The 137,392-nt window shown below is 54.1% G+C and overlaps 6 protein-coding genes across 14 annotated transcripts; 1 reads left to right on the top strand and 5 right to left on the bottom strand.

The window, feature by feature from the left end:
* Positions 1–36,262: 36,262 nt before the first annotated feature.
* Positions 36,263–96,488, top strand: SCMH1 (Scm polycomb group protein homolog 1). 7 transcript variants are annotated; one of them, XM_062611378.1, is made up of 16 exons: positions 36,263–36,377; positions 46,365–46,471; positions 49,731–49,815; positions 51,759–51,827; positions 57,242–57,312; positions 57,943–58,177; positions 61,187–61,275; positions 62,214–62,457; positions 77,000–77,232; positions 77,804–77,930; positions 78,917–79,117; positions 79,759–79,944; positions 85,954–86,085; positions 92,494–92,697; positions 93,709–93,851; positions 95,232–96,488. In XM_062611378.1, exons 3-16 carry the CDS (start codon positions 49,791–49,793, stop codon positions 95,355–95,357), a joined length of 2,085 nt encoding a protein of 694 aa, XP_062467362.1. In that variant the 5' UTR covers positions 36,263–36,377; positions 46,365–46,471; positions 49,731–49,790; the 3' UTR covers positions 95,358–96,488. The 7 variants fall into 7 exon arrangements, with proteins under 7 accessions (XP_062467362.1, XP_062467367.1, XP_062467363.1 ...); XM_062611383.1 differs by lacking the exon at positions 77,000–77,232 and having other exon boundaries at positions 62,214–62,315; XM_062611379.1 differs by lacking the exon at positions 85,954–86,085.
* A 2,022-nt stretch (positions 96,489–98,510) lies between these two features.
* On the bottom strand, positions 98,511–114,818 carry CTPS1 (CTP synthase 1). Of its 2 annotated transcripts, XM_062611388.1 has the most exons (18): positions 114,610–114,818; positions 114,198–114,368; positions 113,408–113,508; positions 111,858–111,974; positions 110,647–110,730; positions 110,345–110,425; positions 108,540–108,691; positions 107,667–107,799; positions 106,536–106,624; positions 105,198–105,292; positions 104,649–104,711; positions 104,090–104,133; positions 103,094–103,190; positions 102,791–102,846; positions 102,610–102,706; positions 102,384–102,528; positions 100,914–101,003; positions 98,511–99,087 (listed from the first exon to the last, which is right to left on the bottom strand). In XM_062611388.1, coding segments are annotated over exons 1-18 (1,782 nt in total). In that variant the 5' UTR covers positions 114,776–114,818; the 3' UTR covers positions 98,511–99,086. The 2 variants fall into 2 exon arrangements, with proteins under 2 accessions (XP_062467372.1, XP_062467371.1); XM_062611387.1 differs by lacking the exon at positions 98,511–99,087 and having other exon boundaries at positions 100,684–101,003.
* A 2,205-nt stretch (positions 114,819–117,023) lies between these two features.
* DCDC2B (doublecortin domain containing 2B) lies at positions 117,024–122,141 on the bottom strand. 2 transcript variants are annotated; one of them, XM_062611374.1, is made up of 7 exons: positions 121,459–122,135; positions 120,433–120,490; positions 119,986–120,050; positions 119,631–119,762; positions 118,448–118,594; positions 118,181–118,220; positions 117,024–117,606 (listed from the first exon to the last, which is right to left on the bottom strand). In XM_062611374.1, exons 1-7 carry the CDS (start codon positions 121,734–121,736, stop codon positions 117,466–117,468), a joined length of 861 nt encoding a protein of 286 aa, XP_062467358.1. In that variant the 5' UTR covers positions 121,737–122,135; the 3' UTR covers positions 117,024–117,465. The 2 variants fall into 2 exon arrangements, with proteins under 2 accessions (XP_062467358.1, XP_062467359.1); XM_062611375.1 differs by lacking the exon at positions 119,631–119,762 and having other exon boundaries at positions 121,459–122,141.
* Positions 122,142–122,503: 362 nt separating this feature from the next.
* On the bottom strand, positions 122,504–125,719 carry IQCC (IQ motif containing C). The gene is made up of 5 exons (XM_062611376.1): positions 125,514–125,719; positions 124,830–124,973; positions 124,058–124,382; positions 123,758–123,876; positions 122,504–123,368 (listed from the first exon to the last, which is right to left on the bottom strand). Exons 1-5 carry the CDS (start codon positions 125,589–125,591, stop codon positions 123,318–123,320), a joined length of 717 nt encoding a protein of 238 aa, XP_062467360.1. The 5' UTR covers positions 125,592–125,719; the 3' UTR covers positions 122,504–123,317.
* Positions 125,720–125,726: 7 nt separating this feature from the next.
* On the bottom strand, positions 125,727–128,952 carry CCDC28B (coiled-coil domain containing 28B). Its single transcript, XM_062611377.1, has 6 exons — positions 128,830–128,952; positions 128,295–128,460; positions 127,109–127,260; positions 126,874–127,028; positions 126,750–126,772; positions 125,727–125,818 (listed from the first exon to the last, which is right to left on the bottom strand). The coding sequence occupies exons 2-6, from the start codon at positions 128,423–128,425 to the stop codon at positions 125,767–125,769; spliced, it is 513 nt and encodes a 170-aa protein (XP_062467361.1). The 5' UTR covers positions 128,426–128,460; positions 128,830–128,952; the 3' UTR covers positions 125,727–125,766.
* Positions 128,953–130,246: 1,294 nt separating this feature from the next.
* Positions 130,247–137,293, bottom strand: TXLNA (taxilin alpha). Its single transcript, XM_062611373.1, has 11 exons — positions 137,178–137,293; positions 136,235–136,385; positions 134,932–135,270; positions 134,246–134,337; positions 133,719–133,889; positions 133,251–133,445; positions 132,991–133,110; positions 132,655–132,729; positions 132,084–132,176; positions 131,663–131,758; positions 130,247–131,303 (listed from the first exon to the last, which is right to left on the bottom strand). The coding sequence occupies exons 2-11, from the start codon at positions 136,350–136,352 to the stop codon at positions 130,974–130,976; spliced, it is 1,629 nt and encodes a 542-aa protein (XP_062467357.1). The 5' UTR covers positions 136,353–136,385; positions 137,178–137,293; the 3' UTR covers positions 130,247–130,973.
* Positions 137,294–137,392: the final 99 nt, after the last annotated feature.

Here is a 137,392-nt window from a genome sequence, read left to right as displayed (position 1 = left end):
CCCTCCTTCACTGCCTGCATCCCTCCTGCACTGCCTGCATCCCACCTTCACTGCCTGCATCCCTCCTGCACTGCCTGCATCCCTCCTGCACTGCCTGCATCCCCCTTCACTGCCTGCATCCCACCTTCACTGCCTGCATCCCTCCTGCACTGCCTGCATCCCACCTGCACTGCCTGCATCCCTCCTTCACTGCCTGCATCCCTCCTGCACTGCCTGCATCCCTTCTTCACTCCGTCCATCCCTCCTTCACTGTCTGCATCCCTCCTGCACTGCCCCAAGGAGGGCTGTTGCACTGATGCGTGCTTGGTGACGTGGAGTGATGACCATGTAGAACCACAGAATCAACCAGACTGGAAAAGATCTTTAAGCCCATCCAGTCCAACCATTCCCCAGCACTGCCAAGGCCACCACTAACCCATGGCACTGAGGGCCTCATCTACACAGGTTTGGAGCACTAGAGCGTACTTGGTTGTGCTGCAAGAGCACCACCTGTGATCTCTCCATAACCCCTGCCATTTCCCTCTGCAGAAAGCCAGGAATACACGGAATATCCAGCTGGATTTTGTCCAGCAGAGGAAAAGGGGGGTAATGGAGGTGCCTTCACATTGCTCCACTTTAAACACGCCAACGAAACAAATGAACATCCCCAAAACAATCTTTGAGCACCCCGTTCCCAGTGAAATCCTCACACTGAGACCTGTGGGAGCTGGCTCAGGCCTTTGCTGTGAAGTGAATCACAGAAAGCAGGACTCTTGCGGCACTGAGCAGCGACAGATGAAAACAGGGACAGGCACCCTCCCCTGACCATCACTGTCTTTGCTGTCCCCACTGCAACCCGTGGGGCTCATGCTGGGGTGAGGAGAAGAGGCAAGGATCCAAAACCCAGCTCACGTGGATAACACAGACCCTGCCACCGACTCTAGAGCAGAGAAACAGGCACAAGCCCATGTCCTCTCTACCCCAAGCAGGACCTAACCCCAGCACACACACACAGAGCTCACCATGGCTTCGTTACACCTCGATAATTATTTCTTTTCTGTTTTCAGTAGAAATGCCCTGAAATAATCCATTTTTCAGCACTGTGCCTGCTGCTACACAAACGTGACAGGCTTATACTGGGCACCGGAACCCAAGTTAACGTGGAAAAATGAGTTGCTGGGGTTTTGGCAGAGCACTTGGAAAACTGCTGGTGTTGCTCATCCCCAGAGATCCCTGGGGTGGGCATCTCCTCCTGTCCCACTGGGTCTCACAGGGACATCAGGAGCACGGTGCACAGTGCGCATCCCAAGGCCAGCGCTGCTGGGCATGGGCTTATCCTGCGCCCCCATGCCCTGCTCAGCGCTTCCTACACATCCCATCTGGCGCACGGGAGGAGAGTTTAAGGGGTTCAATATTCAGGTTTGGCCACTCCATCCTTTCAAAGCTCCTGGAAGAAAAAGAAGGCAGGAAAATGAGTGAGCCATAAATCAGTCGCTGGCGTAAGGCCTCTTATCTCAGAACGTCTTGCAGTCCGTAATGGCTGATGCATCCATGGACCATCTATCATGCTGCAGGGATCGCTGCACATTCCATGCGCTCTGCTGCGTGCTGACTGTGCTCCTGTTGCTCCCTGGACCCCAAACCCATGGCCATGGCTGGCCCTGGGGGAAGCACTGGGGTCTGGGGATGCTGTGCTTTGGGTTGGGTCTCAGGATGGAGGGTGCTGAGCTGAGCGCTCCTGCCTCCCATGTGTCAGCAGAGGCTCAGTTACTGACTCAGCTGGGGACGCTGAGCTGGGCAATGTGGGTATGGAATAGAATCATGGAATCAACCGGGTTGGAAAAGCCCTTTAAGCTCATCCAGTCCAACCATTCCCAGCACTGCCAAGGCCATCACTGACCCATGGCACTGAGGCCTCGTCTCCACGCTGTGTGAGCACTTGCAGGGACAGTGACTGCAGCCCTGCCCTGGGCAGCCTGTTCCAATGCCTGAGCACCCTCTGGGGCAGGAATTGTTCCTCAGCTCCATCTAAACCTGCCCTGGTGCAGCTTGAGGCCGTTTCCTCTTGTCCCATCCCTTGTTCCTTGGGAGCAGAGCCCAGCCCCTCCTGGCTCCATCCTCCTGTCAGGCACTTGTAGGGAGGCAGCCCCGCATCTACTGGCCAGAGCATCACTTACTTGGCTGCTGCAAAAACCTGTGTGATGAGCAGCAGCCGTGGCGTGCATTCAGTGCCATTTCATAGGTAATGCCTCACTGAATATGATTTATTCACTGAAACTGGGTCTTCTCTGCAAGGAGACTGAGGCTTTGCTGGGTTCCTCGCACCCTGGGCAGTGGGGTGAACTGCAGCACCTTTTGGGCTCCAATAAATACCCCCCAGCAGATGGGGAGCAGGAGATGGGGACCCCCGTGGATACACACAGGGTGGATGTGAGCATCTGAGTTCATCCAGCACTGGTGCAGGCAAGGGGAGAGCTCCAGGGGGTGATGGGGACACATGGGACAGTGCTTGGGGACAACACTCCCGACACCCCAATGTGTGGCCGTGCCTCTGCCCACGGCCTGCGAGGGGCCAGGGGCTCAATCCCCCCACCACCCACCTCCCTGCAAGTGCATGTGTGTAGCAGAGAGCAGAAACGAGACCTGTGTGTTTAAACTGGCAAGTTCTGTGTTTGTCATCGAGCTGCAAAATGATACCCTAACAGATGAGGACAGGAACTTCTTGGAAGGCTCGAGCGCAGACAGCAGGAGTGGGGGAATAGCATTTTGCTTGATTTCCTTACATGCAATCCAAGGCTTTGGGTTTGGGGTGGGTTTTTTTTCTCCCCTTTCTTGCAGTGTTGTGTTTTTCTACCCAAAACTGGGTGTGAGGCTGCAGCTCTCAGGGGCTGGCGTTTCGGGGTCAAGGGCTCTAGTTTTGGTGCACCTAAACACACAGATAACAAGCAGTGGGCTTGAGGGTAATGAAAAAGCAAAGCCTCGACCGGAAGCAGAGTGGATGCGTGTGCAGGGGCATCATCGAAGAGCCTGCATCCGAAATGAACACCGAACACCGGCTATTTCCAGCTGCCTGGCTGCACGGTGATGCAGAAGACATTACAGCCATGCAGCTGACACCGAGCAGCAGGAGCCCTTTGTGCTGCGTTGTAGGAGCTTAAGCTAGCAGCCGGCTCCTGTTTATCACGAGGATATAGTACCTGTTTCAGTGGGTGGATAATTGTAGGTGAATGAGAAAACGCTGCTTTTTCTTTGGGTTAATGCCATGTGTTGGGTGCGATTAAGCTCGCAGCAGGAACTTTTACCAGGTGCTGCGTGGTGGGAAGACAGCAGCTTAACTTGGCGAGCTCTCCCTGGTTTATTTATCACTGCGAGGTGGTGCCTTGTTGGGCTGGATTGGGATCCTGGGCGAGGTTGGGATGCAAGAGGGGCTGTGCATGGCACGAAGTGAATGTCGGCTTTCTCTCTGCGATGCTGTGACTGTCAGGAGACAGAGATGCGTTTGAGGTACTGCTGATATTAAGGATGCTCTTTTTTAGCTTAAATTAGAAGGAAAATACTTAACAAGATCCTTAATGAAACCAGAAATATTTATTCCCCAGCCAGCACCTAACTGCATCTCAGCTCTCCATTTATCCTGAGGCATCGCAAACGGCTGGATGACTAGGGTGTCCCCAGAGGGGTGATGAGGAGAGATGGGCTCTGGGGACCAACCCAGCATCATCTCTGCTGCAACGCAGACTCTGCTTCATCCCCCAGCATCACCTTGGGGCAGCCCTGAGAAGAGAGTGACTGAGAAGAGAAGGTGAGAAAGGAAGGACCACATTCATGGCTCAGGGCATTAGCAAGGAGCTGCCCTGCTGTGGGGTCTGGCCTGGGGATGACCACCAGCACCCACTGCTCTGCGCAGGGTGTGCTGCAGCCCTGTATGCCCTTGGCAGAGCACTGTGGCCAGCTGAGCCCTTACCCGCTGTCTGACTCTGTCCTTGCAGTGATTTATCACAAAGTCATCAAATCCCAGCCTGGTTTGGGTTTGAAGGGACCTTAAAGCTCCTCCAGTTCCAACCCCTGCCACAGGCAGGGACCCCTTCCACTGGAGCAGCTTGCTCCAAGCCCCTGTGTCCAACCTGGCCTTGAACACTGCCAGGGATGGGGCAGCCACAGCTTCTCTGGGCACCCTGTGCCAGCGCCTCAGCACCCTCACAGGGAAGAGCTTCTGCCTAAGAGCTCATCTCAGTCTCCCCTCGGGCAGGTTAAAGCCATTCCCCTTGGCCTGTCCCTACATCCCTTGTCCCAAGCCCCTCTCCAGGTTTCCTGCAGCCCCTTCAGGCACTGGAGCTGCTCTCAGGTCTCCCCTTCAGGAGCCTTCTCTTCTCCAGGCTGCCCCAGCCCAGCTCTCTCAGCCTGGCTCCAGAGCAGAGCTGCTCCAGCCCTCGCAGCATCCCCCTGTCCATGGCAGGGGTTGGAGCTGGATGAGCTCTGAGCTCCCTTCATCCCAACCCAGGCTGGGACTCGATGATTCTATGACTCCATCCTGTGACACGGTCCCAGTGCCCTGGTCCAGCACTCACAGACTCTCCAGGCACTGATGCAGCATTTCCAACCCCAGGGTTTAAAACCCCTCCGGGCAACCAAAGAGGCACAATTGAAAACGTGTCACTGGGAGCAGCAGCACAGCTCAAACCAGCCACAGGACAAGGCCACAGAGACCCAGTTCCAGCGACCCCATTGCCTGTGGCACTGCATCCCCCTGCCAAGTGCATGCAGGAGGGTTGTCCCCCCATACACACGTGTGTGTGTGCACACGTATGTGCAAGAGAACACGCGTGGAGGGGTCTGCACCTCTCCCACGCCGAGGTGAGGGACATGTGAGGATATTGCTGTACTTGAGCACGGGTTGCTGTGGGCTAACTGAAAACAGATGTATAAAAATAAACAGAAATACTAGAGATGTGATTACCAAGGAAACGCATTTACATAGAGGAAAACGTCCAAAATGACTGTCATTTACTTCCTTTATTTATTCACATTTATAGAAATGCTCCCACCCTGGGATCTGGGCTCGGTCATGCTCAAATCACAAGGAACGGAGCCCGCTGGACCCCAGCCCCACCACCAGCTTCCTGCTCCCATAAGCTAAAGCCACCCCTTTCCAAAGAGGCTCAGGCCATGCAATGATGGAAACCTCTTTCTTGGGCACAAAGATTCCCCATCAGCTTTCCTGGCACCCACACCCCCCCCCGCCCCAAGGATGGGTTTTCTGTGCTCACAGTGGGGCAGCCCCACATGGACCCAGCTCGGGGCAGCCACAGGAGGAATCAGGCACGGAGCGCTGTCGGTGCAGCAACAGGGATGCAATTGGGGCAGGGGTACAGGGGAATTTCTCAGTCCAGTTGCCAACCAAGAACCTGCAGGGGGTTGGTACAGGCTGAGGCAGATCAGAAGAGGAGTGTTTTAACTTGCAAGGAATGGAAATCAGAAGAGCAAATTTGGGTCACGCCAAAGCGTTCGCTCTACAGGAAATGAAATGTTTCACGAGCCTCTCCTTTCCTCCCTTTCTTTTCCCTTTCGTTGCTTCTTTCGGGGGGGTACAGAAAGAAAAGTTTCATTTACGAAGCACACAAAGAACAGGGTTCAGCTGTCTTTGTTTCCTGCCGTTGCACACGGAATGCAGCCCTCACACCCAGCTTCAGGCCGAGCAGAACGGCTTTTGGGGCTCATTCACCAGCCATCAGCAACAAAACCCCTGCGCTGGTTTGGCTGGGATTCCCTCCGCCTAAAACCGTCCCTGATACCCAGGAGAGCCCAGGCACTGAGGAGGAAGACAGGTTGCACTGTGGGGGATAAACCAGCTCCATTCCAGCCCCCAGGAAGCTGATGGAGATGTTGGGGTGCAGCGAGCTGAGCAAACCTAAAGGCTCGTGATGCTCTGCGAATGGCTGCAGAGGAGGGTGCTTTGAGGCCAAGATTTGTGCAGGTTTTTTTTTGGGGGGGGGGGGCATTCATTCCCTGTGAGGGTGCTGAGGCGCTGGCACAGGGTGCCCAGAGAAGCTGTGGCTGCCCCATCCCTGGCAGTGTTCAAGGCCAGGTTGGACACAGGGGCTTGGAGCAAGCTGCTCTAGTGGGAGGGGTCCCTGCCCGTGGCAGGGGTTGGAGCTGGAGGAGCTTTAAGGTCCCTTCCAACCCAAACCAGGCTGGGATTTGATGACTTTGTAATAAATCACTGCAAGGGCAGAGTCAGTCAGCGGGTAAGGGCTCAGCTCTTTAGGAGGTCCCTCCTAAACCAAACCATTCTGTGATTTGCAGTGGAGCCTTGCCCTGAGGCTGCTCTCCTGTCACTAAAGGGAGCACTTGGCTTGTGGATCTTTTGTTACCGATGGTGTTGGGTCCGTCAGCTTTCTCGCTGGCCGTGCAGTGATCCCACAGCACTGAGGGATGGTGCTCTGGTCCCAGCCGGGGGGGGGGGGGTGCTGAGTCAGCACTGCCCACTGCATCACCCACCCCAGGCTCCCTCGGCACAGGGCAGTGGGAAGATGACAGGGTTTGCTGCTCTGTTCTTGCCTCTGTTGGGTAATTAAGGCTGACGGGGTGTGTGCAGAGTTCCTGGGTAATTGCTCACACACCTAAGGTGTGGTGGAAGTCGGGAGGCGAAGCAAAATCTTCCGCCTGACCTAGATGCAGAGGTGCTGCCCAGCAGCGATGGGGTGAGGAGGTGGAAGAGGGGGAAGCAAATGATGAAACCCTTCTGCGGGCCCAGCACGAACCCAGCCTTCCCCCGGGCGCTTGGAGCAGGGACTGAAGTAACCCCAGATCGTGCTGGAAAGGGGAAGGCTCCCGGAGCAAGGCATGGAGCATCTCCGCACAGACGGGGAGCCGGGGGCTGCGCGGTGACGCACTCTGAGTCAGCCCTGCGACGCTGGCACACGGGAGGGCTGTATTAGCAGGAGCCTCACGTGTAGGGCATGGAAGGCAGTGCTCTGCTGGCTGCCCACCTGCGGTGCTGATCAGGTGAACCGGCTCATTTGCCTACAAGGAGGGTGCCAAGCACTAATGGCTTTGGACAAGCAGCCTGCACACTGCTTTGTTCTCCAGCCCTTCTGGGGGCTGCTGCAGGCGCTGCCAAGCTGGCCCGGCTCAGGGCAAGAGCACTGGGGCACTGCACCCAGGAAACGTGCCAGCAAGGGCTTCTGCAGCCATTGACCTGACAGAGCAGCGCAGTCCCCGCGGTGCAGGGGCAATGGCCTTGTTACGCTGCCACTGAGTCTGGTCCACAACCTTGGCAAGGACTGGACAACAGATCAGCACCAGGGTGCTGCTTTTATCCCTTCCTACCTCTTCTAGAGCTCACCTGCGATGCGTACAGAGAGTCTGGAGGCCACAGTGTGCCCCAGAGCAGGGGCACCAGCCAGGTGCTACCAGCATCAAGCAGGCCAGTGGTCACATCCAGCCTTGTCACCCCTGTTATGCATGAGGAGGAGACACTCCTGGTGCCACACAGGCAGCCCCTGCCTGAGTTTCTCCCTTGCCCACAGAAACCATAGATTCCTGCCTCAAGTTCCTTATATTGACCCTTCCTGCTTGTGTCTCACCTTCCCTGGCCTCCCCTCTTGGCTCTGCTGTTCCCTGCCAGCTCTCTGGCTGTGCCAGGCATGGGGCACATCAGTGCTGGGGACCTTCCCTTCCCTCCATCCCTTTGCCCCTGCAGGGATGTAGGCTCCAGGCAGGACTGCCCATTTGTCCGTACTCAGCCTCCAAGCCTCCACCCCAGCCTTTCTAAAGAGCAATCAAACCAAATCCCAGCAGTTCAAACCGAGGTTACTGTCAGGATCAAATCCTCTCCTTTACCTCGCCAGCAAAACACATTCCAAGCTCATCTCCCCTGTTTCTGGCTGGTGGAACAATCTGGCTGCGATCAAGGATATCTGTAGCACTTGTTCTCCCATCTATGCCCTGCAAGATGAGTTCTTGTGTATCCACGGTTCCCAGGATTACTCATTCCTCCTGGATGAGGCCTTCTAATTCTTCCATTTCATTGCTCATGCTCCTGGCATCGGTACAGAAATACTTGAACTGTTTCTGCCTGGTCTTATCTGAGCTCTCAGCCGAGGAGGTGCCGGGGGTTTGCTGGCTGGAGGGCTGCCTGACGTCGGCTCTTGGCAAGGTAAGTGCTCTCCCATTCCTTGCTGCTCTCTGCTCTTCCTTTCTTGGTCGCCCTGCTCCTGCTGACATGGTCATCCTCCGGCTCCATGCGTATTCCAGGCAGGGTGCAACCAAGGCCAGGAAAGGAAGCGCTCACCAAGACCCTTCCACAGGGAACATCGCTCCTTATCGCTCTACCTCCTGATAACCTCCTTTTAATATTATCCGCTGCAGACTCACCCTTCACAAGTTCTTTATCCACTCTAATTCTGCGATCCCATCTCCTCTAGGTTACCCAGTAATTTCCCATGGGTGCTTTATCCGATAGCTGTTTAAATCTAGACAGATGCAGCACAATGCATTGCCTTTGTGCAGAAAAGCTGTGGCTTGCTTAATCTCTGACAAGCTACCTTAGGAGATCCCATGTTGTATCTTATCCCATTCTTCCATACATACATGCTTCGCAGTCTCCAGTACGGAGGCAGTGCCTCGAGCTGAATCCTTGCCACCAGTTCTGCTCTTTCATAAACCAATTCTTCCGGGACTCTGAGGCAGAGCTGAGCTGGTTCCTCACCAGTTCAGTGCATCAAACTGCTGGAGCTTTCTCGGTCACTGCCATTTCCATACCCACGTTCCCCTGCTCAAAAAGAGCATCCTCAGCAGCGCCGGTGCAGGGCGCAGGCGGTGGGAAGGCATGGCAGCATCTTCCCCTCATCCTCCCATACCCATCCCAGATTTCTCATGTCATAAAGCCCACTTATTGGTCATGGCACCTTCACCCCAGGAGAGGAGCTCCCATGGGAAATCCCACATTCAAGGACAGCCCTGTTTCCACTAATGCTTTCCCATGGCCAAGCCTTCTTCACGAACTCAAATCATCTCCTTGCCCTTCTCCACAAGGCAGCTCCTCTGAAGATCACCCAAGTCTTTCCTCTCTTTGCTGACCCTCCCCACCTTGGCCTGGACACCCTTGATGTGTGAAAGCAGAAGCCTGTTCACCACTTGCATCACCTCTTGGCCTGCTCTGTCCTCTCTCAGTTTCTCTGCATGCTCCCTTTCGCATCAGCCTCTACTTCTTGGTTAACTTCACCATCTCCTCCTTCCGGCACTAGCTGCTATTCTCCCTTTCCCAGCTTACTTCTGTTTCTCCTCCCTGAGCTCTGATGCACCAAACCAAGGTCTCAGCTCCGTTTGCTACTGCCTGCCCCCTTCATGGGTTTCTGATGGTGTTTCTGAGGTGTCAGTGCTTGCCCAGGCTGCCCTGCAGATCTCTTCACACAGCAAGTGTCTGCTGATCCTTTTATGGTTCCTCCTTTCTCCTTTCCTTCATTGTTTTAAATTCCCCATGTCACTCCACCACAGCATCCAGCTCTTTCTATACTTGTGGATCTTTCTTCCACGATGCCCTCTAGATAAAACCCATTCACTTGCAGGCACCAGGAGGAGGAGGTTGTGGCAAGCTCTGGCATCAGAACAAGAGTATTCTTTCCTAGCTTATCAGCTTTATCCTATATATATATCCCTTCTGTTCTTCCTTTCCTGTGTGGCTGCAAGTGAGAGGGGAATCGGGCCATGGAACACACACAGCTAAGGAGATTCCACCCTGACCCTTCACCACAAGCAGCCCACTTAGTGAAGAAAGCAACTGCAGGACACATTCAGCCACACAACAGCCGAGGAACTGAAGTATAAGACATCCACCCCGTTAAAAAGCTCAAAGATGAAAATCCTCTTGTGGCATTGTTGTTTTCACTTTAAAGGTGCTTTGATTTTTCATTTCTTCTGTCCTTGTTCTACAAAAGCAGCAGAACAGCTCTCCACACAAGCACCATTAGCTACTTAACACATCAGGGTCGGAAGGAATCAAACCTGGGTTTGTGGCTGTTCTTTGAGCCCAGCTCATCCAGCTATGCAGAGATGCACCAAAATCCAAGTGATTCACCACCCCTGCAACCCTTTCCCTAGGAGGAGCCGTTGTGAGATGATTTTATCAGCCAAGACCATCACAATCACTCGTGGGTTTCATCTGATTTCATTCTCCTCTTGAGCAAAGCAGAACACATGAAGTGCAGGCTCCAAGCTCATTATAGACAGCAGCAGAGCTGCCCTCCTGGGCCACCCAGACGCGCACACAGTGCGATTTGATTCGCAAGCCAAATGCCATCGCAGGAAGGATTCGTTCACCTCCACACAAGTCCATCGAGCCCGACCCAGCCATCAGACCCCAAAACACAGCACAAACCCCTCCGCGCTCCCATCAACCACTCCCATCGCCATTACCCTGCTCGTTGCCTCCTGGCCCCTGGGCTGCTCGGTGCCAAAAGAAGCCCCACGGTGAAAGCAGCCAACGTCGAGACTTTCCAAGAGACATGAAAATAGGAGAATGCAAATGTTGTGGAGGCTTGAAATTTCGAGTGATTTACCGGTGTCAAACCCGTAAAATCAATTTGGCAGGTGCTCGCTGGCTAAAATTAGCTTTAACTGAAAGCTGGAGGCATTCTTGTGGGTGTCTTTGAGCATTGTTTTGGATGCGCAAGGCGTAAGCATGACTGTGTGCGCGCGGCGCGCGTATGCGGGGTGTGAAGCGTAATCCTGCTTGTGTGCCTTGTAATGCTTTCTGTGCGTGCTCGGAGCCGAAGCCGTGTGGCTGATGACTGTGAAACAGGATCTGCAGAGGTTCCCTGGGGTTTCAAAGCCCTGCTTCGCTGTGGGCCTGGGGTGCAGGCAGAAGGGTGATGGAGAGAGGGCCCTGCCGTGGTGCAGCCTCAGTGCCTGCAGGTTTGGAACCAAAGAAGGCTGGGTTTGAAGGGCAGCAAGCAAGGACCCTGTCCTTGCAGTGATTTATCACAAAGTCATCAATCCCAGCCTGGTTTGGGTTGAAGGGACCTTAAAGCTCCTCCAGCTCCAGCCCCTGCCATGGGCAGGGACACCTCCCACTAGAGCAGCTTGCTCCAAGCCCCTGTGTCCAACCTGGCCTTGAACACTGCCAGGGATGGGGCAGCCACAGCTTCTCTGGGCACCCTGTGCCAGCGCCTCAGCACCCTCACAGGGAAGAGCTTCTGCCTAAGAGCTCATCTCCATCTCCCCTCTGTCAGGTTAAAGCCATTCCCCTTGTTCCAGTTTAAAGCCATTCCTTCCTGCCATCATGTACCAGCCCTCAGAGGCAGCAATGCGCACCTCAGCTCCAGCAGCAATGGGAGCAGAGCTCATCCTGACTGGCCCCTCGAGCTTTTTCTCCCCTACCCACACGTCTTCTCCTGACTCCTTACCCTTTATCCTAAGGAGCCCAAGAGACGCAGGAGATCGGGAGCGGCTGCAGGGGGAAGGTGGGCTGTGTTTGGCAGGGGTAGGAGGCTGCACAGAGAAGGGGGTCCTGAGTGGAGATGAGTGCAGACATGGAGTGCACATCCCAGAGCCCTGAGCAACTCACACTCTCCTTTGCTCCACACTTCCAGCACGGACATCCCATCTCCATCCACTCTTCTTCAAACACAGCATCTCTACCCCAGCTGGGGCTCCTCTCCTCCTGGGCACATCCAGACAGGATCCATTCCCAAATGCTTCCCATGCATCAGAACCCGCTCCAGGACCTGTGGGAGAGGGATTAGCAGAGCAAGACCAGGTCCAGGGTCTCTGTGCTGGCTCTTTGACAAGCAGCAGCGGGGCTGGCCCAGCATCGCTCCCGTCCTCGGTGCAGGGTCAGCAGCGAGCGCGGAGGGCAGGGAGCCCTTTACCTCCCCTTCGGAACTTGAAAAGCAGCAGCAAAGGGTTTGGTTTGCATTAATATTTTTCTTCAAAAGTTCTCTGGCTCCTTCCCTTCCCCAGCTCCTGCCAATATCCCTGGGAGGGGGCGGGCGAGCGGGGAGCAGGGAACGTCTGGCAGCTTTGTGTTTTCAATTCGCACAAGCTGGTTTGTGTGCGCTGTGTTGTTTCTCTCCCTGGAAGCCCGCTGCAGACAGGCACTTCCTGCAGAAAGCGGCGCTTGAAGGGGGGGAAAAAGCCTCTCGCAAACACCTCTCGTCCCTTCTGCCCTGCAAAACCTGGGCTCTCTGTGTGCTCCCTGCTGTGCATCAGCCACCAGGAACAACCAGCATCGCGATCCCAGTGCAGCTCTGCCTGTACCGGCCCTGCCTGCATCACCCCTGTCCCCTTTGGTATCCAGCACATCCCCTCCCCACACTGCCCCATCGCTCCCGCGGGGCTCAGGCTGGGTTTGTCTGGCTCCCATGGAGGGAAGCTCCAAGCCTGGGTGATGGATATGGCTGTGGGGGTTAGCCAAGAGAGGAGTCACACTGACAGAGCTCTGCCACGGCATCCTGTCCTGGTGGGCCAGAGATGCCCCGCTCTGGCAGAAGGCCGCTCCAGATGTTTTTCCAGCTGTTCCCCTCTGGTTTCCTCCCTGCTCTCAGTGCCACTGCCTGCCTCCACAGTGCTTTTGAGGATGGGCACGAAGGGATGGCAGCAGATGGGATGCAGGAGCATCTTCAGCTCACAGACACAGCGCAAGCTTTGGCTTCTCTCACCCTGGGGCCCCGCACCACGCGCCAGGCACCATCATTGTCCCATCCAGACCTGGGCTTCCATAGAGGAGGTTCTCTGGTTCCGGAGCCTGTGCTGGTGGGCAGGCGCAGTGGTAGCCAGGAGTGTGAGGTTAAATAATTCATTCCTCATAAATCCTTCCTAGAAACAATCTTTTCCTTCCCAGGGAGACACATTACCACCTTGCACACACAGACCTGACCAGGAATTAGAAGAGCGAGTTTCTCCAGCAGCAAACGGGGCAGGGAGAAAGGAGAAAAAGGAAGGAATAAAATATAGATTCTTGAACTCAGACCTGGGAAGCAGCAAAGCATCAATCTTGTTAAAGAACTCGTGTGGACTCTCCAGCCAGCCCACTTCATCCTGACTCCTGACAGGCCCCCATGATTTGTGCCTGCTCAGCAGAGGAGAAGTCCCATAACTCACCCGCCGAGACGGCGTGGGATGGAAGCCGGGAATGACTCACGGCACACCGCATCCTGCCGCTGCACCGGGGCTCCCCATGGGCTCCGGGACGGGATGGGGTCTGTCCCCATCCCACACCTCCAGGGAGGCACGGAGCCCACGGGATTTGCTCACGGATCTATGGGGCTCACTGTGTTTTCAGCCATCGCAAGGTCCGGGTTATAAAGAGAGGTGAAATTCGTGGGTTGTCCCCATTTAGTTTGCTGCTTGCCCTGAACACAGGCAGAGTGGCTGCCCCCATCGTGCAAGCTGGAAGGATTTGTTCTTTACACCCAGCCCTCTTTAAACAGGAGGACTCCTGCCACTGCCACTCATGGTGGAGGGTCGAGCCCGCAGGGCTCCGTGGAGATGTGCTGAGCATGGTTATCACCTCCGAGAAGGACGGTACCTCTGCTCTGAGCCCTGCCCGCAGGCACCGGAATGGAATCGGTGATGAGCGCAGAACCCGGAGCAAGGAGAGGAAATTCTCCCTGGAGCCCTGCCAGGCCAAGCCCGCTTCCAAAAATACATCCATCCGTCCTGCTCGGAGCCCAGAGGTTTTTGGGGAGGAGGCTGCTGCTGCTGCTGCTGCTTTGCATGCACAAAATCATAGCAGCCCTGAGCTCCCCGCATCGTGGCGAAGAGCGCTGGGGTCCCTTTCAAATCACAGCGTTCACTCCAAAAGAGAGATGGGGAGAAGGGAACGAAAAAGACACACACGCACACCACACAGCTCTGGCAGGCAAACACAGCTCCAGGGCTCCTGTTTGCCCATCACAGGAAGATTTACTAGGGGAAAAATATAGGCTGATTAATTATGCAGCCGGTTTGGTCCATTATATCATAAAACCCAGCTGTGTAGGACAACCTTGGAGATGCTACCTCTCCAGCATTATCTCAGCCCGGAACCAGGCGCCTGGAGCCAGGAGAAGCCGTCTCGGCACTGAGCGCTCGCCGCCGCGCGGAGCGATAGCATCTTCCCAAAGCCACCTTTTCCATTGGAGATTAGGAGAGCAGTGAACTTTGATATGGTACCACCGCTAATTTCAATCGCGGGCCCCTCGCTGGTGTCACCGGAGGCCTCGGGTTCATTCAGAGAGCTGCGGCGGCTCGGAGGGGAGGAGGGAAACCAGCCAAAGACTCCCCTTGAATATTAATGAAGCATCAAAGCTTTTAGCTGCATGGCCGTGCCTGAGCACGGCTGCTCTCCAGGGCTCTGCTATGTTTGGCACAATAAAGCCTTGGTAATTATTTCCAATAACTAATTTAGATTATCATTAGCCCCACATTGGAGGCACAGAGAACGCTGCCCTTTCAAACACTTGAACCGCTGAGCCTCAAAAATAAAACGCTCGCTCTCTGCAAAGAGATCTTTGCCAGCTCTAATAAATTAGAATATATTTGTGTGCGTTAGTGCCTGTGGTGGCTCAGGATAATGAGAGCAGGTTGTGTCTGGGAACGGAGGGGAAGGCGGCACCTCCCCTGCTCCGCACATTCCTTCGGGCCCCAATTTGCCCCCGTTACCCTCCCGCACTCCCCAAGCCCGCATAGTCGGAGCCTGGCGGCTGACCCTGTCACAGCCAGTAATAACCCATAAATCATTCCCTGCCTTACAGGACATGTCTGTGTGGTGTTAGAGCCTCCTGTGCCCTCGCTGCCAGCCCCGCGCTGAGCTGGGCTCTGCACTCCACTGGGGATGCTCTGCCCCGACCCTGCTGCCTTCTGCAGCCGGGGGTCAGCAGCTCTGCTCACAGCACCCTTAGGGACATGGGTTAGGGGTGGCCTTGGCAGTGCTGGGGTAAAGGTTGGACTTGATGGTGTTCAAGGTCTTTTCCAACCTGGTTGATTCTAGGATTCCTAGGTTGAGTCTAGTTTCCCAACCTGGCTGATTCCAGAATTCCCTCGGATTCTAGGCAAAGCTCCCTGTGCTGCCCTCGCTCCAGCCCTAGGGGATCCAGCCCTGTGGTCCCTAACACAATGGGGCTCCTCCAGGCACTGTGAGGCTCATGGAGCAGCCCTCACTGCCACTCCACCTCCATGGAGCAATCGCAGGGATGTCCCAGGGAGGAGGTGGGAATGCGGCACATCCCCTCCCTGCAGCCAGCCAGGTAACCTCCATCCGGAGCAGACAACATCCAACTTCTCCAGGATGAAGCTCCTGGTTCCCTCCTGAGCCCAGAGCCTGCCCCTGCACCAAGCCTGTAACTCCTGCCTCTGCCACTGCAAGAGCCTTGGGACCTTGGGTGAATCACTCCCACTTTCACAGCCTCCGTTTCATCAACCGTGTCATTAGGCTAATGATAATTAATGCCTGCAAAGGGCTTTATGCTCTTCAGCTGGAAGGTGATAGTGAAGGGTAAATTATTGTTATTACCATAAACACAGGGTACCTACCACTTACCATGGGTGGGACCTGCTTTTTGACTTGCTTCAGCTCTTCTTGGATTAGGACCAGGGTCAGGTGTGAGCTTCACCTCCTCCATCGCCTCCAAGTGAACCTGGTTTGAGCCCATGGCTGGGCTCTGGTCCTTTTTCATGCAAACACTCAAAAATGAGGGGTGAGCTCATTCCGTAGAATCACAGAACGGTTTGGGTTGGAAGGGACCTTGAAGATCAATCAATGGAAGTGCTGCAGCACTGCTGGGGTAGGAAGCAAGAGTTTCCTCTACTGTCTCCATGCCCATTCTCCAAGGGGATAACCACCTTCCTCTCACTGGTTTTGACGTCTACACCTTTAGTGGTGAAACCAACTGGGCTGCATCCCATCATTAGTACACAAACACGTGTGTCCATGGATGTGTGTGCCCGGAGAACACGCGTGTGCTAGGAACTGCTGTGTGTGTTTCCAGCAGGGATGCAGAGGGCAGCCCACACCACGCGTGACCCAGCACAGCCTGGTCCTGTGGCCATCCGGTGTCCCCATGGGCCTCTCACAGGCAGACGGGACAGCAGCTAGTGATAGGATGTGAGCAAACCCTTCAGCCCCAGGCAGCATCCCACATCACACAGTGCAATTCCCCATGTCCCAGATCTTCCTGACCCCTTTCCCCATCGTGGCCACGCATCCCTACGCCCTTCCCATCGCTGTCACACTTCTTCCTACTTTCTTTTTCTACTTGTGGCTTAAATTTGGTTGGCCACTTGATTGACTTCATGATTGACTTCTTTTCAAGCTTTTATTCCCTATGGACAGCCTCAGTTTTCATTAAAAATCTTTCATCAGAATGAGCCAAAATTGGCAAAGTCTGTTTCTGGGTTGTTTTTTTTTTGATTAAAAGCTGAAATCTGCAGTGGGGAAACAAAACAATGAAAATAAAATGAGATGTTTCCCTCCATCCCTTCCAACCCTTTCCTCCCTTTTTGTGTCGACATCCCTTTTACTGTTGCTGATCTATGGGACCGCCTGCTGCTAGCAATGGGACAGGCAGAGAGGCACTGGGTGAGCGCAGCCACGGCTTTGCCCAGCCAAGTCTCACCAAGGATGGAGATGCCTGTGTCAATGTGAGCCCTCTCAGAGCTGCACCAGCCCTTCCCTTGTACCCAGCCTGAACCCTCAAGGGTGCCCAGAGAAGCTGTGGCTGCCCCATCCCTGGCAGTGTCCAAGGCCAGGTTGGACACCGGGGCTCGGAGGGATGCGCTGCAGCACGGCCACTGTCCTTGCACCCCTCCTGCCTCTTGACCGGGGCTCCTGCTCTTGGTTCATGCCATCTAAATCGTTACTATGAAATGTAATGATGTCTCCTCCTTCCCCCCCTCGTCCCAGTTCCTCTCTCTCAATCCCTAAGTGATTTCTTCCAGCCCATGTAAATGTTTTTGGAGGAAATGGGTTATCTTCCCTATCTTTCCATATGTGCAAAATCGCAGCTCCTACCCCCCTGCCTCAGCGCTGCATACTAATAGGGAGGAGGCTGAGACTGAAACGTATCAAAATGCAAGAACTCAGCTTTGCTTTTGCATCCTCAAAAGCCTTATTTTGCTGTTTGGGCCAAACATATTGTGCATTTTCTGTAACAATGAACTTATCACACTTCTGATGATAAACTGCGAAGGCACTTTCCACAGCAGGCTGACATCCTGCAGATTGACTTCAGCTCGCAAATACTTTTGGATACACGTATTTTGTTCCATGGCTTTTCTGACCAGGGGAGTATCCCGCCTGCAGCCTGGCTCTGTGTGAGCACAGCAGCTGAGCCCCAGGCCACGGCACCTCTCGCTGCTCCTCTGTGCTCCCTGGGCAGGGCCAGGGCATGCGTTACCCTGCATAGGACCCATGGAGAAGCACTGGAAAATGGTTATTGAGCGACCCTAAGGTAAGTCCAGTCCCCAGCCCAAGGCACAAGGGCTTTTCAGCCCAGGACATCCCATCCAGCCTGTGCAGCATCCACTGAAGTGCACTGCAGGAGTCATCCCCGTGTTGAGCACTGTTCCTCAGGTTCAAATCAGCAGGAGGCACGAGAGAGCCTCTGGAAAGCTGAGCCAGGCAGATAGGATCATAGAGTGGGTTGGAAGGGACCTTAAAGCTCCAACCCCTGCCACGGGCAGGGACCCCTTCCACTAGAGCAGCTTGCTCCAAGCCCCTGTGTCCAACCTGGCCTTGAACACTGCCAGGGATGGGGCAGCCACAGCTTCTCTGGGCACCCTGTGCCAGCGCCTCAGCACCCTCACAGGGAAGAGCTTCTGCCTAAGAGCTCATCTCAGTCTCCCCTCGGGCAGGTTAAAGCCATTCCCCTTGGCCTGTCCCTCTCCAGGTTTTTGTAGGCAAAGATAACCCTGTAGCTTTGCTTTCTTGCTAAGCAACATGAGACAAGAAGTCTCCTCCAACTAATGTCCCACCACAGTTAAGCCACCACTGCACAGTCCCAAGCTAACAAAACATCTGGCGATTACATCTACAGCATTTCTCTGTGTTACAATCAACGAGGGCAGCAAACACATCCCCTTTTATCCCATGCTGGCCAGATACGTCCCAAAGCCTCTGCATCTCCCTGACTGAACTTCAACCTCCCCGGTCACCTTTTGCATCCCCTTGGTTGCACATTTGCCCTGACACCAGGGATCCTGCATCCCCTGCATCCATCACATCCCCACCAGGCAGGCAACAATCACCAGTCTCCAAGGACCACGAGCAGAAATATGCTTAAAAACACACCAGATTGATTAAAAACCTATTTTCCTTCTTCCCACATCCTGGCCAAAGCTGCGCGGGGATAAATCCTCAGGATGCAGCAAGCCCCAAGCCAGCTTGCCAGCCCGTCCCTTTAGGCACATTTGGTGGCATGAGGAAACAAGCAGCATATAAAGCTCTCTGGAGTTAATTCCTGGGAAACGCGAGTGCCACGCCGTGGTGAGCATCCGGCAAGCCAAGGGCTCACCCCATGGACCGCCTGCAGCCACCCCAGCCCGCAGGGCAAGAGCAGGGGCCGCTGGAAGCTGTGCTGTGCACATCACCTCCATCCTTCACCTTCAGAAGTGAAACGTGCAGAAAATGAGAGCAGAAATGCCTCCGCTGACAGGTCTGAATGAAGAGATTCCAGCTTTTTATAAACAGCCTTTGGATTTTGTGAAAGTTACAGTGCCGGGCATCATTTGTATGCAGGATGTATTCTAGCTCAAAGGTACCAGAACTAATGCTGTCCTGTTAATGAACTGAGTGAGTAATAGCCATGGGTATAGAAAGCTTATGTCTGAAACTAATCCTAGTTAATGAATCTATTGTTACAGGTATTAAATGGTGACAGGGGGTTTCATCCATCAGCCCTCCATTAATCACAGCGTCCCCGCCTATGCTTATTATTTAGAAGCCAGCAAAGGGATCTTAATGATATTAGTAATAGAGCGGTTGCGGTACGTGACCTAGGACGAGCTGGGGATTTAAGGTGATAAGTGTCTGATCACATAAGGCGTTTTAGAGGTGATCCGAGCGGCTCTGCTCCCCATGGCACGTTATCTGGTCTCCGCCAGCTTGCTCTGCTCAGCCAGCGCGCGGCTCTCCGAGCATCATGGAGCCACGGTGGCCGTGCTGGGAGCCTCACCTCATCTGCTGCGGTCTGTGAGGAAGCCCAGTGCCTGCACAGGGTGTCTGCTAAGACAAGCACCAGGAGCCCAAGAAGGCAGCGTAGGGCCCGAGCATGCCCATAGGGCGCAGGCACGGGTAGGGGATGAACGTGCCTGCACAAGTAACCAGGTGCGAGCCCACGTGCACGAGCACAAATACCCACACACCCACACAGCCTTGGAGCAAATGACTCAAAGGTTTCTCTGGAAAGACGTGAGGAGCATCTGATGCTCTGCGCTGATTCTCCATCTGGACGTGCTCGGCGCGTGCGTTGGGACGGGATCCATCGCATCGTGGTCTCCTCAAGGCAGGGATACTGCAGTCCAGAAAAGGGACACCATCACCTCCAGGTAAAGCAGGCTCTGAGAGGCCAGGAGGGTGTCTAAGATAAAGCAAAGCACCACCATCAGGGATGGTCCTTGGCTGTGTGGTTGGCTCTGATTCTGCTCTAGGTTGCTGATGGTGGCAATGAGTCCTGGCTCTGCTCGCCTTGGCTCCAAGCGGGTGAGGCTGCATTTCATGAAGGCTCTCAATGGCTGGGTAAGGTTGGGAGCAGGTCTTGCTCTGGTGGGTTAAATAGTTCCTGTCCATTCATCTCCTTAAGATTACTGTGCCCTGAAGATGACTTCACCTGAAGGTTACCGCAGTGGCCTGGTTAGGGACGTGCCCAGAGCTGCTGCAACAAGGCTCACTGGCCACCACGGCAGCAGCAGGGCCATCAAGTCACCCATGGGCTGGGGGTGAACCCATTCCTCACTCGCATCAGATCAAACAGCAGAGGGGAACACTCACCATATGCCACCATGAGGAGCCCTGGTGGAGCTGGGCTGTCAGGACATCTTGGGAGCACTCAGGTGATGGGAGGTCAAACTATGTGGTCCAGGAGCCCTGGACATGTGGAAATCAGCGACCTTCCCCTCCTCTATGGAAGCCAGGAGCTGAGATGGACACTGAGATCCTTTGCAAAAGAGAGGTGCTGAGGACCGGCAGCTGCTGTGGGAGACCTGTGTGGTACCCAGAGCTGAGCTGTGATAAACGCTGCATGTTCAACCAGAACTGGGCGTCCTCAGGGTTTCCTTCCACCGTGCCCATTTCGCAGGGTCATCCTGCGGTTCCTTGGCACCAACATGCTGGGCATGGACCAGTTCCAGAGACCAGCAGGGTTCACCAGCTCTTTTCTATTCTATTTAGAACCCAGAGCCCTAAATTTCCAAGAGAAACCAAGACAGATGATCTGCCTCTTGGTTGTATTTTTAGGTTAATAACAGATGTGTAAATACATACATCTCATCTTCACAGGTATTCAGAGCCAGGAGCTCACCAGTGTTTAAACAAGCCCAGCCCTAACCCAATGAGCTGAGTGTAAACCCAGCTCTAACCTCACACCCTGCCTTGCCAGCTACACAAAACCCACCCCATTGCTCTGCCGGTCACACAGCGCAGCCCCACGGGGCTGGAACCCATCCGCCAGGCTTTGGAGCCCACTGCTCCTCCATCAGCTCCCTGCATCCTGCTCTTGCTCTGCTGACCGGGTGGAGGTTGCAGAGCTTCCCAGAAGCAGGGGCTGAGCTCTCACCCCAAACCCTGCTGCCAGCAGAACCACATTCTGGGGACTGTGCTTTCTTGCAGTGTTAAGAATCCATCCTCAGTTTCCAGCCTGCTGCAGAGGGAGAAGATGAATGATGGCTCCAAGGGACGTACTGCCACGGTCAGGCCTCCAAAACACAGGAGGCTGCCTAGAAATCTCTTTGTAAAAGGGCAAGAAACGTGGTGTTTCTTTTGTGTGTGCTCAGTTTTCTTCCCCATCAAAGAAGATGGAAACTGCCTTTATCCAGCAAGGAGAGCTGAGATCTTCCCATCACCTGCTTCCGAGAGCTGGGGCTTCCAACAGAGTCCTCAGGGCTGCAGGGCCTGGCAAGCAAAGCTGAGCCCTGGCCAAGCCTGGCCAGCGAAGAGGAGCAGGGCTCAGGCTCCCCGTGCTGGGCAGCCCTGGCACAGAGCAGGTTGGTACCTGGTCTCCGGGAGCGGCACCGCATCAGGCCGGCAGCCAGCAGAGGAGGGAAAAGGAAGGGGAGAGATAATTATTAGTGATTGAAACCGATTGCATGAGAGAAGGACAGATGTTTCTTCTTGTGCTTGCGTGCCTGAGGCTACGGAGCCGTGCAAGGGACCGGGGAAAACTCCTCCTCAGCCTGGGAATGCTGTGGCACTGAGCTGCATCCAAACGAGGACTGAAATCCGCACACACTTTCCCTTTGACTCTTGCCCTGGTTAGAATGCCTGTCTCCTCCTTTCCCCCATGCAGGTAGGGGATGTCCGTGTAGGCACCCTCTGCCATGGGCCATAAGGTGCTGCACAGATCCCTCAGCTTCACTCTATACCCCCAGACATGCAGGCATCCCAGTGAGGCACTGGGAGATGATGGGACTGGAAGCAGCCAGGGTTGGCAAAGCGGGGGGGCAGGAATTTTGGGCACAGCATCATATAAAGGCACAGGGAAAGCTCCTGGCCATCCTAAAGCAAACAGGGCTTTCTATGGGAGCAGGAGCATTTACCAGTCATCATTGTACCACTCAGCATGGGGGATCTGCTGGTGTTTTCCTTCACCCAGGGGCAGAGCCAGTTGGGGTCCCTAACAAGCAAAGTGGCTGTGGAGGGGGGCACAGAGCCCCTGTGGTGTGGGCTGCAGTGCATGTTTAATGCTATAAGATATGCAAATAGAGGCTTGTCTTAGCGATGTTACCAATGGTGGTGATGCGCTTTTGGCACCAGCTCAAACAGCTTCAGTGCCAAGGCAGGATGGAGCTGGAGATGCATTAAGGGAGATGAGAAGGGGTCTTGCCCCACCATGAGAAGGATCACCCCCTCCAGTGTCCCTTGGAATGAGCTGAGCTCCTCCCGTGGGAGCCAACAGAGGGACCATCCAGACTCAGATCTGCATCAGTTTCACTTGAAGCAACTGTTGGAGCGTCTTAAAGGGAGGTTTTGGGGAAGGTCCATGGGATGCAGTGGGGCTCGGAGGGGTGCGAGGATTAAAAGGGAGATTAAATGAGCAAAGGGTGCAGTGGACGGGAGAGGAGGCTCAGCCCTGGAGGTGCCAAGCAGGGGATCCTGAGGTGACACCCCCCCCCCCCCAGAATCACAGCACGGTGGCCCCGGGGCGCGCACCCATCCCCCTGGGGTGCCGCATCCATCCCTGGAGCTCCTTCCCCATGGCGGGCTGCGGGCTGGAGCCCACCGCATCCACGATCGCCCACCGCCCTCTGGTGGGAACGGGACGCTCCCGCTGCCGGGAGACACCCGGTTGCCACGGAAACGGGATGTTCCGCTCCTCGGCGCCGATCCGGGGATGCCTCCGGCTGCCCGAGCTGCGGGAGGGGGCAGAGGGATTGCGCGGGGTGGGGGGGGAGCTCCCACCGGGTCCCCATGTCCTGAACACCCCGGCTGGTGTTGGATGTGTGAGGAGGGCGCACTGAGGGGGGGCGAGGGCAGGGGTGCCCATCACCCACCCCACCGTGACCCCCATCTCAACACCACCAACAGTGCAGTGCGGGCCGTTTTCCACACAATCGCTCTGGGGCACAACCCCCAGTCCCCTGCCCCACGCTGCATAGGGGGAGGTCAAAGGCTCACTTCTTCATCTGGGGAAAAGCCCCGACCTTCGGGACTCCTCCTCCTCACTCTGCACTGGAGCACGGGCAGGACAACCCAGTGCAGATGCCCCACACACCAGGCAGGAAGGTGAAGCACTGCTGTCCACCTCCTTCCCATCTCACCCCCCAGCTCATAGCCCTGCTCCACACAACTAGTGGGATGCCTGGCCTGGTCCTGCCTTCCAGCTCCACTCCAGGTCCTGCTACAGGGACACAACCGGTGCAGGGGTTCACCTCACCCCACTCCATCTCCCTGCAGTGACACTGCGAGGAGAGCTGCGTGTGCCATCCCCATGCATTTCCTGGGTAAAGCCATTCACGGCTGGAAGGAGCCTCTGGAGATGCTCTGCCCCAAGCCCTGCTCAGAGCATCCCTATGTGTGTGTGTGACCAAGTGCACGCCTGGGCCATGCTGTGCGTTCCTGTGCGCGTCTCTCCCCCTGCAGCTCCCTGCCGGGGATTACAGCTCTCAGCACAGCGCAGGCGGGCAGAGATGCCCTGTAAAGAGCTGCTCCTCCAGCCGTCAGCGCTGCCTCTCGCAGCGCATGAAAGGCAGCGGCTCACCAGCAACCAAAGCCCAGCTCAGGAAGACCAATGTCGTTCTATGCCCCCCGGTGTGATGTCCCCAGCTCTCCTGGGCGCTGGGGCTTGAAGGCTGCTGCTGGGGGCTGTGAGCGTCTGAGAGCATCAGTGAGCCTGGAAGGGCTGGATTGGGTCCGGGAGTGCTGCAGACCCTGCACTGTGAGGAGAGCAGCACCACGCGAGCACTCACCCGAGGGGTTCATGTGGGAAGGAAGAGCAGGAGGGGCTCGGCCCCAGCACTGCCCTGACACCCCCTTCCCCTGCCCTGGCCTTCTGCAGGGACCAGCAGCAGCAGCTCCTGCTCCCACTGCGAGGCTAGGGCTGGGCTGTGCACCCTGCCTGGGGCAGGATGGATTCCCACATCCCTGCACCAGGGGATACTGGTCACACTGCACCATCACACTGGCACAGAAGAGGACACGGGTCACTCTCGGAGGACAGCTGAGCCCTGAGACGTGGGGGGGGAGCTGTGCCAAGTCTGATCCCGGAGGGTCTGGTGCCCTCGCTAGACCCTACGTGTCCCCTTTGCAAAGCTGCTTTGACTGCTCTCACCGTACACCAGGAGACCTGTGGCGTGGTGCAGCCTTCTCCTGCTCCGCAGCACAGTGCCTGAGCACAGTTCTTCCTGATCCTACAGCAGGCAAGGCCGTACTCACAGCGACTGCACAAGACCATGCCCAGCCCCAGCATCTCCCACCCATGGCATCCCCCAGCCCCAGTAAACTCCCAACCATCACCAGCTCCTGCTCCAACCTCATCCAACCTCCTCCCAAGCCCAGAACTCCCACCACAAAGCAGAGGGAAGCTGCTGACAGTGGTTTAAGCACAACCAAAAGCTTTCTTCAGGATGTTTGGGGTTTGGGAAATCACTGCTCAGCTTTTGTCCTGCTGTAACTCGGTGTTCCTGACTCCTCTCAAAAAGCCTCTTGTTCTTTCATCACTTCTGCCCTCACACTGGAGAATAATATTTCCACTCTCACACTGAAATGAGATCCTGGTGTTTCTGCCAGCAAGGCTTTTCAATAACTTGCTTATGTTCCTGGATGGAATTGCCTGGCAGACTTACAGCCCCTGAGCATTCGGGGGCGAGGGGGTGCGGGAAGAGACCCATTAATCGCCTGCAGCAGACCCAAGGTTCTTTCGGCTGCACGGTGGGAGCCTGGACTAACGAAGGGCAGAGGAGATCAGAGGGTGAGCACGGAGATGGAACAGCCTCAGTCCGGCAGCACAGGGATGAAGGAGCTCTGGAGGAGGCAGCAGGAACCCCAGGCCCAGCGGCATGCAGCTCCCATCAGCACATCAGAGCAGAGCCCAGACCCTTCCCCAGCAGCTCACGACGGGGACCTGAGCCGTGTCCCAGACTCAGGGCTCTGGCAGGGGACCAGGGGCACCAGCGAGTGGGGACAGCAGCATCCCTGCCTCAGTGGTCCCCTGCAGCAGAGGAAGCCCTCCTAAGCGCTGAAGTGCCAGAGATGGGGTTTAGTTTCTGGGCTCCCTGAGCTCAGTTTTCCCACTCCGTGGCACTGGCCAGGAAGGCACCTGGAAGTCCTGATGGTCCCAGCTGCTGAGCACCCTCCCAGGATGCCAAGGCGCCCCGGGGAGCGGGCCAGCCCAAGGATGCTGATGGCTCGCCAAGTGGGCAGCAAGGAGCCGGCCATCCCTGCCAGCCTGGTGGTCCATCTGGCAAGCTGTGGAACACGTTGGCAACCCCCTTCTCTGCAGCAAACTGCGCGGCAAGCTGCTGAGGGCGCAGCGAGCCTGGAAGCCACCAGTGCCCATCTGCCAGCCTGGCAAGCGCTGGGCACCAGAGGAGCCCCAGCTCCCAGTGCCAGTGGGGTGGGAGGCAGGGAGAGCATCCCACAGGTCACTGCCAGGAGCCTCAGCAAGTTTGGCAGGGGCTGGAGAGCCCCAGATGCTGCCTCCTTTGCCCATCAGGAAATCACAGCTCTCCAAGCTGCAATTGTGAAGTTATCCTTGAACCACATCTCCAGCCGGGCTCTTCCAGCTCTGTACCAAACGGCTGGTGCCATCTTGTGGGATCATGGCCATACACCATCTCCTGAGGCTCTGGAGAGCTGCTGCATCAGTGGCCCTGCCTGCACCTTCCTGCATCCTCCCTGGGCCCAGGTCACCAATGCCACCTGCCCATCTGGGTGCTTAATGCCACAACTCCCTTGATTTCCCATCTCAAAGCTTGGTGACCCATCCAAATCACAAGCTGAAGTATCAGGGCTTGGTGCTGGAACTGCTGGGTCCATCAAGCCCCCATCAGCACAGCCTCCCTGAGGGCCACATTGGGACTGAACTCCAGCATCTTCCCATGGACTCTTCCAGCTGCAGGGCTGAACATTTCTGAGGGCACAAGAAGTTGCTTATAAACAATGGGGAAATCATCCCCATCTCCTCACATCCTCCAAAGCATCGTGGTGATTTTCCTTTGGTTTTTCCAAGACAGCTCATCCTCTGGCGCAGGCAGCACGTGGGAATCTCAGCTGGATGCTGCAGACAATTACGAGCATCTTAACTGGCTCTAAGGGGGCCCTGGCGTTGGCTGCAGCAGTTGCTGAAACTCCTGAAGGCTTTCTAATAAGCATCAGGATGGTAACAGCTCTAGCCTGCAAGCTTCCCACGTCTGATTAACCTGGAATAGGAATGTGCTCCTCTGGGAGCGGAGGTGCTGGTTGGCTCAGTGCAGTGCTGCCCCTGAGCAATCCCTGGGGATGGAGATGGGGCTTGGACCAGTGTGTCCGATGCTGACAGCATCATCGCTGACCTCCTCCCAGCACATCACCTCCTAACCCAGGCCCAAACCAGCCCCAGTTCTGCTGCTCCTGTTCAAGGGAGGCTTTCAGTGACCTCAAAGGAGGTTGCAGGGCTGGGGCTCGTTACTTCTGGCTCCAGCTACCGCACAACCCAGCTGCCCCATCCCCAGTTTAGTCAGGAATCCACCATCCAGGGAACAGAGCATCCCAGGGATCAGCATCCCAGGGCATCAGGCAGGAGACCTGGGAGCACTGCGGAGCGCTGGGCCCCATTCATCTCCATTCCCTGCAGTGTCTGTTTTCCAGCCCCGTCCCCTCTGCTTGAGGGACGATGCTGCTCAGCCTGGGCACTGCAGCGGGACTGGGAGGCAAAGCCTCCTCACACCTTAGGCCCAGACAAGCAGATGATGGAATCACGCAATGGTTTGGGCTGGAAGGGAACTCAAAGCTCATCCAGCTCCAACCCCTGCCACGGGCAGGGACCCCTTCCACTAGAGCAGCTTGCTCCAAGCCCCTGTGTCCAACCTGGCCTTGAGCACTGCCAGGGATGGGGCAGCCACAGCTTCTCTGGGCACCCTGTGCCAGCGCCTCAGCACCCTCACAGGGAAGAGCTTCTGCCTAAGAGCTCATCTCAGTCTCCCCTCTGGCAGGTTAAAGCCATTCCCCTTGGCCTGTCCCTACATCCCTTGTCCCAAGCCCCTCTCCAGCTTTCCTGCAGCCCCTTCAGGCACTGGAGCTGCTCTCAGGTCTCCCCTTCAGGAGCCTTCTCTTCTCCAGGCTGACCCAGCCCAGCTCTCTCAGCCTGGCTCCTCAATGTGCCACAGAAGCATGGAAAGAGGCAGTGCTGCGCAGTAAGGACAAAGCTGGCTCGGTGGCGAATCCTTCCCCTGCCTGGTTTCGAAAGAGCACACACTGCAAGCTATTTATGTTTCTGATCAGCTCTTGGAAGCTGCGTCCCTTTCTACCTCCAAGAGCCTGAATCCCTGCCCGTGCTTCTTGTGCTTTCAGCTGCCTGTAAAGATGCCTGTGCTGGGGGGAAGGCAGAGCATTCCCTCCGCTCGCAGGAACCACATCGTCCAGCAGTCGCTGCTAATTCATGCCATGACCAGTGTGTGTCGTTTGGAGATGTTTCACCTTGGGAGTGCAGGAGCTCACCTCTCCCTTACTCCATGCAGGAGCCTCCTGGCAAAGGTCTGGCAGGACTTACTGCCTCCTACAAAGGGGCAGGAGGTGGATGTTTGCTGTTATTAGGGGCTGCGTTTCTCTTCTGCAGCAACCTGCAGCTTTTAGCCCTACAGCAGGTTGCTGCTGCCATCCTGTGCTAAGGCCTAACAGGGCAGGAAGAGCTCAGCTTGGGCTCACACAGCTCCAGCCTCACCCCTTCCGTTCGGGGATGGATGCCCTTGGAGGGCAGAAGCACAGCAGAGAGGATCACACCGGTCCAGGTACTCAGACATGGGCAGCCTCTTCCAATGCCTGAGCACCCTCTGGGGCAGGAATTGTTCCTCAGCTCCATCTAAACCTGCCCTGGGGCAGCTTGAGGCCGTTCCCTCTTGTCCCATCCCTTGTTCCTTGGGAGCAGAGCCCAGCCCCTCCTGGCTCCATCCTCCTCTCAGGCAGTTGTAGGGAGCCATCAGGTGCCCCCTGAGCCTTCTCTTCTCCAGAGTGAACCCCCCGGTCCCTGAGCCGTTCCCCACCAGCCATGTCCATGGCTCTGCTCAGTCACACGCGGTGCAGAAGCAGCTCCAGGTTCCAGAGGGACTCAAGGAATCTGCTCCCGACGTCAGGAGTGTCCTGAGCATTCCATAAACCCGCCCAGCTCTGGTTAACATCAGGGAGCCGGAGCCTCGCACTGACGTGCTCCAGCAGTGACTCAGAGCCGCGAGGGAGCCTTTCCATTACCTAACAGATGTGCCTGGCCCCGAAAGCAAAGGAACAGCCCAAACCCAGGCGAGGTACCAGGAAGCTCAGCATTGGTTTCCCTGTAGCATCCTGCACAGCGCCATCCTGCTCCTTCCTTGTGCCTCTGCCTCCAGCTCTGCAGCACAGCAGGAACAGGCAGTGGAGCTTTAAGAGGCAGGAAAGGAATCAACCTGCTGTGGTTAAGTTTGAAATCCGGCTGTGCTGAGTCAGTGTTGGAGCGGGGTTTAGCACAGAGTCCCAGCTGGGTGTGTTAGAGCATCCTCTCGGATGGGGGATACAGATGGGGATGCGGTGATGGTCACAAGAGACCTGCTGCTTTTACCAGGGCTTCAAAATCATCTTTATCTCTGTTTGGGTTAAAAAATGCCCCCAGCTTCAGCAGTGACGCATCTCCAGCCAGCTCTAAGGAGCAAAGACCTCTCTGGCCTTGCAGAAGGCTCCTCTCTCTGCTGCCCTGGTTACCCCAAGGGAGGTTCATGGACTGCAGTGCTTTGCCTCAAGCCCCCTGTGTTGACCCCAGAGATGCTCAAGCTGAGGACAAGCACAAGGGGACCGAAAACCTGAAGCTGGAGTGGAAGTGATAGGAAAAACCAGGCATTCAGCACCCAGGCACAGCACAGCCCTGGCTGGGCAGGCTGGGATCCACTGATGCAAACCTGCACAAGCCCTGGAAGATGAGGAAATGTCTCCTGCAAGTCTCCTAAGCAAGCTGGCAGGGCTTGAAAGCAACGTCCGGAGGAGAGCTAAGACATTACGTAGGAAAAGTACTTCTGCAAGCAAATACAGCCCCATTTCCATAGTGAACAGCCTGGTTTCCAAGTTCATGTCCTGAAATAGCCCTGTAAGCCATTTACCAGCAGGACTGCAGAGGAACACCCCCCTCTTTCTTTAATGCAATCTCTGTGTATGTGGAGATGGGCAGTAAATAGGCAAGTGATACGTGTGCAGGGAAACAAAGTGGTGCCCTGGGAAACGCTCTTACAAGTCCGACCCCAGGAGCTCCCCATAGCCTGCAGCGTCCCCGCAGCGCCCAGCAGAGCATCAGTAATGGGAATGAGCAGCTCCCACCAATTAATGCACCAAAATGGATTTTCCACCTGGCTTGAGGCGAGCATGCAGCCAAGGGGTGACGAGAAAAGGGAAGGCAGTGATAGGGATAGGGAATGGCTTTAACCTGCCAGAGGGGAGACTGAGATGAGCTCTTAGGCAGAAGCTCTTCCCTGTGAGGGTGCTGAGGCGCTGGCACAGGGTGCCCAGAGAAGCTGTGGCTGCCCCATCCCTGGCAGTGTTCAAGGCCAGGTTGGACACAGGGGCTTGGAGCAAGCTGCTCTAGTGGAAGGGGTCCCTGCCTGTGGCAGGGGATGGAGCTGGAGGAGCTTTAAGGTCCCTTCCAACACAAACCAGGCTGGGATTCAATAAAAAAGGCAAATGCAGGCTAGGGCTGGTTGTCAGCTCTTGATGCGATGAGCTCGGTGGGACATGGACCGTGGCAGCACCACGACTGATGCAGAGCACTGCCAGCCCCATGGGAAGGACCAAGGGCTGGCCCTGCTTCCCCACCATCACCAGGGGCAGGATGCTCCCCCCAGGCCATCCGGGCAGCTGGGCACAGGGCGAGCAGAAGCAGCTGAGATCTGCGGACCCCGGAGAGGCTCTTCAGATGCAAACAGCAAATAATTACAGTTAATTTGGAAGAGATGAATGGGCTGAGCAGCAGTTGCTACCCACAGAGGGGCTGCAGAAATGAGAGCCAAAAGTAACCATTAGAGACCACTTATTGCAGCTTTTATCTGTCAGGGGTCACAGCTTTGCCCAAATACTCTCTACTGAGCCCAAAGACTGCAGCGAGGCTTAGATATTTCACTCCTCGAAGACCCAGCTGCCAGCAGGAAGGGAGCAGCAGGGCCACTGGATCTGCTGGGATCCCCCATGATCCCCCCCAGGTGAATGTGGTGAACCACACACTTCGAGTGAGATGGAACCCCCTCAGGTCACTGCGAGCCTGAGGAGCAGATCCCTCCTGGGCTCTGTAGACACTCTCCATCACAGAAGGAAGCAGGGCCCATCGTGCTCCGTCTCCAGGTGGGAAGAGCCTGCAGTAATTTGGAGGGAGGCACAGCAAGGCTTTCTGCAGGTAAAACCAGCTGCTCAGTGTGGGATGTTTAAACACAACCACTGCTTCAGTGCAGGAATTCCCTTGTTCCAGCACCAAGCGGTAGAGCCCAAAGACGTGTCCCAGAGCACTGCCCATGGGAAATGCTAAATGTCCCACCCCAGGCCACCCCAGGTACCACCCTCCATCACCCCATTTCCATCCCCAGCCCCTCCAGCTCATTGCCCACAGTTGGAACATGCATTGGTGAGGATCTTTCAGCTTTCTGTGGCGAGCATGAAGAGCTCCTTGACCTTGAGTCAAGGGTGTTTTCCTGCACCCAAAAGAGCTTTGCATCTTTCCTTCCATCCCTCTTTTGTGCTCCTGCAGGCCTCGTCGGAGGCTGACAGCAGCGCTGCCGCAGTGCTCCTGTAATAGCTTTCCCAATGCCGTGTGAAGGATCTAAGTCATTCCTGACTTCTTGCTATTCCCCTTTTATAAACCCGATGTCAGGCGGATGCACTGAAGCCGCCCTGAATGATGCTTTGTAAGACAGTCTCTCATCCTGGGAAATGTGTTTTCCTGGCTCTTAGATGCACTTTTGTGGATGCCTTTTCAAACATAGTGGCTGGATTGAGCCTATTTAATGATCCTGATTGTTTTGCAGCCCTAACCTGTCCTGCTCAGTCCTTCTGTCACCTGCAAACGTTGCTGCAGATGCTATGATTATCACAGATTCAGAGAATCACAGAATCAGCTGGGTTGGAAATGACCTTCAAGATCATCCAGTCCAACCCTTACCCCAGCACTGCCAAGGCCACCACTAACCCATGGCACTGAGAGCCTCGTCTATGCTGTGTGTGAACACTTCCAGGGACAGTGATTCCATCATCTACATCTTTAATAAGCTCCACAGCTTATTATAGCCTATAGCTTAATAAAGCTATAGGCTATAATATAAATATAGCTACTCCATAGCTCTTATTTCTAGTCCTAGTAGGAAAAGCATCTCTCCTTCATCTCAAGGTGCTGGCAGGGAGCTCTGTCATGAAGCCAGAGATAGATAACATTCAACATTCCCAGTTTAAAGTACTTAATGATTTCCTTGCTGGTACCATTTCCAGTCTGGCTTGTATCCAGTCTGCCAAGGTGCCTGCTTAAAACTGCTCAGACATGGTGTGGACCAGCGTGGATGCTTTCAGCAGCACCAATCTCCCATAGCAAAAACCATGAGTTTGTCCAGCAAGGCCTATTTCCATGCCAAAAGTCTGGAATTCTGTTGCTCAGCCAACACTTACCTGTAGAAACTCAAATATCCTTCCCACCATTTGATTTGTGGCTTCCTCTCTCAAAGCATCAGACAACGGTGTAATGCCCCAATCCCTTGGGATTTTCCAAGCTTTCAAGGCTTGCTAAATCTCACCATTCACAACTCAGGCAGCTCCTGAGTCCCAGGTTTAGGCTTTCCAGAGTGTCCACATCAGAATAGTCAGTGGCATTGAGCTTGCACCTTCATCCCTGATGGATTTCCCAGGGATAACCAGCCGAGCTGTGGCAATACTTAGGTGGACTCCTACCAGGTTCACAAAGAAAAGCTTCCCAAAATCATACATCCCTCATCCACTCATGGACTCTATGTTCCGGTTTCTTGATTCTGTGGGCTTTAAATTAGCATCAAATTCCTCTGTTCTGTATTCCCAAGGGATATTCTCTTCTGAAGGGACCAAAAGGTGCTGTGCTCAGTGGGAGGGTGACCCCAGCAGCAGTCTGTGAGTTTCTTGCTTTGAAGGAGCTGCAAACTATTGGCAGTTTGGGAAGAGGAAAAACTTGGTCACAAAAATCAAGCAGGGACAGATGAATCAAATTAAGCTGAAAAGGGGTAGATTTATATTAGATATAAGGCAGAAGCCTTCCCTGTGAGGGTGCTGAGGCGCTGGCACAGGGTGCCCAGAGAAGCTGTGGCTGCCCCATCCCTGGCAGTGTTCAAGGCCAGGTTGGACACAGGGGCTTGGAGCAAGCTGCTCTAGTGGAAGGTGTCCCTGCCCGTGGCAGGGGTTGGAGCTGGAGGAGCTTTAAGGTCCTTTCCAACTCAAAGCATCCCATGATTCTATAAGTTGAACCCACAACATGAGCTGTTTCCTCATTCCAAGAATGTATTATTATTACCTTATTATCTGGTGCTGTTGCCCCACAGGGGACACAGGGCTGAAGGGGGGGTTCCCCCCCCCAAGCAGAGGAGAGCAGGACACTCACAGATTTACCTTCTCCCATAGTCAGCTGCATTCAGGAGCATCAGGAAGCATCCCTCGGCTCCCTTGGCATGAGTGAGAGCACGGACACAGGCCACTGAGCAGCAAGTGACCGTGCCCTGGCTCTTTTCTGGCCCCACTGCGCCTTCCCTGCAGTCCAGATGATTGACTCTCCCCATGCTGCCCCTCCAGAGCCATTGCAGCAGCTAATGACCCATGGCAGCAGCTCCTTGTGTCCTGGGGACTGGTGTTTCTTTCCAATAGGTGGATCAAAGAGGACTCTTGAGTGGGGAATCCCTACGGGAGGATGAGAGGTCGGTTTGGATGAAGACAAGCAGTAATCTGTGAAGGGGATGAACAGACGAAACAAGCTATTAGGGAAAGTATTCGTGGCTGGTGGGATTAAAGAGCAACAGAAGGAAATGCTTAGAAAGAGGTAGGATCAAAGGAAATTCAAACCTGTGTGGGTCTATTAATAGACATAGGGAATTTATGAACAAATCAGGTGTTTGATAACTTCCTTAGGTCTGCCTCTGCAGAGAAACCACATCATTTTCCTTTCAAGACTGCTGGTAGCCAAGATATTTAAACAGCATAGACTCAAAATGAACTGTATTTGTACACCTCAACCTGGATACCCCAAACAGCAGCATCCTTAAAGAGTCGGTGGAGGTATATAGCAGGCTTTTGAGATAGCAGACAATTGCTGAGACAGGAAGGGTGCTGGCATTGAGCTATGGTGGCAGCCTGAAATCAGATCACGCTGTCCAGTTAGAGATTAGAGTAAGAGGACAAGGATTTATATGTACCCCAGCTTGGTGGGGTGCTAAGCAGCAAAGGCAACCGTGCACAAGAAAGCAGCAGCTCTGGGAAGAAGTTAGGGGGGAGCAAAGCAAACCTGGACTGCAGGAGGGAGCCTTTAACAGATTTTTAGCTTCAATTTGGGCTCTAAATTAGGGGTTTAGGTTAAATTTGGGTACCTCTACCTGACAGCAGTGGGTATGGTGAGCAGGGTGGGTGTGAGCCCTGAACACAGCACGGTGACCCCTCAGTGCTTTGCACCCAGGCGTGGTGCTCACAGTGGATGTGGAAAAGATAGAAACAGTTGAATAAAGCCATCAGAAACAGGAGAAAGAGACGTGTTCTAATGAGGAAATGAGTTCTTTTGCCTCACAAGGACACTGAGAGGGGACAGCGGCTGCAGGGGTTTGCAGGATGCAGCCTTCTTATAGAGACTTGTGTGCTCTGACAGGGGAATGAGCTGCCTGCAGACGTCTGGGACATGAAGCCAGGCAATTTCCCACCACTTTAGTAGCCACACAAAGGTGATTTTCCAGCCCACAAAGTCTTCAGAACATAAGTGAACCCTTTGGGGAAGACCTACCCCAGGTAAATTCAGCAGCTGGCCTCAGCATGTGAATGCTTTGGGAAAGGGAACGTATGGGAGGTCCTGCCAGATGATGTGCTGCTCGTCAGGGCCTTAAACTCTGTCAATAACCTTTCCTCCTTGCCTTCAGTAGACTGGAGGCCATTCATCCATTTCTGTGCCTTGGGAATCCTGCAGCCCTCAGCCCAACGCAGGAGATGGCGTTAACTTCCCCAAGGGAATGGGCTGGGGTGGTTTCAGACCCTGCTCAAAGGCTGGCCCATGGGCAGTGGTGGGAAGGTGCCTCCTCTACCAGAGCCCTCGCTCACATCAACCTCAGCATCAGCAATGGTTCCTAGCCAGGACCAGGAGGTGCCACAGATCTGGCAGAGGAAAGCAAACAGATGAATGATGGCTTCACCTTCCCTCCATCACATGTGACAACATATTTGGCAGAGCTTTCTCAGGCACAACCTTCCCAACCTCAACCGCAGGATGCACCAGGCATGGTCCTGCTGATCTGCTGCTGCAGTTTTGACCAAAACCACACAAGTTTCCATGTAACACACACACACACCCCAAATCATTCAGGGAGAGACTCAGACATTGGCCGTTCACTGCATTCACTTTGGAAAGTGTTCAGGTGCTTTCTCCCTTCAGAAGGCTTGTCACGTATGGCTGGGACTCACTCCAAAGTGATGCCCCCATTGCCCCAGTGAAAGCTTTGGGTCGTGAGGAGTCACTGTTGCCCAACAGGAGTCCTTTATATCCACTGACCACTCACCTGAGCAGCTCAGAAGATAAGAACTGGAGCTCCAGGACCCAATAGTTTTGCCTTTCTTTCTCCAGGCAATCCAGCAAGCAGAGAGAGGACATGATCTCGTGCTCTGTTTCCAGCTGTGCCGTGACCTGGTTGCTATTTAAGATGAATGGCTTTCTTTAGTCATGATAGCTTACAATGGAAGCAGGACCTTCAGCACACCAAACCAGGCAGGCAGAATATATGTGGGGAGCAAATGGGAAATAGCAGCTGGAAACCTGGCTCTGGAAATGCCGGGCCCAGACTGACAAGGATGGGAGGTGGCTACACTGGATGGAGGGAGCAGGGCTTGGGGTGAACAGTGGGCTCTGCTATGGACAGAGCTGGTGCATGGGGCTCAATGGGATATCAGGGGGTCGTGGGGGCAAAGGTGGCCCTTGCTACTGCCACATAGTCATAGAACCAAAGACCCATTTAGGTTGGAAAAGACCTTTAAGACCATCAAGTCCAACCCTTAACCCAGCACTGCCATGGCCACCCCTTAATCACATCCCCAAGTGCCATATCTCCATGTCTTTGAAATCCCTCCAGGGATGGGGACTCACCACAGCCCTGGGCAGCCCATTCCAGTGCTTCACAACCCTTCTGGTGAATAGGGTGCTCCTATTATCCAATCTAAACATCCCCCAGCACAGCTTGAGGCCATTTGCCCAGGTTGGACACAGGGGCTTTGAGCAACCTGCTCTAGTGGAAGGTGTCCCTGCCCATGGTGGGGTGTGGGGGGAATCTGATGAGCATTAAGGTCCCTTCAACCCAAACCAGTCTGGGATGCTGTGATTTCCTCTTATACTATCATTGGTTGCTTGGGAGGTCCCTCACTAAGGGATGCGAGGGGGAGTTTTGGAGTGCCATGTGTAGACTCTGGATGCTCTGCAGGACAGAGGGGTCCATCTCTGGTCAGGAGAGGTCACCAAGGTCCACGGTGACCTGCTCACAGTGCTGGCTTGCACAGGGGTCTCTCCGGATGCTGCCATGAAGGTAGTGAAGTGCAACAGTGGTATGGGGTATCCTTCAGCTGGGCGTCAAAGGGGTCTTACCCAGGGGGATGCTGGGGGCACCGAGGTTCAGCTGTGGCATCTCTAGCTGGAAAGAGGGTATCTGGAGGTTGCCTGTCCCCAGGGCATCTCCAGTGGGGCCCATCCATGCACGGGACTGTCCCCAGTGGGGATCCAGACAGGGGTGGATGTCGCTCTGTGGTACTCAGAGGGTCTCTGGTGGCTGCTGGGGGTCACAGTGGGGGTCTGCCCTGTGCCCAGAAGGTCACAAGTGGGCACTGGGGGATCCATCCTCAGGCTGGGGATCATGGCGGGGGGGGGTGTTGGCGTCTGCCCATACCCAGTGTGTCCCGCGTGGGCACAGGCGGGTCCTCCCCAGCCGTGTGGAACACGGTGAGGGGCTGAGGGGCTGCCCGTGCCCGGAGTGTGGGGCAAGCACCGGGGTCCATCCCTGCGTGAGGACCAGACCCGAATGGCGGGGGGTCGTGAGGACCGAGCCGAGCCGAGCCGGGCAGAGCCGAGCAGAGCCGAGCAGAGCCGGGTAGTACCGAGCACAGCCGAGCCGGCCCGGGCCGAGTAGAGCCGGGTCGAGTAGATCCGAGCCGGGCCGAGTAGATCCGAGCCGAACCGAGCCGAGCCGAGCCGAGCGCAGCCCATCTCGGCTGGCACCCGAGCGAGGCGGCGGGGCCGTCCCGAGCGGCAGGGGGCGGCGCGGTGCCGCTCCCGCCTTCCCTGCGCGTCGGAAACATGGCGGCGGCGAGGGACTGAGCAGCGGCCGCGCAGGTGAGGGGGAGCGGGGGGCGCGGTGCGGCCCGGCCCGGTGAGGCGCTGCCGGAGGCCGGGCGGGGGGGTCGGACGCTCGTGCTCTGCGCTGGTCAGCGCGACAGGCCCCGGCCCGGCATGGATCCCTCCTGTCAGCGCGGCCCGGCCGCCGCCTTACCCGCGGGGCCCGGCTGCGGCCTGTCACCGCCGGCACCTGTTGGTGCCCCTCAGGGACCCCCCTCCGGAGCCTCCCCGGTCTCGCACGGCCGCCCGCGGCCGCCTCTCTCCGGCCGGGCTGTAGCGCCCGGTGAGGCACCTCCGAGGGGCTTTGTTGTTCTTCCAGGTGTCCCCGGGCAGGGCTCTGTCAGCGCGGGGGGGGGGGGGACGCCCGGGGCCGAGCTCCTGTGGCGGCAGCACCGGGCCGCGGTTACCCCGTTCCCCCGAGGGCCTGCGGGTGGTTTGTGCGGAGCGCAGCCTGCCCTGCTCCCCCCTGCGCTGGGCGTTATCTGCCGGACGCTCCTTGCGTGGAAAGGGAAGCGAGACCGAGGTGCTGGAGGATTTCTCGGAGGTGCCCCCTCTCCCCGCCTGCGGGTAGTGCCCGGGGGAGGCTTTTGGCCCTCCAGGACATCAGTGGAAGCCTCCTGTAACCCCGGTGCGCTGGGGAAGTGGGCAGCGATGCTCTGAGCGGGACCCGCCGCGAGGACCCCGACACTGAAAGGCGTCCAGGGTGATCCCAGGGATGGGATGGAGAAATCCCGTAACCACCATCCGCAGGGAACCGTCTGTGCTTCCTTCTCAGCCCCATCGAGTTGAACGCTGGAGATGAGCTGGGAGTAAGACAAGATCTGAGCGTTTTTGCACAGTGAGGTGTTTAAAAACACGGCGTCAGGCTGGCTCCTGCTGCACGTTTGGCTCTTTGAAGCTCCTGTGTGACACCGTGGCACCAGTTTGGAGCCTTGACAATTAGAGAATGAGAACAGGCGGCCTAAGTTTGGGATGCGCCGAGCAGCTTGGCTCTTTTTGGCCTCACATGCTTTCCAAACTCAGAAGCTGGATCCTAACCTAATCGTTTCCATGGGTAAAGGCAGGATGTGGAGACCCAGCTCCGGGGTACCCAGCTTTGATTTTTGGCTCTCTTTCTGTTTACTGTTGTTGTTGATAGCAAGCACTGTGCACTGAGTGGCTGAGAACAGCCATGTGGTAGCTCCTCCTCGGCAGCCAGTAATAGTGGGGAAAACACTCTCCCACCTCTGTTCAATTGCCTGAGCGAGTTGTACAGAGCTGCTGCGGCTGCCTCTCCTCTTCCTCCCCTTCCTTCTCCCCTCTCTCCTCTCTTCCTTCCTCTTTCTCTCAGCCTTCCTCTTCTTTTACCGTCACACTTCAGTTGGCCGGGCTGTGGTGTCCCCATGCACTTGCTGGAAATCTTTGGACTATGGGATGCTGGTTTCATACCTCCCTTGTGCTTCACAGCGAGCTCAGTGCGAAACCTGTTCTCAAGACAAGCTGCTGGGAGGTGCAGGTTGGGGAGTTCAGGACATGCCCAGCAGATGGTATGAAAATGCAGAAATAGGGGAATCCTTTATGATGGTGTGAGGAAATACAGATGTTCCTGTGCTATTTAAAGTATTTGTTGTATGAAAGGTTAAAGTGTGCTTTGAGATACACTGACCCTCATCTTCCTTTTTTGGTGTTTACATCTTAGGAAATGCTAAAGCTGCATCTTTATGGTCTGCTTTTTAGTCCAATAGTTGGTATTAAATCAGGTGGTGAGTTAATGAAAAGAAAGCAAATGTAGGGTTTGGAAAAGGAGCATGAGTGTCATCCCCCTGCACATTATGAGCTGTGCCCCCTGGCTTTCCTGTGTCTCAGATTTTAATGTTTGAGTCACTTCTCTGGAAACTTGGTGACTTTTGCAGCATAGTTTGGTGTCTTTAAATGAAAGATGCTGTTGGGGTATAAAGTGGTGATGTTCTTCATCAAACAGCTGTGTTTCAGACTGGATGTGAGTAGTATGGGGGTTGTGTCCTCGCTGTGTATCTAATTTAAAGGCATCTCTGGCACTTTGTTTCATAGCCTTGGACATTGTCTGGTGAGGAGCCCCAGAGCCAGCCCAGGATAAGGTCAGGTCCACATCTGAACCCTTCCTGAGTAAAGCTGCTTCTTTTAAGGCCCTTCCTGCTGGCAATTTCACATCCTGTATGTGAGGTTGCACACATGATGCGCACTGACACTTGGGCCTCCTTGCCAAGAGAGAGAGTTTATGGGGTTTAATTGAAACCTTTGTCTTGAGCTTCAGGCTTGTTCCTTCCTCTCTGATCTCCAGGGCGCATGGAGGACACTGCTCCTGACATCTCTGTAGTTCATTTGAAGTCTTTTTCTTCCTCTTCCTAAGCAGAACAAGCTCTGTTTCTCTGCTCTTTTCACATGGGTTTGATCTCTGCCCCTCTCTGGGCTCTCCTTAAGGCACTGTGGTCAGGCTGAGCTTGGCAGGACCGTGTTAATGGGGTAATCGTATAAGTGGGCCCAAAGGACCCTGTTTTGGGTACATGTAAGCACTGTTATGTGAAAGAATGATCAGATGTTTGCATGTTAAACTGTGCATTTGTGGCAAAGGACTTGGCGTGCTCAGTGAGCTCCAATGTGTACAACCTGGAGTAGCGTGCTAGCAGCGTGGGCTCAGAGCTGGTGTAAGTTAAAGCTTGGCATGTTTGAGTCTCTTAAAGCCATAATGTTTGTATCTCACCCCCTGCCTTTGTTCCGTTTCTTTTCCTTGGCTGTAACTGAATGCAGTTTGTGATGAGAGAAACAGATCTCTAGTAGCTCCCTCGACCATTTGTGTTTGCAAAGTTTCCTAACAGGGTGGCCCGCAGGAGTAAAGCAAGAGGCACTAAGGGCAGAGTAGCAGCTCTGGCTGCCAGCTGCTCTTGCAGGGTGGTTAATTTCCTGTAATACTACTATTTTGTATAGCTCAGTAACATGCCCAGGTAAAAATCATCCCCACAATTAAACTCTGTGTAACAGAACGGTAACTCTGACCCCCTCTTCCAGCCCAGCATTACACCCTGGTGTAGCATGTGCCCTCCAAGCTGCAGGACATGAGCAACACTGAAGAGAAGCTGCGTGTAGATCTCAGAACGGCTTCCAGCATCTGAAGGGTGCTGAAGAGGAACTCTTCAGCAGGGACTGTAGTGGTAGGAGAAGGGCTGATGGGTTCAAACTGAAACAGGGGAAGTTCAGGTTAGATATAAGGAAGTTCTTCCCTGTGAGGGTGCTGAGGCGCTGGCACAGGGTGCCCAGAGAAGCTGTGGCTGCCCCATCCCTGGCAGTGTTCAAGGCCAGGTTGGACACAGGCGCTTTGGGTGACACGGTCTAGTGTGAGGCATCCCTGCCCATGGCAGCGGGTTGGAACTGGATGAGCTTTCAGGTCCTTTCCAACCCAAACCAGTCTGGGATTCCACGATTTGCAGGATGTCAAGGTCTAGTCATATTTTTAATACATTTGTAAACAACTTTCTTACCAAGCTGAACAGTGGAGACTTACACAAAGCTTGCTCAGTGTTTAAAGTGATAATGAGAGTCTGAAAGGAGTGGGAAGCACATGGGATCTGCTGTGTGTATCACCAGGTCTCACTGGGCTTGGAGCAAACAGGACTTGTCCATAACGGTGTCCAACCAGTATGTGGTGGGGGGCACCTGAGCACTGGGGGTCACCAGCACCTCTTGTTGTGAAGCTTTGCTCCTTGCTGCCTGTCCTGCACAGCCAGCTCTGTTAGCTCAGCTGTGAGCTCTCACCAAGCCGAAGGAGAGGTCAGGACCAGGGACATGGCTGCAGCCTGGCTGGTGCTGGAAGCTTTAATTCCCAGAGATTTCCATCTGCATTAAATGCCCTTTAAACCCCAGAATAATGCTCAGCTCTGCTGCAGAGGTTTCTGACAGCCGTCCCCCCAGCAGATGTGGATGCTGTGATGTACAGTGGTGCAATCAGCAAGGTTTGCTGAGACACCTACCAAACGTTTCTGCTGCTGGAGCAGGGGTTTCAGCAGAGTTGGTGCCTGTGCATGGCCTCGTGGCTTTATGCATACTCATCCTGAGTGAAAATCAAGAATTTGCCTGTGAACTGAAGGAAGAGATTCAGTTTTTTGGCTGCTTCTGCTGTTTGTGTGGCAGCTTGGTCCCACAGGCCAGGTGGATGGGGGGGTGTCATAAGCTGCTGTCTACCAGCACACCTCTTGCTGAGATCTATGTAAGTCCCTCTTGCAGCTCCACTGGTCACTGGAGATAAGGAAATGAGCAGAAATGTTGTTATGGCCATTAACCAGTACGATATAGAAGTGACTTGAGAGTTCAGCGCTGTTTGTTTCCCCCTCTCATCCCTCTCCATTCCTTGCTCACAGGTTTTTTGGTACGTGTTGTAAATCAGATGGTATCAGCAGCTCAGATCCTGCCTCCTTTGGAGGTGCCTCCTCCCAGCTGACATGCTCTGAGTAACTCTTAGGTTTTCCAGGCTGACACAGTGTGAACACGCCAGAAGCCTCCCTGTGGCTCAGGTTTGTTTTTAACAGCGGAAACCGTAGTAGATGCCAGTGGAAATTTGTGAAGTTCCTTCTTTGCCCGTGGAGAAACATGAGATTCCTCCCTCTCCCAGGGAGGAATGTCCAGTGCTGTGCTGGACACTGCTTCAGGTCCCTTCTCCTGGATGTGGTGGGGTGGCAACACATTTGGTTCACAAGCTGCTGGAGCTGCGCCTGCTGGCAGTGTGCTAGGGGTAGGTGCACCCTTCGGAGCTCCTCTGGAGTACTGCTGATGTTTGGCTCCAGGGAAAAGTCCTGCTGGGAAGAGCAGTTGCTTTCCAGCAAGGAATTTGTGTCTGGGATGGGGGAGGAGCTGGAGGAAGCTCGTGCTGTTTGTCTCAGTTCAGCACTGACAGAGCACTGCGCAGAGGGAAAAGCGCAGCCTGAGTGAGCTGCGGCCTCTTTGGATGCCGTTTGCCATCACCCTCCTGCTGCCTGCCTGGAAGAGGCAGCACTGCCAGTGCTCAGAATCGGCTTTTAGCCATCCTGACCTCCCCTTTCTGTGTTGGCTGCACTTTATCCCCTGCTCCTGGGCCTCTCTTTCCCTCCCCTGTTCCTCCCATCACGCTGAGTGTTTGAAGTGGTGGGACATGCTTCCAGCTGTGCCTCCAACGAACGGGGGGGGGGAGTGATTTGTGTTCCCTCCCTGCTCCCTCTGGGAGAGCTTCCTGGGGCTGCCTGCCAGAGGCTGCTGCCCTCCCAGTGTCCCCAGCCGCAGGGAGGCCTTAAGAGCCCAGCCAGGCTGCACACACATTGTGGGGGGACAGGGACGAGCTCCAGGCTTGGCTGTGGCTCCTGGAACACTATCCACACCATGCTGCTTTATGTCCCTGAAACCAGCTGGGCTGCAGAGGTGCCTGTGTTAGGGTGAGGTTGGCTCCCCGGCTTGGGTTGAATGTGCTGTAAGGGCTCTGCAGTGTGTCAGGGCATCATCTGGTGTCCTCTCCGTGCTGCCACTGCAGGAGCACCTCCCCTCCCTGCACCCCTCTGTTGCTGCAGCATGGCCATTCCTGCCCAAGTGGCACATGGAAGGGGGGAGGAATCCCTGCTCTCTGCAGGCAGGGTGTTACTTGAGGCAAAGTAAGCAGGCAGAAGGGCTTGGTGTGGACCAAGGAGGAAGTTGCACCAATTGCACTTGCTAAAAATAAGCTCTCCACACGCTGCCTCTTTGCTCTGGGGCTTTTTTTGGTCTTGTTCCAGCAAATTTAGACAAAAACGCTCCAGCCCATCAAATCCTGCAGTGGTTGTGTGCTGTGTGATCAGGTATGTGCTGATGGAGGAAGTCTTGGTTGTTTCAGTGTCTCTAGAAGTGACCTTGAAGGTTTACCTGCCCGCAGTGTTTCCTAGAGCTTTGCCTAAGCTGTTCTTAAAGATTTCTAATGCTGATGATTCACTTTCCTGAGCAGACTCCTGCAGTGCCTGACTCTTTGGATGATTAAGGAGCTTTGCTTGATTTCAGGCTGGGATTGCTGTACTTTAACCCCATCATTTTGACATTTCACCTTCTCTCTGGCAGGCTACCAAAGAACCAAGCTGTGAATGTAAGAGCAATCATTTGTATAGAGGCTGATCTTCCTTCCCACCTTTCCCTTCTGTGTGCAGTGTCTGCTGGCTCTCCTGTATTTAATAACACATCTGTGGTGGCCAGGAAGCCCATGTCCCAGCTGCTTGGGTTGTACTGGCCATAACTGTCCTTGCTGTGTGCTGATGTCAGGGAGAACGTGGTGCTCGAGGTGAGGTGTGTTTTGTTAACACTGAACATCACAATTCCCCCGTTGTCTCATGTAGCACCTCTCAAATGTCTTGCAGAGGTTTTGCATACTTATACATTTGATCAAATCAACAAGATGACCTAAAAAGTTCCATGACTTCAAAACGTCACCTAGAGCTGCTGCTGCTGACGACGATGCCGAGTAGTGTCACCATGGCTTAGTAGGAAGGAGCAGAATGTTGTTCTTTGTTGGGGTGGGTTTTGTCTCTTTAGCCTGTGATTGAGCATTCTATGAAGTGTGCATCTGCAGCTGATGTCCTGTCCCTCTCCAGGCCACGAGCATTCTCATAATATATTCATGTCAGTCATTGCTGGAATTGTCAGGATGCATTTCAGGGCGAGATCTGCAGTTCTGCTCTATAGGCTGTGATGGTTTTCCTCACAAAGGGTTTAAAAAGGGACAAGGCACTCTCAGGTTTTTCCTGGGATGAGTTACTCGTGGCAGAGCCTGGATTCCTGCCCATAGAGCAGGAATGATACTGCAGCTGTCTGCATTGCGTGAAGAGCTCTGTAACAGTTACCCTGCTTCTTACTGTGTTTTCTAGCTACTAGTATGTTCCAAGTGTTAACTCCAGGGCTCATGTTTCCCTGCTTTGTGGTGTTTTACCAGAAGCGTGTGACTGTTCCTGCAGCCCTTAAAAGAAGGCTCCTTAAGGGGAGACCTCAGAGCAGCTCCAGTGCCTAAAGGGGCTGCAGGAAACCTGGAGAGGGGCTTTGGACAAGGGCCTGTAGGGACAGGCCAAGGAGAATGGCTTTAACCTGTCAGAGGGGAGACCGAGATGAGCTCTTAGGCAGAAGCTCTTCCCTGTGAGGGTGCTGAGGCGCTGGCACAGGGTGCCCAGAGAAGCTGTGGCTGCCCCATCCCTGGCAGTGTTCAAGGCCAGGCTGGACACAGGGGCTTGGAGCAAGCTGCTCTAGTGGGAGGTGTCCCTGCCCATGGCAGGGGTTGGTGCTGGATGAGCTTTGAGGTCCCTTCCAGCACAAACCGCTCTGTGATTCTATAATAAAAGCATGATTTTAGACCAGCAAAAGTTCTGGTGTCTGCAGGCCAGGCAGGAATCTGAGGAGCTAAGACTGGTGTGGAAACCAAAGGAGGCAGAAGTGTTCCAAATTCCGTGCTGACAGCCCTCGTTTCTCAAGTAAGCTGAAAGTGCCCCACCATAGAAATGAAAAATGGCAATAAAGAGCTGTTCAGTGAGCAGGACGAGGTGGTTTCTCTACCTCTGCTCTCATGGCTCTGTGCCTGTTTCCTCATTGGGTCAGGATGTAACTGGCTGCTCTCATGTAACCCAGTGCCCATAAGGGCTTCCAGAATGGAGCTGTCACAGGACCCAGCACAGCCTGAGCCCCATGCTGGGAAGCTGGGATGAGAGTACTGGCATCACCCCTGTTGGGCAGGGACTTAAGAGTGCTGCCCTCCCATTTCCCAAGGGAATTTTATAGGGAAGAACTCTTTATTATTGGAAAAATTGGTAATATTTGATGGGAAGATCCCTGTGAAGGAGAAGTTGAAGCAGAGGTTCTGTGGAAGGGGTTTTAGGAGCTGGACTGCTCATGGTGCTTGAGACCCACGTTCTTGTGGGGAAACAAATCAACGGCCTTTTTTGCATTATGAGAAACCATCAGGATTCTCTTGTTGCTGTCCCATGGGATTCCCAGGCAGCATCATTCTCACAGTCCTCTGGCAATATGCACAGTTTCCTTCTTCTTTTCACCCTCCTAATCTGTGGGGCTTGTATCCAACCCCATAAAACCATTTTCCAGCCTCGCTGTTGGGAGTTTTCTTCCTCTCCTTTCTGAAGACGTCTTGCCTGCTGGCAACTACATTGTCCAGAGAGGTTTGAAGCTTGGCACGCTGTCAACAAAACTTCAGTTGCCCTTTCAGTCAATCACAGTAGTGCTGTGAAGTGCCTTGGCCTCCAGCCCATGGGTCACCAGAAGCTTCCTCATATAATAGGAAGTCCAAACAACCCCAGGAAACCATTCTGATTTGAGTGGGGCCTTTAGTGGAAGAAAGAAGTGCTTAGAAGAGACATTAAGAACCTCAGCTTTAACTCTTTTCATAATTATGCACTCCAGAGGAGCAGAGGCTTTGTGGATAAAGAGATTACATGCGTCTGATGAGGTCTGGGGAGATGTGACAGCAGCTTCTACCCACACTTTCTCCCTCCTTGTTTTACTGCTGCTGCAGTCACAACATTGGCTGGAAGGATATTGCAGAGCAAGGCTGCCTCATAGCTGCGAAGGTCCCTTGCAGCCTGGCACAGGTAAATTGGATCATTCTTCCCTTAGGGCTGATAAGGATGAGCTTTTGGAAGAGCAGTGTGGGGAGAACTTAATTAGATTAAGTTGCATGTCCTGGATGTGTGTGCTGAGGGATGTGGCTGTTGGAGAGACCAGCCATAGGAGGTAGGGACACCCTGGGATGCTCTTCCCATCCCTGCCTGGCTCTGGGCTGCCTTTATCCTTTGAACAAGAAAAAGGAAAATACATCTGAGGTGTAAATCTCAGTGTAAACCAGAGCAGGGGTAACAAAACTGGGTCTCATGCTGGTGTCCTGCCTCTGGCTGTGACCCGATGCTGGCAGCCAGGCAGGAGTGGAGGAGCTCAGCTTTTTCTGGCCGAAGCAGGGCTGGAGAAACCTGGTCTGGTGGAAGGTGTCCCTGCCTATGGCAGGGGGTTGGAACTGGATGATCTTAGGTCCTTTTCAACCCAGATCAGTCTGTGATTTAACCTGCCAGAGAGGAGACCGAGATGAGCTCTTAGGCAGAAGCTCTTCCCTGTGAGGGTGCTGAGGCGCTGGCACAGGGTGCCCAGAGAAGCTGTGGCTGCCCCATCCCTGGCAGTGTTCAAGGCCAGGTTGGACACAGGGGCTTGGAGCAAGCTGCTCTAGTGGGAGGTGTCCCTGCCCGTGGCAGGGGTTGGAGCTGGATGAGTTTTAAGGTCCCTTCCAACCCAAACCAGGCTGGAATTCCCTGAAAATGCAGGAGCTGATGGGGTCTCCCCACTCTCACTCAGCTGTTCCTCGGGCTGGCAGTGCCAGTGGCTCTGTGCTCCGATGCGATTACAAATGCGGGTTTACTTTTGAATGTGTACTTTTTTAGTGTCACTTACTTACTTGTCTTGATAACAGCCTCTATGAGAATGTTATCAACACCATGTTGCATGTCTGTGAGCTTCCCATACACACATTTCCTTCTCCCTGCTATATACTTCCAGTGTTTCAGTGCTACAGTTTGCCCTGCTGCACTGGGGAAGGGGGAATTTGACATCCCCGATTCACTCCCTTCATGCTCTTCATTATTTATATGCGTCTCCTGTGGTCTCTCTTCTTTTTATTCTTAATCAGCTCTAGTCTTTTAAATCCTTCTTTGTGTGATAGTTTCATTCTACAAAGGCTGAACTAGTTTGTAGCAGCTCGGTTGATGTGATCTTGTTCATCTCCAAGGTGTTTAACAGCACCGTGTACCCACCGCAAGCTGCACTTAAATTGTGTCAAGTCCTGCGCTGCTTCGCTATGGGAAGGGGGAATGTTTGTTGCAGCTGCCTTTCAATTTAAATTTGGATGTTTAAAATGAATTAAATATGAACATGAATAATGCAAGCGGTAACCCAGCCTTTCTGCAATGAAATGCAGACTTCTGCATTTTGTCTCTCTGCTTCCAGGTTTTGATATGCCGCAGTGTTTGGACTGACTTTGGTGGCTTGTAGGAGTGATGGGGAACTAGAGCCCATGACAGTTCAGAGGAGCCTCTGGCACTTTTGAGATCTCGGTGAGTGGAAGTTGTTTAAAACTCTGGGAAAGGCACTTTACCTGCTGCGAAAGGCAGCATGTCACTTGGCCTTTATAGATTGGAAGGGATTGAAATCAACTTGCACGTTGAGCTGTTCTTTGAGGGTGTAACCCTGAAATCAACACCACGTAAAACTGTGGTCCGTGCTTCCAGGGTTGTCTTGCTGTCTGTGAGCATGAGAAATACACCGCTGGAAGAAGAGGGGAGTTTTAACTGGGATACACAGCTCTGTACAAGTGTCAGGTTTGGAGGTGGAGTATTGCATGTGCTGGGCTGGGTAAACCTCCAGTGCTTCATTTGATGCAAAAGTGCCTCTGTGTCATTGACCCAGCTGACAGGGTCTCAGCAGGGGTGTGTGTCTGGGGTCACTGTCCATGCAGACAGCTCGCTTTTCCCCCTCAGATACCACACAGTAGCTTCTGCTATTCATGACTCTAAGATCTTTTTCTAGTCTCCAGTCCCTGAGCAGTGCACAGGCCACGTCCATCCATCCTGCAGTGCCTGTTCTGCTGATTGCTTTCATCCCTCTAGACTGAAGTCTTCTTCACTGGGGTGTTGCAGGCTTGCCAAAGCCTACAGGGCAGCTCCACTTGACTTCCAGTCAGGTGTCAGTGAGATGAAATCGTAGGGTATTTTGGGTTGGAAGAAGAATGGCTCTAAGCTGAAAGAGGAGAGATTGAGATGAGCTCTCAGGCACATGTTCTCCCCTGTGAGGGTGCTGAGGCACTGGCATGGGGTGCCCAGAGAAGCTGTGGCTGCCCCATCCCTGACAGTGTTCAAGGCCTGGTTGGACACAGGGGCTTGGAGCAAGCTGCAGTGGAAGGTGTCCCTGCCTGTGGCAGGGGTTGGAGCTGGATGAGTTTTAAGGTCCCTTCCAACCCAAACCAGGCTGGGATTTTATGAATTTCTGGAGTTGTGTGGTCCAGCCCCATGTGCAGAGCTGGGAGGAAGTCAGACCCAGCTTCAATGTTGGACCAGGCTGCTCGGGATGGTCCCCAGGGATACTTGGAGTATATCCAAGGATGCAGATTTTCCAGCTTTGCTGGGCAGCTATTGAATGAAATCACAGCCAGTGGGAATTGCCAAGCCCCGTGTCAGTAAAGCCTAGTTTATACCAGTTGCAGGAGGGCACACAGGCTGTGTCTCTGTGGGTAAAGAGCCTTGTGCAGCAACTGGTCCCTGTCCCTGGGAGGCTGATGGCTCCTGTCTGCAGGGCTAGTGGGACAAAAACACTCAGTGTGGAGTCTGGCTCCAGCTCTTCCCTGGGCATTACATATCCCTGAGGCACAATAATCACTTACCATGGGGTTTTTCATGTTTGAGTCAACGATTTTGCAGGCTAAAACCCTGTGCTGCCATCCTGTGTTGTGAGAACATCTTTGGCAGCTGATGGTGTGCGGTGCTGGAGCACTGCAAAGGGTGGCAGGAGCCAGGCTGGGACCATCTCCTTTGGACGGGTTCTTGGGAGCATATTTTGGAGAGTGCAGTCCCCAGGCTGGCACCCTCCACAGAGCTGGAGTCCCCATGCAGCACAAGTCACCTCCTTTGGGGAAGAGTCACCTTCTGTTGTTGTTTTTTAATAGGAGCACCATCTAAATGTCTCATTCTCCTCCACCGCATGCTGGGAGCCCACTGGCTGAGGGACCAGCACCCATCTGTGCACTTTACACATAGCTGGAGTTACTCCTGTTGCTGTCTGTGTGAGGATAGGGGATGCAGAAGTTTCACCTCCCAAGCCACAGCTTGAGCATCTCACACACGGCCAAACACCTCAGCAGGGAAGGCTGCACATCCCTGCGGCAGGGCTCCGAAGTGCTGAGGCTGAAGGAGCTTTTCAGAAGCATCTGAGTAGCACAGGAACACCCATCCCAGGCCAGACTCATGAGATTTATGATCCGTGTTTAGGTACTTCAGCCAGACTCATGTCTGAGCAGAGCAGAGAGCAGAGGTGAGGAGCCAGAGATGGTGAATGCATGTCTGGTGCCTTTACATAAACCCCTTTCACCCTGGGGGGACTCTCCCTACCATGACTGCTGGCTTTTAATAAAAATGCCTGGAGAAAATGATGAAGAGAAGCATTAAAAGTTGTAAATAAGCTTTCACATGTAGATTACCTTCTGCTACTGAAAGCAAAAGAAACTTAACTCCTTTCACAAGTGTGCACAAACACGCTATTTATGAGAGCAGCAATGAGAGACTCCTGTGTGCCTTTTGATTTGGATTAAAAAACAACTAGGTTGGCTTTTTTTTCCTTTAGCATTTAATATTCTTTTAGTATTTTCCATGTCAGGGTGTTGCTCAATGTTGCAAGCACTGCACTTCAAGGCTGTAGTTTGTAGCTGGGTTTCCAAATCAAAGCCTCTCGCCAAGTTGGATCTGTGAATAACCCTTGAAGCAGAAACTTGTGTCCCCAGCCAGCTTTCTTGCACATCCTGCAGCCTGACTGCCCCACTGTGAGTAACATGGAGTGAGAGTCACACAATTCATCTTTCATTAGTTAAGGCAGTGTCAAACATGCTCTTACCACTTTCCAAAGGGCTTGTTTGTGGCTCAACCATCCGTTTTGGTACCGGGCTTCGTGGATGTGTCCAGCTCTCACCTCCCCACAGCTCTGATTTTCAGTACCATTCTTCTAAGCAGAGGAAGAAAGCAACTGTTCAACTGCCTGTTCTCGCTGGGGACAGTCCAGCCAGTTTTCCTCCAACCAGGAGACGAGGAAATGCAGCACCACTTGGCCACTGATTGCAGTCCTAACAGCAAAAATGTTTCCTGGCTCTTTGTCCAATTTCTCATCCTTATTACCCAGAACTGCTGTGAGCAATTTGAATTGCAAGTGGTGAGCTGGGCTTTGCAGTGCTGCTTTGCCAGAGTTAATGTTGTGTTTCCATGTGGTTTCTTCCATACATTTCAGCTCTGCCTCCCTTTATTAGTGCTGGGGAAGAGCCCCCCTGTGCCACGAACCCACCCGGGACCTGCAGCAGTTAACACAGACACTGGCATGTGCTCCTCTCCCTGGGTTCTGCTGCTTCCACTGCTGTACATTTGAAGTTGTCCACATAATGGAGAAAGACTTGTAGATTGAGGGGGGTTGGAATGAATTGTCTGTGTTCAGTAGGAGATGTTCTGCTCAACCCAGGGTGAAAGAGCATCTATTTTCTCCCCGCTGTGTGATTAATGTTGCACATGACTGTGTGCTCCAGAATGGGGAATGGTCTCATGTGTGTTTCTTTTCTCCTAGACATCTTCAGTTATCCAAAAGGCAGCCAGTCCCAGGGTAAGGACAGCAGCAGGTGATAGAATGCGGAAACCAGGCCCTCAAAAAGGTGAGCACTGATGCTTGGCACAGCCACAAGCCCAGGAGAGAGCTGGTCCTGAGCAAAGGACCCAGCGCAGCATGAGGACAGCAATGGGGTGGGAGCACAGGGGACGTGTGGGCACAAGTTTGAGCCGCTTGTTTCCCCGGCAGTGTGCAGAGAACCCTTCACCCAAGCAGGTGGAGGAGGAGTCCCTTGATGGGTGCACCCCTGCAGTTCATGGGCCACAGTGCTGGGCAGTGAGGGTGTTCTGGGGTATGAGCACACACCACCTGCCTGTGCTCCCAGCGTGAGGCAGACAGCTCCTGTGCTGGCACAAGCCTTCCCCTTCTAATGAGGCGTGAAAGCAAAGCCCAGCCTACCTCGTGGGGATGGCATCTGGTACTTTCCCTCTGGCCACCCGAGTCTCTTCCCTGTTCCACGCAGCAGCAGCCGCACGTGCACTCCCCATGCTCCCCCCAGCTCAAGTGGGAAGCTGTGGGGCTGCTGCAGCTGAGCTCTCGGGCTCCTTGTGCTTAAGAGGGCTATTGATTTCCTTCAGCCTTGTGCCACGCGTGTGCGTTGGACCGGGGTGATCTCATCACATGTGCCTGGGAGGATGGGGGAAGGGAGCAGCTTAGAGGATGGAGCATCCTCCGCAGTGCTTTGTTCACATCTGCTGCACACTCACCAGGTTTATTGCACGAGATTTCTATGCTCCGTTTCTCTCCTCCCTTTCTTGTGTTTTAAACATCTTTGCTTCTCTGGTGGCTCCTCTCACTGCTTGTCCTTTAATGAAGTGCAAATAAATGAAGGCGAGCAGGGGATGGGGGAAGCGTGCTGTGAGGCAGCTGCAGGGCTGGGAATCAAAGAGCCACGTTGATTGTCAGCACTGTGGCCTCGGGCCTGGCTGCACACAGCTTCTTCCCTTCCTCAGGAGCAGGATGCCTCAGCCCAGTGCTGTAGGACCTGTGCTAGGCCATAGGTTACAGCAGCAACACTTGGGTTTGTGTCCTACTTACCTGCTGTTTTAATAATGCATTGAACTTTCGCTTGTTCATTTGCCTGCAGAAATTCTTGCTTCTCTTGCCCTTTCCGCTGCTTTTCCTGCCTGCTTAATGAGGAGTTTTGCATGTTAAAGGTGAAGAATAAAACAGAACTTCTCTAGCAGAGTATGGCAAGAGGTTACTTGGAGTGCACAGATGCTGTTAGAGTTATCCAGCAACACCGGGAGGAGCCTTACCCATCCACGGGGGCTTTTTTGCTTCTGGCTTAAATACTTGTGTCCTTTAGTCTTGCTTTCTTGAGGAGATGGCAGAATACTGTCCCTCAAGGGAATTGTTCTTCCACCCTTTTTATTCATTTCAGGGAATCCCAGACTGGGATTGGGTTGGAAGGGACCCTGAAGCTCATCCAGCTCCACCCCCTGCCACTGGCAGGGACCCCTTCCACTAGAGCAGCTTGCTCCAAGCTCCTGTGTCCAACCTGGCCTTGAACACTGCCAGGGATGGGGCAGCCACAGCTTCTCTGGGCACCCTGTGCCAGCGCCTCAGCACCCTCACAGGGAAGAGCTTCTGCCTAAGATCTAACCCAAACTTCCCATGTCTTGGTGTAGTGAGACCCACATGAGCCAGTTTGGTTTTGAGCTTTGCCACTTCTTCATGTAGTTAAAATAATGGAGCTTCACCTGTTTGCTGTTTCTTAGGTTACTGCTTGCCACTGTGGGAGGACACTGGTTGGTGAGCTCTAGGCAGAGACTAGGATGCAAATGCAGATACCTCAAGTCAGGCTTTCTCCCTGCTTCAAGCACACCCCGTAGGTTTAGACAAACGATCTATGTTTCCTGGCTCATGACAAGGCCAGGGAGGTCAGTCCTCTCCTCTGAAGTGCCTGCAGAGCCCGTGCCGTGGGCAGATAATGTTCAAGAGCATTGGCTGCTTTCACTGACACAAACACTTTGTCTCTTGTCTCAGCCATAGACTGGAAAGATGGTAAAAAGCACAAGTACGGCCGCCCATCAGAGTCCCCCTCCCAGTACCAAGGTAAGAGAGCTCCCTGCTCCCCTCCTCCCCTTTTCCCCTTCTCCTCATCTTCTCTCCTTCTCCCCCCTCCTTCCCCCCTCCTTCTTTTTCTCCCTCTCCCCCTCTCCCATTGTGTTTATTTTCTCCTGAAAGCGTTTTGAGTTGTTGGGACGTGGGAAACTGCAAACGCCGATTTAGATTACAGATAAAAACTGCTTTTGGAGAGCCCTCATGTGAGTCCTCATGTGGTTAATTCTGACCACAATCAGAACTGGCCAAGAAGACACTGGGGTGAGCCCAGAGCTGAGCTAGCTCATTTGAAACCAGCCAGGATCCAGCAGATCTGTTTCTTCCTCAGCTACAAGTGCTGAGGGGTGACTCTGCCCTTGTTTTTCCATGCACTTGGGGCATAAGGAACTTCTGAACTCTGCATACACTCCTCTTCCGTGTTCACAGCAGTGGCTAGCCCAGGCCTCAGTTTTGTAGGAGAGACATGGTATGGCCCATGGAAGGATCCCTGGAGCAGCTGCCAGTGTTGACACGAAAGCTGGAGAGGGGCTTTGGACAAGGGCCTGTAGGGACAGGCCAAGGGCAATGGCTTTAACCTGCCAGAGGGGAGACTGAGATGAGCTCTTAGGCAGAAGCTCTTCCCTGTGAGGGTGCTGAGGTGCTGGCACAGGGTGCCCAGAGAAGCTGTGGCTGCCCCATCCCTGGCAGTGCTCGAGGCCAGGTTGGACATGGGCTTGGAGCAAGCTGCTCTAGTGGGAGGTGTCCCATGTCATTGGAGATGAGGCATCCCCAGCACAGGCAGGGAGGGTTGTGGCCCTGTGCTCAGCTCCTGCCATTCGTCAGGGGGGATGCAGGTGACTTCCCGCTTTAGGAAGTTCACGTAAGGCTTGTGTAATTAATAGTTTTTAGGGCCTGTATTTTACTTACAGAGCATAAGAAGGTGATGTCTTTATGTCCTTACATTCTGCCTGTCTCCTTAAGGGAAGCGATGTCCATACTTCCCACCAAGTAGAGAGCAACAGGAAACTAAACAATTGCCTGAGCTAAGCCATTTTAGCAGGAAATATGTGTTTGCCTTTGGGAATTCTCTTCTGTGTGTCATAGAGCCCTTAGGAGAGCTGCAGTAGCTGCTGTGCTTCGGGGGGTGGCACTCCGGGGTGTGGTTCTCTGGCACATTGTGGGCCACCATCAGCCCTTGCCATTCGCTCTTGGAGCATCTCATCTGTTCTTGTCTGCCCTCAACTTGAAGTTCTGTGGATCACAGTTTGGAATGACCTTCTCCAAGGGCAAGAAGTGTGTTAGAACCTCCAATAAAGTCCTCGCTCCTCTGTCACCGCTTGCTGAGCTCCATATGACATTATGGGCACTGCCACAGCTCCCATGGCCTGTGTACAGTCAGTGTTTGAGGTGTTGGGGCTCTGCTGCTGCTTTCCCTCTGCACTGTGTGTGGGTGGCAGAGACTGGCTGCTGTTCAGGGGCAGCGCTGACCTGAAATGGAGCTTTCTGGGAGCTTCAGCTTCCCCAGCAGCACTCATCCACACCAGCCACCACAGCACGCTGCATCCCAGGGCTCACTGGCCTGGGGAGGAACCTCTGCAGACAGGCTGATGGGCACGTGTCTGCTCAACAAGCACATGTGGAGCAGCGAGAGATCTGCTCCCTGCAAGAAGCTGAGCAGCTCTTCACTGCCCAAGGCTGGGGTAGATGTGAGGGGTGAACCTGCTCCAGCTCTCTGGCACAGAGCACCCTGTGATCCAGGCTGAAAGGATTCCTGCTTAGAGGTAAAGCTGCACTGGGACACCTCTGAGAAGCAGGAAAGCAGACGCTGTCCTGGTGGTTGAAACCTGTTTGGTTTGGCTCACGCATCCTCGCCTTTCTTCTGAGCAAGACAGTGAGTAAGTGGGGTCGTGGTGTTGGTTGTAGCTGTTACGGATGGAGAATGTGCAGCTGGATTGATGGCTGAGCAAATGGAACCATGACAGGCAGGACCTGCAGGAGCTCTGCCGTGGTGCTGGGAGAGCTGATCCCTGGGGAGGCTGTGCCCAGGCATTGGGATCTGCCAGCAGACACCATCCTTTGCTCATTTTCATAGCGAGCTGGCTCAGACTGTGCTGCTTTCATGTGCTGCTTGATGCTCATTAGCAGATACACATATGGGCTGCAGACTTTAATGGGATGCCTTGATCTGGGGAGGGCACGTTCTCCTTCACAGATGTGACCTGCAACGCACATGTATTGTTTCAGTTGGATTGATGACCCCTGGGGAGCTGAAATGCTAATGGGGCCCAAAGCAGGCTTCAGTTAGAGACAAACAGAAACTCTGTCTTCATTTAAATTCTGGGCAAAAGATGAACATAGATTCTCAACACGATGAGAAGCTAAACACAAAGGTGCAGACTTGCAGTTCGCAGCTATGACCCCTCGGATGTGTGAAGTGTTTGGTTTGGAGTATTTTGGAAGGTTAAGCCATCAGAGCCCAGATTTCACATTCTGCCTGCACGTGCTGTCTCCCTTTGACACAAGCGTGTGGTAAGGAGCTTTCCAAATGCAAGCAGGAGTCATGGACCATTGTCCCCAGTAGGCATTTTCACAGCTGAGTTCCAGGAGTCATGCAGCTTTACAGTCCTTGGCCCTTGTTCAGCTCACAGATGCAGTTACAAACCCATGGTGTTTCTCTTTAAGTATCCTCCTCTTGTTTCTTCCTTCAAGCAGGTCTGAGGTGTGGTACAGGGAGGAACTTGGTCCCTTCAGTGGGTGATCCCTCCAGTTTGGGGGAGTACGGTCTGCTCTGCACAGTGGGGAGGAAGTAGGGAAGAGAATCCCAGAATCCCAGTCTGGTTTGTATTGGAAGGGACCTTAAAGCTCACCCAGCTCCAATCCCTGCCACAGGCAGGGACACCTTCCACTAGAGCAGCTTGCTCCAAGCCCCTGTGTCCAACTTGGCCTTGAACACTGCCAGGGATGGGGCAGCCACAGCTTCTCTGGGCACCCTGTGCCAGTGCCTCAGCACCCTCAGAGGGGAGAACTTGTGCCTAAGAGCTCATCTCAATCTTGCCTCTATCAGTTTAAATCCATTAAGAAGTGGCTGGTGGTGAACAGAGAAAGAAAGGCTGAACTGCTGTATTGACTCTGCCTTTTCTCAGTGTTTAGAGAAGTCTTTCTGCTGCCCCTTGCAAAATAAGTCCCCAGAACCAAGATTCGTAAGTACCTGCAGTTCTGGTGGGATGTGTGTGTTTTCATGTGGTACTTGGGTCCCAACGGAATTCATCTCAAATAAGTTCTATGTACAAGCACTATTTTTAGAGGCCAGCAGCTGCCTCAGAGTTTGCTGCTCCTGTTGGGGCTGTGCAGCTCAGTCCCAGCTCAGCACGGTGCTGTGGGGAGCAGAGCAGCATTGTCTGCTGTGGAGCCACTGAGAGGAGGATTAAAACCAGGACCATGTTTAATAGCGAGGATTGAAAGCAGCTGAGCAGGGGGGAGGTTTCCTCTTTAAACTAAAATAGTTGAGTGCAGCTGATCCCTTCCAAAGAGCCCTGCTCAGGCCCTGGGGCAGACACACGGTACTGTCACTACCAGCATTCTCTGTGCTCCACAGACAGGGGCTTCTGAAGAACCCCCCAGTCTGAGATGACCAGGTCAGCAAGTAGAGTTACGAGGAGGGATGCAAGAGGCATTGCCGTGCCTGGGCTTGCTTTGCCTGGTGTTTAGTACACATAATTCATACATTTCATTGATATGACCAAGTGTAAAATCCTTGAACCATGGAATGGTTGGAAAGGACCTTAACACCATCCAGTTCCAACCTTCCACTAGAGCAGCTTGCTCCAAGCCCCTGTGTCCAGCCTGGCCTTGAACACTGCCAGGGATGGGGCAGCCACAGCTTCTCTGGGCACCCTGTGCCAGTGCCTCAGCACCCTCACAGGGAAGAGCTTCTGCCTTTATCTAACCTGAACTTCCCTGTTTCAGTCTGAACCCATCACCCCTTGTGCCATCGCTACAGTCCCTGATGAAGAGTCCCTCTCCAGCACCCTTGTAGCCCCCTTCAGACACTGGAAGCTGCTCTGAGGTCTCCACACAGCTTCTCTCGTCCAGGCTGAACAGCCCCAATGTTCTCAGCCTGGCTCCGTACAGGAGGTGCTCCAGCCCCTGATCATCCTCGTGGCCCCCTCTGGGCTGGCTCCAACAGCTCCACGTCCTTCTTATGTTGAGGACACCACCTTCAGGCAGTGTGGCAATAGAAACTGTGTATTTTCTGTTCATTTCCACTGTATTTAACAGTGTGTGCTCATCATCTGCATGGGAGGAGGCAAGAAAGTAGCATTGCTTTGATGTATTTGGAGCAGGGAGATTATCCAGCCCTGACAGCTTCTCTGTGCACGTGAAGCAGAACTGAAGCAACGTGTGCTGACCTTGATGCCTGAATTCTTAGAGGTGTGGTGTGCACTGCAGTAGCTAAAATGGCTCAATGTAGCTTTTGTTTTGAGAATAGGCTGATTCACAACTTGATGTGAGCAGGGGAAGCAGGAGCTGACTCTTTAATTGTGCTGCCACACATTCAATGCTCTTGAAATGACTTGCAAGCGGCGGTCTCCCGGGAGCTGTTGGGATGAATACCAGCTCGTGTCATGCTGGAAGGAGCCTTTCCCAGCTGCTCAGTTGAAATGGCAAAAGTCACAATTTGCTCAGATCACAGGAGCTTTTAATTCCTCATTTAATCCCAGGTTCCCCTGGATGACATATTGCTTTTACCCTTCCTGCTGTACATGGGAAGGGTGAGGGCAAGGATCAACGCGCTTCCTGCAGCAGCACTCAGTGGAAAGGGCTTTGGTGTTGGGTATGAGCTGCTGTGTTCAGGGAATCCCCATTTGGAGGATCCCTGCTTCCATCCTACCTACAGGCTCCGTGTCTGCCTCAGGAAGTGATTGCTGGGGTCAGGCTGATGCTTCTCTGAGCTGTGGGGCCACGGTGTGTGGCTGGACCAGGGAAACCGCAGCATCAGCATATGCAGTTTCCTATTGACTTGGGCTGCTTTTAGCCCACGGGGACTGTTCTTAATCCCCAGACTGAGCCATCTCTTTAACAAATGACTTCCAAGGGGCAGTTGTCTGGAAGATTCCACAGCTCCCCATCTGTGCTGGGTATTTTATATGAAGTTGTAGGTTGTTACCCTCGCTCTTTGCAGACCCCTCTCAGCAGCATGGAGGCAGTAGGATGCCGCAGGCAGCACGGTGCTTTGTTCTGCCTGTCAGGTGCAGTTGTAAATCCTCTGTGGTCACAAACATCAGAGGATCTTGATGAGAGCATGTTGCCTGTGAGCACCTCCTCTGTGAGAGCTGGAGAACTGCCTGTATCTGGAGTCCAGCCATCTCACTCTGAGGTTTTTGCTTGTCGGTTCCTATTTGAGTCCTTTCATTTTCTCTTCTCAGGTCACTTCACCTGGGAGAAATACCTGAAAGAAACATGTGCCATCCCAGCTCCCGCCCATTGCTTCAAGCAGGTAAGAGGGTGCAAACAAGAAAGGTCAAAGGGGATGGTGCATTAGTGACCCAGGAGTTCCCTGCCTGGGATAGGCCCCTTTTTTGGCAAGGAAGATGCTTAAGGATATCAGAGAACAGGAAACCAAGCGTGCTGAAGCAAAGGTAACAAAGATAGGTTTGGGTGCTGCAAATGGTGGAGTAGCACAGATTTTACTCTGAGATATGCATGGATGGGAACATGAGAAAACTTCTACTCTGCCATAGGCCCTTAGAGAAATGGTTCTGGTGAATGGGTTAGCAGCCCCTGGGCATTGAGCACAGACGTGGGTACAGGGGATGCAGGAGGGAATGGTCACAGCGCATGGTACACCTGGGTCTGGGTGTACCAGGATACTCCTCAGCAGCACAGAGGAGTTGTATCTGTTGGGTTGGCTGGGTGATTCCCCTGAGGGCTGTGAGGAAAGGGTAGGTCTGGTTACAGGTCTGCCAGGGCTCACCAAGCTTTCTTTGCTGCTCTGTGGTGTCTGCTCCCATGCTGTGCTTGGAGGATGCTGTCAGTCTCTGGTAGAACCAGTGTTGGTGCTCTCAGGGTATCAGCCTGAATAGTGGAAATCCTGGCTCTGCGTGAGTCCCTGTTTTTCTCTTTGCAGTCATACACTCCACCTGCAAATGAATTCAAGATCAGTATGAAACTAGAAGCCCAGGACCCCCGGAACACCACGTCCACGTGCATCGCCACAGTGGTGGGTCTGACGGGCGCACGCCTGCGTCTGCGCCTCGATGGCAGTGATAACAAGAATGACTTCTGGAGGCTGGTGGACTCTGCTGAAATCCAGCCCATAGGAAACTGTGAGAAGAATGGAGGGATGCTGCAGCCTCCACTGGGTGAGCTGGAGTTCAGCTGTCCACTAAGCACCCACATGATCTGTGCGGAAAACCTTGGGGGTTTTATATCTCTGTGCCTGGGACAGAGACCCTTGGACTGCCCCTGCCTACCACTGTGATACGGAGCAGCCCTGTTAGTTTGGGCTGTTAAACATGTATCCCACACCAGGTCTGTATTTCCACATGGACTTTGTGGCATGGGTAAGGAGGTGCTTTAGAGTGTAGATGAAAGAGCTCTTTGCACCTAGGTGAACTGCCTGCACTCTTTGCTGCTCAAGCTCAGGATAAGCACATGCTGACTGTGCTCTTATGCATTCTGAAGTTATCCCTGTGTACCCCAAGGAAAAACATTTCCATGCATTTGTGGGAAAGAATGCCAGAGCCACTCTGATTCCTAGGGGACGCACAAGCAATGGAGGGCACCCCAAAGCCCTGGTGACCCAGGGGTGTGGGTGGTAGTGTTGGAAGGCAGAGCAACCATGGTGGCCTGTCCTAGGTAACTGCCTGTATAAGGATGGAATGAATCCAGGTTCTCCTTTCCTGGGAGACCTGCCACAGTCACCCAGGCAGTGCTGGCACATGGCTTGGTCTCTGGTCACTGCCCATTGCTCTGGGCTTCTGATCCTGCTTCCGAGTGCTGTCATTTCCAAGGTGTGCTTGGCATGAGCTGGGTGTCATCCATCCGTGCGTTCCCCTGTGCTCCCCCTGGAGCTGAGCAGGGAGCTGGTGTCTGGTTGGCTTTGCTGGTGATCTGTGAAACTTGAGGTAGAGAATAACCAAGAGAACAGTCAGGGCTGAGGCACTGCTGATCCTGACACTGATTTCAAAAGCATGTCAGTTTTCATTCATGCTGTCTAAGGGTATTTGTGCCCAAGTACCTTTGGATCAATAGGAGTTCAGCTGGGGACCGCGTGATGAGGAAATAGAAGGTCTGACAAGGTTCCCAGTGATTTAAGTCCTGTCTCGTGAAGAGACACTTGTAATATTTCATCTCTTGACTTAGTTTCACTTTGCTGCAGCTTGATCACTAACGTGGACAAACAAATGCTTCTTCCAGCCTGGTCTTTGGGTGAATGCATCTTCTTTTTGACACTGGCCAAATGAGGAGCTCGTTTATTGGTTCTTTCCTGATGAAGCACCAAACTCAACCTGCTTTTGCATTCTGCTGCCCATTATTTGTGAAGCATCTTCGTAAATCTCCCTCAGCACATCCCCAGATAAGATCAAGCCGATCTGTAGTGATGCAGGAAACCTTCAGTGGGACAGCTGGAATGAGTGCTGTTTTTAATCATGTTTTTCCATGGAGCACCATTAGTGAGCGTTGTGGAAGTAGGGCCTGAACTGCAGTGGGACCCTTAGGATTGACCTTTCTGAAGAAGGAAGGAACATAAGCAGATGCATGTTCTGGCACATCCCACCACACGAAGCTGTGTGTAAGCAGGTCTAATGATACCTTTCGCCTTCATATTGGCTACAGGCAAAACCTGCTGCAGCTCAACATTGAAGCTGTCGGTTTTAGAATCAGAATAGTTAGGGTTGGAAAGGACCTTAGGATCATCCAGTTCCAACCCCCCTGCCATGGGCAGGGACACCTCACACTGAGCCATGCCACACACAGCTTCGTCCAACCTGGCCTTGGACACTGCCAGGGATGGAGCATTCACAACCTCCCTGGGCAACCCATTCCAGTGCCTCAGCACCCTTACAGTAAAGAATTTTGATGTTATTTTCATGCATGCTGCTGTGCATTTGCAGACATCTCTTTGAAACCTCGGTCCCAGGGAGCAGCCCATGAGCTGCCCATCTCCTGTGGGTACCGGTCCTGCCTGGCAGCCATGGTTCCTCCTGTGCCTTGCCCGGCTTTTGCCAGCAGGTGGCAATAAGGGTAATGGAGCTGCTGAGCAAAACTCATTTCTGACTGTGCCAGAGGAGAGGGTTCATGCTCTGGAAGAAGTCTTTGTGCCCAGCTGTGACCTGCGTAACCTTGGGCCAGGCTAGAATCACAGAATCCCAGGTTGGGAGGAGCCTCAGGGACCATCTGCTCCAATGTTTATGGGAAAAACATGACGTAGACTAGATGTCCCAGCACCATGTCCAGTCAGGTGTTAACAGTGGCCAATGTTGGGGAATCCATCACTTCCCAGGGGAGGTTATCCAGTGGCTGATTGTTCTTATGGGGAAAAATCTCCCTCTTGTGTCCAGTCAGAATCCCCCCAGGATGTTGTGTTGTGGCATCTCAACCCTGGCAGAGCTTTGCCATGTCAGTCACCATGGGATGCTCTCCCTTTAGGTCCAGGCCCAGGGTTATCTTCAAACTACCACAGATACAGACAGTGCAATGCCCTGTTCAGCTGAGCAGCAGAAATTGCTTCTGCAGGAAGATGCATATTGAGCAAAGGTGTTTTGTGATACCTGGTTGTGCAGTTGCACTCAGGGTCATAGCCCAAAGCATGTGAATTTGCTTTCTTCTTCCCATAAGCCCCTTTCTGCTATTTCTGTACTTTTCTTCATAGACAGCATTGAGCCAAAAGCTGCCATTCTTTCCTGTAATGGTTAAACCTGCTTCCCAGCCACGCCACAGCCTCTTCATTTAGTCAGGTTAGCTTGCCTGCAGCTCACTCTAAAAGGTGCAGGGGACCACCCAGGAGCTGAGATTCCCTATGGAGGAAGAAATTCCATACTCTGAGTGTGCACTTGCTGATTCATGTCTCCCTGTAGCAGGATCATTGAGGCTGCCAGCACTAGTGCTGCGCAAAGCTCTCTGCCTGCATGGGTAATGTGCAGGCTTGTGTTCCCAGCAGAATATTGCAAACAGCCATCCCCAGGGGGTTCTTTTCAACAGCATCATGTTTTGTGTGCAGAGCATCTGGAAAAGGTCACCTCTCACCCTCCAACATGAGGAGGGTGATGCGTGATCACAGCGTGTGCCTGCTGCAGAGGTCCCAGCCCAGCAGGCGTGTGCTGCTGGATCCAGCCTCAAAGTCTCCATCTCTGCTTCCTCCCCTGCAGGCTTTCGGCTGAATGCCTCCTCTTGGCCCATGTTCCTTCTGAAGACTCTGAATGGAGCAGAGATGGCTCCTGTCCGGATTTTCCACAAGGTATTTCACTGTTTGTGAAGACACCCTTTTGGCATGGCCCTTTTACTGCAGAGCACCAAAGTCACAGCTGGTTTCTCACCACAGGAGGTGAACAGTGCCCAGCTTTGCCCTGGTGCTGCTTCTCTAGGGCAGACCTATACCCTCTATGGCTGCATCACAGCAGTGTCAGGATGCAGACAGGGGTCTGCTAAGAAAGCATCTTGGCCTTCAACACTCAGGCTTGAGAGATGGGCTTGTTTTTCACTTGGGCTGCAGGTGCTGTCCAAGTCAGGAATGCAGTATCTGAAAGTCAGCACCTCTCTGAAACCTTTTAATGTACCAGAGCTTGGGAGGTGGGCAAAGACTGCTGTGAGGCCACACTGCAAGTATGGGTCTGTAGTTTGTAATCTCACATCTTTAGTCAGAGAGCTACAGAAGCCTTACTAGAGGCTTGTGCTGTGCTATGGGATGGTTGATGTGGCTTCAGTATGTCTCAGGTGTAAAAGACAAGGAGGAGCAAGCCCCAGATAAGGATGGGTGGCAGATCTCTCACATGTCTAGCAAAGCTGCAGTCTGGGGAAGAATGACAGAGAATGACTCTCATATCTCAGGTTTTCCTGCTCTGAGATAAAAAGGTTAGAGTACCTATAGAGGCTCTTTGGAGTTTATTTCCTGCCTGCACTGCATGGCAGAGGTGTCACAGGCTCCAGTGTTAACATAGCACTGTGTGGGTTTGATCCAGCAGCAGGGTGATGGCAGAGCAGTCAGCAGTGGACTTCATTGCTGCTTGACTTGAAGGGCATGTAGTCATGTAGTTAGGCCAGCACGAGCACACCTAGTTGGGGTTCACGTCCAGCCCGCTAGCTCCCTTCTTGATCTGCTCCTGGAGGGGAGTTTGCTGATGGAGGGGACAGCCCTGGTATATCCTCTTTGAGCACATTTTCGATTTCTCCTTATAGGAACCACCATCTCCATCCCAAAACTTCTTCAAGACAGGTATGAAGCTGGAGGCAGTGGACAGGAAGAACCCTCACTTCATCTGCCCGGCCACCATTGGGGAGGTGAGAGGTTCTGAGGTCCTCATAACATTTGATGGCTGGAGAGGTGCCTTCGATTACTGGTGCCGATATGATTCCCGGGACATCTTTCCCGTAGGCTGGTGCTCGCTGACTGGAGATAATCTGCAGCCCCCTGGAACAAAAGGTAAGGCCCACGTTGTTGCTTAGGTGTCTTCCTCCTCCATTTACCTCTCAAACAGCAGCAAACCAGGCAGAGGCTGGCACCAGGGACATCTGGGTTCCCTGTCTGGCTCTCTTACGCTGCTTCATGCACGGTAAAGGTACAGATGATCCCGTGCAATTGCAGTGTAACAGCCTGGCCTCAAGGTGCTAAGGAGCAGCCATCGATGGAGGTGGGCAGGAGGTGGCTCTCTGAAGAGCTGGAGCTGGTCACCACTGCTGAGGTCTGCTCCTCCTCAGCACCTGCATTGGAGGCTTTCCTACGCCTTTAGAATGCACGTTCCAAGGGAGTTTTCCACATGGGGACCAGGCTATTTGTGGATAAAGTAAGGGAATAACGAGAAGTATGAAGTTGCAGGACTGTTTGTACATGTGGCATGTACATGTGACTGTGCCTGTGGCAGAGACCTTGCTCTGCCTTGTCCTGTGATGTCTGCTTTGAACGTGGGAAGCTCAGGCCTGGTTGGGTTGTACTTGCCTTGTTCCTAGAGCTGTGACTGTTGCTTTGGAAGGGTGCTGAGGAACTTGCAGAGGTCTGAGCATTGGCTGTGGAGGTTTTCAGACGTGTCTTTAGCTTGCTAGCACTGCAGTTGCGTTTAGGACCGGGGAGCTGTCATTGTCCTCATGCTCATCCCTCTGGCATTTGCTGCTTGGCAAACCCAGCACGTGCCTGACAATGGAACGGGAAGGAGAGCAGCCTCTCTGCTGGAGCTGAAGGATTACTTAGGAAAGGCATTTCTCTGATGAGGCTGTTCCTTGTGAAAACCCAGGGTCAGCTTGTGCTGACCCACCAGGCTGGTGCTTCCCTGCTGTCCCTCGGTGTGAGCCAGCCCTGTTCTCTGTGCTGCAAGGCTGGCTCGGGCTCCCCTCGCGCGGGGCTGATTCTGTTCTGGCTGGGAACTGAAAGGTTGTTGCTGTTTATCTTGGATTGCTGCATTTGGCCTTGATGTTCCCAGCCTCTCCCTCGCTTCCTGCTGGTTGTTTGCATTCTGTCCTGCGGGCGCCGCAGAGCTGCTGGGGGCCTCCTAGCTGGGGCTGCACCCCCCCCCTGCACTGCCCTGGGGTCACCCCCAGCATCTCCAAGGTGCTTCTCAGGTACTGCACAAGAGGCTAAGACATGGTTGTGTTGGGTGGGAGCTTTGCTGGCACTAAACTGGAGGTGGAAGGGTTCAGGGGCAAGGTGAAAACGGCTTTCCTAGGGGAAGTGGGAAGACTCATAGCACCCAGCATAGGCAGCATCTCTCCCTGTGCCAGGGCTGTGAGGGAGCAGAGCATCCAGAAGAAGTAACAACCCAGTGTGGGGCAGCACTGTGGTCATTTTGAGCCATCTTGAGAAGCATTTGCTTCCCCACTTTGGCAGGCAGCAGTGACTCCCCCTCTTGCATTGGCTCCACCAGCAGCCACTCTGCAGTTCCCACTCATATACTAAAGTAGTGAACCCCAAAAGTCACATCTCCCACTCCCAGGCAGAGGCTCTCAGGCAGGTTGGTTGTGTTGTTCAAGTCCAGAGACAAGAGCAGGGATTGCAGAGATTGTATGAGCCATGCAGAAATGTCCTGGAGTCAGGATCAGCTTTGGCTTGGTGGTATTTTCCTTTCCTCTCTGTGGCTGCCCCCTCCCTTTCCTGGCCCAGACTTTGCAATTCCCACTTAAACCAAATGAAGGGAGCGCTGGGAACTTTCCTTGTCTGTAATCAAATTCCTCCCTGTTCCTTTACCTCTCAGCCCTGCTTTGGAGGAGGGTTGAGCACAGTCCTCCCAGGACCTGAGAGTGCTGCTCTTGGCAGGGTTGGAGGATGCTTCACCGCAAAGGGATCCCCCTTTCCTCCAGCTCCAGCAAAGCTTCCTTATGTGCCAGCCTGGAGCCTGCAGGACCACGCAGTGGAGTTGGGCAGGTTCCCATTCCCGGTTGGAATTCCACCTAAATCAGGGAGACCTGGGGAGACACACAGGAGGTCAGTGCTACGTGTGGTTATATGAGCTCTGCCAATGGGCACGAGGTGCCTGGAGGAGCTGAGATGTCCTGTGAAGAGTTAACTCCATGGAGACTGATGGTTTCCTGGGGCTGAGCAAAATGAGCTCATGATCAAGGGAAGCAGAACTTCAAAGAGGCCAGGCATGTTTATTTAATGCTGGTAACATAATTCAGCTCTAATCTGTCCCTTCTGCTGCCTGCCAGCAGTGGTGGAGGAGCGCAGGGCTTCTCCAGGCACTTCCCCTCTCCAGCTCTGGGGCCTCCCACTCCTACCAGTGTTTGCTTTGCTGGGCAGGGTGCTGGTGGAGCTGGGGCCCAGCCAGCCCTGCCGAGGGGAGCTTTCCTGAGGACACTTGTGTGTGTGAAGGGAGAAAAGGGAGGTCAAACGGCGAGGAGGAGCAGCTCTGCCTGCCAGGTTGGTAATTCCATGGCTGTCAGATGTGCTCTGTGGTGGCTGGAGGCCAGATGGCTGCAGGCTCCTGGGTATCTCCTACAGCTCCTCTTTGTGCAGCACAGCCTGGAGCTGCAGGGTTCAAATAAACCCATGCTGCAGAGCAGTGTAGCTCCAGGGGTGTCAGCGGTCGGTCCTGCTCCTCTCTGCTCCCCATCAGGCTGGGGTTGGAGGTCAGCTCTGCTGGGCTCCCAGAGCAAGGCAAGATGTGGCAGAGCTTGGCCTGTGCATCCTCAGCCTTCTCATGCCAGCCAGGCAGCAGCTGGGGAAGGCAGGGGGTTAGAACTACATGATCTTAAGTCCTTTTCCAACCTTTCTGTGATTCTATGACTGTCCCAAAGGGAGGAGGTTTCGGTGGCAAAAGCTTCCTCTTGACTTCCCATCCATGCCAGTGCCACACTCGCAGGGCTGTCTCTTAACCAGGAATCAGCACTCCTCACCTGTAGTGTACAGCATCTTGTATGTCTTTTCATGCCACTTACACACATGCTCTTTTACCCTTAAACACATATCCCAGGCTCTTAGAAATAGAAGGTGAGGTGGGTGTCCTATAAAACCAAGTGCTGGTTGGCAGCTTTGAGCTCTGCTCGATGGGCAGACTGTGCTACTGATAGCCCCTGCACTTGCCTTGCACGAGAGATGCTCAGGACTTGTGGGTTCACGTCAGAAATGAAGACAGGGGGTTGGAACTGGATGAGCTTTAAGATCCCTTCCAACCCCAACCAGGCTGGGGTCCTGTGATTAATTCTGCTCAACCATGGTTTGTGCATCACTGCTGGGTGGCAAGGGAGTGCTGTAACCTTAAAAACAAGGATGCAGGGACACAGGCAGCCTGCAGCAACCTGCCCACAAGCACAGGTATGGCTGTCAGTGTTCACAGTAACTCAGAAGGTCCTTGTACCATTCCTTCACTTGCACTGTGCCTTGGCAGGGGGGTTGGACTAAGTGACCTCCAGAGGTCCCGTGCTTGTGATTCTGCGATGCTGAGCTCCTCTGGAGTTCCCTGGTGGGTTCACTGCACCCCTTACATTGATTTCCCACCCCTGTGCATGCTCACAACAACAGAACATTGTGAGGGGTGCTGGGTGCTGAGCGGGGCAGCAGTGAAAGCGTTAAGGCTGGGTGGGCAGAGCTGGGAGCAGCTCCAGCACTGGAATTTGGAGGAGTGGAGTTGCTGCCTTGGCCAAAACCCAGCTGGCGACAAGCCCTGACCGGGATGGGCCCGGGGAGCTGCTGGGGAGGTGATGCAGAGCCTGGCTGGGCCACGGCTGCCAGGCAGCCACAGCAAGGGCAGCACAGAGCCCCGTGCTGCGTGTGGTCCAACAACAGGCATGTCCCTGCGCTGTGTGAGCACACTGCTGCTGTCAGCACACTGCTGCCCGGGCCTGGCTGCCTCCAGAGCCTGCCCCTCCCCTTGCAAAGCCCAAGTGAAGAGTTTTAGATAGTTACCATGGGGATGTGTTGAAGTGGAACTCCCATTTGCTCCTGGACTCGCATCCGCTCCCGACTGTTGCATGTGTTACACAGCCCAGAGGCTGGAGCCTGCCCTCACACGGGTGGGTAAGAGAGGGGCACAAAATGCTGCCCCTGGGTAGGAAGCTGATGAAGTCCTTCATCCCTCAGCACTGCTGCTGCCATGTGATGTGTTGGTTAACTGCTTGGCATCTTCAGATGAAGATGATGGTCATATGCTAGACTTTCTGCCCCCGGGCAAAGGTAACGTGTATTTTATGACTTTATTTCTGCTGTTGCTTGGTTTCTCTTCCTCCGTTGGGGCGAGGACACGGTGATGGGTGGAGGAGCCTCATGAGGAGTAGCTGGCAGGGGAGTGCTCAGGTGAGCTCTGCTTTACAGCTTGAAGGAGATGGAAAAATACTCATTGCTGTCACTTCAGGACTGAGCTGGGAGCTGGGGCTCGTCCATCAGGCCAGGTGATGAATGTTGGCGTTGGGGTGGCTGGAGTTGGGAGCACACGGGTACCGATGGTTGCACAGAGAAGTTCAGCATTTTCTCTTCTAAGTGTGAGTCTAGTGCATGTGCAGTCGTGGTGCTCTTGGAAGAGACCAAGAAATATCCCTTGAGCTGTTTGGAGCACAGAGCTGAGGTGCTTATCCTGGCTTGCGTGTGTGTCCTGGAGTCCAGGTTGGTTGTGGAGGTCTGGGCTCCGTGCTGCAGGAGGGTTTGCTGCTCCCCAAACCCCTTTGGATGCTGATGGTGCCTGTGGCTCAGCACACAGCAGATCTGGCGCTCAGCAGGATCTCGGGCATGTTACAGACCTGGTGTTACTGTGGGATGTCTTGGGGCTGGAAAGAGCCTCCAAGGAGTTGACCTGGGACAGGCAGTTTCCACCATCCTCCAGCCTGTCTTTCATATGAAGCTCATATCCCGTGTCCTTCTTATGAAGTTGTATTCCAGCTTGGCTTTTCCTCATGTGTTTTATTCTGAAGTTGTTCATAACCCACAGATTATGAATCTCTGTATTCAGGACATTTCCTTCCCTTTTCCATCCCACTTCCTGGTCCAAAACAGGGTTTCAGAATCTCAGGGTGTTCCTGAGTCCTGGCAGGACATTTCTACAGGAGCCTCACTGTTGAGACTTCCTCCCTTTGGGTGAGCAGCACTGGGGTCACTGCCCCATTTCTGCAACATCTCTGACCTTCCACTGATGGAACGTGGCACAGGGCTGGGCTGGTGCAGGCTGAAGGCCTCAGTGCTTTCAAGATGGAGTTGGACAAGCTCAAGGAAGGGCAGAGCTCCAGGGCTTTTATTTCTGGGCATTCCAAAGTGTCTGACTCCAGATGTCCTGAGCTGGGGTTACAGCAGGGCTGGTGTCTGCCCCACCATCCTCTGCTGCCAGGTTTGGAAGCAGAGGTAATCAAGCTTAGTGTGCCCAGTGCAATGGTTTAGGTATCTTTAGGAGAGCCACAGGGAGTACAGTTTCCCACCTAGATGGAGTGGTTTAAGCACTTAGGATTAAGAAGCTTCTCTTGGAGGATTTAGGGCTCCACACATTGTTTCTGCCTGTCACCAGCACACACATGCCAGCTGCTGGTGACAGGAGCTCAGCTCCTTAGAAGGAAGCAGCTTCTGCTGGAGGAGCCAGAATGATGGACCAAGGTCTGTAAAAGCTGCCTGTGGTCCATGGGATGGTTGTGGTTGGAGCAGTGGATGCACATGTGGGAGGAATGGGCCCGTTTTGGTGGGATATTTCACAGTGACAATATGGGAGCAAGAGCATGACATCATCTTCTCATCTTCTGGTTTCTTCATGGCTTTGTTCCCTCCCCATGTTTTGGAGAGGGGAAGTGAATGCTGTGGCCCTGCTCTGAAGTGAATGCCCAGCTCTGACCCTGCCTTTGGCAAACGCATCCCTGTTGCCACTGCGTGCAGTTGTATTGACTCTAGGAGCTTCATCCTGAACAGACAGCTTCACTTGTTACAAAGATTGGGCCTTTTGTGGCTTCTCATGGTTCTCCTCTTGATCTTTGATGTTTCTATAATGCCTGAAGAGCTTTAGGAAAGAGCAGAAGGTGGAACAAAGCAACACCCGCAGCCTCCTGGCTCTCTGTGCACTGACAGGTTGGAGGTGTTCTGCTAATATTTACCCAGGAAGCCAAAGCTAAAAATACAGCTTCAGAGATGATCAGAACAAGCAGGAGCCCCAGGAACAGCCCTGAATAGCCTGAATCCAGCAGGAGTGCGGAACCATTCCCAACCTGGGGGTTTGGAAACCCACTGGTAAATAATTCCCATGGCAGAAGATGTGATCAGTCAGTCAATTGTGGTGGTCTCTCATGCTACAGGTTGTCACTGAATGTCTGTCCTTGAGCTACCTGGGTGGAAACAGCAGTGTTGTCATGCTTCCCATGGGCTGGAAATCTGGGAAGAAGCTCATGCCCTGAGTCCTGCTGCTGGTATAAGTCAGGTTGGCTTGGGCATGCTGGAGTCTTACCCAGTCTGCAGGTTGGTTGCTTCCCAAGAGCGTGGCTCTGGGGTTTCCTTGAGGGTTTCCTTGAGGCCTGCTGTGTGGACTGGGCACGTCAGGCATCCCCTCTGTGTGCATGCTCTGTCACCAAACCCCTGCTGTCACCGTTCTGCCGGTGCCCAAGATGTGCTGCAAGGTGCAGTGAACTGCCATGCAGGTGACCCCAGCCTGGCTTTGGGGTAACCAAATGAAGCAGGAGTATTGAAGCTCAGAGTTTTACTTGGTGTTGTTCTGACTGTGCCAGTACACTCTAGCGTTGCCATTCCTTTTGGAACTCCCTGGTTCCTCCTGTTGTCTTTCACTCTCTAGAGCATCCCTCAGGAGCTTCAGTTTCAACCCTGCTGATGCGTTTCTCACACTTCAGCTGCCCAGCTCAGTTCTCATCTCCTTTCTGTAGTGCAGAATTACAACACCCTTACAACAGCTTTATTTTTGCAGTGATGAGACTAATGGGGATGGGGATCACAGCAAGCAAGAACCCAGGTTGTGTTGCAGCCAATTTGGTGTAAAAGGTAGTGGGATGGGGACGGGAGGAAAACTGCTGGTTTGGGATATGGAGAGGGTGATTGCTGACAAATTTAGCATGTGCCTTTGAACCATATGCCTTGGTAGGCTCATTGCAGCTCCTTGTTGCCTGGCCTGGTAGCTGGGCTGATAGGAGAGACTCTGCTCCAGGCAGGCTGGGGGGGCTCCGTGCTCTGGTTGTACCTGCAAAGGAGCATCCAGGTGGCCTTGCAGAACCGGACCCAGGCTTCAGCTGTCTGAGCACTGGAGAAATAACAAACTGATGGTGACACATGGTACCAAGGCCACCAGGTTTGTCCAGACAGGCTGAAAAGGTTGCTGGATGCTGGCTCCTACAAGCGAGTGTCTCTCCAGGGGTGATGAGGACAGGACACTCTGCATAGAAGAACTAACACACACTGCTGCTGCAGTAAGGGCTGGAATTCTGTTGAGGGCTTCCCCTGCAATCCAGATCTGCACAGTCAATCCCTCAAACCAGCCTCACTGTCCAAAGCAGCCATTTTTCTCTGCAGTGTAAATGTCTGTGCCAGGGCCATTCCCAGCATGGTCTTTCTGCTCCTTTGCATTGCCTTTTGGGAGCTGGAAGAGGGGATGGAAGGGAAAAGAGGGGCTGAAGAAGCAGGAATGTCCTTGCTCCAGAGTTACAATTGGCAGTGGGAGATGTTTATGGCTGGTTGTGCAGATGTTCCACAGCAAACATGCTGGGAGATGGGGGGCTTGTGAGGTGCTATTTGGGAAGAAGTTTGCTTGGCTGCTCCAGTGGTGGCAGGCATGATGCTGCTTTCCCTTACACTAATGCCACCCTTGGCAGTATTAGCTATAAAATATCCATAACTAAATTTACCCATTCATTTTATTACTACCCAGTAGATACAAAGCAGTTAAACTTTCTTGTATGGGAGAGAAATTGAGACCTGGGGTTTGGGACTGAGTCAGTCTGTGTGCTCAGCACTAAACTGAAAGTGATTTTTGCTGAGGCCAACAGTTTGGGCACCTTTGCTCTTCCCAGGCTGTCACTGCCTTTGTTTCTCATCAGGAGCCAGTCACTCATCCCTGTTTATTTTGCCATCAGCAGGATGGGGACAGTGCTGAGCCCAAGGGATTCTGGTGAATGAAGGTATTGTGTGGCACGTCCGTGACACTTTGTGCCAGTCTCAAAGTGCTTCCCCCTGCATTGAGGAGTAGCTGCACACGGGTGTTTATACCCTGAAAAGCATCAGTAACTGCTAAGCAATGATAAGAGTCTCTGAAGTGATGCTGGAAACCAGTTAAGACCTTAAAAGGTGGTTTATGTTGTGTGTGGAGCAGAAGAGCCGAGGCAGTGTGAAGGAGCTCTTAAAAACTCAACCTGATCCAAGTGTTTTCCTAATGGGCTCAGGAAAGGGTGGCTCTGGGTTGAGGCAGAGCTTAGCCCTGACTGGAGCTATCCCTGGAAAGGCTGGGACTCTGGAACTGAGAATCCAGGGATCATCTGCAGGTTTGGGGGCTTCTTGCTTGATTTTCAACCAGAGCAATGAGGATTTCTGTTCTGGCCTCTGCTGGTTTTGAGCTGATGTTCTTGTGCAGTGAATGTTACAGCCCACGTTCTCCCTCCTGAAGGAGCACCAGGCAGCTCAGAACCCATCATTTGGCATCTGAAGGTAGGAGTGGTTTTCTCCACACTCTTTACTTTTCCTTTCCCAGAATGCTGGGAGGGCTGGAGCACCTCTGCTCTGGAGACAGGCTGTGGTTTGGGACGCACAAGGAGTGCTGCCTCATGAGGCTTGTGCAGAAGCAGCAGCACTTGCTGGTATCTCGGTGCCTCTTGGAGACTTTTTCCCTTATTTATTTTAGTTTTGTAAAGAAAAGAACCTTAAAAACACTACAGTTTGTGCCTGGGGGATGTGCAGTGACAGCTGCAGTGCTCAGAGCTCATCTGAGCACTGGTGGAAGGAAAGTGCTGCTCCAGAGCCTGCAGATTTCGAAGCCTTTAAGAAACGGGACACTCATGTTGGGTGTTCAGAGCCTTTCTCAGGTGCAACAAACACCTAAGACATTGCTTTAGCTTTAAATAGCTGCTGTTCTTCCTGTGCCTGTGGACGTCCTGGCCCAAAACACACATTAAAATCCACGCTGCATGTCAGGATGAGCAGGACACAGTTTCAGGGACAGTTTCATGTGCGTGCTGTCGTGTACCTGCTGGGCAGTGAGGTCTGAGAGGGGAGCAGGAGATAAAACACCTCATGACTTCCAGTGAAGGCAGCAGCAAGTTTCAGTAGCCAAAAGCTGAAAGTAGATAAATCCTGTGGAAAAAGAAAGTGCATTTTGGGGAGTTAATGGCATGAGAACATCTCAAACATGCTGAACCATGCAGTGCTTGCTCCTCTTGCTGCGTTACTGTATTAGATAGATCTGATCCTTCGGCATTAACTCAAGCAGATGTTGGAGGCTGGAGAGCAGGAATCCCTGCAGGAATTACTGAATTATCAGTATAATTGCATTCTGGCTTTAAAATCCAGGATTTGGTGGATTATTCTTTATCCCTGTCCTTGCAAGGAGCCCATGTCTCCACACTTGCCCTTTTCTCCTGCATTATGTCTGTCATGCCTGCTGAGAGCTCAGGACATGCCACATCTTGAGCCTTCCCAGTGCCTGTATTTGTGTCCCAGCCATGCACATGATGGCCAGTGATGATGGGCTCTGCTTTGGGGAGAATCCAGAGGTTTGAAGCTTTCACAACTTGCTCTTGGACAGGCGCTGAGCTCTGGTTCCTGTCCAGCTCCAGCCATCAGGATGTCATGGTTTGAGCTGCTGCATCCAGGGAAGGATTCAGCCAGATCTCAACAAGCTTTCCAAGCTCTGGCAGATTTGCTTATATCCAGTGTGTCTCTAATGCACCTCTTTAAGTCATGCTTCTGACCATGCAATGCTGAAGATGGGATGGGGGACACCTGGAGCACCCAAGAGCCACCGTATGTGTGGCCTACAGTGTTCTTCATAGGTGCTTTAAATGGATAGGAATGGCGTGTTCAGGCTTCTCAGAAACCACCCCTTTTGCTTCAGGACACTGTAGTGGTCATCACTGGTACCTAGAGATAAAGGAGGTGAGCTATGGCTGCATCTGAGGGTACCGTACCCTTGGCATGTAAAATGGAGATCTGGGGGTTTGTGGTCCAGCAGCTGCTGGTGTATGTGGAATAATTGGTGTAGCAGAGAGAAAGGTAGGAAATGTTCTCCATCTTCAACTCCATATTTTCCTACGTTTTGGCTTTGTATTCTTACCCCAAGGATATAATTTTGTCTTCTTCAGACTGTGATAAGCCTGAGATAAGCTGATGAGTTTCTAGTACTGGCTGACACTCAAAGCGTGGATGTCAACTTCACAGTCTTCTGTATGTAACAGTGAGTCCCAGTGCCATGTGTCAACTGGTGAGGGATGTGTTGGTGTTAGGAAATGGGCCCTGAAGTCTTCTCTGTCAGGTCCCTTTGTTTGTGCAGGAAGCTCAGAACTCTGGCTTAAACTAATCCCTTAGTGACTGAGAGCCCAGTCTGTGGTGCCCAGCTTTCCTTTTGCTCTAAGTTCAGCAGTGTTTGATCCTGCACCTTTAGGGTGATGTTTCTCACTGCAGCCAAACTGATCTGGCACCAGCCAGCCCAAAAAGGAGCCAGCCCATTCCTCCAGATACACCCTTATGCTGGATGCTGGCAGTAGAAAACTTTGATGAGGTTTCCGTCCATTACTGGGCTGAAATGATGAGTTAGGAGTTCAGATCACAGAATAGTTGCGGTCAGAAGGGATCTCTGGAGGTCGCATGGCCCAACTTGTTGCTAAAGCAAGGCCAGCTTTGGAGTTGTGCTAGGTTGCTCAGAGCTCATGTGAGCACCAAAGCTGTGGGGCAGAGATGCTGCTTTTCTCAGTGACAGCAAACCACTGGGCTTTGTAAGGTTTTTGGCTCCTTAGCGTGGCTCACCACAGGGTGAAGACTGGTCCAAGGAAGATGAAGGTGAGGATGTCTCTGGCAGATGCTCATTGTTGGGCAGGCACTGTCTCCAGCTGAATAAGATGCAGTAAACTGGAGCTTTTGGCAGTTACCAGGTACATGGGTGATGCTTTGCAGTGGGGAGGTGAGCCCATGTCCTGGGCAGGGCTGTTACCAGTGCTAGAGCTCAGAGGGGGTTGAGGTGGGTGCGAGCAGGGCTGAGCGCTCTGCACTGCTCCCTGTGTAACCCTGAGCTTCTTGACCACATCCCAGTAACATCAGGGCTAAAATCCTGAAGGAGAATTAACAGGCACCTGGCAAAAACTTCAGGCTCCTTTGGGAAGCATCCGGTCCCTGGAAGTGGTTCTGGTGCTATAACAATAATATAGCCATCCAGAGGGAGCTGGGCAGGCTGGAGAGATGGGTGTCTGTGAACCTCATGGAGTTCAACAAGGGCAGGAGCAGCGTCCTGCCCCTGGGTCAGGCAATCCCCAGCACAGCCACAGGCTGGGGGAGATGGGATGGAGCAGCCTAAGGAGGAGCAATGTGTTGGTCAATGAGAAGCTCCCCATGACCCGGCTTCAGTGTGAGCTTGAGCCCAGAACTCCCCCGTGTGCTGGGCTGCACCCCCAGAGCGTGAGCAGCAGCTCAGGGAGGGGATCCTGCCCCTCTGCTGCTCTCTGGGGAGATTCCCCCCTGCAGCCCTGATCCAGCTCTGGGTCAACAACATAAAGGGGCTCCAGGAAAGCTGGAGAGGGGCTTTGGACCAGGGCCTGTAGGGACAGGCCAAGGGGAATGGCTTTAACCTGCCAGAGGGGAGACTGAGATGAGCTCTTAGGCAGAAGCTCTTCCCTGGGAGGGTGCTGAGGCGCTGGCACAGGGTGCCCAGAGAAGCTGTGGCTGCCCCATCCCTGTCAGTGTTCAAGGCCAGGTTGGACACAGGGGCTTGGAGCAAGCTGCTCCAGTGGAAGGGGTCCCTGCCCGTGGCAGGGGTTGGAGCTGGAGGAGCTTTAAGGTCCCTTCCAGTGCTGACTGTTCTATGACCTGATACAGAACACTATATCATTTGGAAATAAAATTAAACCAAGAAACTGAAGGCACCAGAAGCCTCCCCTTGCCCCTGACCAAGCAGAACAGGGTCATTTGCTAGATGCACCATGCACCCTGTTGTTTGCGCTGGTGCCAGGTGAGGTTAGGATGGGTGTAAACCACTTGAGGACATTCTGCACTTCACTGCTAGTGCAGGTTACTCCTAGCAACCCCCAGGAGCTCGGTATGGCAGGGCAGGGAGGGCCGAGTTCTCCATCCCATACACTGTGTGGAGGCATACGCAGGGTTTGCTGGGGGCAGTGGTTGATGGCAGCCCCACAAGGAAGAGGAGGAGGAAGAGGGCTGCTTGGTGTTCCTGGCCCTTATCTGCAGCACCAGGTGACCTCTGTGTCCTAAACATGGCCTTGCTGTGACCATGAGCTGGCTCAGCTCAGCTCCTACCCCTTGGCACATCCCAAGGCAGGAATGCCCACGTAGCTGGAGGCTGGGAGTCCCAGTGGCTCCTGGGGGCTGGCCAGCGTGTCAGCCCACGTGAAGTTTGTCAGGTAACACCAGGGCTGGTTTGGAGGTGCCCAAAGGAACCAGTGCTCAGGTTTCCTCCGACCTGGCAGCCAGGTTCATGTCCAGGAGAGCACAGGGTTAGAGCTGGAGTCAGACCTGTGCAGCAAAGCAGGATCATCCACCCCCAGTGGTTCGTTCACATTAAGGCCAAAATGAGCTGCCACTGATGGGACCTTACACACACCTTGTACACACCTTGTACACACTTTACACACGCCTTACACATGCCTTACACACACTTTATACACACCTTACACACACCTCCCCATAGCAGCCATGCCACCCGCTTGGGCTGCACTCTGGTTGGCGCTGAAGCACTTAACAGAGCCCTCAGCTCGCTGCCCCATCCCTGCAGTGTCTTCTGCCCCCAGGCTGGCTCACTGCTGTCACCTCACAGCCCAGTGATCTTCTCCAGGCCTCTGGAAAGCTGCACCCAGCTCCATTGACTACCCCTGAGCTGTCGGCAGCAAACTGAGTCTTTGTGCCAGGGGAGTGAGTCCCTGCTCACAGTCACTGCTTGTAAACCCTCCTTAGGAAAGCTTTCACAATCTCGTTACATGCCCACAGTCGTGCTGCCATCAGGGCTGTGCATCAGCCTGATGCCATCCTGGTGTCAGCCTTTCACTGCTTCCTTGGGCAAGATTTTCTCCTTCACTTTAAAGACCCTTGCTTTGAAAGTGGGGGTTTGTGACATTCAGAGCCCCCACGTTGAATACACAGCAAGGTTTCCAGCTTGGAGACACAAGACATCCTGATGCTCACTGTACATGTTTCAAAATGGAACTGTTGGAACAAGCCCAGAGGAGGCCACGAGGATGCTCAGGGGCTGGAGCACCTCCCGTATAAAGAGACAGTTGGGGCTGTTCAGCCTGGAGAAGAGAAGCTGCGTGGAGACCTCAGAGCAGGTTCCAGTATCTGAAGGGGGGCTATAGGATGCTGGGGAGGGACTCTTCATTAGGGACTGTAGGGATAGGACAAGGGGTAACGGGTTAAAACTTAACCAGGGGAAGTTTAGATTGGCTATAAGGAAGAAGTTCTTTACTGTGAGGGTGGTGAGGCACTGGAATGGGTTGCCCAGGGAAGTTGTGAATGCTCCATCCCTGGCAGTGTTCAAGGCCAGGTTGGACAGAGCTTTGGGTGAGATGGTTTAGTGTGAGGTGTCCCTGCCCATGGCAGGGGGGTTGGAACTGGATGATCTTAAGGTCCTTTCCAACACAAACTATGCTATGATTCTATAAAACCTGGGAGGGTTTGGGTTTGTTTCCTTTTAGCAGGAGTTTAAAGGGAATACTGGTCCACCGAGCTGGGCCAGCTCACCTCCAGCCTTTAGCAGGACTTGGGAGAGATGAATGACCAAATTCAGAGGATTTGTGGACCAGAAACCTGGTTTTGTCATGGCAAGCATGAGAACATAAGAAGGAGCAGAGCCTGTGCTGGCACCTCCTTACCTCTGGCTGTGTGGGAGAGGAGCAGGACAGCAGATCCAGCTGAGATGAGCTGATACTCAGGGACAGGATTCCAGTCCTTGAGGGCATCAGGGATGGAGCTGGTACCATCACTGCATTCACTGGTCCTTTAGGGACAGAGCAAATGGGATTTCTGCCTTGGGAGAGGGGATTTCCAGCACAACACTGGCTCTGGGACTGTCAGGCAGGTCTTGACTGGTCCTTCCCCTAGGAATGCTTTCCATGCGTTCTACGTGGTCGCTGGCAGGTCACCACTCGCAGCAGGAAGAGGTGTAGGTGCCAGATATTTTCAGGAAGGAAGGTATGGCTGAGAGCATGATCCTTCAGGAGCTCAGCCCAGCCACGTCCCACAGCTCGAGCGCTGAAGCAGGATCAGTGCCTTTGGTTTTTATCCTGGCTTGCAGAGCTGGAGCCTCCGTCCAGGGGGCTGCGAACGCTCCAGGTTCTCCCATGTGACGCTGTATAAAGATGGAGGCTGCTCTTGTTTTCATTCTCGCCTGATTTAATTCTATTTGCTTTTTCTCTTTTTATTTCAGTTGTGATTCCAAAGAGCCCTTTACCTGCCTCCGAAGTAAACTCGGAGAAACCTAGCATGCACAGTAGCACAAAGACTGGTTTGGGGCATCAACAAGGGCAAAGGCGTCGCAAAACAGGGAAGAAGCGTGGTCGAACGACCAAAGCGCTAATCCATCACCCCATGCCTACACCCTCCAAGTCAGTGGAGCCTTTGAAATTCCCCAGAAAGAGAGGCCCCAAGCCTGGCAGTAAGGTAAAAGCTGATGCTGATGCAGGCGGGTGAAAAGCAGGTGCTGCAAGTTCTGCCATGGGATGGTGCATGCGTGTGTTTGTGCACGTTTGTCTCAGCCTCTGGCTGTATGACTGCAGCAAGTAGGAGACCAGAGGGGTATGTGGGCTGGGAGTATCCCTCAGAGTCCGGCCCCAGAGCTGTAGAGAATGTCTGTGTCCTAAAGATCATTTCCATCCAGAAACTCTGTCTTTGGAGCTGCATTAGCTGTGAAGGTAGCATGGCAGATGCTGTGATCACGACAGGATGGCCGAACGGTGGAATAAGCTCTTGGGTCCATCGTGTGTAGTTAGTCTGTAGCTGGTCTGAGTCAAGCAAAGGTGGCAGATCTCAGGCTTGTTATTTTGTCAGGATTGTGGTGTATAAAATGCACACCTACTGATTACTAGGCTCTTCAGACTCCCCGTCATCACCATCAGAAGTGTGTCATGTTCCACAGTGCCTTGTCTGTTGGATGCAGAGGAGAGAGTGTAGTGATCATGGGTAGTAAAGGAGAGCAGGGGTAAAAGGAGAAATATCTCCTCTTTTTCTGCAGAGGAAACCTAGGACATTGCTGAACCCAGCACCCACCTCTCCAACCACCAGTACCCCAGAACCAGACACAAGCACTGTGCCCCAGGACGCTGCTACAGTCCCCAGCTCTGCCATGCAGGCTCCCACAGGTAAGGGTCTTGAACCACATTCTCCACGTTAGGAGCTGCATTGGTCAGAAAGCGACACACTGAGGTGCTCCTGTTCCTTCCTAAACTTGGAACCAGCAGCCATTGGAATTCCTGAAAGGCTGGCCTGAGATGGAAGGGAGGAAAAGAGAGCCCAGGGGTTCATTTCTCTCTCTGTTTTGGAACTAACGAAGCTGTAGGAAGACTGTAAGTCCATCTCTCCAGTGCAGGGATCCCTTTTTCTGCATGCTCATGGTGACTCTGCAGCTCTCAAAGGGCTCTTTTCATGGCCCATCAGGCCCAGAGGCAGTTTGGTGTGCAGCATCTCTTGTGAGCCCAGGGTGTGAGCTCTCCCAGACCGTGCCAGGCATGGCTGCTGACCCTACAGCAGGATGCAGAACAAGTGCTGAGCAGCAGTGGCCGTGATCTGTTCAGCTTCAGGATGTCCAGGCAAACAGGGACAGGAGGGAGCAGGGGAGGAGCAGGAGTGGCAATGCAGCGTGTATGCTCTGCTACAGCTGTGAGATGCACTGAAGATGAATCTGGGCAGGAAAGCCTAGTGCAAAGCTGCTGTGTGTATGGTTGGTCAAGCACTGGATAGGCTGAGCCCTCTGTTTCCACAGTGAGTGGCCAGTTTTCAGAGAACCCTAAAGAGCAGGGGCTGCACTCCTTCATCTCCTTTGTCATCACAGCCACCTTCCCTGGCTGGCACAGGAGCCCCTTTGCAACCTGTCTTTGGGAGCCTGGCTGCAGGGGAGAGTGTAGGAGGGACAGGGACAGTGTGGAAGAAGAGTGAGAGGCAGGAAGACTTTGGATTGCCCTCTGTAAGTGGCTCCGCTGTTAGGATGCAGACAGGCAGTTGCGGTGGATTCCCCTTTGCGAGCGATTTGACAGTCTTAAGATCTCAGCATCTCTCATGTTGGATTTTAGGCATCTGTTTCTTGCTTTCTTGAGTGGGTTAATGGCAAACACGTTTCTCATCTTGGCAGTTTGCATTTACTTGAACAAGAACGGCAGCACTGGGCCCCACCTAGACAAGAAGAAAGTTCAGCAGCTGCCGGACCATTTTGGACCTGCTCGAGCTTCTGTTGTCCTGCAGCAAGCAGTACAGGCCTGCATTGATTGTGCTTATCATCAGAAAACAGTCTTCTCCTTCTTAAAGCAAGGCCACGGGGGAGAGGTCATCTCAGGTGAGAACTGGCCTGCAGCACTTTGCCTTCGGAGATGTCATTGCAAGAATTCACTCGTTGGAAGATGCCTCTCCTGAAGCCTGGTGCAGTCATGGGCCAGGGGCAGACAGAAGAGCTCTGTCTTCACTTTCTTGCCAAACACCTGTGCCAGTGAAGCAGCAGCTGGTGGCTGACCCAGAGCAGTTTAGTGTGGCCTCTGGGCACAAGTGCTGGAGAAGGCAGTGTGTGGCCCTGCCATCGGCCTGGGCAGCATTAACACTTCACCCTCCATCTCCCAGCCCTGCCCGAGCCCCGGGAGGAGGCAGAACGGGTGGGAATGTCAGCACGGACCTGGAGACAGGCAATGCCCAGGGTGTCATCCTGTTTTAAGCCCTGGATACAGGGCGTGCAGGCCCCTCTTTGAACGCCTTCCTATGCCCTGGAACGCAACTTCCCAGCGCTGCAGCCCCATCCCTGCTGCTGGGTGCAGCAGACTGGTTTTAGCCTGTCCCAGCGCTCAGCCCCGGGAAGGCAGTGGCTTTTGTTTGCTCTAGTCTAGACCAGCGATGCTGAGATACAGAAGCTGGCTGTGCAGCCCTGGGCGTAGCCTCCTGCCTTTGCTGGGGGTTTACGTGTTGGGCTCTGTTTGTTTCTGTCTCCAGCTGTGTTTGATCGGGAACAGCACACTCTGAACCTGCCAGCAGTAAACAGTATCACCTACGTCCTCCGCTTCCTGGAGAAGCTCTGCCACAATCTTCGCAGTGACAACCTCTTTGGGAACCAGCCTTTCACTCAGAACAGCCACATGCAGCGCTCACACGAGTACGACCACGACAGGTATCTACCAGGTAGGAGCTGGGGGGGGTTGGCGTTGTAGGGACCCTCAGGTGCCCCGTGTCTTAACGCAGAGTTGATGTCAGGAGGCAGGCTGAGCGTCAGAGCCCTCCCTGCAGGGTTCATTGCATCACACCTGGTGTCATGCACACAGCCCCAGGGCTCTTTTTTCAGGCAGGGTTCAAGTTGCCATGTTTTCTGCCCGTCGGTCTGATTTCCATCTCTGCCTGTAGGTTTCCGCTCATCCGTGCTGTCTCCTTGTCTCCCCTCCTCTCCTTGTTCCCCCAGCCCTTCCTGCTTCCTGTAATCTGATTAGAGTGACTTCACCCAGTTAGGAATTAAGGTGAAGGACTGTGTGTGAGAAGTCAAAGAGCGATAACATGCATCAGGTAAACTGTAATTAGGAATGGAATTAAAAGCCAGCAGAGCACTTTCCATGCTGGCTGTGAATCCCCTGCCAGCAGACAGCACATCCAGCCCTTGGTGGGAGCATGGCCCGTTCCGGGATGAGGCACGCTCAGCAATCAGAGGCATAGGTGGCTTTGTTTTCCGTGGTATGGAAAGGAACCACCTTTCACCATGGTGAAGCAACACACCCTGGCAAGATATTTCATGCCACAACACAAATCATAAGGCTGCAGGATTGCTCTTAAGCAAATGCAGTGGAAAATAAGACCAGTGTTTTTTCCCCACAGTGCTGTGTAGTGGCAGCAGCCCCTGGGGTGGAAGCTGCCTCCCCAGACTGGCCATGGGGCTTTGGAGGAGCTGCTCCTATAGGAATGCTGGTAGTGGAGAGAATAAAAGCTATCTGCACCCTCTTTAGTAGTTGACAGGTATCTTGTTCTCATCTCCTCTCCTTGCTTCCTCCCCTATCTTTCTGCCCCCAAGTCAGCAAATTGTTTTTTGTGCTGTTTGAGGACTTTCCAAAGTTAATGCTTTGGATAATTAAGGCTCTGGTGAGAAAAGCATAAAAGGATATACACTGATAGAGAACTGTTTAAGGAGAAGCTGCTGAGGGTGAAGCTTAGGGGCCACAGCCTAGTGCTTCATTGCAGCTCACAAAGCACCCAGGCTCAGGGTGGGGGATTAGCAAGAGTCTAAAGAGGACCTTGGAGTGACTGTCCTCTGCTTCCTCCATGGCTGCAGGCTGGAGCAGCAGTGCCAGGAGCAGGGAGCTGTGCTGTGCTATAGGAAGAGGAGCTATAGGAAGAGGGTTGCTGTGGCAAGTACAGGAGCAGCATGTCTGGTTCCTGGGACAAGAGGTTACCAGGGAACCCTCAGAAGAAATCCGTGTGTTCCAGTGGGGAATTATCCTGTGGTCATGAGACAGAGCACAACCAGAATGGGAGGACTAGGACTGGATCTGGGCATGGTAGCAGGCTTGGATGGGCAAGGTCCTGTCGCTCACACACGTGGCTTCGAGCCCCCATGAGATGTCAGTGATGTCTGTGCTGGGCTGCCTGGCAGGGTGGGAAGGTTTAAAGAGCAAAGTCAGAATCCAGGGCAGCTCAGAGCACCAGATATGACATGATACCGAGACCATCCCTTCCTGAACTTGCCCTTAGAGTGTCTGCAGGGATTAAAGGAAGATTAACCACAGTCCAGGGAAGCGGTAACACCTAGTGCTGTAGCTCATACTGATGTCTCAGGGATTGCTGGGCATCTGAACATTAGCACCTTTCTCAGGCACCTGAAGAAGGTGATAAACGTTGTTATCTACACATTCCTGCGGCTTCTGCTGGGGGGTTATGGCTGGTGATGGAAGAATGAGGATGTGGTTGTACATCAGCTTGTATCACACCAAGTGTTGATTGGTGTCACCCTCAGCTCTGTGTGTCCTGCCTTGTTCCCTCTGCAGTGGAGATGCTCGTGTGCCTGAGTGGGGCTGGTTCTTCCAGCAGTCACTGGTTAGGACTGGGAGCTCAGTTCCCAGAACAAACTGGCTTTACAGGAGCACCACTGTGGGTCTGTGGAGAACTCATGGGTGTGCTTGGGGTAGAAGAAGGAAGGTCTGCAGCAGCCCTTAGGTCAGCTGCATCTTGGGATTCTGTCCTGCTACATAAGGCATAACCATGGAAGTAAGGAGAATAGATGGAGTTGTACATCAGGAAACAGTAGGTTTGCAAGGAAGTGGGAAGTTGATTGCTGTGAAGGGGAAGAGGGATGGGCTGTGAGATGATGTGAGCAGGTATATCTGATCTGGAGCCATCGGAAAACCTGGAGGACTGGAGAGACCTGGACCTCTGAGCCTAGGGTCCCGTTACTACAGGCACCACAAAGTGCAGTGTTGCTTTAATGAGCTCTGGAGTGGGGGATTTTGCTTTTCCAGTGGGGTGGAAAATTTTGCTGAATTTTTAGGAGCTATGTTGTAGTTTCCAGCCCAGGTTTACTCTGGGCAATGTGGTATCTGTGTCTCCTTGTCTTTAGCTTGACTTGGTTCTTCTTCTTGTTGTAGCAGTTAGGGAGCAGTTGTATCCTTCCAAGGAGCTCACCTTTTGGCTGCCCTGGGAAGAAGGGCTCTGCTCTCTTCATCTGGTGTTGGTTTGAGTTCAGTGCAGTGCCCAGAGTGGCACTCAGCACGCTGGGGAGGAGCTGCTGTGGACCTGGTGCCACAGCCCTGGCACCTCCATGTTCACAAGAAATGTCCCTGGAAGCCCCTTTTCATTGGTGTGTCCTTGTAGCAGGTGATGATCAAGCCCTCCTGGTCCATACCATCCCTTATTGCCAACTGCAGGTTCCCAGCTCATGGGACAGTGCTTCAGGTGCACATCTGTTTTTTGCTCTGGATTTACCTCCTGTCTGCAGCTCCAGACAATATAGCTTTTTTCTGCATCATTTCAAATGCTGTTTCATCTGGCCTGGTGTGGGGAGGCATCAGCAGCTTCCATCAGTGAATCCCTAAGATTTGTGCCAAAGTGATTGATGAAAATGTTAAAAGACACTGAGCTCCAGAATGATCATCAGGAAGATTCATTGCCAAGTGCTCTGCAGCCTCGTGTTCTCACTCAGTGCTCTACTGCCTGCTCCTCCCCTCACATCAAGTGTTGGTGCATGAACAAGGCTTCTGGTAGTGTTCATGCTCTCGGTCTCAGCTGGTGGATCTCCATATCAGATGCTTTGGTGAGTTCCAGGTGAATGAGATTGATCATTCTTCCTTTGTGTGATAGATCCCTTGTGTTCCCTTGATAAGGAAGCTGTTGGGTCAGGCTCCTCTGATGTGTGCGCCACATGTAATTGCAGTATTTTCCTTACCCTATCATTCAGCACCTCTCACAAGCCTGGCTGCAGCACTGCTGAGGTCAGATGGGAACAGTTTGTCACCAAAATCATTTCTTCACCTTCTGTTTCAAGTGCTCACGCCGTGGTTCCCATCACTCCAGCAGCAGCACCCCGAGTTCTGTTACAGTCTGCTGCAGCAGACTTGGGATTTCATGCGCATCTTCTTTCTTAGGTTACATTTTGGCTTCGGCTGCACCCTCACGTCCCCACTTTGAAAGCATTCAGTTATGTGACTTCCACGTCTTAGGCAAGGGTGTGTATTTTTGTTCCTGTCCTGTTTCTTGTATCACTGCCCCTGTGTTAAGCATGGCTGTGACTGGAAGTGAAGGGGGGGATTTGCTTTACTGGTTTGCTTTACTGGTGGGTGTCACCAGGCACTGACACTTGAGCTGGTTGTGTAGACACGCTCGTCACTCAGGGAGCAGGTACCAGAGCAGCCAGGGCAAGTCACAGCATCCTAAAGGAGCCTGGACTTTGCCTTGATGCGATGAGGTGAGCAGACGCTCACTGTCTGTGAAGGTGTCCATCCTGATGCCTGGCGATGGCCAGCAGCACAAACCCAGGCATGGGCAGCGCCTCCCAAGGCAGGTGAGGTGAAACGAAACCTCAAAGCTGCTTCATCTTTTCCAAGCAAGGACCCTTATTTCTCAGTCTTTACCTTTCTGCAGTTTCCTCTCACTCATTCCCACACACTTATTACTTCTGTAGCTGAAAACGTAGGCCTGCCTCTTCCTCTGCCCTGGGTCAAAAGAAAGGATGAGTTAAAATGTTCCCTTTGTCCCTGTGCTCGCCATGCTGTGGGGTGTGCAGCTCCTCTGAGCAGCTCCTTTTCATCTCCAGGAAATGATCTGCTTGGTCTCAGCATCCTTCCCAAAGTGAACATTTATCTAGTCAGATTTGGGGTCCTTTTCTCCCAGGTTATTTCCTCACTGATGATTACACATGCATGGTGTTTATGGCATCTTTTGAACTGAAGGTAGTTGCATTTTTTCCCATCAGCACTGCTGAGGCAGCTCTGTGTGTGTCTCCATTTCTTTATTTTCTTGTCCTTTAAAATCAGAGGCCCCAGCTACAGACCTGCTTTGGGTTACCCTGCCATTAATTTACACTGAGCTGCAGCCTTGTGTCTTTACATGACTTCTAAAAAGAACCCAAACCAAAACCTGATCAAGCCTGTAGAAGGCATCCTCTTCTGCTGTGGTTCAGTGACTGCCTGGTGAAGGAGGTTGTGCAGTTTTAGTTAGAGGTATCCAGAGAGCATTTGTTTCTCATCTCAGCCTGAGCACCAAATGTTTCTACAAGGACTGGTCCTGAGGACAGTATTTGTCTTTCTGATAATTTCCCAGACTGGTTTGGGTCGAAAGGACCTTAAAGCTCCTCCAGCACCAACCCCTGCCACGGGCAGGGACCCCTTCCACTAGAGCAGCTTGCTCCAAGCCCCTGTGTCCAACCTGGCCTTGAACACTGCCAGGGATGGGGCAGCCACAGCTTCTCTGGGCACCCTGTGCCAGCGCCTCAGCACCCTCACAGGGAAGAGCTTCTGCCTAAGAGCTCATCTCAGTCTCCCCTCTGGCAGGTTAAAGCCATTCCCCTTGGCCTGTCCCTACAGGCCCTTGTCCAAAGCCCCTCTCCAGATTTCTTGTTAGCCCCTTTAGGTACTGTTACACAGTACAGTTTAGGTATAATAGTGCGGTGATTTATTGATGATACTGATGATATTGATGATATTGGAGTCCTAATGCCTCACTATAAGCAGCTTAATCTTTCATTTCCCCAAAGGATTCAGGTATTTTTCCCTACCTCTGTACTTGTCTTTAGCCAACTGAATTGTGACCGTGCTGCTTCCCACCCCCTGTACCTTCGTTCTGTGTTGGCGTGATGCATCCCGTTGGTGTCAGACCCAGTCGCTCCCCACCGTGTTTCTATCACCCCTTCAGCACTGTTCCTGCCCTGCCCCACCAGCTGGGGCTGCTCCAGGCTCCTGGTATTCATCCACCTGGAACACTGCAGGCTCCCACATGTGGCCCATGCTTAGGGCAGCTGGAAGGGGAGAGCCAGCAGCACTGGGGGCCCATGCGGGCAGGCAGTGGCTGGAGGTAACCTCTTTTCATTGCTTCCCAGCTGACCATGCCTCGTGCAGGCAGGTCATGGACTGCCACCCCCTGTACCCCTTCCCTTGCTGCCGTTCCCATCGTGTTGGTGCTCCCATTCTCTGTGTTCATCCACCCATTGACACTTTGTGCAGCCTTCAGCTCTCTACAGAGAGGCATCTCACAGCCCAGCCGAGGGTCCTGTGCCGTGCTGCATGCAGAGAGCCCCAGCGTTGGGAAGCACTTGGAGAGGAGCAGCAGTGGCAGCTCTCAAGGGGTCCCTTTGGGGAAGGATGGAAACTTGGAGTCCAGTTTAATCAAGCACTGAAGTGTTCACAAACAGCTGAGAGGGGAAGAGTGGGGAGGAGCAGGAATTGCGCCGGACGAGCCGAGGGGTAGGATGAGGAGAAACGGAGTCGATCAGAGGTGTTATTTGGGGTGAAATATGGCAGGATGTGGCTAAGATTCTTCGCTAGGTTTCTCACCACCCTTTGATCAGACTTAAAGCAAAGTATAAAGTGTTAAGCACTGACAGATGTGCTGGATCGCAGCTGGAACAGGCTGCGGCCACGCTGGTGATCCTGAGTGGCTCTGGCAGGACTGGGTTTCCCAGCGAGTCTCCACTCCTAAATAGGGCTTGTTCTCTTTTCCTAGACAGAAGCAGTTCCTTAGACGGCACTCTGCAGGGACCAGGCCGGGGTACAAAGCGCTATTCCCAAGACCCCCCTCCATACAGTGCTCCTCTCTCCCCCAAGTTACCAAAGAATGACCGTCACCCTTTGGAAGGTGAGCACAGCATCTCTTCCCAAAGCTGGCTGTTTGCAGTGGCTTGTCATGGGTGCAGCAGGACGAGAGCTGCTGTGCAAAGCGAGCCGTGGGTTTAGGTCTGCTTTGCTTGGTCGCTGGCGTGGGTCAGTGCTTGGTGTTTCAGGTAGGAATGAAGCCATGCTCGCTCAAGGCAGGTTGCCCAGGCAGTTGTGTGAGGCATGTGGAATGCAGGGAGGATTCCTTCTAACCCTCATCGTCATCACCTAATACCACATAATCTGGGATTTAATTTACCCTTATTTTAGCTTCCATTGCTGGGTATTAACAGCCATAAACCTGCCCAGTTGCTTCAGTCAATCTTCCCCCCAGTTTTTCCACGCTGGTTTACTGCAGTGTATTGTACAGATGCTGATAGGCAGCTGCAGGGCCAGGAACCTGCTGCCCTTTCCCAGGATCCCATCTTGCTCCTCACAGTCCTTCCTAAGCAGCAGGGAGGGTCTCACGAGCATGTTCCCCACCAGTTGAACCACATCCCACATCACATCCCACAGTGCTGCTGCTTCCTGCCATGTCCATCAGGGAATGCTGGTGTAGATGTGCTGCAGAAGCAGTTGCAGAGATGTCCCCTGCGGTGTTTGCTCCATAGGTGTCCCTTGCATGTGGAGGTGGGAGATCCAGGGGGTTCAGGTAGCTGGAGGACCTGAGCCTGAGCAGGAGTCTTCAATAGCTGCCACCTTCCCTTTTGGTTTAAAGGGCAGACATTGTTATGGAGATTTAACCTTACTGAAGCCTTTTAATAGATTGATGGTGCAATCTGCCAAGGTTTTACTCTCAATCCTTTGTAATGCGCCCCTTAAGACCTGCTGGAGACTCTTGGCTGGGCTCACGGGTCACTGGCTTTGTGCTCTGTTGCTGTGCCTTCAGATCACCATGTCCCTGGTTCTTGCTGGGCTCGGGTGCTGAACCCACATTTGCACGTGCATGGCCTTTTTAGTCTCCATCCATCACTGTGCCCTCTGCTCTGCAGCATTACTGACCCCTTCCCTCAGTGCAGCTGATCTGGACTTGCCCCCTTGGACAGTTTCTAGTGGCATTAGTATTTACATGGAATAAAATGGTTATGTAGGTGGAGTGAAGAACAAGGTGACGTGTGGGACCAGCTCATCTATTCCAGCACAGTCAGAAACTGTTCCCTGAGGCTCAGTCTGTTTCTCACCACTAGATACATGCCCTTAGTGGTCCTCTTGACATTCTCTTCCAGTGCATCAACCACTGCACTTAGGTTAACTGTTAGTAAAGCCTTTTCACTCCTCTACCAGAAGGTGGGACTTGCAGTGCTCAGCCTGCTCTTGAAGCACAGTGATGTGCTCTGAAGATTTAAGGTGCCTTGGTTAGGTGGCGAGTATTGTACGTTCTGTTGTCAGTGAAGAGGGAAGGCTTCTGTAATGAGTAATTCCAAGAAGGAACTTAATGTTAGGTTGTCTGCAAGGTGGATTCTTAGACTACTTCAAAGTCTATTTGATTCTCTCTTGGCCTTTGAATGGGTCGTGTCATCAGGGTGCCCAGAGTACTGCATCCTAGTATCATAGAATTGTTAGGGTTGGAAAGGACCTTAACATCATCCAGGTCCAACCCCCCTGCCATGGGCAGGGACACCTCACACTAAACCAGGTCACCCAAGGCCTTGTCCAGCCTGGTCATGAACACTGCCAGGGATGGAGCATTCACAACCTCCCTGGGCAACCCATTCCAGTGCCTCACCACCCTCACAGGAAACAATTTCTTCTTTATGTCCAATCTAAACTTCCCCTGTTTCAGTTTTAACCCGTTACCCCTTGTCCTGTCACTACAGTCCCTAATGAAGAGTCCCTCCCCAGCATCCTATAGGCCCCCTTCAGATACTGGAAGTATCTTCTGTAACAGTAGAGACCAGTGGGTAGAAAGCGTGCCTTCACGTGAGGGTGGTGATCCTGTTGGGTGGATGTTGAAGTACAAGCAGGAACATCTGCATTTCAGAGGATGCATTGTAAGAATACGAGCCTGAAATACTCTGCTACTGAGTAGTTCTTGGGCAAGGAGGTTCCTCTTCTCACAGTGAGAACTCCCCAGCACAGCTCATTCTGCCTTCAGCAGCGTGACAGGACCTGAACAGCTTCCAGTCTGCCAAGCTGAAGGCAGTGAGCAGCAGTAGGAAGCTGCATTCAGCACGCCTTTGGCAAGCAGTCAGGAGGCTGAGGAGGGATTTTCCTCCTTACATTGTTCTTCCTCTCCCATCCGGGGGCATTCGTGGAGCTTTTTGCTGGAAAGCTGCAGTTCCAGCACAGTGGGGATGTGTTTTCCAAAGGCTGCCATTCCTTGGGAGCAGTGGGAGTTTAGGAGCTGTGCAGATCAGATTGGTGCTTGTGGCCACGCTCCATGCTTTCACAGCAAAACCACGCTCTTGAATCTCTAGCACTGTTTAATTGCACTTTAATGAGCTGCCTCTCCCCACTCCTGGTGGCGTCTCCTCCAGTGCTCTAAATGCAAGCTGTTACTTAAAACTAGCAGTTTGTGTAAGCAAATCTGCCTCAGGATAACCCAGGTCCTCATTGCTCCGAAGCTGGGCATGGAGGGAGGAGGGTTCTGCACAGGGGTCTGTGCCTGAGTGCATCCTGTACCCTGCACGTTGTCTTCTGCTACAGATGGGTCACAGGGCAAAGAATCATTCCCCTCTCGCCTTCTTTCCCTCTCCCCTTTCTGGAGGTGTTGGTTCTGAGCTGTTCTCTGGGTGTCTGTGGTTTTAAGACGATCCAAAGTCTCTCTTGTTGATCCTACCAAGAAGCCTCCAGTTCTGCTGCAGTACTTGCAGCCCAGCCAAACACAAGGCCAGCAATAGGTGACCTGGGCATGAATGTGCAGCTTCCCTTCTCCCCCTCAAAGCAGTGCTCCCCAGTGGGATGGGCTCCTCCTCTTCTTCAGACATAGGATCACAGCCACTTGTGAGAACACGATCACATACTTGATGAATGCATCACAGGGGCATTCACAGCAGGATGGCAACAGTGTGTTAATTGCTAAGTTAAATATTTCCTAAGGGTGGATTTTGGATCCTTAGCATTGCAATGACAGGAACCCGTGCACGTGGTGTCCCAGCAGCCCAAGCTGCAGTCTTGAATGGTTGAGCCCAGAAATTCCTTCTGCTTGCACAGGTCATAGATCCCAGCCTGGTTTGGGTTGGAAGGGACCTTGAAGCTCCTCCAGCTCCAACCCCTGCCACAGGCAGGGACCCCTTCCACTGCAGCAGCTTGCTCCAAGCCCCTGTGTCCAACCTGGCCTTGAACACTGCCAGGGATGGGGCAGCCACAGCTTCTCTGGGCACCCTGTGCCAGCGCCTCAGCACCCTCACAGGGAAGAATTCCAGGTTTCCTGCAGCCCCTTCAGGCACTGGAGCTGCTCTCAGGTCTCCCCTTCAGGAGCCTTCTCTTCTCCAGGCTGACCCAGCCCAGTTCCCTCAGCCTGGTTCCAGAGCAGAGCTGCTCCAGCCCTCGCAGCATCCCCATCCAACAGCTCCACGTCCCTCTTGTGCTGCCCCAGAGCTGGATCAGGGCTGCAGGGGGGGTCTCCCCAGAGCACAGCAGAGGGGTAGGATCCCCTCCCTGAGCTGCTGCTCACGCTCTGGGGGTGCACCCAGCACACGGGGGGGGGCTCTGGGCTGCAAGTGCCCAGTGAGCTTTGGGGTTCTCATGAGCAGTTTCAGGCACACATTTGCCTGACCACATCTGGGTGAGTGTCATGGAGCTCCCTGGAGGCTGTAGCTGTTGTCACCCCTCATTGGGTGCTGTTTCCTTGAGGATGGAGGTGGGCAGCACAGACCTGGTCGCATGCCCGCAGCACCGTGCTGTGATTGAGCATCCCCACCAATGCAGAGGGCCCCCACCAGCCCCTCTCATGTCTCTGCACTCTGCTGTGAGCCAGACCTGCTCCTTTTGCACAGGTATTTCATGGACCTGGTTTTGGGTTTTAAGCAAAACTGCCCTGTTGGAGAGGAGACCAAACGTACCTGACATGAAGAGGCTCCCATGGAGAAGCATGGGTGGAAGTCACATCCACAGTGTGCACATGGGCCAGGGGATCTCCATCCTCCCCTGAGCCAGAGCAGCCAGCTCAGGGCTGGCTTTACATCCAGCCTTGTGCTGAAATGGGATGGTGGGGAAGGGGTGCAGGAGTGAAGGAAGGGTTCAGAGTTATTCAGGAATAGCCATAAGCCAGGAATCCTCCTTCCATGCACAGAGAGCAGATGAAAACATCTGTCCTGGTGGGAAGCTGGTGCCGTGCAGGCCAGCACACAGCACAGGCCACTGGGAATAACAATCTCACACCAGTGCTGGTTGTGTGTGAGGTGTTAAGGATGTGCTGCTCTGAGAGCATCCCAGAGACCTGGAAGCAAAGAAAGGCAGAAATGCGTCGAGTGCAGAGCAGCAGAGCCCAGGAGAGGGAGGGCTGCAGTTACGTGGGTGAGAACCTCACATCTGCTTCCCTGAATTCCCAGTGCACTGGACAAGAGGGATCTCTCCCATTTTGTAGCCCCAGGAGGGGAAGCCGGGGGACGCAGGGGCTGGCTGGCTCCAGCCAAACTCACCCCTGGGATCTCCGCTCAAGCACAGGCAGCGGGAGCTGAAACCAGAGGATCCCAGTCCTGTAGCTCGTAGAAGGCAGAGAAAATAACACCTCTGAGAGAGGCTGCCCCAGTGTGGGGCCCAGTGGCTGCAGCACTCAGCAGGGCAGCAGCAGCTTAGTGGGGAAGCTGGGGAAGATCTTAGGTTGGAAAACTTCCAATACCTAAAGGGGACCTGCAAGAAACCTGGAGAGGGGCTTTGGACAAGGGCCTGTAGGGACAGGCCAAGGGGAATGGCTTGAACCTGCCAGAGGGGAGACTGAGCTGAGCTCTTAGGCAGAAGCTCTTCCCTGTGAGGGTGCTGAGGCGCTGGCACAGGGTGCCCAGAGAAGCTGTGGCTGCCCCATCCCTGGCAGTGTTCAAGGCCAGGTTGGACACAGGGGCTTGGAGCAAGCTGCTCCAGTGGAAGGGGTCCCTGCCTGTGGCAGGGGTTGGAGCTGGAGGAGCTTTAAGGTCCCTTCCAGCACAACCCCTTCAATGATTTTGCACTGGTTCTATGATCTCAGCAGCTTCAGGCCTCCTGGGCTGCAGCATCACCTCCACACCTTCATCACCATCCCAGGGCAGCACAGCTGCACTGTGCTTGCTCTCGCTTGCTGCTCCTGTGGTCTGGGAAGCCCCAGGGAAGAAGCTCAGGGCCTGGCTGGGGTTGCTCAGGTTTCTTCTTCCTCGTCCCCTACCATGGGGTCTGCGTGGCAGCAGCTCAGGGCCGTGAGCTGCATCTGGGTCTCTGTGGATACTGGGAGAGGAGCTCCAGCTCCCAGCCGGGTGCGCTGGCCCAGCCTTGCTGCAGGAGCCGTGAATATGCCAGGTATTTCATTGCTCATAGTGAAGCACGCAGGTGTCTGAGGGTGTCTCATGAGGCATCAGGTCCACCTGGACCGAGGCTTGGTTGTGCCATAGTTAAATCTACACCCGCATGGTCCTAGGATGGAGCCAGCGCAGGGTAACAGCAAAGGGAGATCTTTGCTGGCTCAGCTGATGCGTCACCCAGACAGCTCCATCCTAATGCTGCCACCGACAGATGAAAATGAGATGTGTTTCTGCATGGGGTGGTGAGGAAGCCAGGCCTGCACTGGGACCCCCAGCCAGGGAGAGCCCTCTGCCCCCTGCCCTGTCCCTCCTCTGTGTGTCCCAGCAAAGGGAGCTGTCAGTGACTTAGGGAATGAGCACGAGCCCAGCAGGAGGTCAGGGACCAGTGAGCTGTGGTCACCAGCACCTTGCTTTTGGGGCCGGAGGCTTAGCATGGCGTGAGAGCATTGCCTGGCCGTGACTGAGCTGCTCGGAGGAGCCTCCTGCTCTGCATGAGACCCACTAAAGAGAGTCCCAACGGCCTGCACGCTAACACCGGTGACGTGCATTGCTTGACCCCTGGGGGAGCATCCTCCCCTGCTCAGGGCTGTTGTGTGAGCCCTGTGCCATTGGCATCCAGAACACGCAGCCCTCCCCTGCAGTGCCCTGCAGGAGGCAGGACCCAGTACTGGCAGCAGTAAGGACCCAGGACTGCAACCCAGAGCTGGGAGCATTACCAGAGCGATGCCCCCATTACCAGAGCGATGCCAGCAGAGCCGGTGCTGTGGTCTGGGTACCAACCACCCCCACTGCCAACGGGTTGGCCTGGCACTCGCCAGGCAAGCGCTGGGCTGCAGCCCGTGGGCAGAGCCTGGTTCAGTGCCTGTGCTTCCGAGGACGCCAGCAGCAGCCGGTGCCGTGCGAGCGGTAGCGTGGTGCGCGGCGAGCGGGTGCACTGACTGCAGCTTGGTGCGTTCCAGGTGAAACCTTTGTCCTGGGAGATGGGCTCCCAGGGCCCTTGGAGCCTCGCCTGGACCCCATGGACTCTGCCTTGAACTCTGTCAATGCATCCAGCCACAGCAGGAGCTCCAGAGACTATCGCCTGCCAGGATACAGGCACCTGCACCAACCCTCTAGCCTCAGCCAGGGCAGCTCCTCTGCCTTGCGTAGGCTTAGCTCTGGGGGTAAGAGAGTTAAGAAGCCAGCCCTGCGCTTGTAACTTGGGCAGGAAAGGGCTTTTCTAACTCCAGTTACACCTTTCTAACTCCAGCGAGTACCAGAGACCTCGGCACTGACACAGGTAGTCCGAGAGGGTTGGCAGGGGCTCTAGACACAGGCAGGCGGGCGGGTGGCGATGCTGGCAGGGTCCTGCGTGGTGCGAGGTGGACGTGGAGGTCAGTGGAAGGCGCAGGCAGGAGCTGGACTGGCAGGCAGGGGGAAAGCGGTGAATTGGTGGCTGAGTCAAGGAGGACGGATTGGGAACGGGCAGGGAGAGCGGCCGGGTGAGGCTGGAGCTGCGGCGGATGCATGGTGCTTGTTTGTGCAGAGGGGATGGGGCAGGAGAGCTGTGCACCGTGGACAGGGGCAGGTGGTGGTGAAAGAAGTTGCTGTTTCTGTGCACAGCATCAGTAAAAGCCTCTAAAAAGCTCAGGGTGCTGCTGCCTCCATCCCTCAGCTGCCCCCCCAGCCGTGCTTGCAGGGAGCAGGACTTGTGTTAGCTTTGAGACAACAGAACTCGCCATGTGGGCTCAGTCCATCAGCCAACGCAGGCATGAGAACATGAACCAGCTTTGCCGTGTTAGGTTTGCTTGGAGGAGGTGTTTGGAGCAGGGGAGCACGGGGAGAAGTGGCCCTCGGGGGGAGATGTGGGAATGGAGGATCGTTCCGTGGGGCAGCGGGAACCATCAGCAGCTGGGAAGGAGCAGTGGGAATGGCAGAAGCAAACCCAGCAGAAGGGAGGCAAAGGGAACCTGGGGTTTAGAGCAGGGAAGGGGGCTCAGGGTAAAAGACTGGTCCAAAAGTAAGGCCTAAGGAAGGAGAACAAGGCTCAGTGCTAGAGCTGCACCCAGGAGCCTCTGGGTGCTGTCTCTGCCGTGGCTTTGGGAGAGGAGCCCGAGCGGCAGCTGGGGGGTGAGGCACGGCCGGAGCGGTGCTGCAGGACCCCTGGGTGACGCCGCTGTCTCCCCCCTTGCCAGGCTCAGAGAGGTACCTGGGAGGCAGGGACGTGTCCCGGCCCGGCGGCCGCGATCCCTCGTCCTGGACGGTGGAGGAGGTGATGCAGTTCATCCGGGAGGCGGATCCGCAGCTGGGACCCCACGCGGATCTCTTCCGGAAACATGTGAGTGCATCCGTGTGTGTGTGTGTGTGCACATGTGTGTTACATACAGGATGGGGTGGATCATCATGGAAGGGTGATCCAGGAGCCAGAGGAATGGCAGCGCTCTGTACTGGAGCGAGTGCCAAGGAAAGCATCCTCCCAAGTCCTGCTCCGGATCAGGGGCCGGATCCTCTTACCCAGCAGCTGCCAAGGGGAGCACATCTCAGCCCAGCTGAAGCTCCAGGGTGCGCATGGAGGGCTCGGCTCTTGGCTGGGTCGGAGCCCCAGTGCTGCCAACACAGTCCCTGTTCATCCTGGAGTCTTCACGTTCACCTCATGGCAAATTTCTCCTGGCAAGAAACACGTTCCGAGGGGGATTCATTGAGTGCGCTGCTGCTGAGCTCCCCTGTTCCCTAGAACAGGAGCCTCCCAAGGCTCTGGTGCATAAAACAGCTGCAGATGTGGAGTCTGTACAGTTCCAGCTGCATTTTGGCACCTCTGCATCCCAATTCCTCCTAACCCAGGCCCAAACCAGCCCCAGTTCTGCTGCTCCTGTTCAAGGGAGGCTTTCAGTGACCTCAAAGGAGGTTGCAGGGCTCTTAACTTCTGGCTCCAGCTACCGCACAACCCAGCTGCCCCATCCCCATCCCCAGTTTAGTCAGGAATCCACCATCCAGGGAACAGAGCATCCCAGGGAACATCCCAGGGCATCAGGCAGGAGACCTGGGAGCACTGCGGAGCGTTGGGCCCCGTTCATCTCCATTCCCTGCAGTGTCTGTTTTCCAGCCCCGTCCCCTCTGCTTGAGGGACGATGCTGCTCAGCCTGGGCACTGCAGCAGGACTGGGAGGTGAAGCCTCCTCACACCTTCGGACCAGATGATGAATAGAACCATAGAACCAAGATGATTAAGGGAGTGGAGCATCTCCCTTATGAGGAAAGACTGAGGGAGCTGGGTCTTTATAGTTTAGAGAAGAGGAGACTGAGGGGTGACCTTATAAGTGTCTATAAATATATAAAGGGGGAGTGTCACGAGGATGGAGCCAGGCTCTACTCAGTGGCAAACAATGATAGGACAAGGGGTAATGGGTACAAACTGGAACACAAGAGGTTCCACTTAAACTTGAGAAGGAACTTCTTCTCAGTGAGGGTGACGGAACACTGGAACAGGCTGCCCAGGGAGGTTGTGGAGTCTCCTTCCCTGGAGACATTCAAAGCCCGCCTGGACACATTCCTGTGTAACGTTATCTAGGTGTTCCTGCTCTGGCAGGGGGATTGGACTAGATGATCTTTTGAGGTCCCTTCCAATCTCCAGCATACTGTGATAACTGTGATAACCCCAGCCTGGGCAGGGCTGGTGCTTAGAGGGTTATCACAAGTGCTGTTGTTTCCCTTCCTTGCAGGAGATCGACGGGAAAGCCCTGCTCTTGCTGCGGAGTGACATGATGATGAAGTACATGGGGCTGAAGCTGGGCCCAGCCCTGAAGCTCACTTACCACATCGACAAGCTAAAGCAAGGCAAGTTCTGAGAGGACGCTTGGCAGGACGGACCCTGGAAGCTCCGCTCCTGGCCACCCGCACCCGCGCTCGCCTGCCCACAGGTACCGCATGCACTCACACCCATCAGCGCCGACGGACACCTCGCTGACAGCCCGGCCCCGCCGCAGGCTCCAGCCCGCCCTGTGCCAGCGGGAGGAGGCTGGAGCACAGCTGGCCCCAGGGCTTCGCACCGGACTCGAGGCATGGGCATCCCGTTTTGGAAGAGGAGGGTCCAGTCCTGCTTCCCTGGGATGGAGCCGCGGCGCTGGGCAGAGCCCATGGGAACAGGGCTGTTGGCTCCCACCCCTCGCAGCAGCGCTGGGGCACTGGACTCCTTGTGCCACCCAACCTTGGCCCTGTGGCACCACGGCAAGCTCAGAGCAGCGACCACCTCCAGCCCCGTCTTCTACATCCAGGAGCCTCTCGCGTCCCTCGGCTCCATCCTTCCTCCCACCGGGAGCACCGGGCAAGGGTCGAGACCTTCGTATTTATTTGTGACTGGGGCGGCCACGCAGCAGCACTGGGGGCACCGGGTGAGCTGAGGAGCAAGGCTGGGCCTGGTGCCCCGCGGCAGGGACGGGGCTGGGGCAGCCGGTGCGATGCTGCGGCACTCGCCTCCTCCTTTCCTCTTGTGTTCAAGTCAGGAGCTCTCTGTTCCCAGCGCTGAGGTGATTTTTGTACCCGGAGCTGAACTCGCAGCTCCTGGTGGTTTTTCCACGTTCGTCTTCCCAGGGGCTCTCCCGCTCCGATGCTGTCAGCTCCGTCCCAGCTCAGCGCAATGCAAGAGGCTGTTGGCCCTGGCAGGTCAGAGGCCCCCCGGGGCGCCCTGTCCTTGCGCTGCTCTTCCCGCGAGGGCTTTGCAGGTTGCTCCTGCCAGCCCCGTGTTATTTATTCCCATGGCACTTGAGCAGTGGCGCTGCCCCACGCGTGTCCCTGCGCCTGCAGAGGGGCATCGGAGCACCCATGGCCCAGCCAGGGTGAAGCTGGGCCCTGGGGGGTGGGAGGGGTGCCCACACGCGCAGCACACGCACGCTTCCTTCTGCAGTGACCAAAGGGCTTCCCACAAGCACTTCCCTGTGCTCCAGGCTCCAGCTCCCCCATCTAGAGCAGCGCCTCGCACTGTTCCCCCGCTCCAGAGCCCTGCGCTGGGGCAGGTTTACCCCTAAGGGGAAAAAGCTGCAAAGAAGAAAAGAAATCAAACAACAAAACACACACACACACCCCCTCAAAGCTCTAAAACAGCTTTTGTGGTGCGCGGTGAGGGCTGCGCTGCGGCTCCTGCTGCTGCGGGGGCCCCTCGGGCTCGCCCGCGGCTCAGCCAGAGCTTTCCTCTGCACTTCTTTTACCTTGTTTATAAATAAAGGGATAACCGAGAGCTGCTCCCACTGGGTGTGCGTGCGCTGCTGGGAGCGCCCCAGTGGGCCCCCCCCCCCATCCTCCATGGGGCTCTGGCCCTGCTCCTGCTGCCTGTGGGACTGCTGGGACAGACCCGGCTGAGACAAGTGATGTGGTGACCACCACCAAGGGCTCCTTAGTGAGGACAGCAAAGTGCATCGCCAGCTTCCGAGCCAGCCCTTGGACACCCCTCAGGCTCCTGCCGCCTCTCCAAAGCACTGCCTGCTGCTTGGTCCCATCCCAAGCTGATGCTCTGGACTCGAGGATGGTTTTCCCCAGGAGCATCCCCATGGGCAGCACTGTGGGTGTCTGCAGTGCACCCATGGAGGGGCTCCAGTGCTACATGAGCACAGGCACCTTCCCGTTGCCCCATGGAGTCTTTTGGCATCGCCAGTCCCCAGTGTAGGAGCAGGGGTGTGGGCAGAGGCTTTCACAAAGTCTTTGCTGCTGTTGGAGCTTGCAGGGGAGCAGCCTCTAACTGGTGCACACACACACCACAGACCCTTGGAGCAAGCTGCTCTAGTGGAAGGGGTCCCTGCCCGTGGCAGGGGTTGGAGCTGGAGGAGGTTTAAGCTCCCTTCCAACCCAAACCAGGCTGGGATTCTGTTCTATGAAACCACCCAGCAGCTCAATTCAGTTCCAAACTGTCCCTGCAGGAGCTGTGGGTTCAGTCCTGGCTCCCCAGCTCCCCCCACTGCTGGGGGGAAGCAGAGGGGAAGCCCCATAAATTCATGAATGCCTGACCCTCACTGCAGAAACACCTGGCACTGGAGCCATTGTTACGCTCCAGTATAACAGCATTATACTCCACTGTAACACTGGCACACTTCAGTCCCTTTCCTCCCCCCGTGCACCACCGGGAGCTCCTGGCTGGTTATTCATTTTATTACAAACAAGCACTGAAGGACTGAGGGGGTTGCACAGTTTTGGCCAAAACAAGGACATTTCAGGAAGAGAAAACACCCAAGTGTCAGTGGGGAGCAGGAAGGATGCACAGAGAGCATCCCCCCCTTGGCTCCTGTGGAACTGTCACGCACCAAGAACGCTCAGAGGGTCCCAGGCCAAAAGCAGCTTGAGTGTGTGCTGAAAGCGAGGACTAAAGCACAGGGAGGCTGTGGAAGAGCTCGCTGGGGTGAGACAGGGCAGGGGTTGGCATCAGACAACACAGCTGAGAACGCACAGCACTTGAGACAGCCGAGCTACCAAGGACCCAAACGTGCTGCTTACACTGCAGGGGGGATCCAGAGTGCACTCCCCAGCCAGACGTGCAGAGCTGACCCCCCCCACGACAGTGACCCCAGCACTGCACACTGCAACGCGCTCCCTCGGGCATTCCATAGGGAGCAGCGGCTGCGCCGGGGCAAAGAAGGCAACGGAAGGAAGGCTCCACTTCCAAAAACTGAAACAAAAAGCACCATGAATGGCTCAGTCCGAGGCAAACGGGAGCTGTTAAAGGCAGCATCTGAAAGCAGTTCACTTGTTTCTGTACCTCCCCCTTGATGCAAGGAGTTCAAGTGTCCCGGCCCAGAGGCAGCACCAGCGGCGCTGGCACTGCAGGGCCAACGGCAACGCCAGGCTCAGGCTTTCCTGACATTGCTTTTGCTTTTTATTCCCCCACCCTACATGATGCAGGTCGGGTGCATCCCTGCAGGGACACATCACAGTTAGTTAGAGCTGATCCAGGTGTTCCAGGACGCTTTTCCTGGTTAAAAATTCACTACTGGTAATGAACGCACCCAGACCACCAGTGCCAAATGGTTTGAAATGCTACTGAGAAGACAAAAACAACCAAAAAAAGAACAAAACATCCCCCCCAAAGAAAAGAGAAAGCCTGCAGAAAGCTGAGCAGCCCCATCCCCTGCAGCACAGCACAGCTGCAGAACAGAGCCCCCAAAATCCGGTGTCATCCCAATGATTCCACCAGTGCTATAAAGGTGCCGAGGGAGCAGAAAGCAACAAACGTGCCAGCACCTGAGCCCCAAAGCACCGCCACTGTCACCATGCGCTGGGAAGGAGCATCCAACTGTGTGTTGTCCCCCCCCCAAGCACACCCAGCCCTGTACCCCACTTGGCTTTGTATCTCCAGGCTGGTGGGAGAGCAGGAAGCCAAGCGGTGCGTGTGCTGCGATGGGCTCTCCTCCAGGAGCAAACAGAATCTACATAGAAAATAAAGGGCAGAAGACTGGGGAAATAAAGGGTCAGGATTTCCTAAGGAAACTTATAAACCCATAAGTTAAGGAAGCCCAAAGCTGAGAGTGCTCAAGCTATTGCTGTAAGAACGCCTGGGAAATCAAGTGCAGACTCTTCTCTTCAGCACAGACACATCTGGGGAGAGAGAAAAGGAGCAGGAGTTACTGAGAGGGAAGAGCAAGGGGCTGGAGCTGCACACACAGCTGAGGGCACGAGGCCTGAGGCCTTGAGAGCTCTGGTGAGGGGAGCTGCACAACCCTGCTAAGGGTGATGGAGCCAGATGCTAACGTGTCGGGGTCCTGTTCTGCCCTTGAGTCAAGGCCCACAGATGCTTGGCCTGACCAAGACCCATTCACACACCAAAATACACCAAGGTGAGAAAGGTGACCAAGTTGGTGGCCTTCTGTGATGGACCACAGCACTGGTGAGGGGTAAGGGAAGAGCAACTGACCTTGTCTGCCTGGACTTGTGCGAGGCGTGAGACCCTGTCCTGCACAGCATCCCTGTCTAACCTGGAGACATGGATGTGACAGATTGATCCCTCAGTGGATAAGGAATTAGCTGGTTGGAGACCAGTGACGAGTGGTGCCCCCTGCCCGAGGGGAGACTGAGATGAGCCCTTAGGCAGAAGCTCTTCCCTGTGAGGGTGCTGAGGCGCTGGCACAGGGTGCCCAGAGAAGCTGTGGCTGCCCCATCCCTGGCAGTGTTCAAGGCCAGGTTGGACACAGGGGCTTGGAGCAAGCTGCTCTAGTGGAAGGGGTCCCTGCCCGTGGCAGGGGTTGGAGCTGGAGGAGCTTTAAGGTCCCTTCAACCCAAACCAGGCTGGGATTCCGTGAATTACCAATTGGGTCAGTTTTCTATAGAGCTTTCTCTATCAGCCCTTGTGACCCCTGAGGACTGGCTGCAACACAGGGAGGGTATTTTCTGCCACATCTGTATACTCTTTAACACAGCAGCGCACTGAAGCCCATGTCTCACATGCATCACCCCAGAGAAATGTAACACATGGGACCTGACAACACTCCCCTCCCCAGGATAAAGGTGCCTGTCACTTGCACAGGGGCACTGTGGCAACATTAAGACCCTGAGGGAGAAAGCTCCTTTAAGAAATCACTTTTGGAATAAAACATAAATGAACCAATAGAGCACTGTGCAGCTGAGACCTGACTTCACACCCTGCCCAGGGCTGCTACCAGAGAATCTTCCTTACGATGCAGCTATTAGGAGAGCTGAGCTGGACCACGTGCCACATAAGCCAGTGTCACCTTCCCTACACTGGGGACAGCCACTCTGATACCAGCTGGACATCCTTGGTGGCACTGGGCAACAAAGCCCTGCTCTCCCTCTACATCAGTGGGGAAAAGGCCACGATCTCCTACTGCACTAAGGGAGAACTCATGGAAGAATCAAGTCTGCCTTTCCTGGTGAGCCAAAGGGCCAGGTTTTAGTGCCTCCCTCTGCCACTGCGTCACACACATCCAGCTTCCACATCCACATCTGCAGCAGCTACCACCATGCAGAGCTCAAGCCCACTGGCTCAGCAGAGGAGCTCGTGTCTCAGGAGATGGGGAGAACGGGCAATTCAAAAACATTCCTTGGCAAGAGACGAGAGATTGCTCCCAAAACTGAACTTTCTACATCCAAAGCTTGCTCAGCTTTGCCCCCACTTTCAGGCACGTGTGCTCTATTTGTGCTTTTTAACGGATCTGAGTTTCATCTCTATCTCCCACATGTATTTTTACACTTTATTATGTGTCAGCTTGCTAAGGAAACACCCCACACACACATCTGCTACCCAGACACACATCCCGCAGCACAGCTGGAACACGTGTGTGAGCATCAGCACCTCTCATGGGGTGCCAGTTCTCTACCACCCTGATGTGAAACCTTCAGCTGCCAGGAGGCAGCTGGGCAAGGAAATGGTTTCCATAAGGAAAGAGGTTGAGCTCATTCAAAGTTACCAGGAATCATCATGATTTACTGATGGGAACTTCAGCTCTGTTATCTCCAGGTCAGGTGAGCTGCTGCCACTTCTGTCACTGTAGGTGTCCCTGCAGAGATCAGAAAGATGCTGGTTTAGGGAGCACAGGATGCTGTTTGCTGCATCTGTTGCCAGCACAAGCTGCTGGTTCTTGTTCCTTCTGCTGTTCCCCAACACCTTGTCAGCAGAGAGGCCCCAAAGCTGCTCAGGCCCCAGCCTGTGTCACTGCAGGGAGCTCTAAGACGCAGGACTCTGCACTTGTCCCCATGAACCCTCACCAGGTTCCTGTGGGCCCAGCTCCCATCCCCAGGTACACAGCCTGCGCCCCTGGTTTGGTGTCACACACAAACCACGTTAGAGTACAACAATGAGGCACCTCAGAACATGATGAGAGTTCCAAGGGCACAGGAGGAGGTGGGGTACAGGAAGAAGGGGGGTACATGCTGGGCTATAACCTCCACCAATGGTTTTAGATATACACTAATTGTGAAGCCATGTGTGACCACAGTCACAGAAGAGTCCAGGAGCAGACTGAACTAACTTAGGATGCTGCAGTACAGAGCAAACTTCAGCTCCTCTGCTCTGCGGAGCCATTTCAAACCCAAAAGCAGGAAATTAAAATACCCCTCGAGCCTTGGAAGGCATCCTCCCACAGAAACTCTCTTCAAAGCAGATGAGAGCACAACTCCAGACATGGACACTGGAATTCCTGTGGTGCAGCTGCAGAGCAGCTCAACCCAGACAGGCCAATACTGTCCTGTTTGTGTTGCTTTAGTTTAACATATTCAGTGCTACTTCTCTTCTGCATTTAGTTTGGGGTTTGGGGGTTAGAGCATGCCAGTGCTCCAGCTACACAAGCAAATCCTCCTCTGTGAGGAGGAAAATGGCTCACTACCAAGTGATATTTGCTGCATCTTGCCACAACTGCTGAGCAGAACTGGAGGGTAGCAGGGAGCAGCAGAAGGAAGTAAATGCACCATTAAGTCTACCCAAAACATCAGCTGCTCTGCACACTGAGACAGAAGAAAGCTTAAGTCAGCAGGAAAACAGAAGCTGCTCCACCAGGGCCCATTCTTTAAACCAGCAAGAGGAATAAGTTTCAACGATCAACCTGTCCCTAGGACTCGTACAAGGAACGTGGGGAAAACCCTTCCAGTCACCACAAGAGCAGACCCAGCTCCAGTTTCGCCAGACACTTCCAACTGACCACACAAGACCATGGAGTCCCATCTCCCTAAAGATGGGACCTCGCTGTCAGACAGCTCTATGGCCCTACAGTCAATCTTACAATGCAAGACAAGAGCTTTCCAAGAAGGAATGGAAAGAAGAGGTGCTGCAAATACCCCTCTATACCCCACAGTAGCTCAGTGCCAAGAGGATTCTCCAGTTTATCCTGTAGGAAGCAGCACTGCCTTCTAAAAGGGCTGACTGGCGTCTTCCTTCAACCTACCTGGGTGAGAGCCTGCAGCCCTTCTGTAGGTAATGTGTGAGCCTTCCTGCAGAGGCCAAGAGGAGGCCGAAGTAGGGAGGAGATGGCTTAATGGGTCTGGAGAGGAATTCAGGGTGATACTGAACACCAACGAAGAAAGGATGCTCTAGAGAAAGAAAGAGAAAACCTTCTTGTCAAGGCTTTCAAGCCTGTGACCTGCACCCAAACGAGTTGTTTAAGTGCTCACCTTCCAGCTCAATCACTTCCATTCGCTCTCCCTCCTCATCCTGGCCTACAAACTTCAAACCTTGCTCTTCAAAACACTTCTTCAGTTCTGGGTTGACCTAGAAGACCAGAAGGAAGAAACCCCATGATCTCTCTTGTCTGGATTACACAGAAAAGCTCAGTATCTCCAGGAGCATTTTTACCTCAAACCTGTGTCTGTGTCTCTCCTCCAGGAAGTCGTGATCTCCGTACAGCTTCCCTACACCAAAAGGAAGGCGTTTCTTAGAGCAGATGCCAAACAGTTTGCACGATGCCAAGTTCATATGAACAGCATCCACCAGGATTTGCCACTTCCGGAGGGACCAAATTCACTGATCTCCATTTCACCACCAGAACAACCCCCCACTCACAGATGCTTTAACATTCCCAGGTCTCACTTCCCAAACCCACCCTACATACATGCCATTCCCAGGAAACACTTCCAAAAGAGGTAAGAAATGCCTTACTCATGATTGAATTCTTGGTATGGAAGAGTGTCCTTCTCTTGCCAAGCCTCATGGTCCCACCCATTTGCCCAGGATTATGTTCTGGCATGTCTATGACCTGCAAAAGGCATTCCAAGAGGGAAGTGAGAATGAGGAAGGAATGACAGTCCCAGGCAGTCTCTGGGATATTAAAGGGGGAAAATAGAACAACATCCATCCAGAAAACAGGCAACCCACCCTAAGGGACACTGTCCCTCCAGGCAGACCAATAGGACTGGATTAGTCAGCTGAGCTATTCTAGTTAAGGCTGTGCAGATCAGGAAGGTTTGTGGGTGTTCAGGAAGCTTTAGCAGAGGAAATGGTGTCAGTCAAAGCCTACACAGGTCCCACACTAATCCTGTGCCACTTACTGAACTACATGTTAAACAAAACCAAGCAGATTTACAGAGACAAAACCCCCACATCAGAATCACTCAAGAGTCTGATAAAGAACTTCATAAGCTGCTTTCTGAGAACTCTTTCCTTCTGAGTAGCTTTTTACACTATAAAAGAACCAGGCATTATCCTGGGGTCTGCAACAGGCACAGAGGGCCTGCAGCCTGAGAAATGCAAGGTCAGAAATGCATCCACAGATGTTCCAAGGAATTCATGTGTGTCTCTCTTGATTTCTGAGCTCATAATTGAAACAGTTATGCCCTGGAATCGAGCTACCACCAAATCTTTAGCATTTACTCTGTGAAATCAGCTTTCAAACTGCCCTTGAAGAATGTTTTCCCTCTTTGGTTTACAAAAATGTGTGATTAAACATAAAAAACCTTAAAAAGATTAGTGTTTCACCTATAATAAGCATTACAATCTTCTTTGAAGATTACCATACAGGTAACTGGGCAAAGACATTTTCATTTCAGGTTAGTAAATGGTGGAAGACACAAGCCACAAGACAGAATACTCCAAGCTCTTATCTGTAGAGAACTCAAGCACAGAAAGGGTATTACAAGCAAGCTGCCAGAAACTCACCACTGGATGAGCAGTTTTGGGGTCAAATTCTGTTGAGTTAGCATCTGCAAAGTAACATTCATCAATCAGAACCACAAACTCCCTCAGGCCATGAAATGCACTTACAGGACGTGCCCCAGGTACAGCTGCATGTCCTGCCCGCACCCGAGCAAACAGAAAGCTGTAGGTGCTGAGCACTCGCCTGCACAGAGCTGCCAGCTGAGCCCCAGAGAGCAGTGGAGGCACCTCAGCGATTTCTGAGGCTGCCTGGCCCCCCATCGTAGGGGCAACCAGTCCAGTGCCACGAGTGATGAAAGTGTGGGTCACTCAGGAAAAGCACACATTCAGAGCAATGTTCCAGCACTATAAGCAGGCCTTACTTCACTGACTTTTATGTGAACAGGGTAAGGAAACCATTCTTTTTCCTTTGAATTAGCAAAGGAGACAGGGGATTTTACAGGCCTAGAAAAAGATGAAATCTGTCTACCAATGACAAATAAAGAATTGCAGGTTTTATGAATGACAAGGTGTTGCTCAAGCGAAGAAATGACCAAATCCAGGGAGGGTTTTGTGCAGTTACCTTGCCACCCAAGAATACTGCGTGCAAATTCCACCACTGCCAGCTGCATTCCCAAACAAACTCCTGCAGGAAGAATGGAGAACACAGAGCTCAGGCCAAGGACCACTGAGCCCAAATCACTGAGCACATACACAGAGTCAGGTCAGAGGAAAACCTGGCTGAGACAAACCTTCCACCTGGATGTGGGAGTCTGGTTCAGACAGGTTTCATTCCACACCACTCTGCTCACACAACATCCCCCATCTCTCCCCACATCCATTTCATTTAAATGCAGTCACATATTTCTTCATGCCAAGATCACTGCAGCCTCCTCTGGAACCTCCTGTGAGATCCCAATCCCCTCATTACAGAGATTCCTTGTCATCCCAACCAACTCTGACCCCAACAGAGCTAACTGCAGTCATCCAGTTAAGCTTAGCCTTACTCAGCCAGTCCTCTTCAAAACTGCACATTCCAGACACTGATAAGTAAAGCTCTTGCTGCAGACCAGTAAGGCTGTTACCCAGCCTCTTCCTTTATTTCTTCTCATGCATGGAACACATTTCTCACCTAAGAAGGGTTTTTTCTGTTTTCTTGCCCATGAAATAGCTTGAATTTTGCCTTCTGTCCCTCGAACACCAAATCCTCCAGGAACCAGAACTCCACTGCATGAGGATGAAAAGATTCTGGTCAATGGGGCTCAGCAGCCTGGTTTCCCCATCACGTACTCCCTTCCTCCCATAAAATCCCAGACTTGCAAGACCTCACTCCTGAAAAGAGCTTCCAAGTACCTCCAGGGCAAGGCCTGCTTGCAGCACAGTTTCCATATGATTTCCCATGAGCTGTCACATAAACTGCCACAGAATTTTCAGGGAAACAGCTTACAAATGCAACTTTTACCTGCCCAGGAAATCCCAAATCCAGTGCAGGTTTTAGCACCAGAATGGGTCATATTACATGACTCTACAGCAAACAGGGGCCAGACAGGCCCCTGCTGAGGAAGCTGCTGGCTGCAGTGCCAGGTTATCCTATCTGCAGACACAAGGAGCAGACAGAATGCAGGAGAACCTCCTACACTCTGCAAGAGGTTCTTTATTCTCCTGCTATCCCCAAAACCTGCTTCCCTAGGGGCTCACATGCCCCACTTGCTCTCATTTTCTGAGCTAACTCCTGGCACTGCTCTGCCTACCTTTTCCCTTCTCACACCTTTTTCCTAAAGAACTTTATACCCCATTTACATCTTCCATCCTCTCTCTTTGGCTTTAATAGCCTTTACCAGTACTTACCTTTCCCCCTATTTGCTCTCACCTGTTTACCCACCAGTCTGTGCACATCCTCACCTACATGATCACAGAATCCCAGACTGGTTTTTGTTGGAAGGGAACTTAAAGCTCCTCCAGCTCCAACCCCTGCCATGGGCAGGGACACCTTCCACTAGAGCAGCTTGCTCCAAGCCCCTGTGTCCAACCTGGCCTTGAGCACTGCCAGGGATGGGGCAGCCACAGCTTCTCTGGGCACCCTGTGCCAGCGCCTCAGCACCCTCACAGGGAAGCATTCCTTCCTAAGATCTAATCCAAACCTACCCTCTGTCAGGTTAACGCCGTTCCCCCTCATCCTATCACCATTTGCTCCTTTAAAAAGTCCCTCTCCAGCTTTCTTGTCAGCCCCTTTAGGCACTGGAAGGGCCACTGCTGCCTTTCACAAACCCCCTCACTTACTCAACAACTCTCCATTTTACATCTGAGCCTGTATCATTGAGAGATACGTGAGGCAATGCCAGAGCGTGCTCACACACACACACACACACACAAAACAGCATCCAGTGAGCCTCGTAATTCCAAAACTTATCCACAGGAGGAAGTCTACCAGACTTGCTCCAAAGAAATGGGCAGAGCTGAAGAGTCTTACTCAGCACTGCACAGCTTATGCCATGCTTCATGGTAGCGGACAGGTTCCTCCCGCAGAGTATCCGGCTCCAAGTCAGCAGAGTCAATGTACTAGAAAGAGATCCAAAAAAGGATGATGAGATGCTGCCACAAGAGTGCAGAGGGTCTCCTTAATGCTCATTCAAGATACAGAATCATGGAATCAATCAGGTTGGGAAAGACCTTTAAGATCATCATGTCCAACCATAGCTCTGGATTTGTTTCCTACTGGATACTTGCTTATTGTTTCCTGGGCTGATTTCCTGCCTGCTCTCTCCCACCACCCTGCTCCCAGTACACAAACAGCAGCTGTTTCTGTCTTCCCCTCCCTGCAGCTCTGCTCTGACATGAAGTCCATGAGCCCCAGACCCACTACATGTGAAGTCTTAATGGGGCACAGTGAGATGGGACCACTGAAGTCCAAATATAGGGATGCCTGGCAGATTGACTGTATCACACTCCCACCGACCTGCCAAGGCAAGCACCATGTGCTCACCACGGTGGAAGCAACACCAGACAGCTGTACATTGTCAGGGATGGAGGATTTACCACTTCTCTGGGCACCCTGGGCCAGCGCCTCAGCACCCTCACAGGGAAGAACTTCTGCCTTATAACTAACCTGAACTTCCCCTGTTTCAGTTTAAACCCTCACCCCTTGTCCAGGCTGAACAGCCCCAATGTTCTCAGCCCATCTTCATGGGGGAGGTGCTCAAATCCCTGCTCATCCTCATGGCCTCCTCTGGACTTGCTCCAACAGTTCCATGTCCTTCTTATATTGGAGACACCAGAACTGCACACAGTGCTGCAAGTGGGGTCTCACAAGAGCAGAGCAGAGAGGCAGGATCACCTCCTTCAACCTGCTGCTCATGCTCCTTTTCATGCAGCCCAGTCAACACAAACACCTATTCTATCCCACAGGATGCTTTGCTTTGAAGCTGGTTTATGCCTGGCCATAGATGTCTGATGCTGTAATCCACAGACTATTTTAAAGTTCACTGCCTGAATCAACTCTCCCTTTCTGTCTGTGGGTTTGTGAAGAGCTCAGTTAAGCTGGAAAGCACTGCGGGTGGAAGGAAGGGGATTGATTTGTTAGACACACACCCCTCAGCCTTACCTTAATGTCAAGTTTGTGGTTGATGGCCAGTGCAGAATGCTCCAGTGCTTTAATGACAGACGCATAGGAGTCTGAAAACTTGGTGTATTTGCCAACAAGAGCAATGGAACACGTCTCAAGGAGGCGGTCATATCTACACAAAACCAGAACACAGGGTTATTTCATCATCGACAGGAAACAAGGCCAAGAATCACTTACATTCTAGTCAAGCTTTTCAAGTAACATAAACAGTTGGGTTCTTGAAAGTCTGGCCAAGCAGAGAGATGATGGCTTTGGAAGAGGTGACCTTTTACAAGAATTATGACTGAAAAACATCAAAGCAAGATTAAATGAAGGAAAAAACAACAACACTGACAGAGAAAAATAGTTGCAGAAAGCCATGTATAAATTAACTCATCTCTTCTTGTGCTGCAAAGCCATTCTGAGTAGATCCAAACTGTCTTTTCAGAAAGCTGTATCATTGAAAGTCTGAAGTGAACTCTTAGGATCAAAGCACCCCTCTGCATATGGCTACACCATACAGCACCTCCCTACACAGTGTTCAAGGCCAGGTTGGATGGGGCTTGGAGCAACCTGCTCTAGTGGAAGGCGTCCCTGCCCATGGCAGGGGGTTGGAACTGGATGAGCTTTAAGGTCCCTTCCAACCCAAAGCAGGCTGGGATTGTATGATTCTCATACTGAAGATGGTTGGTTTTTTTTCCAGTTAAAGTGTAGGAAGAAAAATGCTTTTTTGCAGTGGAAAAAAAAAGAAACAAATTTGAGCACTAAGAACACATGAGGAATACAAAGCAACACTCAACGCCTAATAACCTACAACCAAGAAGGAAACCTAATCCAGAGTCTGAACTCACACTACGCTCAGTTGCAGCTCACCTGTCAGCCATTTCCTTCCACTTCATGAGCATCCTCCTGGGCTGCCTCTCAATGGGAAGGTCAAGCCTGTGTCTGAAGTAGTCCACGACTCCCTGCTCCTCTAACAACAGAGGAACTCGGTAGATAGAAGAGACATCATGAACACAGATGACCTGTTCAGAAAATGGAGTGTCATTAAAACAAATTAAGTGCCTGGGCAATTATTTTTAGACAGGTATCAGAGACCTTTCGTCTCGAGCAGACAACCATCTGATCACCTAGACTTCCAGGAAATAACATATGAATCGTTTATTGCTCGTTTCCATATACTTGGAAAGGCCATCCTTCAACACTTCCCAGGTATTCCTGCTCACTGCAGCTCCTTAGGAAGGGCTTTTACACATAACCCAGCAGTAAGAAAGTCAGCTGCTCTGCATGTTATGCAAGCACACAGCAAAGTTCAAAGCATGCTTCAAAGAGCCTCCTGCTGTGATAGAGCCTTCCTGGTAATCCAAATTGCAACTACAGTCAAAGTGCCCATGAGCCCAGTTTCCCCACTTCCCACCACTGTTGACTCTCAGTTTGATTAAAGCCCAGGAAAATCTGGGATCTTACCACAGCAATAAATTTTACAGGGCATCCTTCATCAAACTTAGGATTAAACAACTAAGAATTCTGTGGCCAGTGAGGAATACCTGCACCAACAGTTCCACTTCACTGAAACAGGCTTTCTCAGAAAAGGAAAGACAGCTCTGGACAACTGTGTCCTGTCCATCAGGAATGAGACTGTACTTTAAGGATCAAAAATACACTGGCACAACTATTTTTAAACCCTTGTTTCTCCTGACTGAAATGAAAGCAGAGTTCAACCAGTAAAACCCTTAGGGCTGCAAGTTTTCCTCTTTTACAGTCAACAGCATTTACTTCTCGATCCAAGTGCAGCTGCAGAGAAACAACTACATGAAACTGCATCAAACTTCCTGGAAAGTGCCTGACAAAAGAGCCAACTTCCTTCCAGTTCCTGGCCAGCGAGAGGCAGGTGTTCTACTGCTGACACAGCAATGCTATTGCCACGTAATTCTGAGTGTAACACTCGAAACTGCAAGAGACTCAGTTTGATCTCATGGTAGAGGAAATTACGACTTGCCAGAGCCTGGAATTGTGATGCTCAGTCTTTCCCAAACCCATCAATGTTTTCAAGCTCCAGCTGCACTGGAAAGTGCCAGTATTTATCCTCCAGACTGTTTTACAAGGTCTGCCTCAGACTGTGCTATGCAGAGTGGTCTCAATATAAAAAGACTCATGCTAACATGGAATTACTGCCTATCACCCAACACTGAAGTGAAGCAATGCTTCTCTCCAACATCACTTCAACTGCTCTGTGCAACCTCTCCTCATGAAAATGGGCAGAAAAATAGTATCATGAAGAGAGCCATGTATGAAATACATTTATGTGTCCCTTAAGCCTCATTTTAAGCAACTACTCTTTGGCCTCTAAATCCTGACAAATCTCATTCTTCTGTATTCACGGAAGGAATGTGGAAGGATAACTAAGGTCAAAAACAACTATTCAGAACATATTTCGGATTCCAGAGAGGTCTCTACATCTGTGCTAACTACCTTCTAAGGAAACCTGGGTGCTGGCATAAAAAGGACTCTTTTTGCAACAGTTCCATGCGTAAGGTATGTAGGCAAGACAAAGCAGCAAATGAATTATGCAGCTAACAAAAGACACAGCTAGAACACAAGTTCAGATACAACTCCACGCAGCATTTGACAAACAGCTACAATATTTATTGCAAGGAAGTGCAGACAGCAAACTTTACCTGCTCTGGTTCAACATGACAGAACATGGAAATCTTTTCTTTTACTGAGGTATCCAAAGGAGTGGAGCACCTGCAAACAATCTAAGAGAACAGCAACATCAAGGTTGTGAAGCAGAACTCAAACATTCCTGGAACAAACCTCTAAAGCAGCTGTCTTTGGGGGAAAAAACCCAACTTAGTTACTTCTACTTGTTTATTCTCAACATAAAGAAGCTCTCAACCTCAGCATTATTTACTCTAGGATGCTGTTGCAACATGCCAGTACTGCAGTTTTAAACCCAAAGCCATACAGCAAACCTTACCAAATCTGGTGAGAGACCAAGACCTCTGAGTTCACGAACACTGTTTTGGGTAGGTTTAGTCTTCTGCTCTCCTGTAGAGCTTGGCTGGTCAGAGAAGAGCAGAAGTTGGTAGGTCAAATTAGGATGATATGTAGCAGTGATTCATCAGAATGAGGGTTCTCCACCCAATTCATTTTGTAAAAGCTTTAACCCTGTTCTCAGACAATTCACATAAACTTTAATCACCATCATTTTCATTTCAAAGCCTGAAAGCAACCAGCAGAGACCAGGGTTCAAGTCTGGACAGTAAGCAGGTATGCGTTACAGTGAGGGAAAGAGAGAACAGAGAAGGTTTTTATCCACTGCTCCCTCCAAATACCTAATATTTTATATTTCTATTTTTTTCCCTCAAGATATCACCTGGCCTGGACAGAAAGGGAAACAAGAGAGAGAGAGAAGAGAACAGAGACTGATCTGCACTCTAGTAACCATCAAGTTGCTCTATCAGCTGCAGTTCCAGCCAAGGAAGACACGTGCTCTCCAGTACCTTTCACATAACCACGGAAGAGCTTTTTTCAGCACTGCTTCTTAGCTGAATCTCTGAACCAAAAGCAATATCCACTCTGACTGGAATGGCTTTACACAGCAGTCAGATGTGACAGTCTATGAAATGACTATTAAAGTTCACAACACACATGAAAAACATTGTCTAGGGAAAAGAAAAAAACCACAACAGATTATGTTTCAAAGCACAGTATTATGTTTGGAAATTAGAAAAGTAACCCAACCTATTTCATGAACTACAGTTAGTGTAAATCTTGGGATGAGAGAAACATACAGCAAGAGAGGAAAGAACTCCAGGAAGAGCTTGGCATGGGCTTTTGTTAATAAGGCCAAATGACTGTTAAGTCTGGCTGCATCCCTGAACTTTCCATGAGCTGTGCAGAAATGAAAGGCTACACAAATGAAGGGAAAGTTTTCAGCTCCAGAAAGCAGGTTTACCTGCACAAGCTAGGAGACAATTGCAAGCAAAACCCAGTAGTTAAAGATGCAAAACTGCATTTGCTGCAACTCCCAACTACTTATTACACACTTTGAAAAGTTTCTGTTCACTTCAGAAGAGAACTACAAATGTGACAGTGCTACAGATACAGCATTTCAGAAACGCATATTTAGGAAGCCAGTTTTGGACTGGGGAAGCCTCTGAGCACCAAAATCTTTTAGGTCCTTACCTGGGGAACCAGACTGACATGAATGTTACAGAAATTCTCTCTTTTGGCTTTGAACTGGAACTGGCGGAAAGCTTCAATGAAAGGCATGCTCTCAATATCACCCACCGTCCCACCAAGCTGACAGAGACAAAGCATTGCAAGTTAGTACCAAAACAACCCCCAATGAATTTGTACACTACAACATACACGTAAGAATAGGACAAAGGGCTTTAACCTGCCCAACGGGAGACTGAGATGAGCTCTTAGGCAGAAGCTCTTCCCTGTGAGGGTGCTGAGGCGCTGGCACAGGCTGCCCAGAGAAGCTGTGGCTGCCCCATCCCTGGCAGTGTTCAAGGCCAGGTTGGACACAGGGGCTTGGAGCAAGCTGCTCTAGTGGAAGGGGTCCCTGCCTGTGGCAGGGGTTGGAACTGGATGAGCTTCAAGGTCACTTCAACCCAAATCCTTCTAGGATTCATATATGATTCTATGACACATAAAAGGACACTAAAACATCTCCCCAGCACCTCCCTCCAATTCCCTCAAGAAGCACCAACACCATTACAAAAAGCATGAGGAGTTGCCAGCTCTATGTACAGCTTCCACAGCCTCCCATCTACCCCAACTATTCTTTTACCTTCGTGACTTCCCAAAAAAAAGAATCAGAAAGCTATAAGAAACACAACTTCCCACCTGGGCAGCCCTCTCCAGGGATATTGGCTTTACCCCTATTCTCTCTTCAGGGAGAAGATTGAAATGTTAAAATTATCATTTCTGAACATCAAGTGGCACTGAGAAGCAAAATTTCTGTTAAGTTTTAGTGACTCTCCAGGGTAGTTGTGGACAGATGCAGGAAGAGAGACAAGGCATTCTCTGGAGCATGAACAGCCTCTGTGCTGTCAGATCATGCTTCCAAGGTAATCCAGGATGCAGGCTTGTGAGTCCTGGAACAGAAACTGGCACTCAGGCTCCATGGAGTCTAAGTCAGCACGACCTGGGCACCTTGACAAGCTCCCTCTCTCCTGCATTAGAACATCTCACCAGCCAGCTCAGCATTCTCAAGAGCCTTCACCCTCTTCCTCTGCCTCCTTCAGCAGCAGCATGTCCCATACAGCACACAGGACACTGCATGGGGTTTGTCACCACTAACTTGTGCCTTTCCCTTTTCTAGGTCCATACTTGCACTAGTGGCTCCAAGGCTCCTTTTACTGTTTCCTGGGGGTGATTTACCTTCCCCCCACTCTCCTCAAACCACCAGGGAAGGAGAGGGTACAGCATGATCAACTCAGACTTTGGCGTACAAAGTTACAAGAGCTATTCACCCTATAGACTAATGCACATTACACTAGAGAGCAAAGCATCTAATAACTGTCCAAGACCTAAGTCTTTCTGTGTGCAGATTCAGGCAGACAGCACTCAAAAGATTAGCTGAATAAGTGAAGGTAACAAGAATGATTTTTAACCAACTCAACAACAAGCAGAGTTGAATGTTAATAATAAAAATTACTATGCGAAATATTCAGGTCAGTCTACTCCATGCAAGAAGCTAAAAGTACTTTTTAAGAGCTACAGACCTCAATCACACAAACTTGGGGTTCAATGCCATCCTCATCCACAGGAATTCGCGCCTGCCTCATTACCCATTCTTGTATTGCATCTGTGATGTGGGGAACAACTGGAAAAGAAACCCAGGCAGGGTTAAAGCCACAACCCACACACACTCCCTAGCTCATTAAAGAGCACATAACTAGCCAGTGCTTCCCATGTGGCTCGAGCAGGGATTTGTCTCTTTAAAGAAGGATGCATTTTTGCAGTGCTGCTGCTGGGCTGTGATGTTCAAGCAGTGCCTTGGCAGGCAATGTAACCCGGCCTCAGTTTAAACACACATAAACATTTCCTGTAAGATGGAAGATTTGTGTACAAACAGTTCTTTGCTCTGAACAGAGCGTTTTAAACTGTCCTTACCCAAACCAGCTGTGGAGGGTGCTTAAAAAGGGAAGGGACTGATGCGATCCACCAAGATCCTCTGGGTTTCCTAAGGCCATGATAGTTACCCAAAGCAATAACCATTTTAACCAGCAACCAAACAATGCAGAGCTGTATCAGCCTGAAGTCTGTTCGCATTTAGCATTGGCTACAAGGCCAGTGTACAGGCATTATGTTACTGAGCACTGGGAAGTCCTGAGGGGCTCCCAGGTGCCCTGGCTCAGTATGGCACACACCAGCAGACCTGCACTACTGCCTCTTCTAAAAAACAACCCAAAACCATCACCAGGACACACCAAAGACCTCAAGATGTAACACAAAACCAGGACAGAAACGCAGGATACATTCCTAAGCCTCGGAAATGAAGCTTCACATCACCTTGGACAGTTTTGCCAAGATAGTCTCCCTTCCTCTCCTTGTTGATGACATACTGGTAGATCTTCCCAGTGGTCAGGTTGTTGTCTTTGGTGAGTCGGATGTCGAGGAAGCGCTCGTAGTTGCCCAGGTCCAGGTCCACTTCCCCTCCATCATCCAGCACAAACACCTCCCCTGCAGCACAAAGGCACGCGTGTCAGAGGGAAACGGTCAATGGCCTGCCCGTGAAGAATTCAATGTACGAAAAACACCTCCTTTGGTTGATAACAGCGAGCCGAGGAGCGGCTGTAACAAAGGGGACCGCTCCAGTGAGGCCTGCAGGGCCAGGCTCCTCCACCACACACCGGAGGTGGCTCCGGCCAGGCCAGGCCAGGCCAGGCCCCCACCCGCGCTCCCCGGCGCCCACGGCACCCACCGTGCTCATAGGGGGAGAAGGTGCCCGCGTCGATGTTGATGTAGGGGTCGATCTTGATGGAGGTGACATGCAGCCCGCAGGACTTGAGGATGGTGCCGATGCTGCTGGCGATGATCCCCTTGCCGATGCCCGAGATCACGCCGCCCGTCACCAGGATGTACTTCATCGGCCTCGCTGCCCGACACCCACAGCGCCTCAGCGACGGCTCTGCCCCCCCGCCGCCATCCCGCCCAGCGCCTGTCACTGAGGGCCGGTTCCCGCGGCGCAGGCGCAGTTGGAGGGAGGCGGGAACGGCGCCGCCATCGCCCCGCCCCTCAGGGGGGCTCCGGTGCTGAGGTACGGGGAGGGGGGGGGGTAACTCCCGGTACCAACACGGTGAGAGCAGCCTGAGGAGGAGCACTTGGGGTGCTGGGCAATGAGAAGCTCCCCATGACCCGGCTTCAGTGTGAGCTTGAGCCCAGAACCCCCCCGTGTGCTGGGCTGCACCCCCAGAGCATGAGCAGCAGCTCAGGGAGGGGATCCTGCCCCTCTGCTGCGCTATGGGGAGAGCCCCCCCTGCAGCCCTGATCCAGCTCTGGGGCAACAACATAAAGGGGCTCCAGGAAAGCTGGAGAGGGGCTTTGGACCAGGGCCTGTAGGGACAGGCCAAGGGGAATGGCTTGAGCTCTTAGGCAGAAGCTCTTCCCTGGGAGGGTGCTGAGGCGCTGGCACAGGGTGCCCAGAGAAGCTGTGGCTGCCCCATCCCTGTCAGTGTTCAAGGCCAGGTTGGACACAGGGGCTTGGAGCAAGCTGCTCCAGTGGAAGGGGTCCCTGCCTGTGGCAGGGGTTGGAGCTGGAGGAGCTTTAAGGCCCTTTCCAGTGCTGTTCTATGACCTGATACAGAACACTATATCATTTGGAAATAAAATTAAACCAAGAAACTGAATGCACCAGAAGCCTCCCCCTGCCCAGTCAGCACTGGAAAGGAATGCATGGTCCTGCAGCTGGGGGGGGGGTAACCCCCGGTATCAACACGGTGAGAGCAACCTGAGAAGGACTTGGGGTATTGCTCAATGAGAAGCTCCCCATGAGCTGGCTCTTGAGCCCAGAGCCCCCCCGTGTGCTGGGTGCACCCCCATAGCATGAGCAGCAGCTCAGGAAGGGGATCCTGCCCCTCTGCTGTGCTATGGGGAGACATCCCCCCCTGCAGCCCTGATCCAGCTCTGGACAACAGCGCAAGAGGGACATGGAGCAAGGCCAGAGGAGGCCATGGAAACGCTGGAGCAGCTCTGCATTGAGGAACAATAGGACCAGGGGCAGAAAATTTCACGAGTGAGGTCCGTCCCCACCTCCACACAGCAGCACATTCCCCTCGTGTCTGGGGGACAGCCCCTTCAGTTTCCTTGGGCAGGATTAACACGCTTGTGCTGAGAAAGTGATCAGGTTTTCACCAAAGTGCAAAGCGGTCCCGTCTGTAACCCCGGGTCACGAAGGGCTTTGGGCAGATCCTGCGGAGGATGTCACATAACGGAGGAGCAAGAGGTGGGTTTAGGAAGATGTGTGGTCCTGCGGCGGCTCTTGGCCTCTGGCCTTGCCCGGTAGTGCCTGCTCGGTGTCATCCCCAGCAACGACCAGTAGATGGTGGAATTAAACAGCACAACAGGAGCCTCTCCGGTAACACAGAAAGCAGGGACATGCGTAGGGATCATCAGGAGGACCACGACTGGAGCATCACACGTGCCCTGTGGGTCAGGAGGCAATAGGCAGCGTCTTCTGGGTCAGTCCCCACGGTACCACCCCAAACAAGCTGTCACTTATCCTGGGACTGAGGAATCGTGACCCTCCCTGGTAGGTTTGGATTCTTCAGGCCAAAGTTTCCGCAGGGGCTGCAGGAGGAATGCTGCTCACCCCCCTCGGAATCACGGCTGGTTCATGAGCAAGCTGCAGTGAGAAGCAGAGGAAGATGTTCAACCTGGTGGCTGAAGGGGGGCTTCTGGCTCAGCAGCAGACCCAGGAAGCTCTATTTTAATACACAGGTGTCAAAAACTGTCAAAGCACAGAGTGTATTCCCTGAGAACTGGGGTGGACCAGGCATGTTGCAAGGACACCCTGGTTAATATCTTGAGTCAAGGAGTTTCTTACCTGGGGGTGTTTCAAGGCAAGGAGGATTGAATCGTCTTGTTCATCACTGGAGGGGTAATAAATGATTAATAAGCTGTTGAACATGGACCAATTGAATTGTATATAGAAGAAATCTATTTAAGAACTCCCTGGTTTTGTGGCCAAGCTTGTGCAAGTGGCTTCTGTAATCAAAAGCACTAGGGAGGGAAATACAGAACCCTTTGCACAAGGAGAGTCAATCCAAGAGCATTTTATTACCATGACTCCTCTGAAATCAGGCAGCTGCTCCCAAAACAAGTTCACAGAAATATATATACAGTTTTGGGGAATGGGTTTGATTGCTGCAAACACCATCCAAGCATTCCAAAGCAGAGGGATGGTGATGCAATGACATCTCATTATAAGAAGTATCTGACACAGAACAAAGTTCCTGGCAGAGAAAAGTGTAAAAAGCCTGTATTCTATTTAGTAATTCTTCCTTCCCAAGTTCAGATCCAAACCAGCTGAATTAGGGTTCAGATAAGCAGCAGAAAAGGGGAAAGATCTTCATCATTTAACAATATTGTGCATCTGGTGCGATCCTCACTGGTACTGTGCTTCTCAAGCCCAGATGATGAGGATGTTTGATTTTGGGAGAGTTTGTGAATCCATCAGAACGCCTGGCCAGGCCATGGTACTCCAGGAATCTGGGATTCACATGCTCCTGTTACTGCAGCTGTGCAGGTAGAGGTGTACCTGAATGTACCTCTTCTCCCATCACACTTCTTCTGCCAACTCCTCCAAGCTCTTTCCTGCCAGGGGCAGCATCGTTTGGTGCTTGTCATCCTCAGAGTCACTGGCATCCCTTTTCCTTGCCACAGCCTCTTGTGATGTGCCTGTAGCCTGTGCCTTTTTGTGCTGAGAAACAAATTAATGTCACACCTCACTATTACAGAAAGATCCTGGGATTAAATTCTGGGATTCCCTTTCCAGTTTTATGGCTTTGGTATGTAAACTTGGGTCTCTACACTTCATTCAGAGGTAGTTTAGTTAACCCCTAATGATTCTGTCCCACTGCAAAGGAGAGCTGTGACACTCAAATATCAACAGCAGTGTGGTCCAGGGGGAAAGGCTGACAGTGCCCAACCACTGCGAAATGCTGCCCAGCCTCTAGAGCAAACTCAGCACAGCAGGCTCCCCCGAGGAACCATCAGCTCATTCTTTACCAGAGCTTTCTCTCCTTTAAGTTCAAAGGAGTCGTTTTCCTTTGAAGTTCTAATTCATCCAAAGAGCCTTCCTAGGCAGAACCATGAATCACCTCCAATATAATGTGTCTCTAGCCCCATTCCTTTGGGAATGGTGCAAGCAAGGGTACTGTAGCCATGGTAATTGGGAATGGAGATCACTGAACACATCCACTGCTTGTGGAGGAATAGTGCAGCAACAACAGTGATGGTAGCACACACAGTTCCACGCCAGCTGAGCCACTCACCCTCCGGTGGTGCCTTTTGCGCCCGTTATTTGGGTGGTTCCTGTAACAAAGCAGCAGATTCAGTGCCTGGCCTCATGGGCTGATGCTTTTCAGTGCCCCCACACTGAGAGCTTTACAAACACATTATTTGTTCCTAAACTTCCAGCACATGAAGCAAAACTCAAGCCCTGCAGCAGACAGCACTGGACAGAAGAGACGCAAAAGGGATGGCCTTAGCTGAAGACCACAGAGAGGATTCTTTAAGCCACTCAGCTGCAGTCTACGTACCACAGTGTCCTCCTGGCAGGATCCTGGGGCACCAGCAGCTCAAAGTAAGGCAGTTTCTGGTACTCCTCATTTCCCACTGCCACGTAGTATCCGCCATCCACCAGCTCCTCTCCACCAGACACCCAGGTTCCATCCAGCCTGCAGAGCCTCAAGGAAGAGACAGCAAAGGGTTCAGAGCTGAGACAAGACCCGGAGCAACCCCTCAGCATGGAAGCAAACAAGTGCCAAGTGGTAAACAGGGATGAGACAAGGCAGAGGATCAATCATTGTTCATCTTACTCCAAGGAAGTACACAGAAATACTACACCCAGTGACCAATGGGATGCAGGAGATCTCAGCTTTTCCTTTGGGTGTCAGTAAACAGACGTATGAGGGGAAGGTAGTGATTCGGAGGAAACTCCAGGAACAAACTCACCAGCAGAGTTTCAAGTTGACAAGCAGGTATTCTTTATTGCGGCGCCGGGAGACACAGGGGATAGCTCCTCCTAACGTGTGTCCCCGAATTGCTATACAGGTCATCCTTATATGGTTACTGAGTATATTATATCATTTTCCAAAAGGTTTCCAGGATGCATACAAAAATGTGGTGGTCTTTAAGGGTCGTTTACTTTTCCCAACAAGCTTAATTAACATTACAGACATCGCAATCATCCTGCCCTTCTACTTATCACTTAGTTTAACTGCTCTCATCCTGGACATCTGCTAGTCCGGGATACTCCCCATCCCAGGTCCTGTCCTTCTATTCTGCTTTTCTCACACCTTTTGTACTGAGGCCCTGAAACTATGTCAACTACCTCCAAGCACCGCAGTTATTTTCCATTACAAAGCCATCAAACTTAACATTACTTAGAACTTACTACATTTTGTACTTCTGTGCCTCCTTGTCTCAGTAGGCTCTGTGTGTTGGATAAAAGCCCATCCCTCTAGACATAAACTCCTTTTTATCCCATGCTTTACTGTTTGCTTATTTTCTCACCAGACCACCAGCACCATCAGCCCTCCTCACTAAGCACTGGGGTTATCTCTGCTGTAAAGGTGGGAAAGGGAAAACATGAAAATCAAAGGAGTTTGCAAAAGCAGACTGGAAGTGGCTGGCTGAGCTCCCAGCCCCTGCTGAACCAGAGCTGCTTATGTTCTGAATGAAAGGAAAGAGGAGCCAGCAGAGCCCTATCCGGACACGAACCTACTGACAGCTCCGCTGTGCAGGGCGGCTTTCTCTGCCACCGTGGCCAAGAGTGAATCCCAGTGCAGCAGGGCGCTGTTAGAGACTGGCAGAGGGAAAGGAGGGCTCAGCAAATCCCCATTCCGGAAAACACTGTGGAAGAAACAACCCGGAGCGGGCGATGAGCCGGTATTCCCGCAGCTGTGGAAGATGGGGAGAGGGGAAAGGCAGCCACTGATGCCTGGGTAAACAACTACTTCTGGTAGAAGCTGGGAATTGTCCCTATGGGGCAGCATTCCCAGGATCTCACAGAGCAATTACCTCCTCCAAAAACATTCCCAGAGACCCTCCAAGGAGAAGACCCTGAGGCACTCACTGTATGGTGCAGGGCGGGCGGGTGTCCTTCTGCCGTCGCGACTTCCAGGGAGCTGCAGTGTGGAACTAGAGAGAGAGTTCAGTGCACGAGAACAGCCACAGTCCTGGCACGGAGCCTCCCGGGGCTGTTCCCTTTTCTCCATCAGGATCTGCTGGCCCTGGGACATCTCCAGCCCTGCTGCTGCTAGGAGGAGTCTGTTGCCAGCAACAGCAAGGCTGGTGAGGCTCAGCACAGAACTGAGCGTGAGGAGCACAGATCCTTCCCCTAAGGGGGATGAAGGGATGCAGCAGCAGCCCCTGTGCTGTCTCACACATCCTGCTGATTCCTGTGGCACTTCCACCTGATCTCAGTGGGCACCTCACAGCCTTAAACCTCAACTTCAGTTTCATCAATGCCCCACAGCTCACAGCTCCCCGCTCCTCCACACCCATCACCTCCAGGACTCACCTGCAGACCCTTGTTGTGCTTCATTCCACGGAGCTCCTTCCTTCCATGATTTAAATAGCTGTGAGAAGAAGACAACACCACCAGCTGCAACACACAGCAAGGAAACGCCCGACTGCTCTGCCTTGGTGCACGGGCACTTATTTGGGCCCCTTCTGTCCCCATTCCCCAGGTGCCTCAGCTCATGGTGTCCCAGAACTTCCACCTAAATTAAAGGCCTCTACATTGAAGAAATTCCCAGCCAAATACAGCACCCAGGAGGTTGTGCTGGATGAAGGCTCCAAGGGCTGCCAGGTGCTGATGCAGACTGGAGCACCCCCCCAACAAAACACATCAGGGAGTCAAATTCACCTCACACACAGACACATCCTCCCAGGGGATGTCACAAAACCTGAACGCTCGATTTCAGGAGAAGCCAAACCAGCCCCACATTGCGCAGGACTGGAAAACAGAAACTTCCATGAAAGCAAAGCAGAAGCATTTGTTCATGGATAGAGGGTGGCTGCAGAACCTCCCACACACCACAGGGTGCTGGAGGCTCAGCAGCACCCAGCCCAACATCCTGCCAGGGAACACAAGCGTCCCTTTCTTCCTGAGAACCAAATGTTATCAGGAATATTTGCATTTTCTTTTTGACCTGGAATATGTGGCCTTGAGCTGCACCAGGGGAGGTTTGGATGGAGCTGAGGAACAATTCCTTCCCCAGAGGGTGCTCAGGCATTGGAACAGGCTGCCCAGGGCAGGGCTGCAGTCACCGTCCCTGCAAGTGTTCACACAGCGTGGAGACGAGGCCTCAGTGCCATGGGTTAGTGGTGGCCTTGGCAGTGCTGGGAATGGTTGGACTGGATGAGCTTAAAGGGCTTTTCCAACCTGCTTGATTCCATGATTCTATGTCTAATAGTTTCCAGACATTAACCTGTCTCTGCTTCTCATTTGCTTTGTCCCCCTCTTCCCTCAGCTTTTTGTTCACCCCCCAATCCACTCCCCACCGAGGCCATGGAAGCTGCTCACCAAACCCCCTCCACTCACTCGAGCTTTTTGAACCTCTCGAAGCCCGCAGCCACGTACTGGCACCCGTCCTGCAGGTCCCCCAGCCCCGCCACGCAGCTGCCGTGCCGGGGGGTGTAGAGGTTCCTCACGGCCACGGGTGCATCGATGCTCTTGGTCACCTCGTTCAGGAAGGCTTCCAAGGTCAGGAACCGCCGCTGGTTCACCACGAACCTCCTCCCGGGGAAGAAGGGGTCACCGTTGCGATACACAAGCACGCTCTTGGCTGGAGGTGCCAGGGCTAAGCCACGGGAGCTCATCTCGCAGGGGTCAAGCAGAAGCCCTGCTGCCCACACACAGAGCAGTGTAGGGAGTGGAGAAGAGCTCCACTGAGCCCAGACCCTCGGATCAGCCACCCTCAGGCTCCACTGTCCCTTCCCAGCGCTGCCTGGTGTGAGTGCCTGTCTCCATGGATGCAGGCCCAGCTGGAGGAAGTTGTGGGGCCGCCTGGAGGCCACAGCAAACAACCCGAAGAGCAGCTTTCGATTTGAAAACCAGGAACCAAACGGCCCTTGAACGCTCAGACACCCAACACTGGGAGCTCCCTCACCAGGCACTGTGGCCACCAGGCTCAGATGAACAGAGAAGCTGTGGCTGCCCCATCCCTGGCAATGTTCAAGGCCAGGTTGGACACAGGGGCTTGGAGCAAGCTGCTGCAGTGGAAGGTGTCCTTGCCTGTGGCAGGGGTTGGAGCTTGGAGGAGCTTTAAGGTCCCTTCAACCCAAACCACTCTGTGATTCTATGATTAGCAAGCCCGGAGGCACAGTAAGCACCAATATCTTGATGGCAGCAGCTCACGTCTCATCCACAGCAGCACTATCCAGATGCTGTCACCCCTTTGCCATCACTTGCTACCTGCATGAGAAGTGTGATGGGTTTCTGTGCTGCCTGCATCAAATATACACATCTCAGCGGATGCTCCACCCTTTGCACTGAACAGGATGCTGTGCCTTGAAATGGACCATGGACTCACTTGGCTCTGCCCAGGAGAAGGCAGGAGCCAGCCTGGAATCGACAGAGACGAACATCAGGAAAGCTTTTTATTCACAAATAAATCGGCTTCATTCAGGACCAGAAGGATTCATCCACCACATGGCAAGAGTGACTGCTCAGGCAGCAGGAATGCAGAGCATTTCCACAGTAGACTTGTGGTAAAGAACCACAGCACCACATGAAAAGTCCCTTTCTGAGGGGCCCTGAATGCTCCTGGACTAGAGGAACAAAGCTCCAAACCCCACAGGTCCTTACTTGCCCCCTCAAGCAGCAGTCCAGGTCACTCTGCCACACAGAGAGATGCTACAATGGCCATCCATACGCGAGTTGGGAACCAAGCCTCATGTCCTGAAGGTCAGATTTGATGTGCAGCCACCTCAAATAGACAGCTCAGACACTGGTATGAATCACACACAGGTCAGCACAGAAGAGCTTGTTCCTGCAGGTTGGAAGCACCTTCTGCCTTCAGGCATTTTAGTTCCACCACAAGCAATGAGCTGGTCAGAAAGAGCCTTCTCTAAGCAGCAGCCCTCCTAAGCTTGTTTTGCCCCTAGGACCATCCAGCCTAGCCAACAGAAATAAGGTTCTTGCAGAAGGAGGTCTCACTGAGACCCCCTCCAGGCCACACAACCACCTCCAGGCTTCCCAGTGATGTCTAACCCCTGCTTTGGCCAAATAGTCCCATTTAAAAGAAACAAAAGGCTTTCTTGCAGCATTCACCTGAAGTGGCACACGTCAACCCAGAAAGCTGGAGTTCCCCACAGCTGCTGCTGTCCACGAGGGCCACGTCACAACGCCGGTGCTGCAGCTCTGCAGCTTCTCCACACCAATACAAGTGCCCCTTATGCTCAGGACTGCCCTCCTCCAGGAGTCCCCAGCCTCTGCTTCAACGTCAAGAACTGCAAGAGAAAGAAAACCAAGCATTCATGATTCAATCCCAGAGGTCTCTGAGGAGGAAGGCAGCCCCCCTTGCACATCAGCCAGCAGGATCGCGGCACTTGGCCAGAAGATGCACAAGTGCCCCCTTTCAAGCAGTGCAAAGCCACCCAGTGCCTGGGTTCAGAGCACTGCATTGGACAAACAGGGTGGTTAAAGCAGCAACAGCCCTGCAGCAGGCAAGGAGCAAAGCCTGTAACCAGATCCAGCCACCTCTTGTTCCCCTTTGTCATTCCTTTTGGGCTTCTTTTCCCCTAGAGAAGGAAAACTGAAGGGTGCTGGCATCTTCCAGCCCAACTCAACCCCAGCCCTACCACTCTGCCCCACTGCGTTAGAAAGGGTAGGGCCTTACGTTTTTACGGCTGACAATAGCTTGTTCCAACCACAGCAGCTCCATGACCAAGTGGTTTCGGTAGGACTGGAGACCAGAGCGAGTCCGAGGAAGTTCCTTTATGTCCACAAGTGGAATTTCTGCCAAGAAATGGACGAATAACCCATTAGCAGAACAAAGGCTCCCACTGCTGCCTCCCCTGCACTGAGCTGCTCCAGCTTCTCCAAGGTATTTCCAAGGTTTTGGGTTCTCTACCTTGCTGCTGGTGCTCACCAGCAGGTCCCTGAGCCCATGCAAGAGATCACAGCTCCTGGCTCTTACCCAGGTAGGCTCCAAGGGACTCTGCCTCCAGGCCAGAGGACACGTTGCTGTCGTTCTGCCAGTCCTTGCTCCCAGCTGGGGGACTGCACCCCTTTTCAGGGTGCTCATCAGCATCAGCCTCGAGATTCAGGGGGGTCACTGCATCTCCTGCACCCGTGGGGCTCAGCTCCTTCTCACTCAGCAGCTGGGCTGTAGGATTCATGCTGCTGCAGCCCCGGTCCTGCTCTGGCTCAGAAGCATCCAGCTCCTCCTGTGGTTTTTCTGTGCTGGCTTTGTCACCTGGTGCAGCCTCACGTAGATTTAAACACTTCCCTTGTGCTGGCTCCTAAAGGGGCGACGTGCAAGAGACTGATACATATGGAAGAGACAACGACCTGCACGGTGGCCCTGCTGTGAGCCAGGGGCTCTGTGCACCACCATCAGCAGTGCTGGGACACTGACGTGCTCCGGGCTGGAACTCTTTAAAGGGCTTTCCTTCCAGATGTGCCCAGACCCCTGCAGAGCAGGGCTCAGCTGCTGCAGTGCATGGCCACAGGAGATGGGAGACCCACGGAATCACCTGCACTGCCTGACTGGAGGCTGAGCTTCACCCGGGGGTAGAAATCCTCTGGGCACAAGCCAGGGAGACTCTTCCAGGCAGCACTAAGTAACCACTGGGTTTGTGTGGTAGGACTACAGGTTCCTGCTGCAGAAGCACCATCTGCACGGCTGCCCCCCTACCGCCCCCCCCTCGGAGGGGCTGCATTAGCTCAGCCCGGGCCGGCACACAGACCTCGGGGATGAAGACAGGCCGGGGCAGGAGCCGTCCCCTCCACTGCAGCTGGCTCAGGTCTCCTTCGATCTCCAAAACCACCTCCTCGAACGCTGCCCGCAGGCTCTGAAACCGCTTCCGCACCAGGTAACCCCTGACACAGGCCTGCGGGAACAGGCCGAGGGTGCCCGTGGGGCCGGTCACAACCCCCCCACCCCTGCCACAGAGACCCGAAGCCCTTCAGTGGCCCCACAGCCACCCACAGCACCCAGCCCGGCGCGCAAGGAGCAGACGGGTCTGGAACCACGGCAGCTTTTAATGAGGCAGCGCCTGATTCACGGCCCCTGCCAACCCCATCCAGCCGTGCCCCCATCCAGCCGTGCCCCTGTCCCCATCCAGCTGTGCCCCATCCAGCTGTGCTCCCATCCATCTGTGCCCCCACCCAGCTGTGCCCCCATCCCTCTGTGCCCCCATCCAGCTGTGCCCACGTCCAGCTGTGCCCCCACCCAGCTATGCTCCCACCCAGCTGTGCCCCCACCCAGCTGTGCTCCCACCCAGCTGTGGCCCCCTCTTCTCCCTGACGTGCCCCCCACGGGCGCCCCCTCAGCCACGCTCCCCCGCGGCTGTTTCCCCCCCAGGCCCAGGCCCAGACCCGGCCCCGGCCCCGGCCCCGGCCCCGGCCCCGGCCCCGGCCCCGGTCCCGACCTGCAGGCGGGTCACGGCCCGCAGCAGCCGCCGCCATCCCTCTGCCTCCGCCTGCGCCCACAGCCCCTCAGCCGCCATGGCCCCAGCGCCCAGGCGCCGGCTGATGGCGTCATCCGGCCGCGGCACTGCCAGGCCCCGCCCCCTCGCCGCTGTGGGCCGCACCAAGATGGCGGCCGGGGGGGGGTCCTGGTGCGGTGGCTCCGGTGCCGCCGGCCCCGCCGCGGGGTCTCCGGGGGCCGGGCCGGGCGCGGGGTCAGGCCGCGGAGTCCTCGGGGTCGGAGCTCTCGGCCAGGTGCAGCTTCTGGCTGAGCGTGGGTCAAGGGAGAGCGCAAGGGGGACGCGGGGCCCTGCCACCATCACCAGTGCCACCATCATCACCGTCACCAAGGCCACCATTGCCATCATCGTCACCATCACCATCACCAGTACCACCATCGCCACCATGATCACCATCACCACCATCACCAGTACCACCATCACCACCATCATCACCATCACCAATGCCGCTATCATCACCGTCACCAAGGCCACCATTGCCATCATCGTCACCATCACCATCACCAGTACCACCATCGCCACCATGATCACCATCACCACCATCACCAGTACCACCATCACCACCATCATCACCATCACCAATGCCGCTATCATCACTGTCACCAAGGCCACCATTGCCATCATCGTCACCATCATCATCACCATCACCAGTGCCACCATCGCCACCATCATCACCATCACCACCATCATCACTTTCACCAAGGCCACCATCACCACCATCATCACCATCACCACCATCATCACTGTCACCAAGGCCACCATCACCACCATCATCACTATCACCAATGCCGCTATCATCACCATCATCATGTCACCAGTGCCACCACCGCCATCGCCACCACCATCATCATCACCACCCCTGCCACCATTGTCACCCTTGTTACTGTCACCATTACCACCACCACCGTCAGTTGCTATCACCACTGCCATCATCACCACCATCATCACCACCACCATCATCACCACCACCACCACCACTGCCACCACCATCACTTGCCACTGTCATCATTGCCACCATCACCATCAGCACCGCTGCCACCAATGCCGCTGTCACCACGGCCACTGTTGCCACCACCATCACTGCCAGCATTACCACTGCTACCACCACCATCACTGCCACCATTACCACTGCTACCACCACCACCACCACCACTGCCATACCACCATCGCCCAGGATACATGGAGCTGCTGAGCTCCTCCAGCTGCAGGAGACAAAGGCAGAGGTCAAGGCACCGGCGGCACAGCCGGGGCCAGCAGGGTCCCCAGCCACAGCATCAGGAGCGGGCAGGGGGGTGACACTCACGTGCGCCAGCAACTGGTCCAGGTTCCGGTCGGCCGCCGCCTTCTTCTGCTCCTCAGGGAGCTCTTCCACGCAGCCATCGAGGCCGAAGTGGAGCCGTGCCAGCTTCTCCTGCATCTCCCGCACGTGCTCGAGCTGCTGGAAGGAGCACTCCTTCCCTGCGCCATGCACGGAGCCGTCACAGCCCAGCAGCCCCGGTCCCCCGCCCCGGGCTCTGCCCCCGGCCCCAGCCCCTCACCAAAGGCCTGCAGCTTTCCCGAGTGGAAGTCGCTGAGGAGGCTGAGCAGCCCCCCCTCCATCTCGCACACGTCGGACACGTCGGTGAGGAAGCTGTGCTGCAGCGGGGCCCCCCGCGCCACCACCGTGCCGCGCACCCGCTCCTTGCTCGTCCTGCACAGGGAACAACAGACACTGGTGTCACCTGCATCAGGTGCACAGGCACTGGCGTCATCTGCACCGGGTACACAGACTGGTGTCACCCATACCAGGTGCACAGACACTGGTGTCACCCATACCAGGTGCACAGACACTGGTGTCACCCATACTGGGCACAGACACTGGTGTCACCCATACCGGTTACACAGACACCGGTGTCACCCGTACTGGGCACACAGACACCGGTGTCACCCATACCAGGCACACAGACACCAGTGCCACCCGTACTGGGCACACAGACACCGGTGTCACCCATACCGGGCACACAGACACTGGTGTCACCCGTACCAGGCACACAGACAGTGGTGTCACCTGTACTGGGCACACAGACACTGGTGTCACCTGTACTGGGCACACAGACACCGGTGTCACCCGCACTGGGCACACAGACACCGGTGTCACCCATACCGGGCACACAGACACTGGTGTCACCCGCACTGGGCACAGACACCAGTGTCACCCGTACCGGGCACACAGACACTGGTGCCACCCGTACTGGGCACACAGACCCTGGTGTCACCTGTACCAGGCACACAGACACCGGTGTCACCTGTACCGGGCACACAGACCCTGGTGTCACCTGTACCGGGCACACAGACACCGGTGCCACCCGTACCGGGCAGAGACACCGGTGCCACCCGTATTGGGCACACAGACCCTGGTGTCACCTGTACCGGGCACACAGACACCGGTGTCACCTGTACCGGGCACACAGACGCCGGTGTCACCCGCACTGGGCACACAGACACCGGTGTCACCCGTACCGGGCACACAGACCCTGGTGTCACCCGTACCGGGCACACAGACACCGGTGTCACCCGTACCGGGCACACAGACACCGGTGTCACCCGCACTGGGCACACAGACACCGGTGTCACCCGTACCGGGCACACAGACACCGGTGTCACCCGTACCGGGCACACAGACCCTGGTGCCGCCCGCCCCGCAGGGCTGCACGGTGCCGGCTCTTCCGCTGCCCCAGCACTGACCGCCTGAGCCGGGCGCGCTGGCGGGGCGAGGGCAGGGCTGGCAGCGGCAGCGCCAAGGACGTGCTCCTGCTGGGGGGCAGCGGCTGGGCCAGGCAGGGCCGGGGGCTGCGCTTCCTCCTCCGCTCCTCCATGGCGATGGGGGCACGGGAGCCGCGGGGCAGGGACCCTGCGTGGGACAGACACGGCTGCTGGTGGCTCCCGTTGGTGTCCTCGGGCAGGACCCGTCCGCCCCGAGCTGGCGCTACCGAGGTGCCCGCAGGGAGCAGCGCCCGGAGCGGAGCCACCCGCCTGCCTCAGCCCATGGCATTCTCCCAGCGTGCGGAACAAAGCCCCGGGGCTCAGCCGCAGCCGGGAGCCGCCGGCAGCTTCCGAACGGGAAGGAGGATTCCGGCCACACGCACCGGAGCCGAGCGACCCCGCGGCGAGAGGGGCCCCGAGCCCGCCGGGACCCGGCACCCCCCGAGCCCCGCTCCGGGCCCTTCAGTGGCCGCAGGACCGGGATGGGGGAGCCCCTTTGCCACGCAGCGGGACTGACCTGCGCCAGGCGCCGGCCCAGCCTGCGGAGCGCACCCGGCCGCGGCCCCTCCGGACACTCGTCCCGCAAGCCCGGGGCTGGGATTTGCATTTAAAGGGAAAGGGAACTTCCTCCGGCGTGTCCCGGGGCCGCCCCGCTCCCAGCCTCAGCACCGGCTCCATGTGGCGCTGGGGAGAGGGCAGGATGCGGCCATGGCCCCCGGGTCCCCCCTGTGATGGCAGGAGCCGGCTCTGCAGGGACGAGCCCCGTCCCCCGGCTCACACGGAACCGCTTCGGGCGATCACTGCGGGGGTGATGCCAGCACCAGGGCCCAGCCCGACACCAGCTGGAGGTGCCAGGGACAAACCCAAAGCCCGGGTCCCTCCCGGCCTCCCCCCTTCGTGCCCTACAGCCCAAATCTTCATACACCCCCCCTCCAACACGATGAGCAAGAAACAAGAGGCAGCAGCGGTGAGGGCAAGGGGGTTTCTATGGGGTACGAGGATACAGGAGCCCCTGCAGGGGGGCTGTGTCCTGTATCGGGGAAAGGAAACCAAAAGGGGTTCAGTGCTTTCCTAAGAGGTTTTAGGAAGGGAAGCCCAGAGCCCGGCTGCTGGGAAGGGCCGGTCCCTCCAGGCCGGGGCCACATTCACTTGCAGGGGGCTCCTTCCAGAGGCCAACGTGTGCCTGTGCTGGAGGAAGCAGCGCTGCTGAAGCCACATTCGCTCCATTGGGTGCTGAAGGCTGCGGCCCTGCGGAGGCTCCAGAGACCCCGTCTCTGCTCTTTGTTAGCCCTGGGGTCCCTGTGGAGGAAAAGGGGATGCGGAGGTGCAAGAGCAGCCCCGGTGCTGGGAGAGAAACCAAAGCTGCTGCACTGCGAGGAACAGCTCCCAGCCAAAGGAAGGCAACGCTGAAAGGAGGCTGTCGCGAAGCGGAGCTGCAGGAGGAGGTTTCCAGCGAGCTGAGGTCTCCCAAAACAACAGGGAAAAGAGAAAGCCTTGAGGCAACAAGAGCTCCCCCAGGCCTGCGCCAGCAGCAGGCTCCAGTCTGTCCATCACAGCGCAACACAACAGGGTCCTTGGGGTCAGTGCTTCCCCCTGCGGGCAGAGGCTGGGGTGAGGCTCTTCTGAGAGAGCAAAGGAGGAAAGGAGGAAAGGAAAGGGGGGAGCTCCGACAGCACCAGCACGGCCAGGCCTGAGGGTCCATGGGGGTCTGACGGCAGCCCCAGCGGTCCCGGGGATGAGGTTACGCAGCAGTCTCACGGAGCAGATGCGGGGTTTATCCTCCTGGAGCCCCAGCTCCGTGGACCTCCAAGAGCGACCGCTTGGCACCGAGGGATGGAGCTGGGGCAGGGGTACAGGGGCTGAGGTGGAAGCTCCCCGGTTCCCCTCGCACACCCGATCGCACGCCCGTGTGGAAAACACTGGGGAAGGAGAGCTTTGGGTTAACTGTTTAATACACTTGTGCACGTGTGCGTATAGCAAAGAGGCAACTGTGAATTCATAAGGCTACTGAGACACCGGCGGGCTCTGGGGAGAACCGGGCCCTCCCCCCCAGCTGCTCTGCTGCATTCTGTCCCTGTTTCACACGCAAAACCCACACAGAGGAGGGGAAACGGCCTCGTTCGCTGCCAGCCAGAGCATGGAAACCCAGGAGCAAGTCCAGGAGCCTGCCCCTTCCCGACCCGGAGGAGGGAGGGAGGGAGGGAGAATCAGTGCTGGGAAATGCTTCGTTTCTCCCTGCTTGGCTCGGTTCCTTTCACTCCATGTGAGAGCGCTGCTGCATCCAGATGTTCCCGCTGGGCCAGGGCAGATCCAGGCACCCCCTTTTCCTGAGGTGCATGAGGTTTTTGGGGAGCTGCAGCCTGCCCATGCCAAGGTCTCCCAGTGAGAGGGTCGATCAGTTGAGCTCCATATATTAGTTACTCACGCACACGCAGGGTGGGTCGTTCTCGGTTTCACCTATGGCTGCCCTGCATGTATTTATATATCATATATATATATATAAAATCTTAAAAACCCTCCAAAAAACCTAAGCTAGGAAATCTCAGGTCCCCTCAGGGCCTCTCCTGCCCATCCCAAGACCTGGAGAGGGGCATCAGATGGAGTCTATGGAAGCACTGACGTTGCCCTCCCTCGCCCTACCTGTGCTGGCGCACAGCAGGCTCAGTCAGCGCCCCGGCTGCCTCCCTCAGTCCCGCTCTGCCCCAAGGCTCCTATGCTCAGTTCTCCCAGGCTCTCGGGCGCAGGATCCGGGCTCTGTGTTGGCTTTCCCAAGTTCAGGCATTCCTCAGCTGGAGCCACCACGTCCGAGCTGTCCCGAGGGGGGTCCTTCAGGGGCTCGCTCAGGTCGGTGTCCGCCCGGGGCACGTGGGCACACAGGTCCTGCACCTTCTTGTTGAGGTCGTTGCGCTCGGTCTGCAGAGCTCGGCACAGCTTCTCCAGGCGCTGGATTTTCACCTGCAGCCCCTCTAACTCTTTGTCCCGCAGGGTTTTCTGCAAAGAGAGCAGCGGCTCAGGCTCCTTCAAGCACAAAGGCAGAGCTGAAACCTCAGGGGGAGCCCAAGGGAGGGGAAATCCTCGTGATGGAGCCAACGTTTGGCATCCAAAGAACCTAGGATCACGGAATCAATGAGGTTGGAAAAGCCCTTTAAGATCATCAAATCCAACCGATGAACCCCAGCACTGCCAAGACCACACCAAACCTGATGCTGCCATCACGGCTGCTTTCTTCCTGTGCTCCCAGAGGCCAACTGCTGCAGAGACTGAGCTCTTCCACCCACCTCTGCACTAACCATGGGCCAGAGGGCTCCCAGCACCGCGGGCAGGGCACGGGCCAGCTGGAGCCTCCTCACCTCTTCAGCCATCTCCAGCAGCGCCTTGTTGCTGCTCTCCCAGCGAGAGCGGTACATCGTGGTCTCCTTCTCCAGCTTCTTGATCTTCTTCGTCATCTACAGGTGATGAAAAGGGGACAAGTAAGGCACGGGCAGAGCGCTGCGCTCTGTGACATCCCACACGGGCACCCAGGATCCCAGTGTGAGCCTTGGGCCTGGGAAACGTCTCCCTGTCTCCTGCAGCCAGCTCCAAGCACTGAGCAGCAACCAACAGCGCAGGGGACAGGGCTGTGCTGCTCGTCCCTGCTGCAAAGCTGCCAGCGACCTCGTGGCTGATTTTAGCACCAGCAATCCCACAGCAGAGAGCGGCAGCTCTGCAGCTCCGGGTAGCACCAAGGAGATGTAAGCAGGGAGCCTGGCCGGGAGCAGACGCGGTACTCACCTTCTCCATCTCCTGCTTAAACGTGGTGAACACTTCACTGCTTTTCGAAAGGGTGTTCTGGAATTCTTCAAACTTCTCCGTGTAGAGAGCCAGCTGTGGGGAGAGGCAGGGTTACAGCCAGCACAGGGCCCGTGGCTGCCAGCAACTGAGCTGGGGTCTCCTGAGTGGACTTTGTGATAAACTGGGAGCTGGAGCTGCTCTGCCAGCGGCAGGGAGCAGGGAATGTGGGAGAACTCTTTCCTAGGGAAGGATCCTGGGACTGAGGGGTGCCACAAACACCCCCTGGCCTTGGCAAGAGGCTGGGTCTGATGCAGTGATCCCAGCACTGTTCCCAGCGCTGGGAAAAGCCAGAAGGCTGAATTGCTGCAGGAATTCTCTGCTCACACCACACCAACACAGGCTCCCCAACACCAAACCCAGCAGCACTCCTACTCCTGCCCCTGCGCTTCCCACATGAGGGAACTTTGGGTGGTTTCCTGCTTAGGGAGAAAGGAAAAAGACCCCAAACCAACAATGAGGCTGAGCACAGAGTCCAGGTACCTCCCACCTCATCAACCAGGTAACATCTCACCTGCTGCTTGAGATGGGTCTCCTGTTGCTTCATCAGCTCACACATCCTCTGGGATTCCACAGCTTCCTTCAGCAGCTGGGGAAGAGCAAAAGCAGTTACCTGGCTGCTGCATGGCCTGCAGACAGGAGCGGGCTTGGAGGCACTGGAAGAGCAGAGCAGGGCTCCAGCCCCACTTCGGAATCCTCTGGGGGGATCAGTCCTTGCTGGGCATGCAGGAGGCCTGGGATGGCCTGATCCCAACTGGGCTCTGCACCGGGGATCCCACAGGGACAAACCACCCCAGAGGGACAAGGCCAAAAGCATTCACAACCATGAGAGAGCTGCTCTAAGACTTACAAAGTCCTTCTCCCGCTGGTGTCTCTCCTCTGCCTCCTTCAGCATTTCCTGTGCCTGCTGGAGCTTGGCATCCACCAGCTGCTGCTGCAGGTCCTTGTGTTTGAACACCTTATCGATGTGCTGCCAAGGGAACAGCACCACCCGGTCACCAACACACCCAGCCCAGGCCTTGCTGCCCAGGCAGCAACCCCAGAGCCCCCTTCTCCCCTCTGGCAGCAGCAGACCCCCCCCCCCATGCAGCCGAGCCCCACATCTCCCACCTCCTCCCGCAGCTCATACTGCTCGATGAGCTTCTTGAGCCTCTCTGCCAGCTCCATGTTCTCCTGGCGCAGCTTGGAGTTCCTCTCGTTGTGCTGCTCCATCTGGAGCTGGATGTCGTTCAGCGTCACCTGGAAGTGGGACGTCACCTCCTTCCGCTTCTCCTCCTCCTCCCGTGCACGCTGGACACCTTCCTCCTGCGGGAGGAGGGCAGGGACGCATCAGCCTCTGTGCTTGAGCCCAAACTTGGGATGCTCAGAGCTCCCCCGGCCTCCCACCATTGCTTCCATCAATGAGGAAGTCACTTTGGGCCTTTCCCCAGTGACACACCCTGAAATAACACCTGGGCACCGCAGGCAGGGATGGTTTAAGAGCAGAACCAAAGCTCTGCCCTGGCTCTGGGTGAAGGGAAACGTGCCAGAGCGGCTGATCCAAGGGCTGAGGTGAAGCAGCAGCCAGGAGACACCTGCCTTGAGGGTGCGGTTGTGCCTCTGGAGCTCGCGGCACAGGCTCTCCAGCTTGCTGCGGGCCAGGATGGCTTTGCTGTGCTCACTCTGCAGGTGGTCCTTCTCCTGCACCAGCTGCGTCTGCTTCTTCTGCAAGATCTTCATCTGCTTCTGGGAGTTCCGGTGCTCCTCCAGCTGCGACAGGGGAGCAAAGGGCACAGATGCAGCCAGACAGAGCAGAGCATCCCAACGAGGGACACGGGGATCACCGAAACGCTCCCTGTGCTCTGAGAGGAGCAGATCTGCTCCTGTCCTTGCTTAGGCTTCTGCAAACAGCGCTGCCTGCCCGGACCCAGCACCATCATTCCTCTACTGCTTGGATCTCCGGCAGTGCAGGGATCCCAGGTCACGCACTACAAAGCTGCACGCGTGCTCCTGGACTGCTCCTTGCACAATCAAGACAAACCCCAAGTATCTACAAGCATCTTCTGCCTCCTCACGGCTGCAGCGTCCTCGCCCAGCCCCAGAGCCTGGAACGAAGCAGCACTCACCAGCTCAGCGTATTTCTTGCACAGGGCTGCAAGTTTCTCCTCTGGCGTGCTCAGGGTGTTCAGGGTCTGCATCAGCAAAGTGATCTCTTTGCCTGGAGGGAGACACGCGATTAAAACAACAGCACTCACACAGCAGCCTGGCTCCTGAGGGCAAAGAGAGCAGAGACAAACCAGGCCTCACAGCCCTGCCCTGGCCAGAGCTACATCTCCAGAGCCTTCTCAGGCCTCTGCCCCACGGATTTCAGCTGAGCTGGGGAGAGACCTGGTTTTCCAAGTGGGAAACCAGCACTGGGCTGGCTACAGAGGGTTGTATCCAGCAGGAGAGACCACCACAGACCTGTGAGGCTGCAGCAGCACCCAGGAGCAGTCAGTGCCTTTGCAGCACTCAGTACGTGTCCTCACACAGGATCATAGAATCACAGACTGGTTTGGGCTGGAAAGAACCTTAAGATCATCCAGTTCCAACCCCCCTGCCATGGGCAGGGACACCTCACACTAAACCAGGTCACCCAAGGCTCTGTCCAGCCTGGCCTTGAACACTGCCAGGGATGGAGCGTTCACAGCCTCCCTGATGCAGAATGCTGCAGCATTCCCAGGTGCTCCTGAGGGCAACTGAAGCCGTGTAAAGTCCATGACCCACTGAAGCTCTCGGGCCGGGAGCATCACCAGAGCAGGGAACCTCTTACCCAGGCCTTTGGCTTTCTTCTTCTCCTGCGCCTTCTTTTGATCCCGCTCCCCACACTCCTCCCCGGGCCGGAACTCTTCGGTCCCTTTGGTGCTCTCCTTCTCCCCGTTCATCTCGGGGCCGCCCGGCTCCTGGTCCCCGTTCCTCGGGGACTCGCTGAGGCCCTTCTCAGGCTCCTCAGGCTCCGGGGGCTCACTCTGGCCCCCGTCCTCCCCCGGCGCCTCCTGCCTGGCATCCACGCAGTACGTGTTCAGGATGTCCTCGAGCTGCCTGCTCAGCTCCTCGGAGACGTCGCGCACAGCGGGCCGGGAGGATTTGGTGTCCTCTTGTGCCAGAGGAGCTGTGGGAGATGGAACACAAAGCATGAGACTCCCCTCCATTACAGAGCCCCTCTGGGCTCTATAAGCACAGGGCAAAGGGAAGGGTTCCGGAGCACCCCATGGCACCGAGGGGCTGAACTTCAGCAACATGGAATGGTCTGGGCTGGAAAGGACCTTAAAGCTCATCCAGCTCCAACCCCTGCCACAGGCAGGGACACCTTCCACTAGAGCAGCTTGCTCCAAGGCCCTGTGTCCAACCTGGCCTTGAACACTGCCAGGGATGGGGCAGCCACAGCTTCTCTGGGCACCCTGTGCCAGCGCCTCAGCACCCTCACAGGGAAGAGCTTCTTCCTTATCTCCAACCTGAACTTCCTGTTTCAGTCTGAACCCATCACCCCTTGTGCCATCGCTCCAGTCCCTGATGAAGAGCCCCTCTCCAGCATCCTTGTAGCCCCCCTCAGACAGTGGAAGCTGCTCTGAGGTCCCCCCATGCAGCTCCTCCTCTCCAGGCTGCACATAAGCTGCTTTGTTCCGGTGCGTCCCAGCCAGCTGCCCTGACAACGCTGGGGCACCCCCACAGCCACTGCTTCGATCAGGAAGCACGACCAAGCCCCTGGTATCTGTCAAGAGCAGGAACTCCCCTTCCTCCCCACCACCCGTGAGGGAAAGCAGGTTGTGTTTGAGCCTTCCCTCCCAGAAACCCCTTCCCAATATCCCCAGAGCCAGGCGTTTTCCGTGACAATAGATCTGGAGGCTGGGTCAGCCTCCTCCTCCTGCACTGCCTCTTGTCCCCAGCTGCACGGGCTTTGGGGAAGAGCAGCCAGGAGGCACTAAAGCCTCTCCAGATGAGCCTCACAGCAGCCGGTTACCAAAGGAACCCTGTTTGCTACCCCGGAGCCATCACAGTACAATGGCAGGGTTGCTTTGAACCACTTGATTAACGTGAACAGAATCAAGCCTGGCCCAGCCCTGGGGCCTCCCCACCTTCGGGGGGTGCCGTAGCCTCCGGTGCATCACCCTCCTCCAGCACCAGAGCGCTGCTCATCCTGGGGGAGCTGGGAGGCCGTGGGGCTGCTTTGGTCTCACCGCCTTGGTTCTTCATCGTGAGCTTCCTCCTGGCTCAGCCTGGAAAAGCCTAAAGGAAGGGAAAGAGAAGCAGGGGCCGTTTGTGAGCAGCAACGCTTTGATTTGAGGAGCCATCCGCCAGGGCTTGCTCTCGGCAGCGGCTGCCACCCACGGCTCTTGTGCTGAGGAAGCATCCTTGTGTTTCAGTGTCCCCCTTCCCAGGACCAGCTCCTGCGTTAAGGATAACTCCTTTTCCACCCGAGGAAAGCTGAAACCGCCTCTTCTAGAGCGAGGCAGCACCTCCGGATGCGCACACAGCGCAAAGCCTTGCTCATGCGCTGGGCACAACCTCCCCTCCATGCCCCCTGCGTTTTACCCTTGCATTCCAACCCCAGAGCAGCCTCCGCTGACAGGGACCGGGGCAGCAGAGAGCTCAGCACCTCCGCCCCGAGCGGAGCCCGGAGGGCAGGAACGGCTCCCGGGGCGCAGGGCACAGCCCCGCTCCGTAGCGGTTCCGCGGCGAGGGGGTGGGGGGGGTGGGGGGAACCGCACACGTGTCCGCTCCCGCCTCCCGCTCCGGCCCCGCTTTTCCCTCTGCCGGGGCTGACACCGGGCCCCGGCGATGCTCGGACCCGGCCTCGCTCCCTCGGTGCCCCCCTCAGCACCCCCTGCCCTTGGCACTGACACCGCGGGACCGGCCGCGACCCCCCCCCCCCCCCCCCAATCAGGCCCGTACCTCATTAACCCCTGTGCCGTGCCCCCCCCCCCCCCCGGCAGGGCCCGGCCCCGGCCCCACCGCCCCCCCCCCCCAGTTAACATCGCCCACGAGCCCCCCGGCCCCGCGCTGACGTCACGCACGCACCCCCGTGGCGTCACCGCCAGCGCTCTGACGCACGGCTCCGCTCTCTCCTCAGCCAATCAGCGCGCAAAGCCCGGCGGCACCGCGGTGAACCGGAGGGGAAGGGTGTGTGGTGGGGGTGGTGGGAGAGGGGGGGGTGGGGGAGGGAGCGGCCGCTCCCCGGTACCGGTGCCCGGGGCCGACGCCCCCCGCCGGGCTCCGCGCTGAAGGAAGCGGCT

Source organism: Pezoporus occidentalis, unplaced genomic scaffold (assembly GCF_034315485.1).
Source record: "Pezoporus occidentalis ecotype Australia unplaced genomic scaffold, CSIRO_AGI_Poc_V1 ctg153, whole genome shotgun sequence".
In the NCBI taxonomy this organism is placed as follows: domain Eukaryota; kingdom Metazoa; phylum Chordata; class Aves; order Psittaciformes; family Psittacidae; genus Pezoporus; species Pezoporus occidentalis.
This window is presented reverse-complemented; position numbering and strand designations above follow the sequence as displayed.

Excerpts from the sequence above, each read along its gene's own strand:
- CCDC28B (XM_062611377.1), bottom strand. The coding sequence starts at position 128,425 with ATGGAGGAGCGGAGGAGGAAGCGCAGCCCCCGGCCCTGCCTGGCCCAG. Across the intron at positions 127,261-128,294 it reads CAGCGCGCCCGGCTCAGGCG|GACGAGCAAGGAGCGGGTGC; the intron begins GTCAGTGCTGGG and ends TTCCCTGTGCAG. Across the intron at positions 125,819-126,749 it reads GAGGAGCTCAGCAGCTCCAT|CCAGAAGCTGCACCTGGCCG; the intron begins GTATCCTGGGCG and ends ACCCACGCTCAG.
- TXLNA (XM_062611373.1), bottom strand. The coding sequence starts at position 136,352 with ATGAAGAACCAAGGCGGTGAGACCAAAGCAGCCCCACGGCCTCCCAGC. Across the intron at positions 135,271-136,234 it reads GGCTACGGCACCCCCCGAAG|CTCCTCTGGCACAAGAGGAC; the intron begins GTGGGGAGGCCC and ends CATCTCCCACAG. Across the intron at positions 132,730-132,990 it reads ACCAGCGGGAGAAGGACTTT|CTGCTGAAGGAAGCTGTGGA; the intron begins GTAAGTCTTAGA and ends GCTCTTCCCCAG.
- CTPS1 (XM_062611387.1), bottom strand. The coding sequence starts at position 114,775 with ATGAAGTACATCCTGGTGACGGGCGGCGTGATCTCGGGCATCGGCAAG. Across the intron at positions 102,529-102,609 it reads GGAAGTGATTGAGCTGGAAG|AGCATCCTTTCTTCGTTGGT; the intron begins GTGAGCACTTAA and ends TTCTTTCTCTAG. Across the intron at positions 101,004-102,383 it reads GGCTGCAGGCTCTCACCCAG|GGACACCTACAGTGACAGAA; the intron begins GTAGGTTGAAGG and ends TGATCTCTGCAG.
- DCDC2B (XM_062611374.1), bottom strand. The coding sequence starts at position 121,736 with ATGAGCTCCCGTGGCTTAGCCCTGGCACCTCCAGCCAAGAGCGTGCTT. Across the intron at positions 118,595-119,630 it reads CACAGCGGAGCTGTCAGTAG|GCTCTGCAGGCTGGATGGAA; the intron begins GTTCGTGTCCGG and ends CTCTTCCTTGAG. Across the intron at positions 117,607-118,180 it reads GCAAAAGGCACCACCGGAGG|CACAAAAAGGCACAGGCTAC; the intron begins GTGAGTGGCTCA and ends TTTGTTTCTCAG.
- SCMH1 (XM_062611378.1), top strand. The coding sequence starts at position 49,791 with ATGCGGAAACCAGGCCCTCAAAAAG. Across the intron at positions 62,458-76,999 it reads GCAGCCCCCTGGAACAAAAG|TTGTGATTCCAAAGAGCCCT; the intron begins GTAAGGCCCACG and ends TTTTTATTTCAG. Across the intron at positions 93,852-95,231 it reads CGGATCTCTTCCGGAAACAT|GAGATCGACGGGAAAGCCCT; the intron begins GTGAGTGCATCC and ends CCTTCCTTGCAG.
- IQCC (XM_062611376.1), bottom strand. The coding sequence starts at position 125,591 with ATGGCGGCTGAGGGGCTGTGGGCGCAGGCGGAGGCAGAGGGATGGCGG. Across the intron at positions 124,974-125,513 it reads GGGCCGTGACCCGCCTGCAG|GCCTGTGTCAGGGGTTACCT; the intron begins GTCGGGACCGGG and ends CTGTTCCCGCAG. Across the intron at positions 123,369-123,757 it reads CTATTGTCAGCCGTAAAAAC|TTCTTGACGTTGAAGCAGAG; the intron begins GTAAGGCCCTAC and ends TTTCTCTTGCAG.